This window comes from Heptranchias perlo, chromosome 25, assembly GCF_035084215.1.
Source record: "Heptranchias perlo isolate sHepPer1 chromosome 25, sHepPer1.hap1, whole genome shotgun sequence".
Lineage (NCBI taxonomy): Eukaryota > Metazoa > Chordata > Chondrichthyes > Hexanchiformes > Hexanchidae > Heptranchias > Heptranchias perlo.
This window is the reverse complement of record NC_090349.1, coordinates 21,027,459-21,131,100: the sequence shown is the minus strand read 5'-3', so window position 1 is coordinate 21,131,100 and position 103,642 is coordinate 21,027,459. Positions and strand designations below refer to the sequence as shown.

The window sequence follows — 103,642 nt, the reverse complement described above, 5'->3', positions numbered from 1 at the left end:
ACTGTGATGTTGTAACTGAAGAATTTTGGGGTTTGCAAACTGCTGATCCTAAATGTTACTCCTAAGTCCTCACGTTTTTGCAGACCTGCCAAGTGTCTGGTTTATTTGTAGTGACGGTCACAGTATTTTGTGAAAGAATAACTCCTCTCAATTGTGAAAAAAAATGCATTAATTTCAATGGGTTTACATTCTGGCCCGCTGTTTTTTCTCACCAATAATTTTTACTTCTTGAATATTATCTGGGAGGGAGACCCTGGTAACAGATGGCTGGTCAGGTCAGGGCTAAAGGAGTTTGAATTTCCCGCGCTCTTAGGGACCGGAAGCGGAAGCGGCTTCGGGCGTATGTTGGATGTAAACAAGTAAGATGGCGGAGTTAGAGGCTTCGGGGAGCAGAGAGGTGGAAGAGGGCAGCTTAATGGGGCTGCCAGAGGAGGTGCTGGAGCAGGTATTCTGCTATCCCACGTTAAGCCATGTGGATGTGGTTAACGTCTGCCTGTCGTGTAAGAAGCTGCAGGAAGTGTGTCAGGGCCGGAGCACCGTGTGGAAGCACAAGTTCAGGCAGAGGTAGGCTGAGCCTGTGTGGGCAGGGAAGAGGAGGTCTCTGCGAGGAAAACTAGCAGCGTGTTTGGAAACAAACCTTCAGCATTTGCAGAAGTGTCAAGGGCTGGGACTCACTTATTTTTGGTTTAAAAATGTGGCCAGTTTAGACATCAGTCAAGATAAACAACTTCTTGTGTTTAAATGAAGTTGCAGTCCATATCAATTATCACAAGAACATAAGAAATAGAAGCAGGAGTAGACCATAGGCCCCTTGAGCCTGCTCCGCCATGCAATCAGATCATGGCTGATCTTCTACCTCAACTCCACTTTCCCGCCCTATCCCCATAACTCACTCCTAACTAGAGCTGCCAACTTTGGTTGGAGGTATTCCTGGAGTTTGCCCATGTGGTGTCAGATCATGTGACCTTGGCAAATATTAGATTTACCTTATAAAGGTTGGGCCTCCTGTAGTTGAGTATCTTTTCTCATGGTTTCATGCCAGCAGCTGTTGTGCGAGAAGTTCCGAGAACCAGATCCCCTGAAAGTGGGGGATGAATTTGCAGGGGGCAAACCAGAAGTGGGAGGAACTTTGATTCCACCAGTAACTAATAGTAACTCACTGAAATTGCACCGATAACTAATAGTCATATTGGCAACAGTCAGATTCTCCTCATAGTAATACCAATAGTAATACAAAAATTCACTGATAGTCTACATGTAACAGGTAGTAATAGGTGTAATGCTCTGCTATCCTACCTGTAACTAGTAGTAATCCTATAACCCACTGATAATCACCGTGTTACTACAGCCAGAATCCCCTTGCACTGCTCAAGGTGCGGTCAGCCTCCCAAGTCAATGCCACTTTTAACAGGCCCCATCTTTCTCCCATCTCCTTGGACTTTGGTTTGAACTCTGGTTCTGTGTGAAGGTGACAGCTCTGAACTGGGAGCTTCAGTCAGAGCCAATCTGTACTTGGACTTCACACATCAAAACTGGCCAGCACAGACTGAACCAAACAGAGATTGCAGAAAGTGCAGTGGGCTCAGTTTTTGGATGTTTCTTACAAAGCATGTCATCCCAAACTCAGCTCCAACATTTTTATAGGGTTTCTTAACACTCTCATTACTGGTTTAGGGTAAAACTGTTGGACTATAACCTGGTGTTGTAAGATTCCTTACATTGGTTTAGGGTACCCAGAGGTAGGGATCAAATGAGGCTTAAACTTTTCTACATAATTGGTTTTATTGACATTAAAACACAACAATTTTAAAGATCGAGATGTTTACAACCTTATTCAGTAGTGAAACTCAAAATGGTCAAATTCTTCTGCTTTGGGAGACTGGGGGGTTAATTCTTCATTGACATCTGCTTTGAAGCTGCTCCTTTGTCTATTTCTGGACTGTCTCTTTGAACTTACTAAATTGGCTGGCTAGTATTATATCTTTCTAGCTGGCAAAACAGACTGGCAGTAGTTTTCCTTTCTCTTGCTTTCTCACGGTTCAAAAAGGCTGCTTTCTTTGTCATGGCTTCCTTATCTCTTGACCTTCAAAAGTATGTCAAATCTTGCCTGGCCTTGTAGCTTTACTAAGGCTAAAGCAGCAGCAGTTAGTAAGCAATAATAATACCTTTGGAACTTGGTCAAACTTCCCAGCATGCCTTCTTGAACAGTCAAGTTTAACAGTTCTGTGTTCTATCCTTTGATACTTCTAACTAAATTCTGCTCATTGCGCAAGTAATCTAGAGTTACTAGCCCATTCTTTTAGTTTCCCTTAACACTGGTATTAAAAGTCTATATTGAAAAGTCCAAAATCCTTCAATTTCTTAACCACTCCCTGGGCTCGGACTCGATAAAGGAGAGTTTTAATAGAATTATAGAAATTACAACACAGGAGGTGGCCATTTGGCTCCTGGTGCCTGTACCGTATGCTGACACTCTCTCCTGTAACTTCATGTCCCCAGGTCCTCTTATTTTCCTTTTCAAGTACCTATCCCATTTCCCTTTTAAATCATGTTCTAGTCTCTGCCTCAATTCCACTTGTGATGAAGCTTTCCATGGTATAATAACCCTCAGTTCAAAAACCTTTCTTCTCCCTTCCCCCTTGGTTCTTCCAGTGAGAATCCTCAGTGTCCGTCCATTTGTTGCCCATTCGCCCACCGGTGAAAACAATCTTTCGCTATTTACCCACAGTAAAGTCCCCATGTTTCACTTATCACGTTGCTGCACCTGACTCTGAAGGAAATGCTGGGCTCCACACCCACCCCATTCCACAGTCTCCCTCTCTCCCACTTGCCGGAGCCCCAATTTAAAGAGCAAAATTCTCCCGGGCTGCGAGCAGTAGTGCCCATGAAATTCATGCCTCATTCCTGGAGGGCAAACCCTCCTCCTAACATTTCTCTCATAATGGTGTTTTAGACATGAAACCACTGGCAAATGTGCTAAATGAAGTGTGGTACTCTTCCCCCGCCTCCCTCTTGGCTGGGGAGTGTATATCCAAATATAGACATAATGATTTCTCCATTTAAATAAAACATAACAGTCCACAAACACTTGTATGAACTTCTGAAATAACTCACCATCCTTTGTAACTCTTAGGATTCCAGTTCAGCCTTGTTTGTCAATAATTGTAGTACACATTTCAAGCAGAGGGAGCTACAGGTCACCACCAGGATTCATTAAATAATGCTTTTGTGGTAATGTGGGCACAAATAGCAGTGTGTTGATACCTTTGAAAGTATTTTGACTGAGAAAAAAAGCTTGGGTGAGGTAAATATATAGTTGGGATGTTTGGGAAAAGTTCATTTGAATGGAAATAGGCAGGTAGTGTCCCTGCTGGAAGATGGAACATTTTTTTGTCTCCATTATCCTTATCAAGTGTTCACATGTCAAGACAAGACACACATTCCTCCTCCACTGTAAGCCCCTGCTATACCGATCCAACTGCCTGAATCCCAGCTTCAGAAAGACACACCCACTGGAGCAGTGTACATTCTCATTTCTTACACCAGCCATCCTTGTAACTTCTCAATGAGATTACCAAGTTAGCATCATTAGTAGTCATTTGTTGATAGGTTTATGCCATACACTAGTACTCACTAGGAACTGTGAGACTGTCTCAACTCATGTCATTTCTGACCCTCACTGATGTCAGATAGAGGAGACTGAGCTTGGGTTCAAACACAAAGTCCAAAGGTGAATGGATAGTGTTTCAAACCTTTGGCCACACATTGTTGTGGTTCTTATTGTGGTTTACCTTCTAAGTATGGCCTCCATAATTCACATGTGCCTGTGCTGGTACTGCTTAGTTAACAGACTTTCACACTCAAAAGGACACTGGTAATGAACCCTGGTGTAACCTACAGTCACACCAGTTAATATTACATTGTTGTGATATGTTCATAGAGCTTAAAGTTGATACTACTCTACTTGACTGAAACCACTGCTTACAGCTGTGGATCACTGACTGTGATTGGCATTTGCGCAGACAATGCGTTTTGGACAGGCGTTTTATGCTTTGTTCATTAAACATCTTTTGTGTTACCTGATGGGAGATAATTCAGCTTCTTTGTGTGATCACAGACATGATTTCATTCAGAGTAAACAGAATCCACTTTTGTGAGGTTATTGGATAGACATGCTCTCTCTCTCCCTCTCCCTCTCTCACACACACGTGTTGGTACCCACAGTCTCTCACTTGCTGCGTTGCTGAAGTGTTGAGCAGAGCCCCTGAGATTCTTCATTGGGAGGGAGGGTGTATTACTCTGGGCAGCTCTTGCACACTTGTGGAGCTGGTTACAGTAAAGCATTGGCGGGGCCTCAGGAGTGTGTTGGTGGGGAAAGACCAAGAAAGTGGGAGTGGTAATCTAAATGATGAACAAAAAAAATTCAGCAGTGGGTGGGTGCGGCTGGATACCTACATGTATACTTTTACCATAGTAGCTTCAAAATAAATGTCTGTCTGTCTGTCTAGTCAGCCGTGGCTCAGTAGTACCACTCTCTCCCCTGAGTCAGAAACTGAGTAGATTCAAGTTCTACTCCAGAGATTTGAGCATATAATCTAGACTGACGCTTCAATGCAGTACTGAGGAATTTCTGCACTGTCGGAGGTGCCGTTTTTCAGATGAGATGTCAAACCGAGGCCTCTCCTGACCACTCAGGTGGATGTAAAAGATCCCGTGACACTATTTCAAAGAAGAGCAGGGGAGTTCTCCCCTGTGTCTTAGCCAATATTTATCCCTCAACCAGCATCACTCAAACAGATAATCTGGTCAATATCACATTGCTGTTTGTGGGAGCTTGCTGTGTGCAAATTGGCTGTCTCGTTTCCCATATAACAACAGTGACTACAGCTCAAAAGTACTTTGTTGCCTGTAAAGCGCTTTGGGACGTCCAGAGGTCGTGAAAGGCGCTATATAAATGCAAGATCTATCTACATCTATGAAAAATTATGATGTTCAAAGGCAGCAATCTGCTAGTTGGGTGTTTCAGCCTTCCTGGAGCCCAAAGCATCGAAGTGCTTGGCTTGGAGTCCAGAGACCCCGGGTTCAGCTGTAACATCTGCTTTTTTAAAAAAAACTGGGTTACTTTTTATAAATTAAAAATTGGGAGGTTTGATGCGGTGGAATAATGGAGCATGGGGCTAATCTTACTTTCTCCCACTCTACTGACTTCGGTCAGTGTTGTGGGAGGGAGGTGCTAGTGGAGGCCACTTGCCTCTTTTGGGAAATCTGTAGTGCTCCACTTGCAATTGTGGGAGCAGGCTGCCTGGATGGCTTTCACACCCAGGATGTCTGTAGCCCAGGAGGGACTATCAAGGGAATGAAATTAGATGATGTTTTGGCCTGAAAGGGGAAGTCTGTGCCCTCAAAAAAGGAAGTTTTGAATCATTTGAATAATATCTGTATGCTTCTAAATGTTGTAGGTGGCCCACACTGCTAAAATACTACAGTACTACAGAAAGTCGTAACTGGTGGGAAGAATACCGAACACGACATTCTATTGGCTTGCAAGTGCGGAAAATCGTGGACACCTTTTCAAAGCGATTTTTTACAAAAGAGGTCAGAATTGTAACAATAAATGGATATGCGTGTACCAACGTTGCATTGATATCTGAGACATGCATGTAACTATTATGCTGTATTGATGCTTGAAAGGCTGTGCCCCACACACAGATGGAAAAACATTAGAATGTTGTTGAATATTGTATCATCCCCTGTGGTGCAGTACATGAAATAGTGTCATTACCATGTTTCAACATTTTCTACACATAATCAATATGCCATTGAGGTGACTAAATGTTCGAAGTGATTGCTGCCATTGTTCATACATCTCCTGAGCTGATGGGTTCCTTTGTTGATGGTGACCTGAGACACCTAAGCCAAACTGTTGCTTAAGGTCTTAGAAAGCATTTTCCTGATACAATTCTTTCTGCCTAATCTGTGCTGATTATGTCCAAATCCCTGTGCTAACTGTTTTACATAGATTGTAATTCTGGCAGATACCAGTCATTTCCTTATTGTTTTGACATCACCTAAAATTTTAATTTATTTGAACCAAAGGTTCATGTTACTAGTTTCCTAATGTAAGTAAGAAACATTTTCACAAGCCTGAAACATTCCTATCCTTTATTAAGTAGCTATTATGAGACATTTGTGTGTTGCATAGAGATGCATCTGCTAAGTGTGATCAAAGTTAAATTGTCACTGACTCATTAAACATGTTCAAAACTGAGTCAAAATAACTAGAGCATTACATGTTTACTGTACAAACAGTAATGTATTATGCTCCCTCTATTAGTGAGACTACTTTGAAGTATAAATAGGTTGGTTTTATTTATTTTTTATTCGTTCATGGGATGTGGGCATCGCTGGCAAGGCCAGCATTTATTGCCCATCCTCTATTGCCCTTGAGAAGGTGGCGGTGAGCCGCCGCCTTGAACCGCTGCAGTCTGTGTGGTGAAGGTTCTCCCACAGTGCTGTTTGGAAGGGAGTTCCAGGATTTTGACCCAGCGACGATGAAGGAACGGCGATATATTTCCAAGTCGGGATGGTGTGTGACTTGGAGGGGAACGTGCAGGTGGTGTTGTTCCCATGTGCCTGCTGCTCTTGTCCTTCTAGGTGATAGAGGTCGCGGGTTTGGGAGGTGCTGTCGAAGAAGCCTTGGCGAGTTGCTGCAGTGCATCCTGTGGATGGTACACATTGCAGCCCCAGTGTGCCGGTGGTGAAGGGAGTGAATGTTTAGGGTGGTGGATGGGGTGCCAATCAAGCGGGCTGCTTTGTCCTGGATGGTGTCGAGCTTCTTGAGTATTGTTGGAGCTGCACTCATCCAGGCAAGTGGAGAGTATTTCATCACACTCCTGACTCGTGCCTTGTAGATGGTGGAAAGGCTTTGGGGAGTCTGGAGGTGAGTCACTCACTGCAGAATACCCAGCCTCTGACCTGCTCTTGTAGCCACAGTATTTATATGGCTGGTCCAGTTAAGTTTCTGGTCAATGGTGACCCCCAGGATGTTGATGGTGGGGGATTCGGCGATGCTAATGCCGTTGAATGTCAAGGGGAGGTGGTTAGACCCTCTCTTGTTGGAGATGGCCATTGCCTGGCACTTGTCTGGCGCGAATGTTACTTGCCACTTATCAGCCCAAGCCTGGATGTTGTCCAGGTCTTGCTGCATGCGGGTTCGGACTGCTTCATTATCTGAGGGGTTGTGAATGCAACTGAACACTGTGCAATCATCAGCGAACATCCCCATTTCTGACTCTATGATGGAGGGAAGGTCATTGATGAAGCAGCTGAAGATGGTTGGGCCTAGGACACTGCCCTGAGGAACTCCTGCACCAATGCCCTGGGGCTGAGATGATTGGCCTCCAACAGCCACTACCATCTTCCTTTGTGCTAGGTATGACTCCAGCCACTGGAGAGTTTTCCCCCTGATTCCCATTGACTTCAATTTTACTAGGGCTCCTTGGTGCCACGCTCGGTGAAATGCTGCCTTGGTATCAAGGGCAGTCACTCACCTCACCTCTGGAATTCAGCTCTATTGTCCATGTTTGGACCAAGGCTGTAATGAGGTTTGGAGCCGAGTGGTCCTGGCGGAACCCAAACTGAGCATCGGTGAGCAGGTTATTGGTGAGTAAGTGCCGCTTGATAGCACTGTCGACGACACCTTTCATCACTTTGCTGATGATTGAGAGTAGACTGATGGGGCGGTAATTGGCCGATTGGATTTGTCCTGCTTTTTGTGGACAGGACATACCTGGGCAATTTTCCACATTATCGGGTAGATGCCAGTGTTGTAGCTATACTGGAACAGCTTGATTTGAGGCGCAGCTAGTTCTGGAGCACAAGTCTTTAGTACTACAGCCGTGATGTTGTCGGGGCCCATGGCCTTTGCTGTATCCAGTGCACTCGGCCATTTCTTGATATCAGGTGGAGTGAATCGAATTGGCTGAAGACTGGCTTCTGTGATGGTGGGGATATCGGGAGGAGGCCGAGATGGATCATCTACTCGGCACTTCTGGCTGAAGATGGTTGCAAACGCTTCAGCCTTGTCTTTTGCACTCACGTGCTGGGCTCTGCCATCATTGAGGATGGGGATGTTTGCAGAGCCTCCTCCTCTCGTTAGTTGTTTAATTGTCCACCACCATTCGCGACTGGATGTGGCAGGACTGCAGAGCTTTGATCTGATCCGTTGGTTGTGGAATTGCTTAGCTCTGTCTATAGCATGTTGCTTCTGCTGTTTAGCATGCATGTAGTCCTGAGTTGTAGCTTCACCAGGTTGGCACCTCATTTTTAGGTATGCCTGGTGCTGCTCCTAGTATGCTCTTCTACACTCCTCATTGAACCAGGGTTGATCCCCTGGCTTGTTGGTAATGGTAGAGTGAGGAATATACCGGGCCATGAGGTTACAGATTGTGTTGGAATACAATTCTGCTGCTGCTGATGGCCCACGGTGCCTCATGGATGTCCAGTTTTGAGCTGCTAGATCTGTTCTGAATCTATCCCATTTAGCACGGTGGTAGTGCCACACAACACGTTGGATGGTGTCCTCAGTGTGAAGACGAGACTTCATCTCCACGAGGACTGTGCGGTGGTCACTCCTACCAATACTGTCATGGGCAGATGCATCTGCAACAGGTAGATTGGTGAGGACGAAGTCAAGTAGGTTTTTCCCTCGTGTTGGTTCGCTCACCACCTGCCGCAGGCCCAGTCTCGCAGCTATGTCCTTCAGGACTCAGCCAGCTCGGCCAGTAGTGGTGCTACCGAGCCACTCTTGGTGTTGGACATTGAAGTCCCCCACCCAGAGTACATTATGTGCCCTTGCTACCCTCAGTGCTTCCTCCAAGTGGTGTTCAACATGGAGGAGGACTGATTCATCAGCTGAGGGAGGGCGGTAGGTGGTAATCAGCAGGAGGTTTCCTTGCCCATGTTTGACCTGATGCCATGAGATTTCATGGGGTCCAGAGTCAATGTTGGGGACTCCCAGGGTCACTCCCTCCTGACTGTATATCACTGTACCGGCACCTCTGGTCGGTCTGTCCTGCCGGTGGGACAGGACATACCCAGGGATGGTGATGGAAGAGTCTGGGACGTTGGCTGAAAGGTATTATTCTGTGAGTATGGCTATGTCAGGCTGTTGCTTGACTAGTCTGTGGGACAGCTCTCCCAATTTTGGCACAAGTCCCCAGATGTTAGTGAGGAGGACTTTGCAGGGTCGACTGGGCTTGGTTTGCCGTCATCGTGTCCGATGCTGGGTGGTCCGTCCGGTTTTATTCTTGTGACTTTTTTTAAGCGAGATTTTGCAACTGAGTGGTTTGCTCGGCCATTTCAGAGGGCAATTAAGAATCAACCACATTGCTGTGGGTCTGGAGTCACATATCGGCCAGACCGGGTAAGGATGGCAGGTTTCCTTCCCTAAAGGGCATTAGTGAACCAGATGGGTTTTTACGACAATCTGGTAGTTTCATGGCCACTAGTATTTTAATTCCAGATTTTATTTTTAATTAATTGAATTAAATTCCCCAGCTGCCGAAGCGGGATTTGAGCTCATGACTCTGGATTATTAGTCCAGGCCTCTGGATTACTAGTCCAGTAACATAACCACTATGCTACCATACCCCCAAAACAAAAAAAAGGTTATGGTTATTTACTCCAAGAAAATAGACAGTCTATAAAATACACATTAGTACTAATGCTTATCTGGAGGAAACTCCTGCAACTTGAATGTGTTTTGTGTGCATTCTTTCAGCTTGTGCTGCCAATATCTAAATCTTCTGCATTCGAGTAGTGTTTTATAGCTCTGCGTTGAGCTATGGAACAGAATAATCAATTGACTAACGTCTGTGTTTTCATTTGTAATCACAAATAGTCAAACAAACAATTTTAAAATGTATAATTGCCAGCAGATGGCACTCATGTGACATTGGTTGTAACAGAGTGTTTCATTGGCAGGTTCCTGTTGATGGCTTTAAAGACATTGAGGCTCTGGGTGGTCCATTCCGTTTTATTGAAGATGAATTGTTGTCTATTCTAAACCTGGATGGAAGGTGAGTAAATGGTAATAGTGTGTATAAAAATCAAGGGACTAATCGTGTGTCGGTCTATCAAGCTAAGTTTATTTTTCCAATTTAAAAGATTGTAATTAAGTGAGGCAAATGTTGGATAATTAGAAAGAATACTTTTTACTGCAGGAAGTACCTGACCTGGAAGTATTACACTCGGAAAATCCTGTGCTTTCTTCGTCAGCAGGACGTCATGGAAAAATTGAAGGAGTTTCTCTCATCTCCACCAGAACAGCAAAAATTAATAGAAGGTAAGTGAATTAGTTATACATTTTTTTAAAAACACATATTTAGTAAGAAGGTATAAATAACCATGTTCCTCTTTGGATAACAATATTCTCAGCTGAAGTTTGTGTAGGTTCATTTTCTTCAATTATCAGGAAGATAAATTTATGGGAAATTATTTAAGATGTGCACCTGGTACAAAATGATTTTCATGTGAGCATATCTTTTAAGTTGTCGCTTTTAATCGAAGGGGCAGGTAGGAAACCTGCTTTCAAGTCTCATTCATTGCCACTGCAAACCTTCAAGGGATGGCTCAAGATTGGCCAATGGTGACACTCTTCCCTGCATCTTCCTTTCACTCGAATGAGTTTGGGAACTCACCATGTCGAAATTAAGGGGGAGAATCTGTTTCTTGCCACAGTGTTATGACATAGGTGCCCACCAATTTGATGTGCCAGTGCACTACACTGACATTTCCCCCAAAAAACTATTGTCAAGGTTATGTACTTACAATGATGAAGTTATATATAATGTAAAATACACAATTAGGAGCATAAAGCATAAAGTTTGATTTACTTTCTTGCCAGGTGTTGTGCTGATAGACCAATACTGCAATCCTTTAGCAGACACCGCCCTTGAGAATGTCCTGTTACAGCTGAATGATATAACAGAAGAGGTGAAAAAAGTGTTGCGTTTAACCAAACCTTCTCACCCAAGCATCACTGCAGAAAGAGGTAAAGAATTTAATTAGGCAGCTTGCTTCTCCAATGGATCAACATTATGTTTTTAAGGGCCTAACCTCAGTCTTCAAAAGTACAATGAAATCCAATGCCAGCAATACACTAGAATGTAGTATTTGCAGCTAGGGACCCAAGTTTGAATCCTAGTCTTGACTGACATTTGGACTCCTGCATCCCAGCGTGGCTCTATTGAAACAACTGGGGCCAAGACTTGCACATTCTGAAAGCTGCTTCTGAGGCATGAGACCCTGGGAAACCATACTACTGGCGGGGGAGACTCCCTGTTGGTGTGTCACAGTGCAGCCTAACAGAGAGGGAGGCTTAATTTGAGGGTCTTCATGCTGGTAATAAAATTGATGGGTTTTTTTGGGGGGTGGGAGGCAGGGAGTTAAACTAGATTTTGAAAAATATATTTTCTTCTGTAAAATGGTGAGTACTTGGTCTTTCCTTCTCCTTTTAAGTAAATATATATTGTAGTATAAATGAAAAGTTGATCTAAAATGCTTAATTGTTCACTGTTCTATTTAACATATATATTCTGCATAATTGTAGCGTAACTGTTTTCTTTGGTAATTTATATTTCAGATGGCGAAGTGTTTATTGATGATTTAGAACTTCAGCGACAGGTTCTGGATGCGATGAACTGTGTCTTATACAAGCAGCTGAAATTTAAAGGAAATGAAGATGACTATTACAACCCCATGAATTCCTATATACATCAGGTATGTGACTTTTAAGATAATGCTCTGTCTAATTATGCAGTGCATATTTAAAAGTCATTATTTTTGTGTTGTTTGCATCTAGGTGCTTAGACAAAAAAAAGGAATTCCCATCACCCTTTGTGTGGTATATTCAACAATTGGCAAGAATCTGGGTGTACGACTGGAGCCGGTCAGCTTTCCCAGTCACTTTCTTTTAAGATGGTGTCAAAAATTTGAAGGGTAATAATGTCTATGCATCTTTTTGAAGAATTAATCAATTTCACTTTTTTCATTATGTAGCAGAAACTCTATCTCTAATATCCTCCAGCACTCCAACCCCACCCGAACTCTGTGTTCCTCCCACTCTGGCCTCTTATGCACCCTCAAATCAGTTGCCGGCCATGCATTCAACCATCTCGGCCCTACGCTTTGGAATTCCCTCTCTAAAGCTCTCTATCTTTGCACCTCTTTCTCCTCCTTTGAGCCTCCTTAAAAGCCACCTTTTGGCCAAGTTTCTCGTTACCCTTCCTAATATCTCCTTTGGTTCGGCATCCATTTCTGTCTGATTAAGCTTCTGTGAAAAGCCTAGGGATGTTTTTCTATGTTAAAGGTACTATATAAATCCAAGTTGTTGTTGTGAATGTGATGTGAACTGGTGCGGCATGATATCTGAAAAGTTTTACACATGTAGTGTGCAACATGATATACTGTCCAAATACCATCATTTGTACCAATCATTTCAGAGGCAGTGGAAAAAATGCTGGTTTTTGAGCAGATCTGAATGATGATAAAGCACATGCCACAACAAATCACTTGCCTGATTTATATACATATTAATGATTTCACTCCACATAATAATACAGAGCAAACCTTCCCTGAAAATGCCTTAAAAGACAATTTCACCCTCAATCCAAAAAAGGTAATAACACATTGGTTAAAAATCTGTTTGATTAGCATGGGGAATTTGAACCTCTTGCACTTTTTAATTTGTTTACAGTGGAGTGAATAACTGTTTAGCAAAATGACCAGACATGCTGAGCACATTCTCGTTGCAGACTTGTTCATACCTTGTGAGGTAGTGCAGTGTTAACTTTTATAATACAAGTTTTTTTTAAAAAAAAACTTTTCTAGCTATATTAATTTTATAGTTTGTTACAATAGATAGAAAATTGGTCAGTTATTTTGAAATTTGATTAATTTCTTTCCATTATTTGTTATTCGCAAATGTATAACACTTTTTTGCTGTCTGTGTTGTGATGTTTATAATTGAATACTTCTCTCATTTTTGCCAGGAGTACTGATATTTTGGACTACGTCTACATTGATGCCTTTGATAATGGGAAACCACGTACTGCAAAGGAATGTGTGCACCTGATTGGTCAGCAAGTTGCAGCTAATTTTTACAGTTCTGTAACCATTAAGGACGTGCTGTTCCGCATGGTAACAAACCTGTTCCACCTGGGAAAGAGGTAAGAGATTGATGGGTTTATCCTGAGTCTGTGGTTGGCGTTAGTTTGGAGTAAAAGTTCCATATAATTAGGCATCAGTAAGTCAAAGCCATATTTTCTCTTTCAGTAAAATGGAAAATAAATGGGTAGCTATGCTGGAGACCAGGCAGCAGGGAAATCAGATTGTTGGTCTCTGCTGTACTGCTCTCATGTGATTCCTAGTTTCCAGTCCAAAGTAACACTGGCAGTGGTTTTGGAGACGGGGGACTGCCCATCCTGCCTGCTTGGATACAGGAGTTGTATGGTGCTGAGTGGACTGATTTGAATAGAAAATCACTGAGGGAAAGAGAGAGTACATGGCATCAAAAAACAAATGAAGCTAAAGTCATACCGTTGTTCATAATACATATATATTTTAAATCTGATCGTTATATAATTGGTTCAAACTGCCAAATACTGCAGGTATTCTAAAGATTTGATAGTTTGTAGGACACGGCATCAGAATCATGCATGAGCTTGTTAAATACTTGGGGGAATTGTTAAACATAGGCCATTTGTGTCCATGTTGCTTCAGAGAAATTTAAGCAATGCCATTGGAAATGAAGCTATTTTAGCCTCCTTCATCTTATGAAACCATCCTTTTACCACCGTAGAAAATATTATGTCCAGTTTCTTTAGCAGTACAGTAACTTCGTTTTGTAATTGTTAGTGGTAGCACTCTCGCCTCTGAGTCAGAAGGTTGAGGTTGCAAGCCCTACTCCAGGACTTGAGCAAATAATCTGGGCTGACATTTTAGTGCAGTACATAATGAGTGCTGCATTATCAGAAGCACTGTCTTTCAGGTGAGGCGTTAAACTGAGGGCCCATCTGCCCGTACAAGTGAGTGTAAAAGATCCCATGGCACTATTTGAAGAAGACCAGCAAGTTCTCCCATATCCTGGCCAATACTTCTCTCTGAACCAACACCATCAAAAAAACAGATTAACTGGGCATCATTGCCTGTTTGCTGGGACCTTACTATGTGCAATTTGGCTGCTATGTTCGCCAGCATAACAACAATGACTACACTTCAGGATGTATGTAATTGGCTATGATGTGCTTTGGGACATTGAGTACAGGAAAGGCCCTATATAAGTGCAAGTTCTAAACTGTTGCCATCTAGGGTGAAGTGCTATAAAGTAGAACACATAATCCTAAAATTTAAGAAAAGAAATACCTTACAGAGAAGTGCTTCCTTACACATTTGTCTATGAAATTATTTTGTTGTTTACAGAGAGGGCAGTGACCAGTCTTATCAGTTACTACGAAATGCTCTTGATTTGTATCTCACCTTGGCTCCTGATGATGTTCAGTACCTGATGCTTCAGGCCAGACTTTACTTTCATTTGGGGATCAATCCAGAAAAGGTAATTGGTGAAATTGGGAGTCTCTGTTACTCGTTAGACTCACAGATGGTATTGTGGGCTTGTGGAATGCTTGAGTAAGAAGATGTTATTCAATGGGTGGTCTTGTAGCATATTTGGAAGAAAACCAATAGTAGTTTTGTGTTTTTTGCCAATAAAAATTTGGAAAGTAAGTCACATCTGACAAAGACAAGTAGAATTGGAAATAGTACTGAACACCCATTTTCTTGTTGACATGTTCCTGGTCAAGATATGGCAAATGTCAGAGCACATCTGTTACTGAATGTCAGCCTGCCCTCAACCATTCAGTACAAATTATTCTCTAGTCAGGAGTAAGTTAATATAACAGTGGAGACATGCAGCTAGGTATTTAATATTGAGAATATACATCCCCATAAAAATGCAACTCTTTGGAAAATCAATACCCCACCTCATACCTAAGATGTGATTCTCCACATCTTGAATTTCTGCTCTCAACATACTGTTGTGCAGAGACATTGAATGGAGCAAGGCACTTCCCCATGGCTAGTGGCGAGCCAGTGTGTTCTCCCACATCTCATAACTACTGCCTGCCGAGTTGCTCCATGAGATCTGAGAATAGTTGCCCAAGACTGTCATCAATCAGAGAAGGTGAGAAGCAGGGTGGGGAGGGGGAATAAAATACAAAAAAAGATTACCTCTCCCTCAGTAACCGCCTTTGTTTCAAAAAAACAGGTTTCTGTGTGAGTATTCTAAACAATGTCTGGCAATGTTATGAAGAGGGACAGCTTATAAGATTGCCATATTTCATCATGTGGTCAGTGATATATTTTCCATTTAAAAAAAAATGTAAGTATAGCAACCTCCGACAACAAGAACACCAGTAAGCAAGGACCCCACTGAGCTCCCTCCCCTACCATTCAAAATGACCACTGGTGGCCAAGAACAAACAAACTGTTTCAACCCTTAATTCCACACTGAGTCTAGTGCAGGCGCTACCATGCCAAGAAACCGAATGTATTCCCTTAGTAAGATCAAAATATACAACGGCTTCACCAAATATCTCTCAAAATATAACAAAAAATGTTCTCAAACTGCAGTACTAAAATAAATTTGCAATTAAACACTGAATAATGCATCATTGTTTTTACTGGGAAAATGGTCTGCGATGACATCAGCAGACAAGTAGGAGGGTAGAGCTTCATAATTTGTGCAAAGACATTTAACGGTGTTACAAGCTGCATTTCTCCGCAATATGGCCCCCTATAGAATATGAGGAGAGTAGGATTTTGTTTGTGAGTAAACTATTGAATGTTGTTTATTTTGCGTATGTAACAGGTTAAGATATACAACATGATAAAACGGGCATCAGGGTGGTTACCATAGGCTTTTTTGTGGAGGAAAAAAATTACAATGTAGTGATAAGGGTTGTTCTTTGGGTAAGCTTAAGGTACAATCTCCTGATAATTCAGTCATCTTTATACTTAAATATGAATTGTCCAATAATCTAAATTAAGCAACGTGAATAACACAAAAAAGTGGGTAATTAGTGCTAAAAACAAATTAAGAGAAATGGACTGTATTATCAGGATAGAGTAGAGGTAGCTTGCCATTCCATCTGATCTTAAATATTGACTGAGTATACAGAGTGGGAAGGTTTTCCAGTTCTCAGATCAGACATTCCCCTCAGAAGCACAAGATCTAATTTAAAAAATAAAGGGAAGCCCTAAATGATAATACACACAAACAGCTGACATGCCATTTGCCTGCTTTTCATAAGTGTTTCTTACAAAATTCTGCAACGTACAAAGATCTAGAGTTTCCTTGATGGCTATCCTGGTAAAGGCAACTTGTAACCGAGTCGCATAGACAAGAAGGTGGCAGGATCAATCCCTGGTTTATGCTGAGTTAGCTGATCTCAGCCAGGACAACGGTTGGGGCACTACAATTGGCCTCAGCTCCCTTTACTAGGAAGGGAAAGATCGGTCATGGCATCTGCTTCTGATTGCTATCCATGACATCTTCTGGAAGATGCATGTGTGCAAATGGCAGGTGAGAATGATGTGATGCACCTCATTGTTGAATAGCCTATTAACACCTTTGAAGCATACCTCATCAGAAATTAGAAGAGGAGTAGGGGCGAAAGTCAGCAAAAAAAAAAGGGAAGAACTGCGAAAGAGAAAATAGCTGCTTATATCTAGCTGAATGCACAGTTAGACTGCTTCTTATGAAGTGAGAAAAAAGTGAGCATGTGCTGAAAGTTTTCCTTTGTGGATTTTCCTTGAGTTTCTGTGAATTAAAGTAGAAAATGGATGCTGAATAATTATAAGTGACGTGAGACTGAGAAAGGAGTATTTTCTCAGTTACTGAAGTTCAAGTCTCTTAATAACACCCCTGTGGAAGGAAAAGATTATTCATCTTTTTCCTGGTACATGCCTATGTTTGCGTGCTGAAGTCTGTTTGCATTGATACTGCTGTATTTTAATTTTATGGGTCTTAGTTTACATTTGTAAATAGGGAATTAGATCTCTACTTGAAAAGGAAAAATGTGCAGGGCAATGGGGAAAGAGTAGGGAAGTGGGACTAATTGGTAGCTTTTTCAGAGAGCTGGCATTGGCACAATGGGCTGAATGGCCTCCTTCTGTGCTGTATGATTCTATGAAGATACGCAATAAGTACATGCGCCATCTACCTATAGCTGGGTCATTCCATAAAATCAAAATAAAACAAATTTTGCGAATAAAAACCAAATGCTAAAACCAACTTCATTAATAACCCAGTCTTGGGAGTTGTAACCAAAGCTTCTGCAAAAAAAAGAAAGCTGACTAATGAATGAGTCAGTTAGAGATAGTTTTGAATTTATTGGGTCGATAAACTCAACCAATTCAGTTGCTTTCTTTTTCATAGGTGTTGGATATTCTTCAGCACGTACAGGCTGTGGATCCCTTGCAGCATGGTGTGGTGGGACACTTAGTCCAGCTAACCTTGGAGCAGATTGCACGAAAGAACCAAACAACTGAAGTTCAAATAAAACGCCATACAGATGAGAAGCACAGAAAAATACAGTTTTCAGTGGGGCTGATTATGAAGCACAAAAGGTAATTTTGATTCACTGTATCCAGTATGTTACAGATATGTCTAAGTTACCTCTTAACCTCAGGCTAATTGAGATCTTTGAGTTTCAGTGTCAGACAAAGGGATATTTTCTCAATGCTGGTAAAGCAGAAGCCTCCGAATGATAACAGTCCTGCGGAGGCAAACACTCCCCTTAATCAATCATTCCTGTTAAAGAAATACCAGTAGTATATATATTGATGCTAATTGGTAATGATTGGTCCTGCAAGTGCTGAAGATTTTTTTTACTTTCTGTCTACCAGAAGGCTTGTATAAAATGATAAAGGGTTGGGGAGGGGGGGGGGGGGTGAATTGACCTATTGAATTTTGTAGGGTGTGTTCTATATCAATACCAGGAAGCACCAAAAAAACATGTATTTTTGTAGTGCCTTATCACATCTCTCAGAAATACCTCAAAGTACTACCGAATTAACTAGAAAACACTGTTGTGCAGGCAAACGTTATCACCAACAAAAATTGATTGCGAAAGAATGAAAAGAAAGGTCAGTAAGAGTGAGAACTTAATGGTTTGCGAGGCTTGTGAGAAAGTAAATTTTCCAACTGAGTTGCTTACCTAAGCTGTTGCTAATTAATGTAATTATCTCTAGTTGAATGATGATTGATCACACTTGTACTGGGAGGATGCATAGGTTTTTTTTTCCTTAAAGGTATCAATGAAAGTGAGGTCTGGTTTATGCTGATGTTGTTTCTTTCCTTTTCCCATATTTTGCTATGTTATACAAGCAAAATAAAAACTATTCACTGCTCATCATGCCGTGTATTTATGCGTGAATATCCTAATATGTTATTATCCTGATGTGAGGTAAGTATTTTGACACCCCAGGAATACCTCTTTCCTAATTTGCTCACACATGCATCACACATTATACAAAACCAATGTGTTCATTAATCATTTATATCATTTGAATTGAGTTGTCTACGATGTGAAAACAGTCATTCTCTTCTCCCCCATTGGACCTAAGCCTTAGGAAGTATTTTATATTGAATTGCAGTTGATTTGCTAGATAAAGCTAATCACAGTCTGATCTATGTTGTGAAAATACTGTGTAACTCTAAGTATTTGTGCTCCCATTATTCCTAAGATTTTGTGTGAATAATAGGATAGTTGGGGCAGAATTTTTTGCTATTCTTTTACCTCCATTATTCTTTCTACTCATGATTCCAGCTGCAGGGGCCACCACAGTTGGGAGAGCCGGCCAAAAACTCTTCCCCCAATGTTAACCACAGGCTCCTCCCAGCTACAGATGTAAGTATTCTTCTTTAGCAATCCACTTGGCAGCTCTACTGAGATCAGTGCTGCAGAGTTTGCCTTGAGATTGCTGAAGCTGAGTGCATTCTGCCTTTTGGGCACATCCCTGTATCTGGAGGGTCGATGGTCGGTGACAAGGGCATGTTTTTGACCAAGTGCTTTTGAATCTGTGTTGGGTCCAGAGGCTTAATTGTGAATGGGTGTGTGGGGAGCTGTAAGCTGATAGGATGACCTTTTCTTGCAAACTTGATCCACCAGCTGATCTGTATGTAAGGTACAGAGTATTTCATTAGAAGAAAAGGATTTAAAACATTTTTAATATAGTCTGTATATGTTATGCATGTATTGCAATTTCTGCACAGTACTTTGAAAATATAAATAAATTGTTAAATATTTAAGAGGACCGAGTTGGGTGGATTGGAAGTGACTGAGCAATGTAATTTGGGGATTCACAGAGTTGTGAGGCTGTAGAATTCACTTCCAGGGTCAATGGTTAAGGCAGAAACTATGTCAGCATTCAAGATTAGATTGGATAGGTGGATGAAGGAAAAGTCGATAAAGGGATATGGGAACATGGCGGACAAATGTGAATAAAACTGTTGGCCCTCGTGGAGCGTAAATGCTGACTCAGACTGGTTGTACTAAATGGCTTGTTTCTGTTGTTGTAACTTCTGTGTATTTCTATGATTCTTCATTACCCATCAGTTTCCTTTAGTAGCTCCTCTATTATGGTGGAGAGTCAACCTTAAAGGGACAGGCAATGTTGTATACAGTTCCAACTTAGCAGCTAAGCATCACACCCAAAACTATGCAAGATAGTACTGAACATTATGGCTTCTTCTTGACATTCACTTTGGCCACTGCTCCTGAATATACATTGAGCTCACTGTCAAGAAACACCCACTCTAGTTTTAATTTCTTAGAGTGTAAAGCACTTGCTTTTTCTCCTGATTTACAATTACCACAGTCATTACCTTATTTCAAGTTTTTTTTTGGATTAATACTGTTTTACAGTAATATAATAGATAATCCTCTTTGATGTTACTCATGGGTAGTCTGGGATCTGAAGCATGGTTGTGATGCTTAGTTGCTAAGTTGGAGCTGTGTATAACATTGCCTGTCCCTTTAAGGCCACTGCGCATAGCCTAAGGTCAACTAGAGGCTCATTGTTGAAGGAAGTTTGTGTAGATTGGCAACTACTTGTAAATATCCAGTACCTGCTCTTGGGAAGAAGTCAGGTCATCAAGGTAAAGAAGCCAACAGGAAATGACTGGCTTCCTTTCTTTCCTTTTTAAAAGAAATATTTTTGATACTTTGAAGTGTGATGCCTGAAGTATAACTGATGTGTACTTAACTATCCATCTGCCCATCTTACTGTAGAATTGTTTCCATTCCAGTGAGAGATTATGAATTAGATATTTATAAATATCTAATGAAATTGATAAAATCATAGTCTAAACCTTAAGGGTTTGTTTGTACAGATTTATTCATGGATCCTTAGGCTAAGATGCTTTCACTGATTGAAAGAATGAACAAGTTGCTACCTTAAAGTCTCTTAAAGGGACAAATGCCTGAATTTTACCAATTTTCCTTGATATTTTTCAAAGTTTGCTGTACAATTGAGTATTTTGTGATTCTCTTGATGCTTAATATTTCTTGACAGTGAGCTCAATGTATATTCAGGAGCAGTGGCCAAAGTGAATGTCAAGAAGAAGCCATAATGTTCAGTACTATTTGCATAGTTTTGGCCTATGACATCAGCTGATATTTGTTGATGATTTTTGTTGATGTTATTATATCGAAGTTGCATGTATAAGTATATAAGTTTATTCTGTAAGGGTATGTGACCTGAGACCCATGGGCCAGATCCAGGTCACTTCTGCTGCTGGACACTCTGCACCTTACAATGGAGTGTGAAATAAAGCTAATGCATTAATCAGTACTCTGCTGAATTCATGTACTGCTGCAATTAAGAGCAATGGATTTAATCATAACTGGCAGTTAACTATAGTTGTTAATATATATCTTAATCAGTATTTCCTTTAATTCATTAAATGAAGCAAACATGATGTACAGCAGTTGCAGCTCCACAGTTCCCAAATCAAAACTGCCAGCATAAAATAAACAGAAAAATTTTAGGAAGCCTGGCAGCTGGTCCATTACAATGCATAATCATCAATCAATACTCTCTAGCTAACTACCCTGGCACTTGGAGCAGGAGACACTCGGCAGTGGGAACGAACTGCAAATCTCCAGCAAAGAATGAGTTCTATTATAAATTGCCGATTTGAGGAAAGAAGTGGGGCCAACATACTGGACTATCGCACCACACTCCCACCGTGGTACAAAAGTATATCAAATTATTTATTAACGTCAGGTTTTCTAACTGAAAGAGCCTTTCCTCTACTGTTACAATCCATGTGCAGATCTACACAAGTACTCTTCAGATTACAAAAATACTCTTGGTGTTTTTCCAAGGGGTGCAATTTATTTTCTACCCTCAAATAACAATTTCTAAATCAAAGTCTATCGTGTGGAGACAGCCAGAAGGTTTATTTAAACCACTCAACAGTACAGTTAATCCTTAAAATCAATCTCTAAACAAGACTTCAAAAATAAATCTGTGTATAAATGATCTAAATCTTATATTCCTTGAGGAAAACTGATGATTATCAGAACTGGCATATGCACTGCAAAATGTAACATTATAGGAGCATAGGAATATAGGAACAGGAGTAGGCCATTCAGCCCCTCATGCCTGCTCCGCCATTTGATAAGATCATGGCTGATCTGTGATCTAACTCCATATACCTACCTTTGGCCCGTATCCCTTAATACCTTTGGTTGCCAAAAAGCTATCTATCTCACATTTAAATTTAGCAATTGAGCTAGTATCAATTGCCGTTTGCGGAAGAGAGTTCCAAACTTCTGCCACCCTTTGTGTGTAGAAATGTTTTTCAATCTCACTCCTGAAAGGTCTGGCTCTAATTTTTAGACTGTGCCCCCTACTCTTAGAATCCCCAACCAGCAGAAATAGTTTCTCTCTATCCACCCTATCTGTTCCCCTTAATATCTTATAAACTTCGATCAGATCACCCCTTAACCTTCGAAACTCCAGAGAATACAACTCCTCGTAACTTAACCCTTGAAGTCCGGGTATCATTCTAGTAAACCTACGCTGCACACCCTCCAAGGCCAATATGTCCTTCTGAAGGTGCGGTGCCCAGAACTGCTCACAGTACTCCAGGTGCGGTCTAACCAGGGTTTTGTATAGCTGCAGCATAACTTCTGCCCCCTTGTACTCTAGTCCTCTAGATATAAAGGCCAGCATTCCGTTAGCCGCCTTGATTATTTTCTGCGCCTGTTCATGACACTTCATGATCTATGTACCTGAACCCCTAAGTCCCTTTGGACATCCACTGTTTTTAACTTTTTTTTTACCATTTAGAAAGTACCCTGTTCTATCCTTTTTTGATCCAAAGTGGATGACCTCACATTTGCCTACATTGAATTCCATTTGCCACAGTTTTGCCCATTCACCTAATCTATCAATATCCCTTTGTAATTTTATGTTTTCATCTACATTGCTGACAATGCCACCAACTTTGTGTCATCGGCAAACTTAGATATGAGACTTTCTATGCCTTCATCTAAGTCGTAAATAAATATTGTGAATAATTGAGGCCCCAAGACAGATCCCTGCGGGACTCCACTAGTCACATCCTGCTAATGTGAGTACCTACCCATTATCCCTACTCTCTTTTGCTCAGCCAACTTCCTAACCAAGTCCGTACTTTTCCCTCGATTCCATGGGCTTCTAACTTAGCTAACAGTCTCTTATGTGGGACTTTATCAAATGCCTTCTGGCAGTCCATGTAAATAACATCCATTGATATTCCCCTGTCCACTACTTTAGTCACCTCTTCAAAAAATTCAATCAGGTTTGTCAGGCACGTCCTACCTTCCATTGTCACATTCTTTCCATATTCCAGAAGTCAGTTTTTTCTCACTATAATATTCTTTCTATTCTAGTTTGTTTTCTTTATCTTCCCATTTGTTACTGATATAATGTAAGAAATTGTTTTTCCTGATTCATTTATCCTCAACATGCAATATAATGCCACAGTTGTGTCAAAAATGGTGATGGCTATTTATGATCTGAATATCTGCCTTATGGACTAATGTGCCAGAAAGTATCCTATTTGGAAGACAAATGTAAACAATGTTTAGTCAAGGTCTGTGGAATACTCAATATGGCTGCTTTGATTCCAAGGCAGTTATTTTGATGTTGGACCATGGGGTTCCATAGGTGGAGGAGAATGAGGTTTTAATTTCTTGATGGTTCCTGATCAGGCAAGGAATAGCACAAAGAAATACACTCCAATATGCATCCTACAGTATTTGGTTAGAAATGGGATTCTGTAAAGTTCTATTACCAAATGAAACAAATAAATACCTAGAACCGTGAAGATTTGTAGCCACAATCACACAACATGCAAGGGCTCTGAAAACTTTTACTCCATGATATATATTAATGACCAGGACTTGGGTGTACAGGGCATAATTTCAAAGTTTGCAGATGACACAAAACTCAGAAATATAGTAAACAGTGAGGAGGATAGTAGCAGACTTCAGAAGGACATAGACAGACTGGTGAAATGGGCAGACATGGCAGATGCAACTTAATGCAGAAAAGTGTGATGTGATGCATTTTGGTAGGAAGAATGAGGAGAGGCAATATAAATGAAATGGTACAATTTCAAAAGGGGTGCAGGAACAGAGAGACCTGGGGGTGTACATAAACAAATCTTTGAAGGTGGCAGAACAAGTTGAGAATGCTCTTAAAAAGGCATTTGGGATCCTTGGCTCTATAAACACAAGCACGGAGTACAAATGCAAAGAAGTTAATGCTAAACCTTTATTAATCACTGGTTAGGCCCCAGCTGAAGTATTGTGTCCAATTCTGGGCACCACACTTTAGGAAGGATGTCAAGATCTTAGAGGGTGCAGAGAAAATTTCCTAGAATGGTACCAGGGACCCAGGACTTAAGTTATGTGGAGAGACTAGCGAAGCTGGGGTTGGACTCCTTAGAGCAGAGAAGGTTAAGGAGTGATTTAATAGAGGTGTTCAAAATCATGAAGGGCTTTGATAGAGTAAATAAGGAGAAACTGTTTACAGTGGCAGAACAGTCAGTAACTAGAAGACTCAGATTTAAGGTAATTGGCAAAAGAGCCAGAGGGAAGGTAGGTAGAAATTTTTTTACACAGCGAGTTATTAGGATCTGGAATGCACAGCCTGAAAGGGTGATGGAAGCAGATTCAATAATAACTTTCAAAAAAGAATTATATAAATACTTGAAGAGGAAAAATTTGCAAGGCAATGGGGAATGGGATTGATCGGATAGCTCTTTCAAAGAGCCAGCACAGACACGATGGGCCGAATGGACACCTTCTATGCCGTATCATTCAATGACACTATAAAATCTATGTTTGACTTGGGGATTTTGTGGCAGGTGTGGCAAATAAAGAAATTGCTGTCTTTATTTCAAACAGTTTTTAAAGTAGCTAGAGTTAAATTAGAAGCTCTCCTAATTTACAAAATGTCAGATTTAGTATGCATGGAGAGATAGATAGCTGACAAGAATTTCCTTTTGTAAGCTGGGAACAAATCTGCAAGTGCTAACATTTACAAACTGACATAGTGGTTGAGATAAATTGTTCCCTATGAATACTGAGCCTTTTTGAAAATCTGTCACAAGCATGAAACCCATCTAGGGGAACACATATGGAGAAAACAGCAATTTCTCACGAAGTCTAAAATCTGTGAAACTCTTGTTTGGTTTGTTTACTTGAAAAGAAATGGTTCAAAAATGAAAGGAATCTAATTGCATAAATCATAGCTGTGGTTTTGAAGCTTTAGTTCCGACAAAGACATGTAAACTCTGTGTGAACTGGAAGTGACATTGTCCACACACATCTTGAAGGTCTACCAAGACACAAACCTGACTTTTCCATCTAAAAGTCCTGTTATCATGGTAAGAAAAGGCATTTCTTCAGCTAAACATTGGGAAGACTGAAGCCATTGTATTTGCCTCGCCACAAATTCCATACCCTCACCACCCCCCTCACTGGCCTTTATCTCAGGCTAAACCAGATGTTTGCAACCTCGGCATCCTGTTTGACCCTGAGCTGAGTTTCTGACCCTATATCCTCTAGATAACATCACTTACCTTCATAACATCACCTGCCTCCACCCCTTTCTCAGCCCATCTGCCATTAAAACGGCAGATGCTTTTGTCATTTCTAGACTCGATTACTCCAATGCTCTCCTGGTCGATCTCCCATCCTCTATCTCTTATAAATGTCAGCTCATCAAAAACTTTGCTGCCTATATCCTATTCTGTGCCAAGTCCTGCTTGCCCATCACCCTGCCCTCGCTGACCTACATTGGCTCCCAGACCCACAATACCGCAAATTTAAAATTTGCATCCCTGTGTTTAAATCCCTCCTTGGCCTCACATCTCCCCATTGCTTTAATCTCCTCCAGCCTTACAACCCCCCGTGAACTCCCCATTCCTTTGATGCTGGCCTCTTCTGCATCCCCCACCCTTTGATCCACTGTTGGCAGCTATGCCTTCAGCTGTTTAGGTTCCAGACTCTGGAATTTCTTTCCTAAGCCCCTTCCCCATTCTAGCTCCCTCTCCTTCTTTGACATTTCTTAAAACCTATCTCTTTGACCAAGATTTTGCTCGCTCTTAAACTCTCCTCCTTTGGCCTGGCACTTGTTTTAACTTGGACCTCTTTGAAGAGCCTTGGGACACTTTTCGACATTAAAGGCGTTATATAGATACAAATTGTTGCATATGAACCCATTGTGCACTGATTCTAGTTTCATTTTATTTTAAATATTGTTGAGTATCTTGCTGTGTCTTTATGCTCCTGTGTGCTGTTTAACCTGTAAATACATCTGACTGAATAGTTTTAATCTGTACATACTGGTCTAACTTATTTTCCACCATTCAGAAGTGACAGAAGATCAAGGTGGACATACCATGTATTCTCCAATGAGCAATACACTTAACCCGTAAGTGCATTGTTAAAAACCTGGGCATATTACCCCATACACAGCAGGTGTTGGTTCATAGTAGACGTGGTCTGATTATGGAAACTGCATTGAACACAAAGCAAAGGTGTTTTTTTTTAAAAAGGCTGAATTATGGCAATGGGCATATGTAAAGTTCTATAATTAAGTGAAACAAATAATTATCTGGAGTAATGCAGTCCTCAGCTCTGTTTACAGAACATGCAAGACCTTTGAAAACTTTTACTCAGTAAAATTGGCTTTTGACTTCTGGGCAATTTGATGACAAGTAAAATTTGGACACTAACTTTTCAGACGAAGAAAGCCAGTCAGCTTTTTGAATCTTGTCTTTGTCTCGCACACCACTGACCCAGCTTAGCATGTCCATCGCCAGTACCCATAAATTTCTTCTCTAGTTTCTCAAGATGTATGTTGTCTGGCTCAAGGGATCATTAGTCTTCAATCCCTTTAATCAAGTGATTTTTAGCAAAAACCAAGGTGGAGAGTTAGAGTGCAAATCATTTTACATCATGGCATAGACTGATGAGAAGAATATGTATATTTGTGGAGAATACTATTAACATTCCAAGCTGGTGCAAAGGTTTATGAAAGGACATGATTCTTTGGATAACTCTCATTGCCCAGGTTTGTGAGAGCTGCTGAAGATGAAGATTACTGCATGTGGGTTATGTAAATACTTCATACTTTTGGCTTCTAACCACGTCATCTTTTATTTTTCAGGAAATATTTTACAACAGTTGTGCTATTTAATCAGTGACAATGCTGGCTAATAATTATACTTACAAAGTTGTCACCTAAGTCTAGACAGTTTCTATAAACATACAATTCAATGGAATGAGGGAAGAACTAATAGAATACCTCACTTGAAGAGAAAAGGAAATATATATACCCCAAAAAAGTGTAAGCTAAATGCAAAATGAACGAGAAGAGCAATTAAAGGCAATTAAGGAGAAACAATCTATTCAAAATCTATGGGGTGAAAGGGGGACTGGGAGAGTTTTGGCTGAGTATGAGGTTGCTGAAACAGGCTATAAAATATCTTAAGGGTCCTGGAGAAGACCGAGCAAAAAAAGGTAAGTACAACAAAAATATTTCTTCAATATATCAGTGGAAGAATGATTAGGGAGGAAGTTAGAACTCTGAAGGGTAAAATTAATGGAGAAATTGATGATGAAGGAAAAATAGTAGAGTTACTTAATTTATTTTTAAGTATTCAGCAAGGAGGAAAATATTGACTTGCTTTCCAATTTTTATACTACAATCCATATCCCAGAGGATTTTGAAATCAATGTGGCAGAAGCATTTGATAGGTTAAAGGGACTGAAAACTAACAATTCCCTGGGCCAGACGGCATATATCCAAGGAAGCTGGGGAGGAATTTTGTTGGTACTAGCTTTAGACATGCTAGGCTGAGTAAATTGGAGTGAGAGAGGGACATGACACTCAGTGGGCTGAATGGCCTTTTTTGTCCTTTTATGTTTTTATGTAGTTGTTCCTATTTGAACATGTAGAGAATGAGCAAATGCTGTCTTTAAGAGAGCACTCTCATTAACATGGTGCTCCATACCTAACTAGTACTGTGCTAGCCACACTGCCAAATCATGTTATTTAGTAGATATTAAGTAATTCAACATTGTCTGCCTTTTGATACCATATTTCAGCATATTACAATTTTTATGTATTAATTCCATACCCACAGATTTTCATATTTTACAACGGAAACAATTATCTGAGTAGAGAATAAAAATAGCAAAATCTCTGACTAACTTGTGGTTTCAGGTGCCCATTTCATTCTATTTGTTTCCAAAGTGACTTTTCCTTGTTTCCAGAATCTAAAATGGTGCAAATTTTGTGCCTCACTCAGTTTCATGGACTAATTAAGTATTGTATTTTATTTGAAACTGTTTCCCAAAATATTCTAAAAATTTAAATCCTCACTCCCGTACTTGTATTTTTGCTCGTTTGCCTATACAGCAAAATGACAGGGAGCCATGGCGAAATAATCAAATCTGATTATGAGCTCCGAGTGCTGTTTTTTTCCCTTCCTCCTCCTGAAAGCAATGACTCTTTGCCGTGATGTGGATCTACAGGCAGCGAGCGACCTTCAGTACTTGGCCCAAGTGTCTGCTCTTCATGTGTAAGCCTGGACAATGAGTGTGGGTAGGCTATTCAACTGGCCAAGACTGTTCCTACCATTTCCCCAACATGTGTACATTTTCAGCAGGAGTTACTAGTTAGCAATCAGGAATGGAAATGTTGGCTAATTTAACTCTACTTAACACAGGGCCTTTGAGGCCAATTGTAGCCTCTCTACCACTGCCTGGCTGAAATGAGCTAACTCAGCATGGACTGGGGATCAAACCCAGGACCTTCCTCTTCTATGTGGTTCAGCTACTCTCAGCCATTGGAGGAGCTGCTACTTCTTAACGTAACCATCTATCCTAATGCCAGAAATAAGTTTGTCCAGAATGTTTTTATTTCTATTTTCTAGAGGTCAAAATTTTAAGCTCTTATTATGAGAGTAGAATTTTGAAATGTAAAATAGAGAAATTTATGTTAATAAAATATTCATGGCTAATATATAAACAATCTGTAAAACATATTCTTGTAACACAGCATGGTGTATCTAACTATTTCCATCACATTTTTGTATCTTTTCTGGCATATAACGCAAGCTTTGCACATAGAATGGAAGAAATCAAGTAAATAACATTATAATTAAATTAGAGTAAAAAAGGCATTTTATAAAAGGTAATTGGGATGGTGTTTTTATATATAATAAAAGATGTGTGTCAAGAAGGCTGTAATTCATAAAAAGGTTTTGATGACCGAAACATGTAATTTAAGCGACCAGTAAGATCAGCAGCTGCTAAAGATTACATTACAGGCTATAATCCACTCCATCTCATCTTTTATTAATATGATGGGAGCCCTATCAATCACTCTGGTAATGTTGTACCTGTGAGTCTTTGGGTTGTTATTTATGTGTTGAGGCCATCACTATATGTTTGCATTTGGCAGTACAGGGATCATTAATGGTCTGTGAGATGCAGAAAACTTAGTGCTGATACAGGGCAGCAGATGACCAACATTTAATTACAAGACAAGAACCGAATTGTTCGAGGGACAGAAACCATTGTCTCCTCCACTTTGTTAATATGCATGAAGGTATTCAATAACATGTTTAGTTGGCTTAATTAGTACTTTAAAAGAAAAATCCTATTTTGTTTTTGAATGCTAAGGTTCCTTATTGTAAAGGAAAAAAAAACTTGTAAAATTACTGTACATCTGTTATACCTGTTGTAGTATAGTGACCAGATAAAATCGTGTTCGCTTTGTACATATAATGTGGTTTGTAAAACTGGCATGGTGTTGGCAGCAACTGGTCGTTTGTAGCTACCACTCCTTAATATGATGTCTAATCGAGTGGGAAATTTCCTGGACAAATAACTCTGGGTTGACCATCTTTATTAGCAGCTTCATCAAAAACATTTCAAAGATTTTAGTAGATCTTATTCAAGAATAGTCTGGGACAGGGAGTATGGTTTCTGATATTTGTTGTGGTCCCAGGGTAGCCTAAATGTGTCGTTATTCAAATTTACAGTATAACACATGGCTGACTCAAGGTAAAAATATTACGCATATTGCTGATACTGAAAGATACAGGCCCATAGATATAATTTGAATGCTATTGGCTGTAGTGTAAAATGGTGATTCAAATCAGTGGAAATGAAAACTGGGAGCGATGTATAACGGGTGACTGATCCAATAGCGTCCGTTTTATACTATCGCCCCAAGTCAAAATTACCCCCAAAATCTCAACAAAAACAAATAATTAGGAATTACTGAGGACAAGTTGTATTTGACTAACTTGATTGAGTTCTTTGATGAAGTAACGGAGAGGGTTGATGATGTGTATATGGACTTTGAAAAGGCATTTGGTAAAGTATCACATAATAGACTTGTTAGCAAAATTAAAGCTCATGGGATTAAAGGGACAGAAGCAGCGTGGATCCAAAATTGGCTCGGGGACAGAAAGCAAAGAATAGTGGTGAATGGTTGTTTTTCAGACTGGAGGAAAGTATACAGTGATGGTTCCCAGGGGTCAGTATTAGAACCACTGCTCTTTTTGATATATTTTAATGACCTGAACTTGGGTATAGAGGGTATAATTTCAAAGTTTGCAGATGACACGAAACTCTGAAATGTAGTAAACAATGTGGAGGCTATTAACAGACTTCAGCAGAATATAGACAGACTGGTGAAATGGGCAGACACATGGCAGATGAACTTTAACATAGAGAAGTGTGAAGTGATGCGTTTTGGTAGGAAGAATGAGGAGAGACAATATCATCTAAATGATTCAATTTTAAAGGGAGTGCACAGAGAGATCTGGGGCTGTATGTACACACCTTTTAAGGTGGCAGGACAAGTTGAGAATGCTGTTTTTTTAAAAAAAGCACATAGGATTCTGGGCTTTATTAATAGAGGTGGAGAGTACAAAAGCAAGGAAGTTATGCTAAACCTTTATAAAACACTGGTTAGGCCTCAGCTGGAGTATTGTGGCCAATTCTGGGAACCACACTTTAGGAAGGATGTCAAGGCCTTAGAGAGGGTGCAGAAGAGATTTACCAGAATAGGGGAGAATTAGAGGGATGTGGAGAGACTGGAGAAGCTGGGGTTATTTTCCTTAGAACAGAGAAGGTTAAGGGGAGATTTGATAGAGGTGTTCAAAATCATGAATGGTTTTCACAGAGTAAATAAGGAGAAACTGTTTCCAGTGGCAGAAGGGTCGGTAACCAAAGGACACAGATTTAAGGTGATTGGCAGAAGAGCCAGAGGCAACATAGGGAAAACATTTTTTAGCAGCGAATTGTAATGATCTGGAATGCAGTGCCTGAAAGGGTGGTGAAAGCAGATTCAGTACTAACATTCAAAAGGGAATTGGATAAATAGTTGAATTGAAAAAATTTACACGGCTGTAGGGAAAGAACAGGGGAATGGGACTAATTGGATAGCTCTTTCACAGAGCTGATGCAGGCATGATGGGCCAAATGGCCTCTTCTTGTGCTGTATCTACTATGATACATTAATAATCTCCAAGCTGCAAACCCTTCCAATAAAATATTGCCCCAGCAGAGCCAATCAAATTACTCTAAATATTACATCAAAATGCTTTCAGCTTCCAATTTCTTTTCTGGTTAAGTAAAATATCTAATGCTTAAAATCAACCTTCTGTCATAAACATGATGTTCTGAAATATAGAACTTTTCATTAAATTTACTCAGGCAATTCTGTTTTCTGCATTTGAAGCCTTTGATTGCACATGTGTGACCTATAGTCCCCTAACAGCTGGTTGAATTCAATCCTTGGACCACACATGTGATCTAAAGCTGAACAGTCCATGTATGTGTGATTGAGGCTTGAGTGGTTTGTCTTCCTCGAGCCAATTGTCTTCTATATGTGGATTGCATATGTATGACGTGCATCTGGTCCACAAATAGGTGATCGGGCCTATGCCCTGTAACTGCTGGTTGCCTTCAATAGTTTGATCGCATATAAGTGATTCAGGTATGTGTAATAGGGGCCTGTTTTATTTCAACTTTAGCTGCTTAAGCTTTTTCTTATGATGTACAGAGGATTGTCTAATAGTTAAACTTTCGTTTTGCATTTTTAAAAATTTAGATTCAAACTATTCTGAATTTTAATTTAAGCCCCTTGTTTCATGATTGAGGTGTCTTTATTTTTCTTGAATGCAATTTAATTCTTTTGATGCACTGCCATTACTTAATTTGTGAATAAATGTAAGGAATCTTACAACACCAGGTTATAGTCCAACAAATTTATTTTAAAATCACAAGCTTTCGGAGATTATCTCCTTCGTCAGATGAATTTGTGAAGCTAGTTTCCTGGTGTAGATTTATGCCAGATGAACCAAAGTTTACACAAGTTTACATTTCTTATGAGTTATGTTTTTAGATTGGTATCTGTTAATTAAAATCTGTATCCTCCTAGTACCATCTTATTTTATATATAACTAGTTGATCTCCCATGGCCTTGCTTATAGACAAAAATAAAAATCATCTCTGTCTTCTATAACTTTTTTATTCTTATTCTTTCTGTCATTCTATTTGTCTTCTGTGTGTGTGTGTGGCTTATATTTTCCCTTGTCACCTGTTGCCTCTTTGTTTTTTCTATTTTGGCTTTTCCATATATCTTGCACAGTATTTCTGTGCATCTCACACGTGCTGCTTTGCTGATTCATACAATTTGTATCTTTTATCTTTTAAATCCCAGGCCATGCAGCACGATGATAGCCCATATGTGCCTAGATTCTCACTGGCCATGAATTAAAAATGTAAGTTAGTTTTAAAAGTTTATTCATGTATGGATTTGTTTTGTTTAGGTATGGTTATGATTGTGTGATATATGGATGGGATCCCAAGTGTATGATGGGGTTGGATTGGATAAGAACTATGGGAGTTCATAATCTACCACATGGGCCTGATCAGCCATTCTACAATGTTCTTGTACAGGATGGATCATGCAGATATGCTGCACAAGGTAAATAAATTAAATGCTTAGATCTATAATGTGCCTAAATGTTTAATTTGTAGAAGGATTGCCATTGATAACACATGCTGATGCTGGATGATGCAGCAACTGGTATTCTCAATAAGTTTTACTGGAGAGTATTAGAAAGCTGATCCATGCTAGGGACTCACCTTATGAAAAATTCCCAGTCAGAAATATGGCATAGGGAGGGACGTTGAGCACAGGCAAGTAGGAAAGAGAAACTGTCTGCTGAATCATCCTGAGCTTCCTTAGTGTTTACTGTTGGTAAATTTAAGATCGATCGAGCCCTGTCCTTTTAGATGAGGGATACTTTCTCAATGAAATTGTTAATTGACTTCTGATTTGTTACATTACAGTATCAAGATGAAAGACACAAAACCAAGCTATGTTAGTTGAAGTAGTCCAATGTAAAGAAAAACATTGTATTTTATACTTGGAATGAAAGAGAACATTTTAAAATAGTTTGGTCGCTGTAAAGTTAAATCTTAACTTAAACTGTTGAATGTTTTTCAAAAGGTTCACTAAAGCTTAAAAAAAAAGTGCCTTATTTTCATGACACTGCTAAACTGTGTTTGTTACTGCAGAGTAACACATATAGTTTAATGGTACAATATCGGTTATTTATTCCCCTTGGTCTCTCGCTGTTCTTTTGGGTGCCTTTTAAACCTTGACTAGATTGTCAAGTGGATGACCCAATCCCAAACCTTCGCCAGTGTCACTCTGTAACTACCTGCTGAGAAAGGAAAAGAACAAAATCTTTTGAATGTCACTTCATGACACTCTTGCACGTTATCAGTTCAAGAGTGGCACTGGCACTGATGTGAATACTGTGATTCCTCCATTACTTTGGAGAGTTCTTTTTGTCTTTTCAGTTTTAAAATTGTGCCCTTGTAACTGAGGCAGAAGAGTGATAACTTAGTCATAACCAGTTTACTCAGTCCACAAATGTAATGAATGTGCAGCTTCAAGTTTTTAGCTATGCGTCTAACCTTAGCTATATGCTTTTGGGAACTCAATATGAAATAAGCTTAAGAAGAAACTTCTCGCCCTCTACAATGAAAATTTTGGAACATGAAATTGTGTTGCAAGATTTCAAAGATGCCAACATTGTGCACCTCTACCAACGCAAAGGTGATTGCTCATGCTGCAATAGTCATTGCGGAATGTCGCTTCTATCGGCAACAGGTAAAATCTTTGCCTGCATCATGCTCTGTCAACAAAATGAGCAACTAGCAGAAAAAATTCTCCCAGAAAGCCAATGTAGTGGCTGGTCATGGAACACCCAATGTGATTTTTGCAGCCCACCAAATTCAGGACAAATGTAGCGAAGAGTACCAGAATCGCTAGGTGGTTTTAATTGACTTGACAAAAGCATTCAATTCTGTGAATCATGATTCTTCTAAAGTTTGGGTGCCGTGGCAGATGTGAACATTGTCCAGCAGTTATATGTTGGTATGATGGCTCAAATAATAGATTACGGCCTGTTCAGCATACTGTTTTATGCGGTACTGCTCAAGGCATTCAAGGACTGTGACACTGGAATCTATATGCGATACCACATAGACGACAGCATCTTCAAACTTCGTTGGCTGTGTGCTAAAACAAAAGTAATGCAGATAACCATTTGCAACATGCTCTTTGCCAGTGACTGTGTGTTACTCGCCCACACTCTCGGGCACATCTAGTTGCTATCAGACTGCTTTGCTTGGGCGGCAGTGCTTTGGCCTTACAATTGACTTCAAAAAGACTGAAGTCATGGTCCAGCCCATACCTGGCCATCCAGTCGCACTGCCTGTAGTTACGATCTATAACGTACCTCTTAAGGTCATGGACAAGTTCTGCTACTTCGGCAGCATTCTCTCGCAGAGCACTACAATTGATTTCACTCTAGATTGGCAGCACGATTGGGGACGTTAGACCCATCACAATTTTTCCCATCTTTTGTTTGCACCAATAACCAACTCCTCAGCTGATATTTGGCTGAAGCTTTTGTTAATATACCTAAGCAGAAGTAAGGATGCTACTAGTTCTGGATATTTAGTATATGTAACAAATAAAAGCCTTTTCAAGTTGAAATTTAAAATTTTTGTGACCTGATTTATGTTGCAGAAAATCTGATTTGTAATTCATCACCACTGGAAATAGGCCATCAAGAAGTTGGCCGCTACTTTTCAGAATTTTCTGGAGTACACTATGTTGCAAATGAGGAACTGCAGATTCAGTACCCAGATGACATGGTGCTGACATCACAGCTTGTGGAAAAGGTGTATGACCATTCCTGAGTCATTTTTCAGGAAGGGATGAAGCGTTGCAGTGAGCTTGTTTTTAAATGAGCAGAACAAAACAAGTGAGTCCCATCAATACAAGCTTGGAAATGTGCTTCAGGTATCTCAGGGCAACTTTTGCACCGTATATAAATTAGACAAATTAAGTTATTTTCTGCACCGTACTAGTTTGGAGAAACTATATAGATATGATACAGAAGATATATCACATTTTGTATTGCCCAATACTGAGGCAGATGAGATACTGGTGGTAATAAATTGCAGTTTCCCACTGTATAAGCCATAATGCAAACTGTTCAATTGATAAATGTTTCCTAGTTTTGGATAATAAAATAAACTTCCTGGAGGTGTTATTTTGGCAGTTGAGTTTCAAATACTTTCCTTGCGTAAATTGTGTGAAAAACATTACAAGGAATGTCTCCTTCATGGAATGAGACAGTTTGGTTTTTCTTTTGTGAAAGCATTCTGCTGGAAACCCACTATGTCAGGTGTCCCAACCAGAAAACCCCCCTCAAATCATATCTGATGTATCTGTCTCTGATCAGAGATTGCTGATTAGAAACTTCTGTTCCTGGATGGCAATCTGTCAGTCAAATGCAGATGTGAATTTGAGGGACAAAAGCTTTGCAGTGCTAGTAGTGAGTAACAACTATCATTGCAGAGCCCAGTAGAGTTTGTGTGCCAATGTTGTGATATTGTATTATTTTGGGGATTAGAATGGTATGATATCCTTTTTTTCGTTAGACTATCTTCTATATAAAAAAAATACAGACCTTGAGGTTCACAAACCAGTTAACAAATTGATACTCAGCTAGTACACCTCAGTAATGATTGAACATTAGCATGCTTTATCTCGAGTGATTCCAGAAGGGGAGTGATGCTTTGTGAAACCATAAGACAAACTGGCATATGTTCATGCCTCGCTGACCTGAAGGGTGTTCTGTGCACAGGCTGAGATGCCACATGTATGTACAGTGCAATTGCACGAAGTTCAAATGTGAAGTTAGATATATCGGTGTTAATTACAGGCCGCTGGAAGTTCAGATAAGTTGGGCATTATGTGTTTCCTGTAGTCTGCTAAATATTTAATTTTCTGATTGGCTTGAATTTGTGGAAGACAACCAAAAGGTACTGTACCTAATATTTAAAATCACCAACTTGAACCTGTTGCAACTGACTTCAGTGGCGATCTTATTTGTAATGTTTAGTGTGGTAATTATTTAACAAAGGCGCAGATTATTCTGGTATGTAGTATATTCAAGTACACCTAAGATCAACCATTTCATATATTGTGTACTTATGCCTAATTGCAACCCTATTGAACCCTACATATTGTGCCTGTTTTTTTGCCCATTTCCATTTGTCGTCAGTAAGCGGAAGATCTAGCCCAATGCTAGATATTCAAAAGAAACTTTAAATAATGTGCATGTGCATAAAGAAGCCTTTCTGTATTCTGAAAGTACATTTATGTATGCCAACATCTGAAACATTAAAATTACGCATGCAATAAAACATTCAAAACAGGAGATGCAAGTACAAAGTGCCACAATAATGAAGTGAAAACAATAGAATAATGGATGTTGCTGTGCATCGGTGACACAACATTGGTATGACGTGGGTTCACAGTAGTACAGTGTTTCCAAAATGATCTCTGATGGGACAGCTTCTGAATGGAAACTAGGCACTTCCCCACAGAAAGGAATGGAAAATCAGAAGGCAAGTTCCCCACCTATCCCCACCCCACCCCCAGGAATCCATTCCTGGGTGGAAAAGCAAAGGCCTCTAGGGGTTAGTTGAATGTTTGAGGCTGAAAGGGAGGGTAAATCTATGGGGGAAGATTAAAAATAAATAAAATGGTGCAAAAGAAAGAATGTAGTACATGCAGCTGAATTATAAAGACAGATGATCAGAGATTAAAGCATGGGAGAAGAGTATAATTCAGGTTCAGCTTTTAGATGGAACAAATTGATGGAACTGAGCAAAATAGTACTGTTTTGTGGCATAAGCAATGAATAGGTTTAATATGCATGTTTGTAACTTGTCTGTCCCACTTGAGATTGCTTTCAAACAGGTTAATTTCATTCACTTGTGAAACTGATTTTTCAGTAACACTGCGATTTGTATGTTTGAAAGGAAGGGTGTGTTTTTTTTAAATGAATATGATTGCTAATTCATGTTATTAGAAGTTCCATTGATGCATTTCAACAGAACATAATTGCTCTGAGTAATGGGACTTGCAACTATCAACTCATCAGCATGGTTCAACTCCACAGTAATCTGAACAGCAGACTATCAATAATATTGGGAAATCCAACAGTTCAGTTGGGAGGATCGGGAAAGTCACTAAAATGTCTCTGCTATGATCAGAAAGCAATGTTTACCTTCAGGGATTGTTCAAGCCATAAAATAATAAACCATGTAACTTCAAATTTTAAACTGGACACATCAAGTTAGAACCATAGGAAATGCATGAGAACTGACGTAGTTTGTGTAGCATCGACTGCACCATTTACTGAGATAGAGGGGAGAAAGCTATGCTCAAAAGAAAGGAGGTGTGAAATTGTAGCGCTGATAATTCAGGAAGGCACTACACCAGTTCTAGATTCCAAAACTTAGAAAACTTAGTATTCTCCAAGGATTAAAAAAAAAATGAATTTAAAAAAAAATTGAAGATGAGCACAGCTACTTTGAGTGGAATCACGCTGTACCAATCCATTCAATATTGTCTGAAATCATTTGTTTGTTTCATGGATTTAATATTTAAGCTCTTCATGTAGAATGTTCTCATTTTGGACTCTTCTAAATCCGGGTTTGAATTTTTGCTATTTACAAATTGCAGTAGTGTCCATATTTAGAAAACGCACATGCATGTTGGTTTCTACCTTGATATCCTGCATTATCTGAAAAAGAAAATGAACTACTGTTCAACAATTCACTTACAGTACTTTTCAAAGTTTACAGTTTTATATTTCTTTAAAAGAAATGATATCCGAAATTTAAAAAATGGAACTTGACCTCATTTAGACAAGTTAGTTATGATTAGTTTTTGTTTGTATCATTAATGAATTGCTAAGGGCTCAAGAAATAGCATGCATCATATTACTTCTTAATGGAAAGCAGAACGTCTTAATCAAATGTGGTCATAAAACTGTTCCCAGTAATAGCAGATTCCTATCAATCACTAGTTACATCATAAATCACACCCGTAAATTTTTCTTAAATTGCAAATAAAATACAGTGCATGTAAAAGTATATAAACCATTAAACAAGCAACTTTGGTACAGATGCTAAACATTATTTAAACATGTCATCAACATGTCCTCAGGATTGAGCCCAAAGATTTCGATCTGATATTTTTATTTTCAGTTAATATCAGATGACTACAGGGAGAGACAATAGAAGGCGGAAAGCATAAGGAGAGTAATCAAAGGAGAGAAGGAAATAAAAAGCATGGGGCACATTTCAGTTCTACTTAGCCAGTTGTGACTAACAGAATACTCAAAGGTTTAGTCATGGGATCCTTGTTCAAAATATTTATAAATATTTATTGAGAAGTTAGTAAAAGAATGTTTTTGCAAATGACACTAAATTGTGTGCTAAAGTGCATGTTTAGAGGTTGATAAAATTTGGAGATCTGTACAGAATTTGTAACTGGGAAGATGGATTACAAATGGAATTTGACATTAAGAAATACATGGTGATAAACATTGGTTAGCACGTATGCTTACAAGATGAAGAAATTATTAAATAATGTAAGTCACAAAAAATATCCAAGTATAATTGACCAGACATTGAAAATATTGTCACAAGTCAGAAGTTGCACAGACACAAAAATGTTGGGGTGTGTAAATAGACTAGAAATCTAAGGAAATTATACCGACATTCTACAAAGCGTTAAGTGGGATGACATAGAGTATTGTGTCTAGCTGTGGTCGCTGTACTTATGACAAGATATGTAGAAAGAATTCTGAGTTCCAAATTGTGGATTTTTTAGATTGCTGGGATGCAAAAATGGGCAAATAAAGCCGAATATAGAGGACTTGTGCCTTTCCACCATCTACAAGGCACAAGTCAGGAGTGTGATGGAATACTCTCCACTTGCTTGGATGAGTGCAGCTCCAACAACACTCAAGAAGCTCGACACCATCCAGGACAAAGCCGCCCGCTTGATTGGCACCCCATCCACCACCCTAAACATTCACTCCCTTCACCACCGGCGCACAGTGACTGCAGTGTGTACCATCCACAGGATGCACTGCAGCAACTCGCCAAGGCTTCTTCGACAGCACCTCCCAAACCCGCGACCTCTACCACCTAGAAGGACAAGAGCAGCGGGCACATGGGAACAACACCACCTGCACGTTCCCCTCCAAGTCACACACCATTCCGACTTGGAAATATATCGCCGTTCCTTTATCGTCGCTGGGTCAAAATCCTGGAACTCCCTTCCTAACAGCACTGTGGGAGAACCGTCACCACACGGACTGCAGCGGTTCAAAGCGGCGGCTCACCACCACCTTCTCAAGGGCTATTAGGGATGGGCAATAAATGCCGGCCTGGTCAGCGACGCCCACATCCCATGAACGAATATAAAAAAAGAAAGGAGATGGAAGGAGGGATGATTTAAATTTTTAAAATAATGAAGGGAACCAATAAGATGGCTGTGGAAGTATTCTGTGAAAAGTGGAATGAAAATCAAAAATTATGACTAAGTTTTAAAAAATAAAGGTAACTAAATACAATTTAAGGCAAAACATTTTCATGCTTCAAATTGTTGACTTGTTCAGTGTACTGCAAGCCAGTGCAGTAAATGCCGAGTTAGTTGAACCATTCAGTACTGACATTGCATCTGGATGATTGAGTTAGCTGGTTTTGCTGAATGGCTCCTTTCCATCCCTAGACTTATTTATTTATAGGTAAACCCTCTCTTTCTTTCCCCATTTTCCTTCCCAAATCTTTTCAGACTATATATACATCAACTGTGGCCAAGAGGTTGTACAGATGACCTCTTCTCATGCCTCCATTGATAAGTTCTTAAGTAGTTACTAAGAGATGGATAAGAGTTAAAGACAATTTTTCCACTGTCGATATGGGAGAGTAACTTCTGCTATGGAGATGAAACTGAAATTGGGATTAAACCTGTGTTCTATCACTCCATGGTGTCTTATGTTCCTTCAATGTTATGCTCTTATCCGTACTAAATAACTAAGAATGAGCTTGGATACAGTAGGAAAACATTTTGACAATACATAAGCTTGATTGCAAGAGGAATGTAACTAAGTATCACACTGCATGCAAATAAGCATACCCCTCACCCCCCATCCAAAAAAAATCACCTGGTGTGTGATTATTCTCAGGACTGTATCAGTAACAGCCACAACTAAATAGTAACTGCCATAATAATACTTCTTACAGCTAATTTTCTGGTGACCTAACAAAGTTGAAAGAGATATTCTGACAATGGTGTAATGAGGGAATTAGGTAGTATTCAGTGCTTTATATGATTTTCTAAATCATGAGAGCAAAATTTGTGCTGTGTTCAATGTGTAACCTGTAGTTATTGCCTTAAATTCTCATGCAAATATCTTGAAAAAAGAAAGATTTGCATTTATGTAATGCTTTTCATGACCTCAGGATGACCCAAAGCGCTTTACAGCCAGTGAGGTATTTTTGAAGTGTAGTCACTGTTGTAATGTAGGAAACATGGCAGCCAATTTGCATGCAGCAAGCTCCCCAAACAGCAATGTGATAATGACCAGATAATCTGTTTTAGTGATGTTGGTTGAGGGATAAATATTGGCCAGGACACCAGGGGACAACTCCCCTACTCTTCGAAATAGTGCCATGGGATCTTTTATGTCACATGCAAATATCTTGCTCTTTAGAATGTATACCAGTTAATAGAATTTAAATTTAAAATGGTTGCAGCATTTGGTTTCCTTAATATGGAAGTTTTTCAGTGTTGTTTTGAAGATAAAAGTAGTAAAGTTTGATTGGACGTGAAGGATATTGATAATTTTACAATGGTAAATCTGAAGGTATATTAGTTCAGGACTTTTTCCACAATAGATTATAGAAAAGTTCACTTTCAGGTATACATTATAATTGGGTAGATGCAATAACCACATTTGTATCTCTTATGAAAACTGTGGGACTGAATGCAGTACCGCGATCAATCACAATTATACATGTATACCAGTGGATCTCCTGCAGTGTTACGCATGGTGAGTCAGAAGTTATGCTATTTCAAGGGATGTGGAAGCGGAGGAAGGCTGCACATTTCCAGTGAAAGAGTTCCTGCCCAAAGACAGTGACGCAAGTGCATTTTTGATTAGCTTCTGGGGAAAAAGAATTAGTATTTTCCTTGCCCATGGCAGTTAGATCAGTTTTTTTTAAAAAAGCTGTGTAAATAAATCTTCACGTTAACAATCCTTTCCAAACTCTCAGTATAAACAAAAAATTAGGTACTGTAACCATTTGGAATACATTTGAAAAAATAAAGGTTCTACACTTTGTCCATCTCTCTAAGACAACTTTATAAGCAAGTTTTATCAAGTTACTGTAAAACATGTAATTTTTATGCTTTCACTATGTTAGACACCTCATTTTGAGCCTTCAGCATTCAAGTTTGTGAGAAAGAAAAATAGCAGATGAAAATGTTTTGAAAAATCACTGAGATTTTTGCCACTTCTCATAATTACAGAACTCTGATGTGTTACTGTTTTAGGAATATGAAATTTGAACCAACCAACAGTCTGTGGCACCCGAAGGCTGGCTGGCAGGAAGTGTGTGCAGATGTACCATTTTAAACATAAATTTAGCACATCCGTTCAACTTGAAAGTTTCATGCATGCAAAGTAAAGTCTGTGTCAAATGTGCACCTGGTGGTTCATGATCATAAAATAGCAACAGATACAACTGAATAATTGTAAACAAAAAAAACGCAGCAATTTTCTGGTGCTTTCTGGTGACTCTGATAATTTGGCCTCTCCCAAAGTGTAGCATCTGGGGATTTACCAGCAAGTGCCAAGCTAAAGACAAACTCCTCTCAGTAACAGCAATCAGCATCTATTGACCTCAGGATGTGCAGTGATTTACAAGTAACTGATAATCTAACGTGTTGGAGAAGACATGGCTGGAGGCGACAGAGGTGTGAATGATAACTTGACTGATGGTCAGGCTGAAGGACAGAGTTGAGCAGTGTTCCAGAGGTGGAAATAGGCAGTCTTGGTTATGGGTAGGATATGGGTTTAATGCTTAGCTGTGGGTCAAAAAGAACACTAGGATTGTGCACTGCCAGGTTCAGCTTGGGAGAAAGATTAAATTAGTGGATAGCTTGCAACAATCTTTGTGTGAATGGAGGATTGCTTTGAGCTTGCCGATGTTAAGTTGGAGAAGATTCTGGCTCGTGTGTTACACCAGAAGAGCATGGCGGTAGCAATGAGGTTGAGAGTGTGGGCACAGAGATAGAACTGGATATTGATAGCATTCACATGGAAGCTGACCCCATGCCTACAGATGATGTCACTGAGGGTCAACATACAAGGAAATAGGAGTGTCCCAGGGATACACTTGTGCGGACTCCCAAGATGACCACACAGGGTGGGAGGAGAATCCATTAAGATGTATAATGGCGTTGTGGCAGGTTGGAGTAAAGATGAGTGAGGACAATGCCACAGTGGTACACTGTGGAGAAGAGAGTGATGATGGCGGATTAAATGATTGAAGCTGTTTTGATTTCTGCAGAGAGATCAGGGAGGAAGATGGTGGGGGCGGCGGGGAGATAGTTTGGCATGGTCACAACCACAAAGAATGTCAATGACTTTGACCGAGGCAGTCTTGGGGCTATAACCAAACTGATGGATTAAAACGGGGAACCCACCAGAAATACATTCTGTAGTCTTAAAGGGGAAGGCCATGTTAATCACCGCTCCATTTTAGCAATAGACAGCTTTTCTCAAGCATGTCGTTTTATGCCCATTAGGAAAGGGCTATGAGCATGTAAATGCTCCGATGGTTATTACATAATATATGATACAACACTCCAGTCATTATAAAATAGTAACTTACCTCTGACTTACTGTGAGCAACATCATGGGTTATCTGGTATATTTATTTATTAAATGCATACTTGTTATGTTTTTGCTCACATCATATTACAGGCTTCTGGTGCACTATTGTAAACTAATATCTGAACTTCTTGATCCTCTGAGCTCAGTGGACAAGGTTGTCTATCGCTGCTGAACTTTGGGGTCCTCCAACAAGTTTACGGGTCGGCGTCGAGCATTTACTAGCTTTGCTCACGATCGTTGTCAAAATATGATGTGGTTGCACCTGAGATGTGACCATTTCCATCTTCACAGTTTAGGTTTATGATTGGCTGCTTTTCCATCAAAAACATTTTTGTTTTTAAAAACAAAAGAGCCTCTAAGATGGATGATTGGAGCAGGAAGGCAAAAAAAGAAAAAGGTAAAATAAATATTTTAAATGTAAAGAATAAATGGTTGAAGCAGGTAGGGAAAAGAAGTCAAATTGAAGTTAAAATAAAAAAGGACAGAGAACACAAAAAGGGCAACTGCTTGAGCACAAGAAAAGTGTTTACCTTTTTTTAAGTAAAATTGCTTCAGTAATTCTGTCCCAGATTATTAACTAACAGTCACTTGGACGAGTGTGGATTGATTAGGGAAAGCCAGCACGGATTTGTTAAAGGCAAATCGTGTTTAACTAACCTGACAGAGTTTTTTGATGAGGTAACAGAGAGGGTAGATGAGGGCAATGCAGCTGATGTGGTGTATGTGGACTTTCAAAAGGCGTTTGATAAAGTGCCGCATGGTAGGCTTGTCATCAAAATTGCGGCCCATAGAATTAAGGGGGCAGTAGCAACACGGATACAGAATTGGCTAAGTGACAGGAAACAGAGTAGTGGTGAACGGTTGTCTTTCGGACTGGAGGGAGGTGTACAGTGGTGTTCCCTGGGGTCGGTGCTGGGACCACTGCTTTTCTTAATATATATTAAATGACTTGGACTTGGGTGTACAGGGCACAATTTCAAAATTTGCAGATGACACAAAACTTGGAAGGGTAGTGAACAGTGAGGAGGATAGTGATAGCCTTCAGGAGGATATAGACAGGCTGGTAGCATGAGCAGACACATGGCAGATGAAATTTAACATAGAAAAATGCGAGGTTATGCATTTCCGTAGGAAAAATGAGGAGAGGCAATATAAACTAAAGGGCACAATTCTAAAAGGGGTAAAGGAACAGAGATATCTGGGGATATATGTACACAAATCGTTGAAGGTGGCAGGGCAGGTTGAGAAAGTGGTTAAAAAAGTATACGGGATCCTGGGCTTTACAAATAGAGGTATAGAGTACAAAAGCAAGGAAGTCATGATGAACCTTTATAAAATACTGGTTCGGCCACAACTGGAGTATTGTGTCCAGTTCTGGGCACTGCACTTTAGGAAAGATGTGAAGGCCTTGGAGAGAGTGCAGAAGAGATTTACTAGAATGATTCCAGGGATGAGGGACTTTAGTTCTGTGGATAGATTGGAGAAGCTGGGGTTGTTCTCCATGGAACAGAGAAGGTTGTGAGGAGATTTGATAGAGGTATTCAAAATCATGAAAGGTCTAGATAGAGAGAAACTGTTCCCATTGGCAGAAGGGTCAAGAACTAGAGGGCATAGATTTAAGGTGATTGGCATAAGAATTAAAGGTGACATGAGGAAAAGCTTTTTTACACAGCGAGTGGTTAGGATCTGGAATGCACTGACCAAGGGGATGGTGGAGGCAGATTCAATCATGGCCTTCAAAAGGGAACTGGATAAGTACTTGAATGGAAAAAAATTTGCAGGGCTACGGGGATAGGGTGGGGGAGTGGGACTAGCTGGATTGCTCTTGCATAGAGCCGGTGTGGATTCGATGGGCCGAATGGCCTCCTGTGCTGTAACCTTTCTATGATTCTAGTTTAGGGTTAATATTGGAGTAATAAAGCTGTTCCTGATATTTGAGTACCTAAATACTGCAACATATATATTTAGCATCAATGTGGTGAGCTGAAAACTAACCAAACCGGTTGATCTAGGAGTTGCTCTGAATCCGTCAGCAGACATTCGTATGACATGATGTTCAGTATTGGTTAAGGCCTGTTTTCAATTCAGCACATTTGGTATTCATTTCATTTGTTTTTAAGGGAAACAAATACAGACCTTAAGGAAGTCGTGAAAGGTTATTCCATCATACAGTTGATCAGGTTCCTGGAGAAATAAAATAAAAGTTAAACTAAAATTATTACTGTGAAATGTTACAATACAAATGAGTATAAAAATTAGTATATTTTATTTGTTCAGTGCTCAGTGTATTCTTCAGAAAGTGTGATTTAATACCTTTAAATTCATGTCTGTTGCAACCTAAAATTACATGACACGCAGTATTTAGAGAATTTATATCATACCATCTTTATTCATTTTTAAAGTTAATTCTCAGGATATGGGTGTTGCTGGCGAGGCTGGCATTTATTGCTCATCCCTAGTTGCCCTGAGAAGGTGTTGCTGAGCCGCCTTCTTGAAAAGCTACTGCCCGTGTGGCGAGGGTGCTCCCACAATGCTGTTAGGTAGGTAGTGCCAGGATTTCGACCCAGTGATGATGATGGAATGGTGATGTATATCCAAGTCAGCATGATGTGTGACTTGGAGGAGAACTTGGAGGTGGTGGTGTTCCCATGCACCTCCTGCTCTTGTCCTTCCAGATGGTGGGGGTCATGGGTTTGGGAGGTGCTGCTGAAGAAGCCTTGGTTAGTTGTTGCAGTACACACTGCAGCCGTGGTACACCGGTAGTGGAGAGGGTGGATGTTTAGGCTAGTGGATGAGGTGCCAATCAAGTGGACTGCTTTGTCCTGGATGGTGTTGAGCTTCTTGAATGCTGATGCAGCTGCACTCATCCAGGTAAGTGGAGAATATTCCATCATACTTCTGACTTATGCCTTGTAAGTGGGAGAGAGGCTTTGCAGAGTCAGAAGGTGATCCACTCCGACCTCCTCTAGTAGACATGGCATTTATGGTCATTCCAAGAAACCACATTTTTAAAACGTTGAGCTATCTGTTGCAATCTGTTCTCATGCTCTTTTATTCACATGACTTCCTACCACACTCTATAAACTGTTTATTGCAGTAATCTCAATTCTGTTTCTCTTACCTAAAGCAAATCAATGTGCTGTAAAGATAGTTATAAACATGCTTTAGGCCATTTTGTTATTTTTATATTTACGGTGTAAACTCAGCAAAAGTAGTAGAAACCGCCTGTGAGTAACACTTCTGGCAAACTGTCAGTCTTTAGTTCCAAGACAGTACAATTTCTGTGACTGAGTAAAAACTTTGAGCATCAGCAAGGCCTCTCACAGTCAGTTAGTCAGTGTCTTCCTTGCCTAAACCTGCGGCATGTTACGAACACTAATTTGTAATTATAGTTACTAGGGCAATAAGGCAACATGCTGCCTCAGGAAAATGCCCAATTACATAGATTTTGTTTTTGCTGAACACACAGGTTTTGCACCTTCCAATTCACTTGCACAAAATTTTACAACAATACCTCTCGTAAGCTGTGCTGTGACAGTTTTAAAAAAAAAAGGCTTTCCCACCCGAATAGGAAAACATTTGCCTCAAAAAGGCACTGTCATCCAAATGTTCAGGTTTATAGAGGGTTTTGAAGTCAAAAGGAAAATAAGGTGGTAAGAGTCTGATTAAAAGATCACATGCCACCCGAGTGAGTGGATTGGCACTGGTACAAGGGGTAGTGCTAAGCCAAAAGGTAAATGGAGTTCCTGGTACTGGAAATCCACTGAACTCAAAATGTTAGGATTCTAAACTAATGGATAATTGCCCTAACTGCAGTGGCACTGCAGCAGATAGCACGAGTCCTTACGAATTACCCTTGGAAAAACTAGGGCTGTTTTTGTTAGAACAGAGATGATTATGGGGGATTTTGTTAGAGGTGTACAAAATTATGAAGGGATGGGACAGAGTAGATTGAAACAGTGTGTTTCCAGTGATTGAAGGGTCTAGAACACGGGGAACATATAGATAACATTAAACGTAAGAGATTTAGGACAGCAAGAAGGAGAAATGTTTTACGCAGAGGATTGTGAGTTTATGGAATGCACTACCGGAGTTGATGATTGCAGCACCGACCATATCAACTTTTAAGAATAGGTGGTTGAAAGAAAGGGGGACAAAGAGGAATGGGGTGGGCACATGCGACTACTGCTCGTGTGGAGGATAAACACCAATGCGGACTTGTTGGGCCAAACAGCCTGTTGTAGTTTCTATGTAATTCTGATCTGAAACATGTCCCAGCCATGGAAGATGAGCTGCCATGAGACTCAAACCCAGACCCTTCAGTTGTAGATAGATTACCAACTGATGCTGACACTACATGGATCATGAATGCTGGTATTCACTCTATTATACAACAAAGAGCACTGCATTCTGTGCATTCAGCTGTATGAACCAAAAAGTAGGGCTAGAAAGACTCCACTTCAGGTTTCTGAGAGCCTTTGTAGCCAGAGATTGAGCGGAACAAGCAGGTGAGATTTCTGAGTAGATAACACCCCATCAAACACTAGATCAAGGTAATGGGCATACTAATTGAAGGGTTTTGAAATTTTGAGCATGATTTCCTTCTCATCTTCAAAGGAACTAATAGATCGAACTTCATAGGATTTTGGTGCATTCATTTTTGTGAAATCTGGGAAAGTTCATATGGACGTAACCAGAATGGCTTCATGCATTAATAGCAACAGCTGCATTGGGAGTACCAGAAAGAGATTTGGGCCTTGTCTGCTTTGTTACTGGTTCGCTCTGTGCAGACATTTCGGTCCGAAGTCAGTAGGACAGTTCACTTGGTGTTAGGTGAGTTGTAGAAAGTGAACTCTGCTGCCTGTAAGATCCATTTTGGCAGGCAACTGTAGATGAGAACAACCAACTATCAGTCGGGCAAACGATTTGGCACAGTGCAGCATCTAATATCAAGCCCTGCCAATTTTTGCACTTAACCACGTAAAGCGCAACTTGTTGCCCCAAACTGCAAATTTGCACTGAAAAATCCTGCCAATTTGCAGATCTGAGAGATATTTACTTGCTGCAACGAATCACTAGCTACATCAGGCATACCTAGAAAACCTTTTAAGGGGATTATGAAAGGTAGCAAGACTTTTACTATCCCTGAACAAACCTCACATTCTATTACTAGTGGAGAAGTTCTTCAAGCCACAGCACTCCAGTTCTAAGCAGCATGTGGTGCCTTACACATTGAACCAGGATAACCATAAGAGTGGTAGCTCCCTGCAATAATAAATACCTTTTCTGTCTGGCATACCTTAGGATCTAGCTCAAACTTTGGAATCTACCCATTGACAGGACAAACCAAGAGTACCCTTCCAAAGTGGAATAGTAGTAGATACATAAGGGTGCCTGAGTTGTAACCCACATAGGAATACTTCTCAGAAGCACCCCAGCATAAAGGGCTTTAGAAGCCAGTGTAGTCACTCAGGCGGGTCTCTTAAAAGCTCCATTGTTACAGTTAATAGCACCCAAGCCATATTGAAAGAAGGACGTACAAGGGACACCACAATTTTTAATTCAGTTAAATGCGGATACTATTCCAATTAGATGCCTGTAAGGTTCACGTATCAGTAGCAGACTGCCTTGCTCCAAGTTTATATCCAATCCGTGGGTTTATCCGTATCGTCCATGTGGGTTATGCCACAATGTTCAAAACAAAAACACCCCCACCCTCTGAAATTCCTCAGGCTGTACGTCGTCCCAAGGAATGTATGACTCAATGTAATAGAAAGTTTGTAAGATTGCACGTCAAGACCCTGGAGCTATTGATACACCCACCAATTTATGGTTGCACACCAGGCCTGTCTAGCTGAACTTGCTGACGCGGTAACAAAAATCTGTATTTCAACTGGTAAGGTTGAAAAATAACTAAGTGCGCAATCTTTTGAAGGGCAATCAGTATCAGTAAGATTTTCTCTCTCTCTTCCTCACCTCAGATGCATTCCTTCCTGGCTTTAGCCATTCCTAGTTTAGGACTAGGCAGGAAAAATAAGCATACACTTAGCCGAACTACCCTTAACTCTTTTCTAACGGGGAAAAAAAAAGGCACAGATGTCTGACACGGTAGTGGTAAAGTACATCAATATGCAGTGGAAACAACCTCAGTGGACTTTGTAGAGAACATGTACAATTGCACCCACAAAGGAATTCACACCAGAGCCTGCCACATCAGGGAAACACAAAACCCCCTAACTGTTCTTTCAAACAGAGGGGATTTGAGAAAGAACTTTTTCACCCAGAGGGTGGTTGGAGTCTGGAACTCACTGCCTGAAAGGGTTGTGGAGGCAGGAACCCTCACAATATTCAAGAAGCATTTGGATGAGCACTTGAAATGCCATAGCATACAAGGCTACGGACCAAATGCTGGAATATGGGATTAGAGTAGACAGGGCTGATGGCCGGCGCGGACACGATGGGCCGAAGGGCCTCTATCCGTGCTGTATAACTCTATGACTCTATGACATAAGATGTAACAATATAACTCCCCATTTGTAGGAGATTCAGAAAAACACACATTTCAATTGCTTCTGCTCCATATTCCTAAGCCCGTACTGGAAAGGCGCTCTGTTGTACATAATCACTGATTTCACAGGTTCGAGAAGAGCAAGAAAAATAGGGTATGAGTAATCTTCATAAACTATACCTTAGGGTGCTGCACTTAATAGCATAAATTGGACATGTAGAATGTATAAAGGGGCGAGAGCGGAGACCCGAACGTGTAAAGCAGTGAAAGCAGCGAGTCTGAAACAGACAGAAAAATCAAAAAGTGGTGTCACAACACAAGGAGGAGCATAGCTGCACGGGGGCACAAGAAAGTGTAGAAATGCAATTGTTATAGGGGATTCGAGAGTCAGGGGGATAGGCGTTTCTGCAACTGCAGATATGAGTCTCGAATGGTGTGTTGCCTCCCTGGTGCCAGGGTAGAGGATATCACTGTGGGTGCAGGACATTCTGCGAGGGGAAGGGGAACAGCCAGAAGTCATGGTCCATGTTGGAACCAATGATGTAGGTAGGAAAAGGGTTGTGGTCCTACAGGCAGAGTTTCCTGAGCTAGGAAGCAGATTAAAGAACAGGACCACAAAGGTGATAATCTCTGGATTACCCACAGTACCACGTACAAGTGAGTACAGAAACAGGAAGATAGTGCAGGTTAATGTGTGGCTGGAGAAGTGGTGCAGGAGGGAGGGCTTCAGATTCCTGGGACATTGGGACCTGTACAAGCCAGATGGTTGCACCTGAACAGGGCTGGGACCAATGATCTCACAGGGAGGTTAACTAATGCTGTGGGGGAGGATTTAAACTAATTTGGCAGGGGGATAGGCACCAGAATGCATCAGCAGAGAGGGGAGACAAGGTGCATAGAAAACTGGGAGGGACAAACAGCAACTGAATAAACAATAGTGTAGAAAGCAGAAATTAGATGGATGAAAAAAGCAAAGCCAACTAGCATAGTGTTGGAATGAATGGAATTTGTGTTAATGCAAGGAGTATTACGTATAAGGTTGACCAGCCACAGGTGCAAGTTGCCACATAGGGTTATGATATAGTGGCTATTACGGAGACCTGGCTTAAACGTGGGCAGGGATGGGAACTAAACATTCCTGGCGACAATGTATTCAGGAGAGATAGGGAAGGAAAAAAGACGGGGGTGGGGAATGGGCCCGATGTTAGCAGGGCTGCGGGTTCTTGGGGGGGCTATCGGGTGCATTGGTAACGTGCCCGGTGAAATTAGTCAGTTTCCCGCGCAATTGTAGGATCCAGTCCACTAATTGGATCCACTTACCTGCTCCTCCGGGTTCCCCACTGCTGATCTGCGCGTCGGGCGGGCTGCGCATGCGCAGTAAGATCTGTTAGCTGGAGGCGCTCTATTTAAAGGGGCAGTCCTCCACTGACAGATGCTGCAACAAATAGCAAAAATTACAGCATAGAGTAGCCCATGGGGAAGGCTGCTCCCAATTTAATGATGCCTCACTCCAGGTATCAATACATGGGGTGAGGAGGAGGGGGAGGACAGAGATCTTCCTCCCGGCGTGCGGGAGGAAGCGGCCTGCCTCTGCCACCAGGAAGGCCTGGCTCGAGGTGGCAGAGGAGGTCACCGGCGCAACCTACATATCGCCCACCTGCATACAGTGCAGGAGGCGCTCCAATGACCTCAGCAGGTCAGCCAAAGTGAGTACACGTAGTCTTTCCCCTACACTCCGTCTGCCACATCACTGCCCCCACCCCACATCTCCTTCAGCACTGCCAACACAACTCTGTCACATCACCCCTCATACCCACTCAAACCTCATCCTCATCTTACCTGCACCTACTCACCTCGCCAGTACTCATCCCGCCACTACCACTCAACCCAATCCTCATACAATCTCATGGCTCTTTTTTTTATTCGTTCACGGGATGTGGGCGTCGCTGGCGAGGCCAGCATTTATTGCCCATCCCTAATTGCCCTCGAGAAGGTGGTGGTGCGCCGCCTTCTTGAACCGCTGCAGTCCGTGTGGTGACGGTTCTCCCACAGTGCTGTTAGGAAGGGAGTTCCAGGATTTTGACCCAGCGACAATGAAGGAACGGCGATATATTTCCAAGTCGGGATGGTGTGTGACTTGGAGGGGAACGTGCAGGTGGTGTTGTTCCCATGCGCCTGCTGCTCTTGTCCTTCTAGGTGGTAGAGGTCGCGGGTTTGGGAGGTGCTGTCGAAGAAGCCTTGGCGAGTTGCTGCAGTGCATCCTGTGGATGGTGCACACTGCGGTCACAGTGTGCCGGTGGTGAAGGGAGTGAATGTTTAGGGTGGTGGATGGGGTGCCAATCAAGCGGGCTGCTTTATCTTGGATGGTGTTGAGCTTCTTGAGTGTTGTTGGAGCTGCACTCATCCAGGCAAGTGGAGAGTATTCCATCACACTCCTGACTTGTGCCTTGTAGATGGTGGAAAGGCTTTGGGGAGTCAGGAGGTGAGTCACTCGCCGCAGAATACCCAGCCTCTGACCTGCTCTCGTAGCCACAGTATTTATATGGCTGGTCCAGTTAAGTTTCTGGTCAATGGTGACCCTCAGGATGTTGATGGTGGGGGATTCGGCGATGGTAATGCCGTTGAATGTCAAGGGGAGGTGGTTAGACTCTCTCTTGTTGGAGATGGTCATTGCCTGACACTTATCTGGCGCGAATGTTACTTGCCACTTATGAGCCCAAGCCTGGATGTTGTCCAGGTCTTGCTGCATGCGGGCTTGGACTGCTTCATTATCTGAGGGGTTGACAGCTGCAACACGTCCATTTGATCTGGGAGTGTTTTCCCCCAGTGTGGGAAACAGTCCCACTTTGTTCTAAAATCCCACATAGTCCCTTAATCAGGTCAGTTAATGATCTGAAATACCTAAATAAATACTGTCAAGTGGCATCCCGCTGGCTTTAATTGCCTGCGGGATTCCCACCAGCGGGGGCTGCGCGCGCACGCCGGCGCGTCAGCGGGGAACCCGGAAGTGCGCGGGTTCGGGGCGGGCTCCAGTACCGCGCCGGGATTCTCCGATTTTCGGTGCCCCCCCCGCCAAGAACGCACCCGATAGCGGGTGCTAAAATAGAGCCCACTATTACAGTTCTACAGAGGGACGATATACGAGGGGGTTCAAAGACTGAATCTATTTGGTTAGAGTTAAAGAACAGAAAAGGAGCTGTTCCATTGCTGAGTGTTTACTATAGACCCCCAAATAGTGAGAAGGAGATAGAGGAGCAAATCTGTAGGCAAATTACATAGAAATGTAAAAATAATAAAGCAGTACTAGTAGGGGACTTCAGTTACCCTAATATAGACTGAGGAAAAAACAGAGTAAAGGGCAAGGAGTGTAAAGAATTCCTAAAATGTGTACAGGAGATCTTTCTTAATCAGTATGTTTCCAGCCCAACAAGGAAGGAAGCAGTGCTGGATCTAGTTCTGGGGAATGAAGTAGGGCAAGTGGAGTGTGTTTCAGTGGGATAACATCTGGGTAATAGCGATCATATAATTAGGTTTAAAGTAGTTATGGAAAGGGATAAAGAAAAATCAAAGGTGAAAATATCCGACTGGAAGAGAGCCAATTTCACTGATTTGAGAAGGGATCTAGCACAGGTGGACTGGAAACAAAGATTGGACAGGAAAACAGTAAATGAGCAAAGGCAGGCCTTCAAGGTGGAGGTAGTTTGGGTATAAACCAAGCATATTCCCATGAGGAGGAAAGATTGTGCATCCAAAGCTAGAACCTGGATGATTGAGGAAATAGAGGTTAAAATAAAACAGAAAAAGGATGTTTATGACAAATGTCAGGTACAGATTACAGTCGAAAACCAGGCAGAATACTGAGAGTGCAGGGGGAAATTGAAAAACGATATAAGGGCAAGGAGAGAATATGAGAAAAGATTAGCGGGTATCATAAAAGGGAACCCAAAAATCTTTTATAAACATACAAAGTAAAAGGATAGCGAAAGAAATGGTGGGGCTGATTAGGGACAAAAAAGGAAATCATCTTGTGGCGGCAGAGGGCATGACTGAGGTACTGAATGAGTACTTCGCATCTGTCTTCACAAAAGAAGAGGATGAAGTTAATGTTGCAGTAGAGGAGGGGGGAGTAGAGTTATTGGATAAGGTAAAAATAGAAAGGAGGTGCTAAATAGGTTGGCATCACTCAAAGTTAACAAGTCACCTGGTCCAGATGGGATGCATTCTCAGTTGCTTGAGGGAAGCTCGGGTGGAGATAGCAGAAGCTCTGACCACAATCTTTCAGTCCTCCTTGGATATGGGTGTGGTGCCAGAGGTCTGGAGGATTGCAAATGTTATGCCCCTTTTCAAAAAAGGGGAGAAGGATGAACCTGGTAACTACAGGTCAGTCAGTCTAATGTCAGTGGTGGGAAAACTACTAGAGACCATTGTCGAGGACAAAATTAATTCTTGCTTGAAGCATGGGTTAATAAGGGACAGCCAGCACGGATTTGTTAAAGGCAAATCGTGTCTGACTAACCTGATTGAGTTCTTTGGTGAAGTAACAGAGAGGGTTGATGAAGATAGTGCAGTAGATGTATATATGGACTTTCAAAAGGCATTTGATAAAGTACCACATAACACACATATTCAGAAAATAGAAGCACATGGGTTTAAAGGGACGATGGTAAGTTGGGTATGTAATTGGCTAAGGGATAGGGGGCAGAGAGTAGTGGTGAACAGATGTTTTTCTGACTGGAGAAAAGTATGCGGTGGGGTTCCCCCAGAAGTCAGTATTAGGACCATTGCTTTTCTTATATAAAAATGACCTGGACTTGGGTATAGAGAGTACAATTTCGCAGTTTGCAGATGATACAAAACTTGTCAATGTAGTAAATAGTGAGCAAAATAGAAGCAGGAAAGGAATGTTGCTCATCTGGAATTATGAAATTTTTTTCCAAATAAAGGCCTCCTCCACATACCTACGTTCCATCCTGTGTTGCACTTTGACACACTAGGAAGCTCAAGATAGGGAGTAGAGTAACTGCCAATTTTAATTGCAGTTTGTGTAGTTAGAAAAGTAATCCAGTACCCAAAGTAGGGTAAGTCAAGCTGACTTTTCTTTGCAGTAAGAAACAATATTAATAGATTGTTGGTGTTCCAAAACATTATATAATACAGATTGTAGGTTAAACACAAGTCTCTCTATGGTTTGCCCAAGGCCCAAAAACAATGTACACTGTTGCTGCATTGTGAAAATATTTTACTGTATACCACTCAAACTGTTTGGTGTTTCCCTTTGAGTCCTTTGTTATAAGAGCATGCATTTGCAGAGAACAACCCACATATGTATCAAAATGCAGTATCTTACATTTCTATAAGATGTCTCTGAATGCTTTACAGGGTGGATACTAAACAGGAGGAAGAAAGGGAAAAGAGGGGATGGGAGAAGATGAAAGCACTGCCTATAGGAGCACTGCTAATAGAAAGAGAGGTAACAGTGAGGAAGGGAATTCCAGAAGGTTGTGGCATGGTAACTAAAGGAGCAGCAACCAATGCTTGAGTAGAGGGAGTGGGAAACTAGAAATAGGTTTGTGTCAGAGAGTGAAGGTATGCAAGGATTGACATGGATTGGGGTGATGGGGAAGTGGCCTTAGCACAGCTGAGAATGTGGCTCAAGGTATTCTGGATTATTTGTAGTTTAAGGATAGAAATGGGGAGGCTGGAAAGAAAAGCATTGGAGAAGTCTAGGCTCGATGTGATAAAGGCATGGATTAGGGTTTCAGTGGCACATGTAAAGGGATTTTACTTGATTGATTACATCATTCTCCTCTGAAGACTAAATATTTATAATTATACAGTGATAATTTGCATTGGTAGAACTGCTGTTTAACTTCTTTACAGGATTACACGTGATGTATTCAGCTGTTTTGTTAAACACATACCAAGTATCACCAGCCGTTATATTAAAATGAATGTCAAGGTCATTTAAAATTCCAGACAGGCCGATCACATATAAACAAATCCTCCTATGTTTCTGCAACTTCTCTACATGTGGCGAGTCATTACAGATTACTTATCCTCAGCCACGCATTTTTATTTAGTTAGATGACAATTCTTTGTAAAATCAGAGTAAGGGGAGGCTGGTGGACCCCCAATTTACTGCAGCATGGAGTGCTATAATTCATGTTCACTCTGTATGCCATCTCTGAGCACAGACCAAGCACTCTCCCACAGGGAGGGGGATAATGCAGAGGGAGAGTCCCCACCCTATTTGCAAGAAAATACCTTAAAAATAATGGCTGGCGTTTTCTGTTTACGTGTTGGCCAGCCTGCAAATAAGGCATGTTCATTTTAATGGGCTGAAATTTGCAAGCCATTGTGTGCGGAAGCGGAGAATTACAGCCAATGGGTCTCCCCATAAAAAAGGAAACAAAAAAATGAAACATAAAAACCTTTTAACACCACAGTGGGCAGTAAAATTTTTTAAAGTGTTATCCTTTTTACCAGTGGGCCATTTTGCCTTCAAAAGGACAGACCTCCAACTGTTTGAGGTCATGCAGTCAGGCGTGTGGGAGCCCCTGTTGTTAAAATTGCATCCAGTTCATACAGACCTTCTGTATTAAAGTATTCAAATCGCCTCTTTAACACCAGGATGGAGAATTCACTATGGTTCAATTCTGCTGGTGGTTAAGTCCTACTGTACATCAATCTAAAAATTCCTTCTGTACAAGAGCCATTATAAACTATTGTGACTATATGCATAAATGCTTCTGTTATGGTTTGTATAGTTTACCAAATCTTTCAAGATTATTTTCAAAGACGTTCTGCATTTTAAGCACTAAATTCAAAAGTCATCTCTCAGCAATTTAGAATAATTATCAGTGTGCACTCATACAGATGTTCTTCTCTCTGTGAGATCCTAAATACCCTCCATAAATAGAATACACGCCTGGAGCTTGCAGTTTGATAACCCTTTTCAGCCTTGACTCCTGACCATAACAGCCTCTCAGCTTTGTCACACAAAAGTCACAGTATGTATCCTCTTGCCTCTTTGTAGGACCTACAAAGTTTATAATTATGAAAAGAGTGGTATGGATGGAAAAGGAATCAAATATTACAGTAACATCTTGTAACTGTATGAACGTGAATCTAAAATGTCACAAACCATTTGTCCTACACAGATAGTTGCAGCCTCCAACATAGCAGCATCTGCAATTGATGAAAAAGTCTTTTCTGTAGTCGATGTCTTGGATAATAGTTCACCTACAATCTGAATAAAAAGTAGACAATACAGATTTTAAATTATATTACAGAGAATAATGAAAACCTAACAATTAGTTAGAAGGCAGTACATTAATTGAGGTCTTCTACATCATGAGAACCAGACTAGTGGTTTCAAAATGATGTTTGAATCCAGAGACTGAATTACACCCTTTAACTCACTCTTGTTGTATTCGTTTATACAGTAATGAGTAATTTATTTTAAAAGTTAATTTTTATTTACAATTGCACAGCTGCACAGTGAATGGACAGTTTCAAGATAGAACTTGCATTTATATAGCACCTGGACATCCCAAAGCGCTTCTCAGCCGATCAAGTACTTTTGAAGTGTAGTCACTGTTGTAATGTAAGCAAACACAGCAGCCAATTTGCGCTGTCTAACTCAGAGGCGAAAGTGCTCCCACTGAGCCAGGAGCAGTGAGATACGTGCAATAGTATTACTGCCAATTGTGATACAGGCCTCCCATCTTCCGCCATCCATAAACTTGAGCTAATCCAAAACTCTGCTGCCCGTATCCTAACTTGCACCAAGTCCCATTCACCCATCACCCCTGTGCTTCCTGACCTACATTGGCTCCCGGTCCGGGAAGGCCTCGATTTTAAAATTCTCATCCTTGATTTCAAATCCCTCATGGCCTCGCCCCTCCCTATCTCTGTAACCTCCTCCAGCCTACAGCACTCCACGATCTCTGCGTTCCTCCAATTCTTGCCTCTTGCGCATCCCCAATTTTATTGGTGGCCATGCCTTCAGATGCCTAGGTCCTAAGCTCTGGAATTCCCTCCCTAAACCTCTTCGCCTTTTTACCTCTTTCCTCCTTTAAGACGCTCCTTGAAACCTACCTCTTTGACCAAGCATTTGGTCACCTGTCCTAATATCCTTATGTGGCTCGGTGTCAAATTTTGTTTGATAACGCTCCTGTGAAGTGCCTTAGGATGTTTTACTACGTTAAAGGCGCCATATAAATGTTTGTTGCTGTTGAAGGTACACAACATCAAATAACAAGATGTGTGGTATTAAAAATTGATTCAGTAGTAGTTTGTCATGTTTGGTGATTTATTTGTGGTGGTTTGTTTTCTACTTCTACTTTGGAATTTTCTAACTCCACCATTGGCCTCACCAACATTTTTCATTGTTGCCTCTCTTCCATCCAGCTTGTCTTTCTGATTGCCACCTTTTGCTTCAGGCTTATGCCTCTTGTTGTGTCTCACCCTTTTGGTTCATTCTTCTCATTGTCACCACTTTACATTTTTCTTGTGACTCATCATCACTATTCTTCCTTGCAGCCTTTACCTCTGGTTATCATCACACTCCCTCCCAACCTGTCCTCAGTATTGATGCAGTTCCTCCTACTCTGTCCCTTTGATTGTAGCCATTCTCCTTTAAAGTCTGACTTCTAGCATGTCCCCCTCATCAGCACTCCTTTCCCTTCCATAATGCCCCTCTCATTCTCAGCAGACCCCTTCCCATCATTGGAGCTCACCCATTGGGTCACAGTTTTCCCTTCCAGCCTATTCTCTTAACATCCTCATCTCTCCCTTCTGGCTTTTCCCTCTTGTTGCCTCTATCTCTTCTACCCGGTCCCTTTTGTTGCCTCCATCTTTTCTGAACTGTCCATCTTGTTGCCTCTATTTCCCCTGCCCTGTCCTTCTTGCTGTTGCTACTATCCCTTTTGGTCAGACCCACCTGTTGTTGCTGCTCTCTTTGTAGAGTGTTATCTCATCTGACTGAACTTTATTTTTCAGTTATTTACTACAAGCATGCTGCCTGACATCCACCACACTCATGGATGAATAACCCTTTTATAAGATGTTAAATTCCCATGACTGAGCTCAGTTCTTTTTCACCTCTAAGTATGCCAAATGAAACTAATAATTTGACATAAAACAATTGATATCTCTCACCAATATGTAACATCACAATGATGCGCAGTATAAATAAGATACAAGACATGTCTTTGCAGTTTACAAATAATTAATTACTATTAATGTGTTCGGCTTACATAATTCACTTGCCTTTTGGGCTTAGGAGTTAGGTGCCCATCGCCTCATGTTTCCCATATTACATATATTTGGTACAGATTACATGGCATCAAATGCCATAATGTTAGCCTTTAAATACTTTGAATTTAAACAGTGAGACTAAAAGATATACAACCTCTCTTAATTCTTCCAAGGTGATTTTTCCATCTCCATTAGTGTCATACATGCGAAATAAAACTGGAAGAAATATAAGATAGTTTAAATTAGTGCAGATGAGCTTTACCCTATAGAGCAGTAAATGCTCCAACAATGTGCTTCAGAAAATTTGTTACTTACACAGCAATATTAATGCACACAATAACATCACCAAATATTATTAAGCAATTAATGATATTAAATTGGAAATACTATCAGACTGCTCAAGTTCTGAAGTAACTGAGCAGCTGATAAACAGAAGATTTAAAGCAAAATCATTTGCCTCTGAAAATAACTTCACTGCACAGCTACAATGATAAATGCAGTAAAAATAGGGATTTTTTTGTTATAAAATATTGGTATACGTGTTAACAGCTACTACAGAGGGTGTTAAAGGAGTACTCCATGATTCTGATTCTAAAAGGGGTAAATCAATCCCCTCCCTCTGTCTCAAGTGCACCTCCTGATTGGTTGACGATAGAGTTTCATTGGTGACGTCTATAGGATGTTAAGAGGCTGGACCATCCTATGGTGAGGGAGAAATACAGACATCACACAACAAAGGTTAAATTGAGGAGATGGTGAAATATTCAATAACATAAACCTGATTGTGTTATTTACACAATCTTTGTCCTTTCTGGTACAAAGCAGTGCTCTGCTTGACTTTCCTTTGGTGGATTCATGCACAAAAACTAGGTGCAATGTCAAATACAAATAACAGTATTTTCTCATTGGCTAAACTACAATATTTCTTCCTTAACGATACGCAAGTCTAACATACTCTCGCATCATTTTTGTGCAGGAATGGTTGATGGTGAAGGGAAAATTTATGATGGTGTTCTTGAAGCATCAACAGCGAAGGATTCTAGCCAGCACAATTCTCTCATGGGGTTGTGACGCAGTCTAACAAGTTACAATGGTAACGGGCTCAAGCAAAATTCTAATGTTAACTTGTAAGTTTCTTCACACAATGATGCAGCATTTTCACAACAGTATGTTGAAAATGTCCACGTGGTCTAGAGTCTGAATGTAATACATGACTACTGTCTGGTCCAGAATATTAGGGATGCCCTGAGAGGTTACGCATACCTCGGACTGGTAACAAGTGACATAGATAGCATTATTGGAAATGGAAGTAGTGGCTTCCTGGGTGATAGCGACCATAACAGGATTAATTTGACATTATCTGGCATGCACCAAAACTGTAAATCAAAATTCAGATATTCAACTGTAAAAACCAATGAACAAAGAGCTTAAACAGATTGACTGGGCATTTGTACTTTTAAAAAAACTTCAGTTGTGAATAAATAGAATACGTTTCAGGGCACATCAAAGCGTATAAGGGATGAGTACAAACCAAAGACTGGTAAATGCAGATTAAGGATATTTGATTCGAAATTGCATAAGACATTGCAAAGTGAAATAAAGAAAAAATTTGCATTCATATAGCAACTTTCACAATGTCAGGATATCCCGAAGCACTTCACTTACTTTTGAAGTGGAGTCATTATTTTAATGTAGGAAAACGCGGCAGCTAATTTGCGCACAGAAAGAACCCACAAACAACAATGAAATAAATGGTCAGATAATCTGCTTTAGTGGTGTTGGTTGACGGATAAATATTAGCCACGAGATGCCATATACGTAGCCTTTGAAAGGGCAATGGATAAGGTCCTACACAACAAATTGCTAGCTAAAATTAGAGGCATTTTGAAATGGAAATAGCTTTGTGGTATGCATAGAAAATTGGTTGGGAGGAAGGACGCCTAGAGTTGGGATGAAAGGAACCTCCTCAGATCAGTGACGTCGTCCTCCAGGTATTGGTACTATTGCCCGTGGATTTCCTTATATCGATCTGTTTGTACTATGTTAAAAGTCTTGAAACTGCATACACATCCTGTCCACATTACCTTTACTTCCTGTGTCACAATTTTTGAGTAATGCTTTCAAGTCCACATTTAATATGCAAATATTGTATGTAAACATTTTTGCGAGTCACATGGTAGTTTCTGACCTCCTGTCGATAGGTTGCATTGTAGAATGAGTTGCCCAGATTCATCCACCATTTTGATTTTTCAGGTGCTCTTACTCATTTATCAAGTGTTCAAAGCCTGATTTTTGGGATTTTCACCTGGTAAATCAGATACTTAGGATCCCCTTGCTCATTTGTGGGCTTTCCATGTACCCACCATTTCAGGTCACCTGATTCATAGCCTTGGGCCATGGCATTCCTATCCCCCACCTGCCTTGTCTTTTCTTGTTAATACTGTGGCTGACTTCGAGTCTACCACTCGGGACTACCTGCCTGACCCACTTCTGGCTGCCAGATTGCATTGTAGCCAACTCTCACCCCCTCCCATTTCATATGCTTCTTAGTGTAGCGATCAGTCCTTGAGCCTGTCACCTTGGGTCTTGTGTCCTCTGCCCCCACATCATAGTACATGACCCGTCCACCTCTAAGTTCACAACCCCTTGTTCCCTGAGCTCCCATTACCCCAACCCTATTTACATGCACTCCTCCTCCTTCCAGGATTTATTTTTTCAAGTGACTGCTCTTCATGGTGGCTAAGGCACTACTTAATTGTTAAAAAGCAAGAATTCTTATAAGCACTTAAACTCATTATACTATGCAAGTATATAGTGTTAACTGTTTAACAAACTATGAGCCTCCTTTTTGCTCACATACTAGAAGCTTCTAATTTTTTTAACTTACCTTTCACATAAGTGCAGGTAGCATAACAATATCTGCGAGAGGAACCAGAGGCTTAAAATGATTGTACTATATAAATATATAGTATTAACTCTCTTAGTGCCGTACCAAACGAATAACAACAGCTAGCATTTATATAGCACTTTTTGATGTATAAAAATGTCCCAAGGTGCTTCATAGTGTGTGAGGGAAGTGCAGGAAATGTGAAGAGAGCAGAAAATCACAAAAGGGCATAGGGAGATTAAACAAATGGGCAGAGAGACATCAGCTGCAGTTCAAAGTAACAAAATGTCAGGTTGTACACTATGGGTGTAAAAATGGCAGATGAGAGTATAATTTAAATGATGAAGTGCTAGGGGGTTGGATGAAAAAGGGGATTTAAGAGTCCAGTACATGAATCATTAAAAGCTGGCTCATTGGTGCAGCATACTGCCCCCTACCCTTTAGCTTTTGTCTTCGGCTCTGCTCCTGGCTATTAAAGAAATGCAGGCCGCTGTTCTGTGCTCTTTGGCTTCGGACTTCAGCTATGCAAAAAAATTGAAAAATGCGGCCCTGTTTTGCCCGGCTGCACTCCAATTTTTTTTTAATTAAAAAATGTGGCGCTATTGTCCATTCCTGAAAGGGGAGGGAGGGAGATTAGGGGCAGAGACAGAGAGGGATATTTCCAGTAATTCATTTGCTCTAAATGGAAGTAAGCTTGGTACTGTGGAAGAGCAAAGGGATTTGGGGCTACAGGTTCACAGGACATTAAAGGCAGCACCTCAGGTTGATAAGGCTGTAAAAAAACTAAATGGATTTCTAGGTTTTCTCTCAAGAGATATACAATATAAAAGCCAAGAGGTACTCGTGAGCTTGTATAAGGCCTCAGTTAGAGTACTGTATGCAGTATTGGGCTCCACACTATAGGAAGGATATTGAGAATTTGGAGAGGGTACAATGCAGATTCACTAGGATTCTATTTAATATAAGGAAATACAAATGTGAAGAAAAACTTGAAAAATTGGGTCTTTTTTTGTTAGAAGATTGCAGATTACGGGGCGATATGATAGAAGTGTTTAAATTATGAAAGGATAGGACAAGGTAGATAGAAGCATTCTGTTTCCAGTAGTTGAGGGGTCTAAAACTAGGACCCATAGGTACAAGACTTACATGTAAGAGATTTAGAACAGAGGGCAGGAGAAACTTCTTCACACAGAGAGTTGTGAGGCTGTGGAATTCACTTCCAGGGTTAGTGGTTGAGGCAGAAATTATGTCAACGTTCAAGATTAGATTAGAGAGTGGATAAAGGAAAAGGGATTAAAGGGACATGAAACAGGGCGGGTAAAAGTAATTAGAATTATCTGCTTGCTTGGAGAGTAAACATTGACACAGACTGGTTGAGCAGAATGACCTGTTTCTATGTTGTAACTTCTATGTATTTCCTGTGTTTTTTCTTTCTAATTGAAGTCCCACTCCTGGCTGAATAAAAAGAAAATGCAGTTCATTACTCCCCATTCTTCAGCCTTTGCTGAGGCTCTGCTACCGGCTATCTATATATCTTCTTACATCTATGTGCACTTCCTGTCTACAGAACCTTACTTTCTGTTGTCATGTTTTGTCCCGTTTTCCCATTACAAATGCCTCTATCCACATTTATAATGGAACATTCACCAATATTATCTTTTCCTCACAAATCGCTCAGCTTGTTTTCTGAAATTTTTTCAGCTGCCACTTTTTCTCTGTAACTTACTAACTAATGCTCAATATAAGGGGTAATTTGAGTTTATTTTTTCACAAAAATAGTTACATTTTGAAACAGACAATAACTTGTTTTTATATAGCCCCTTTAACGTAGTAAAACGTCCCAAGGCACTTCATTGGATTGTTATCAGACAAAATTTGACACCGAGCCACATAAAGAGATACTAAGACTGGTGACCAAAAGCTTGGAAAAGAGGTAGGTTTTAAGGAGCGACTTAAAGGAGAGAGAGGTAGAGAGGCGGAAAGGTTTAGGAAGGGAATTCCAGAGCTTAGGGCCTAGGCAGCTGAAGACACGGCTGCCAATGGTGAAGTGAAGGAAATCGAGGATGTGCAAGAGGTGAGATTTGGAGGAGTACAGAGATGTTGGAGGGTTCTGGGGCTGGAGGAGGTTACAGAGATAGGGAGGGGTGAGGCCATGGAGGACATTTGAGACAACTCCACTGTGTTGTGTTGATAGTTAGTAATTAAAATGTTTACATTTTCTAACATCAGACACAGGGACACAAAGACACACAGAAAAAGAGACACACAGATTGCATTTTCTCATCTTGATTTAAGTTCTTTTTCAAACTAAAAAACAAACTTTAATTTTAAAAGCTCTAGTTACCACCTGTGTTCATAATTAAAATGTTTACATTTTGTTATAGCCCTGTATGTGGATGTGTGAGAGAAGGAGAGAGATAAACAAACACAAAACGTCAAACTCAATGTTTACAGAGGTCCGTTAGGATGTAACAAACCAGTACTGCTAGATATGAATCACTCCCCACCCCATCCAGTACTGCTAAATATGGAATCACCCCCAACCCCATCTAGTACTTCTAGATATGAATCACTTCCCACCCCATCCAGTACTGCTAAATATGGAATCACCCCCACCCCATCTAGTACTTCTAGATATGAATCACTTCCCACCCCATCCAGTACTGCTAAATATGGAATCACCCCCACCCCATCTAGTACTTCTAGATATGGAATCACCCCCAACCCCATCTAGTACTTCTAGATATGAATCACTTCCCACCCCATCCAGTACTGCTAAATATGGAATCACCCCCACCCCATCTAGTACTTCTAGATATGGAATCACCCCCAACCCCATCTAGTACTTCTAGATATGAATCACTTCCCACCCCATCCAGTACTGCTAAATATGGAATCAACCCCCACCCCATCTAGTACTTCTAGATATGGAATCACTCCCCACCCCATCCAGTGCTGCTAGATATGGAATCAACCCCCACCCTATCTCGTGCTGTCAGGCCTATTGCCTGCTCTTTTCCTCAATGCTGACAAACATCAGGGATCAACTAATGTGCCACATCTTGTTGTGTACTCTCAACTTTAAAATAGTTAAGGATGTAAAACTGATTTTTTTTCTGTTGGGATGTGGGTGACACTGGCAAGGCAGTATTTATCACCGTGCCCTGTTTTAAATAGGGACTTATCTTACTTACACTTATGGTTATTCAACATTTAAACTTACCTATTTACCTTCCATTGAATTGTGCATCTCTGCCTCCAAGGCAGCTGGTACAGTGGCATTGTTCTTCACAGCACTGCCCACGTGAGGCCAGTAAAAATTGAACCTGTTACCTGATGTTCCCTGCGACTTCTGCCCACTTCCTCCTGCTGCCCTGAGTCCTGAGGTGTAATTTTCCTCATCCTCACCCTGCATGGCCGCCCCTCCGCTTATTTGGCATCCGCTCAGTCACTTATATCTCCTCCCCACCCCCCCCCCCCCCATCACACATCATCCTGATTTGGAAATATATAACTGTTCCTTCATCGTTGCTGGGTCAAAATCCAGCAACTCCCTACCTAACAGCACTATGGAAGTATCTTCATCACACCGACTGCAGTGGTTCAAGAAGATGACTCACCACCACCTTCTCAAGGGCAACTAGGGATGGGCAATAAATGCCGGCTTTGCCATCGATGCTCATATGCCAAGAATGAATTTTAAAAAATATTAACGCAGGCTATTGTGCAATAGGCAGCTGTCTGTCATGGGCTGATTCCTATGCTGGGTGTGACTCTTGTGCTGTGAGGATATTGGAGAAGCTGTAGAGGGGGCCGGATCTCAAACTATTTAAATAGATTTTTAAAATTGTTCCACACGTTTACTGTTGTGTGTTTGCACTTTTCTGAATGAAGGGAGTGCAACTGCAATGTGACACCTGGTCTGCATAATACATCGTATAACAATTAATAACAGTCCCGTGATGAATAGTACTACACTGAGGTCCTCACTCTGTTCCTGTAGCCACGTCTTTCGCATGATGCATTTTCTCCTTATCATGTTCCATTGCAGCTAAGTGACTAATATTTGCTTCCTTTCCTAATCTTTAATCTACTGGTGCACAAGAAAGATAAAAACATAGAAAACCTTAGAAAATAAAGTACTCCACTGAAAGTAATAACCTTGTGAAATCCTTGTCCTTGTTATTGCGTAACTTGCTTTGGTTTTGCCACTATCAAAATTTGATATATCTCAACATCTCTGTAATGAGTGGAATTTCCATATATGTTGGCATAGGTTTGGCTTCTGGAATAGGAATTTGATATCTGTTTGGGTGTGCTGTTAAAATCATGAAAGGAATTCATGAAAGGATTGAACCAAATGAAGAAAACTAGCAAAAATGACTATAATTTGATGAAAGCTAAACATAAGTTATTGAGTAAATCTTTTGCACTTATGGCTGTTAATTTAAAGAATAGACTGCCACCTAACAGTTGAAACATTCAAAAGGAAATGGAGATATTCTTGACTGAACAGGGAATAGATATAAACTTGAGTGCAAATTTGGTGAGTGACATGGTAGTGTAGCATGTTAGAGGTGATGTCCCTTCATCACAGAGTGGTAGAATGAGGGCTTCCAGCTGTGATTCCCACACAGTGAATGTTAGGATCTCAGCTGAGCAAAGGCTGGGGGGGTCTCTCTGCAAAGGAGAACATCGGAGGATCAATCACACTGGGCTATCTGACATGCCTCTTCCTTATCCAGGCGTTGGTGAAAGCCTTGTAACAGGCCTCAAACTTGAACTCTTGCCTAGATAAGGTTAATGAGGAGGGACTTAAGAGGAAAAGGGAGAAAAATAACTTATCGAACAAAAAGAAATATGGTTTATGGGCTGAATTCTTTTGTTTCCACCTTATTAAGTTCTAATCATCTGTGTATTTCTCCAAAACTATAAATAGCACAGCAATCAGTTCACACAGCAATATCAATTTATAGCTGTTTGACCACACATAAAAATCCATTTTAGCTTGTGCAACATTCCATAAAGAACTTCTCAGATGAAATATAATTTCAGGCAAATTGTTTTATATGTAGTCGTGTCAAGAATGGATTATTTTTGTCCATTTTGAATTTGTATTTTATATTGCTGGAAACAGCATGTAAGGGATTAACATACAAGGTCACACAGGATGTTTCTCAACAGAAAAGCTATCAACTCAAGTACGACTCAAAAGCAAAATACTGCAGATGCTGGCAATCTGAAATAAAAACAGAAATTGCTGGAGAAGCTCAGCAAGTGAGGCAGCATCTGTGGAGAAAGAAAAGAGAGTTAAAGTTTCAGGTCGAAGACCTTTCATCAGAACTGGAAGATGTTAAAGAGTTAAAGTTTTTAAGCAAGTACAGAGCAAGGGAAAGGCTGGGGGAGGGAGGGACGGTGAGGAAAGAACAAAAAGGGAAGGTCTGTGATAGGGTAGAGGGCATGAGTGATTAAATGACAAAAGGGATGATGGTGCAAGGCAAGGAAGGTGGTAATGGGACAGATGAAGAAACAAAGGATTGGTCAGGAGTAGCTGTAAATGGCAACAGCAGAATCATTATCAACACAAGCTGACCGAAAAAATGGGAGCAGTGGTTATGATCTGAAGTTATTGAAATCATTGTTGCGTCCAGACTCAACATTGATTTCAATAACTTCAGATCATAACCACTGCTGCTATTTTTTCAGTCAGCAGGTGCTGGTAATGGTTCTGCTGTTGCCATTTACAGCTACTCCTGACCAATCCTTTGTTTCTTCATCTGTCCCATTACCACCCTCCCTGCCTTGCATCATCATCCCTTTTGTCATTTAATCACTTTTTTCCCTCTACCCTGTCACAGACCTTCCCTTTTGTTCTTTCCTTCCCTTCCACTCCCTTCCAACTCCCCCCCCCCCCACCCCCCGCCTTCCCCTGGCTCTGTGCTTGCTTAAAAACTTTAACATCTTCCAGTTCTGATGAAAGGTCTTCGAACTGAAATGTTAACTCTGTTTCTTTCTCCACAGATGCTGCCTCACTTGCTGAGCTTCTCCAGCATTTTCTGCTTTTATTTCAGGTACGACTCACACTTGCTGCAATGGCTTCATAAGGTGCGAGTTTCTAAGGCAGGCACAATAGGACACCTGAGGTGTAAATTATTTAAAATGCACAGTCATTGCATTCAATTGCAGAGTTCTTTGCCATTGTCAAAGATTTGCTAACCATTCTTAAGAGAAATATAGCCTTCTGTGAATGGCCCTTGATCTAATGTAATTATGAGAGATGTGGTCATCTATTGCCTTTTGTATAACTTCAAAGGAATTGGTATTGTATTCACTAAGGGCCAGTGTCAATTGCCCAGCTAAAAGCCAGAGACTAGCTCTAAGTTTTCAGTTTATTTGACCAGCAGAACAGTTGGGTCAGTTTGAAGCCAAAATCTGTTCCACAGCACAGGAAGTGAGTTTGTTTTAACGTCGACATTTAGAGAGAAAATTTGTTCCCTGGGTCTCACTGTTGTTTATCTAGGTAGTGGACAGGAAAAGATTCATTCTGGATCATGGAGGATGCAATGTCTGGTTATGGGAGTGGCCACAATGCTGAACAAGAGGAATTATCTAGCATAAAAACTCAAATGTGTGACAGCCACCTTTAAATATAAATTAAAAGATGGTACAGTGACAAAGAGTTTGGAGAACTAATATGTGGTGCCATAGCTTATTCAGACATGGGCACTTTTCTGCGTTACTCCACACTCCTGGGTTCCTGATCTGAGGTTCATAGCTGTGAGGCAAAACCAAGTAGAAGCCAAGCACTTTCTCATATGAATGCCCCCCTTGGTCTATTGTTGTACATCTTCTTGCAGGCGGTTCTGAGTGGAATAGATGGGGACCTCACTGGCACTGCTGGTACATGGTCCATAGAGATGAAGGAATGAGGAGAAAAGCAAAGAGCCTTTTCCTCAATTAAAATAAATACATTTAAAAAAGAACTTTACAGCATTTTTTTTTATCATGGTGATAACATTTTTACTGAGGAGTATGACGTTAAATTTAGAATAAACAGAATGTCATGTCCTCGTCATAGTAACAGAGGAATTTTTAGCAGAAAGACGAGGCCATTAGGCCCAACAAGCCCATTCCTTCCTCATAAATCAGCTACTTTCCTTCCAACCATACCCCTCAATCCTTTCTCTCTCCAGAAATGCACCTAATTCAGGAACTTGCATCAGAAACATTAAAAAAAAATTCAATGATGCGTAAAAGAAAATGTATGATCAGGACTCACAACATTAATGCGAGATGCTGAGCAAATAATATCTTTACAGTTCTGAAGCTGGGTAAAGCAGGACAAAGGCCAACAACTCACAACTGTGGAGTCTAGAGGAACAATTAACTTTGGAGGACAGATGGCTGAATTTTTCACTTGTCCTCTCCACATTTTACATTTTGGATGTGGCATGTTTCATAATCACAAGTTACTGTTATCTCAGTGTTGACAGCTATACGTCAGTGAGCTGAAATGCCACTGATTACAACAGGCAACAAGCAGCTCAAGAAGACTGCAGGTTTCCAAGTTAGTTTAATTAGACAACATTTGTTTCTAGTTCCTACAATATTTATTACATTGCTTAATTCATGATTTACTGGTGCACCAATAAGATAAAATGTTATTACTAGTGCCTTACATTTCAGTTTTTCAGTTTTGCAGTATTCTAAGTCCTCTTTTGTGTGGCTGTCATCCATATGTTGGAAAAACGATAAAGTGGTCAGGAAGTTTTCAAATGTGATTTCATCAACTGTTCCACTCGATTGTAGTCCCAGGGTTCTAGGACAATATACATAGAAATTAGGATGAAATTATTGTATCACAAATTTAAATATTTTAAATTTTTTGATCTTTATAAGATATTAAGGGGAACAGATAAGGTGGATAGAGAGAAACTATTTCTGCTGGTTGGGGATTTTAGGAGTAGGGGGCACGGTCTAAAAATTAGAGCCAGACCTTTCAGGAGCGAGATTAGAAAACATTTCTACACATAAAGGGTTGTAGAAGTTTGGAACTCTCTTCCGCAAACGGCAATTGATACTAGCTCAATTGCTAAATTTAAATCTGAGATAGATAGCTTTTTGGCAACCAAAGGTATTAAGGGATACGGGCCAAAGGTAGGTATATGGAGTTAGATCACAGATCAGCCATGATCTTATCAAATGGCGGAGCAGGCACGAGGGGCTGAATGGCCTACTCCTGTTCCTATGTTCCTTATTCTGCTGGAGTTGAGTGATTTTTGTTCTAGGAAATGGAACACTTTCCCATTTTAAGCACCCATTATTCCCAGATCAGGTACAGCACAGATTACATTCAGATTCTAGGCCCCCTTTGCCCTACTGTATCAGTGTACCTCAATCCCAACCTAGAAAAGCACTTCCTGCTGCATGCTGTGATATTTCCATTTTTGCACACCAGCCATCCTTGTGGTCTCCAAGATTTTTAGTTTGGGGGCCAGTTTTGTACTGTGTGCCCACATCTACTGAGAACCAGCTAGGACTTCTCAAACACACTTCGCGTGCACCCAGTAGAGTGAGGAGACTTTCATTCTATCAGTCTGGGTTGGATCTGCAACCAGATTTCAAGGATGAAAGCAAAGTGGGCCAAACCACCAAGTTGCATTAACAGTCAGTTTTTATTATACAATCAGAGCTGTGATAATAATAAATAGTTTAAGTTTAAAAAACTGAACTGAAGACTCACCTCTTATCAAAAAATGCATTGACAATTCTTGACTTAATGGGATTGCACTTCAGATCCGGTATGGTATCAAAGCTACTTTTGCTGTAAAAATAAAGTGGATGAGCATTTTATGTGGACAAGCAGGAACTCCCCTATGGGGAAAAAGTTCAGGAATAAGTGTTATAAAATTACAATTTCTAGGACAATACTAATACCACATTGTAGACTTCCCATCGGCGAGATGCAAGAACCTTCTGTGGAGGATTTCAATTTGCTCTGAAGTAACTGGAGAGAAAGATTCTAAGTGTGAGATATTACATCCATACAGAGAACATCCTACCCTAAACTCTCAATATTGTTTCATACACTGTGTGTATCAGTGCTCATGGTGCATACTGTGAGCCCAGATCAGGAAATAGTACACCCCTAGTGTCTATTAAAATTAATCTATTATTTTAAATAGGTTAACATCTCTGCTAAAATAACTAAGAGCAATTTCAAATGAACATGTTAACTGTTCATACAGTGACATCCCATTGCATAACTTCAGGGCCTTTATTCTTGTAAAATCAAATGAAGCTGGGTGACCCTTTCATTCCTGCATTTTTTTTATACAATCTGCACTTTTACAACCTGCTATCAGACTGAAACCTGATGATGTTAGTAACGCCCACATATTTGACTTTGAGTTCTAAAGGTAAATAAAGGTAACAAATTATATATTCTCAAAGATTGTTAATTACAGGGAGGATTTCTTGTTTTCTCAAATAATGGCTATTTGTTGGGGGTGGTGTACTTTGAATTTAAATAAAAGGTGAGGTTGAACAACTGTAAATCAGCATTGCTGTGTCATCAATTCAATAAATAATGAAACCTAAAATTGGCTAGGAACAGCTACTATATATTGGAGGACTTTTAGGTAATGTAAATTACATTTTATTATTCCCATAAATATTGATAAACAAAACATAATTCAGAAAAAGCAAAACCCCTGTTACACAGTTCTTTATTTGTTGATTCTAGAAGGATGAGGAACTGTATAATGGAGTTCCCATTTTGTTCAGCACTAAATGTTGGGGGGAAAACACTCCTTTTAATCGGTTTTGGGTTTCACAGGCTTTTGGGTGTATAGGCTTCTCGCGTTGATGCTGTCGTTCACTGTAATTATATATGCTCGGCCCTACTTGTTCCAGGTTAGGTAAGATTGTCCCTAAGGCTTATCTCCCTGTTAAAATGCAGTAAACAAAAAAGCAGCTGGTAGATTATTTATAGTAATACTACTAGGAATTAATTAAATGCAGCAAATGTACTACCGGTGTACTGTACAATACTTTTGACACACAAGTTCTGATGGAGCCAAGTTGAACACCAGTCGGTAAGTACCAGGATCTTCTTTGGCTGTGTGAGTTTATCTAGTGAGTGATTGAGCCACACAGACCAGGAGGGTCTCAGGTTTGATCCCTAGTGAGTGCTCAGTGCCAGCTAATGTCACCCAGGCAGTGCCACAATTGGCTTCAGCATCTCTCGGGGAGGTAGAAAACCGGTCAGCTTTCCTGATCGCTACCGGGCTTACATGGAGATCGCACGTGTGACGACCTCACGCTTGTGCTCGGCTGTGAAGCCCCTCATGGTCAATTAGCCGGTCACTACTCAATGTCAAGGCTCTCGCGTCCGTAACGGCGAATTGGGCGGCGTACCAGAGGGCGCCTGGCACGTCTGTAACCACCCTCCAAAAAGGAGCGAGAAGAGGTGGTGGGAAGGGGAGGAAACTGTCAAAAAAATAATAATATTTGATCAAATACAACAAATTCTCAGCCCTTGAAATAGGGACTGCGATTAAAGGGGAAATTAAAGGGAACTGAAAACGACTCAGTTACCCAACCTTTAGCATCCGTTCCGTATTAGGAAATACATTGCGAACTACTTTTGTGTGACGTCCAAGAGACTCCTGGACTATTCGGCATTTTCACTTTTAAATTTAACTCATTTACATTTAAATTGAAAACAAGCCCCTGTACTTACAGCCGGTTGTGTCCCCAAGCCTGCGAACTTCCCAAGCGGGCAATGAAGGTGAAGATCCCATCACTTCTTCCTTAAGTTCGGGGTGGGTGGGAGGATTCAGCAGGTCTGGACCGTTCAAAACTCCCAGCTCCTCGGGATGAAGCTGACCAGCACTGGCAAACCTGAAACCTGGCTCCGCGTTTTTTTTTAATCGATTGAAGTTATTTGATTTTAGACGGTGGGGTGATGTCCTGATCCGTTTCGCGATAGTGATGTGGGATCTAATTGCAGTCACTGGAGATAGGTAAGTGCGGTCTAAGAGACTTCCCTCCAGTTCCTGTGAAGGATTCCTCTGGGTCCTACTGCTCAATAGATTTAGGAAGCAATGCCTTGAATTTTGCAGCCCTGTTTTGATTAAATTTAAATATTTTGCTTCACTGCAGATACTTCAAAATAATCCATAAACCGAAAAAGAGATAATGTGCTCCTTATTTTTCATCTTTAAATTATTATATTGAATATAAAAGCTGCTACCTCGGTGTCCTATTTGACCCTGAGCAGAGATTCCGACCCCATATCCTTGCGAATGAAACTGAACACTGTGCAATCATCAGCAAACATCCCCATTTCTGACCTTATGATGGAGGGAAGGTCATTGATGAAGCAGCTGAAGATGGTTAGGCCTAGGACACTGCCCTGAGGAACTCCTGCAGCTATGTCCTGGGGCTGAGATGATTGGCCTCCAACAACCACTACCATCTTCCTTTGTGCTAGGTATGACTCCAGCCACTGGAGGGTTTTCCCCCTGATTCCCATTGACTTCAATTTTACTAGGGCTCCTTGATGTCAAATGCAGTCACTCTCACCTCATCTCTGGAATTCAGCTCTTTGGTCCATGTTTGGACCAAGGCTGTAATGAGGTCTGGAGCCGAGTGGTCCTGGCGGAACCCAAACTTAGCATCGGTGAGCAGGTTATTGGTGAGTAAGTGCCGCTTGATAGCACTGTCGACGACACCTTCCATCACTTTGCTGATGATTGAGAGTGGACTGATGGGGCGGTAATTGGCCGGATTGGATTTGTCCTGCTTTTTGTGGACAGGACATACCTGGGCAATTTTCCAAATTATCAGGTAGATGCCAGTGTTGTAGCTGTACTGGAACAGTTTGGCTAGGGGCATGGCTAGTTCTGGAGCACAAGTCTTCAGCACTATAGCCGGGATGTTGTCGGGGTCCATAGCCTTTGTTTTATCCAGTGCACTCAGCCATTTCTTGATATCACGTGGCGTGAATCGAATTGGCTGAAGACTGGCTTCTGTGAGGGTGTAATATCGCCCGTCTCCACCCCTGCCTCACCCATCTGTTACTGAAACCATCATCCATGCTTTTATTACCTTTAGACTTGGCTATTCCAATACTCTTCTGGCCAGCCTCCCACCTGGAGCTCATTCAAATCGCAGTTAACTGTATCTTAACTTGCACCAAGTCCCGTTCATCCATCACCCCTGTGCCCACTGACCTACATTGGCTCCCGGTCCAGCAACGCCTCGAATTTAAAATTCTCATCCTTGTTTTCAAATCCCTTCATGGCCTCACCCCATCCTATCTCTGCAACCTCCTCCAGCCGTACAGCACTCCGAGAACTTTGTGTTCCTCCAATTCTGGCCTCTTGTGCATCCCCAATTTTCTTCGCCCCACAATTTTCGACTGTGCCTTCAGCTGTCTAGGCCCTAAGTTCTGGAATTCCCCCTTTAAACCTCTCTACCTCTCCTCCTTTAAGACGCTCCTGAAAACCTATCTCTTTGACCAAGCTTTTGGTCCTAATATCTCCTTCTGTGGCTCGATGTCAAATTTTATCTAACACTCCTGTGAACCGCCTTGGGATGTTTTACTACATTGAAGGTGCTATATAAATGCAAGTTGTTGGTGTTGCTATACTGAATATAATGATTTTAAATCTTCTGCTTATGAGTAGCAAGGTTTACTATTACCATGAATGGGTACAACTTGCTTGCAGTTAAATTATATACTTTCCTCTTCATGGGTTTACATTTTCTGTTGATCGATTGCTTTGATTTATATCTACCCAGTATCATATCGGAAGTTATTTTGGATTATGTATTGAGGGAGTTTACCTAGAATGCTGGAATATGTTTTTAAATAGATCGACTTTTAGGATGCATTTGCAGTACAACGGTAGTGTCCTTGCCACCAGTTATAGTATAAATGCAGCCTGAATGTGGAGTCAGAGTTTGATCAGATGAGTGGGAAACTCTCTGTGAATGGAGTCTCACTCCGCTTTTTTTTGGGGAGTCAGTTTGGGCCTTAACTCCTGATTTACACTACACAAGTATAGGTGGAAAACTAAAGGTGCTTCTCACTGACACTAAATTGCAGTGTAAATGGACCTATAGAAAAAACAGTATCTTGAGCTAGTTGGCTAAACTGGACAGGGCAATGGTGCAACAGTCCATAATATCAGAGTGGTGTTCACAGGTTTGTTTCCTCCCTCATCCCCACTTCTTAGAATCATAGAAAGGTTATAGCACAGAAGGAGGCCATTCGGCCCACCGAGTCCACGCCAGCTCTATGCAAGAGCAATCCAGCTAGTCCCACTCCCCCGCCCTTTCCCCGTAGCCCTGCAAATTTTTTCCTTTCAGGTCCTTATCCTGTTCCCTTTTGAAGGCCATGATTGAATCTGCCTCCACCACCGCCTTGGGCAGTGCATTCCAGATCCTAACCACTCGCTGTGCTTAAAAAAAAAAGTTTTTCCTCATGTCACCTTTGGTTCTTTTGCCAATCACCTTAAATCTATGTCCTCTGGTCCTTGACCCTTCCGCCAATGGGAACAGTTTCTCTCTATCTACTCTGTCTAGACCCTTCATGATTTTGAATACCTCTATCAAATCTCCTTGCATCCGTCTCTGTTCCATGGAGAATAACCCCAGCTTCTCCAGTCTATCCACGTAACTAAAGCGCCTCATCCCTGGAATCATTCTAGTAAATGTCTTCTGCACCCTCTCTAAGGCCTTCACATCTTTCCTAAAGTGGCTGCCCAGAACTGGACACAATACTCCAGCTGTGGCTGAACCAGTGTTTTATAAAGGTTCATCATGACTTCCATATTTTTGTACTCTATGCCTCTATTTATAAAGCCCCCGATCCCGTATGCTTTTTTAACCACTTTCTCAACCTGCCCTGCCACCTTCAATGATTTGTACACATATACCCCCAGATCTCTCTGTTCCTGTACCCCTACAGACTTTCTACAAAAACTCAGTACCCACGGACCTGTTGAACCAGGAACACTTCTCACCACGATGGACGTCTCGGCACTCTACACCAGTATCCCCCACGATGACGGCATCGCTGCGACAGCATCAATACTCAACACCAACAACAGCCAATCTCCAGATGCCATCCTACAACTCATCCGCTTCACCCTGGATCACAATGTCTTCACCTTCAATAACCAGTTCTTTACCCAAACACACGGAACAGCCATGGGGACCAAATTCGCACCCCAATACGCCAACATTTTCATGCACAAGTTCGAGCAGGACTTCTTCACTGCACAGGACCTCCAACCAACACTATACACCAGATACATCGACGACATTTTCTTTCTATGGACCCACGGTGAGGAATCACTAAAGAGACTACATGATAACATCAACAAGTTCCATCACACCATCAAGCTCACCACGGACTACTCCTCAGAATCAGTTTCTTTCTTGGACACACGAATCTCCATCAAAGACGGGCACCTCAGCACCTCACTCTACCGCAAGCCCACGGACAACCTCACGATGCTCCACTTTTCCAGCTTCCACCCTAACCACGTCAAAGAGGCCATCCCCTATGGACAGGCCCTGCGAATACACAGGGTCTGCTCAGACGAGGAGGAACGCGATGGACACCTACAGACGCTGAAAGACGCCCTAGTAAGAACGGGATATGATGCTCGACTCATCGATCGACAGTTCCGACGGGCCACAGCGAAAAATCGCGTAGACCTCCTCAGAAGACTAACACGGGACGCAACCAACAGAGTACCCTTCGTCATCCAGTACTTCCCCGGAGCGGAGAAACTACGCCATGTTCTCCGCAGCCTTCAACATGTCATCAATGATGACGAACACCTCGCTATGGCCATCCCCACACCTCCACTATTCGCCTTTAAACAGCTACCCAACCTCAAACAAACCATCGTTCGCAGCAAATTACCCAGCCTTCAGGAGAACAGTGTCCACGACACCACACAACCCTGCCACGGTAACCTCTGCAAGACATGCCAGATCATCGACACAGATACCACCATCACACGAGAGGACACCACCCACCAGGTGCACGGTTCATACTCCTGTGACTCGGCCAACGTTGTCTACCTCATACGTTGCAGGAAAGGATGCCCCAGAGCATGGTACATTGGCGAGATCATGCAGACGCTGCGACAACGGATGAACGGACACCGCGCAACAATCGCCAAACAGGAGGGTTCTCTCCCTGTCGGGGAACACTTCAGCAGTCATGGACATTCAGCCACCGACCTTCGGGTAAGCATACTCCAAGGCGGCCTTCGAGACACACGACAACGCAAAATCGTCGAGCAGAAATTGATAGCCAAGTTCCGCACCCATGAGGACGGCCTCAACCGGGATCTTGGGTTCATGTCACACTACACGTAACCCCACCAGCGAACAAATGTTATCTGTTTTTAATATAACGGGTCATTGACTGTCTTCCTTATCTCTCTCTCTCTCTCTTTTTTTGGGGGTTTGTATATTCGGTGGCCTTTTTATGTGACACCTTTCTGTCTGCTCACTGTGATTGCCTTGGCAACGGGCAGTAATCACCAGGCATTGTTCTGTGATTTTAAAATGCAAAGGATTCGAAAATGTCATTTCCACACCACCTGAGGAAGGAGGAAGCCTCCGAAAAGCTTGTGGGATTAAAAATAAAATTGTTGGACTATAACTTGGTGTTGTAAAATTGTTTACAATTGTCAACCCCAGTCCATCACCGGCATCTCCACATCAAGGTTAAACTGACTAGCCTATAGTTGCTGGAGTTATCCTTGCATCCTTTTTTGAACAAGGGTGTAACGTTTGTAATTCTCCAGTCCTCTGGCACCACCAGGTATCTACGGATGTTTCAAAGATTATGGCCAGTACCTTCACAATTTCCACCCTTACTTCCCTCAGCAACCTAGGATGCAACCCATCCGGACCGGGTGACTTATCTACTTTAAGTACAGGTAGCCTTTCAAGTACCTCTTCTTTATCAATTTTTAGCCCATCCAATATCTCAACTCTATCTTCCTTTATTTACTCCTCAAGTTCCCAAGTGGAGGAAGGAAGGACATATCAAGAGGAAGATTTGTTCCCTGGTAGATCTCATTTACCTCTCTATGACTTGCCTGCCTGCCTTCTCAGCAATGCACTGGTAATCAGTTGGCATTTAGCCGTGGGAGAACAATCGGAGGGTAGGGATTGGCGTAAATGATAGAGGGATCGATACCCTCAAAATAAAAGCAGAAAGATTTTGCATTGCATCAAATATTCCTTCCTAGTATAAAAAAATAGTTTTGATGTTTTTTGTACAGGTTTTGGTTAATACATAAGGATTGATTAAATCAGAAATGTTCAATATATGAAGAATATGAAGGGTTAGAAGTTGATCCAGGAAAACTGTTCAAATACCAAGGTACTCAAGTTAAAAATGAGGAAGTTAGGAGTAATAATGGAAATCAGAGAGACATTTTTCACCAAAGGAAAATAGAGCTGTGGAATAAATTTCCAGGAAGGATTGTTGAAGCAGATAGGATAAATCAATTCAAGATATGTTCTGGAGAAACAGGGATTGAGGAACAAGGCGAGAAGGTGATTGTCCCATTCATAATTTTAGCATAAAAATCAGTGTGACTACAAAGCATTGGTATCTGGGTTTTTCAGCAAAATTATTAACAGAAGGAATTTGAACACTGCTCACTACCACCCCTTAGACATTTCAGGTGTCAGAGGAGACTGGTACTCCATCAGTTTGGCCTAAAATCAGAACCAGATCTCAGAGACAGTCAAAAGACACCAAGTTGTAATAGCTAAGGTTAAGGTTACATTTGTGTGAAATGTTAGAATTCCGTAGGCTAGTCCTCTGATTTTTAGCGCTGTTTAGAGTTTATTTTTGTTCTGGTCAGATAGTCACTTTTAATTCTAAATGGTTTTCACTGCTTTTTCAATGGATTCTATAGTTTCACTGTAAAAGAGTTTTCATGCTTAGTTCTGTAAACAGGCAAAATATTTTTAATGCGTATTAGAAAAATGTCTATCTTTTCAGGTGGCACAGTGAAACAGCGCAATGAAAATCAAAGCATTGTCCTCCCAATTTTTCACACAGTGAGTTCGCAAATCAGCTGCGCCATTGTGGTTAGTGAGCTGATCCACACAAGCAGGACTGAGAAACCTGTTACGAACTGCAGTTTAAGGGAAACAAGTGTTTAAGTTTTGTATGTGGCTCACAAGACTCCAAGATACACATCTAAGTGGACACTCCTCCTATCTGATATTCTGCCCATTGATCAACTTTGAACTAATGCAATGTCCTCCTGCAATTGAGATGTAATCTGATCACATGTTAATTTGCTAAACAAAGTTTTTGAATTTACAGTTATATTTGGCTGTTGGTAAAAACTTGCTGACTATTGTAATAAAATACAATTCACATACATAGGGTCATTCACAAATGTAGATCATTGCAAAAATATCCATGGGAGCTCGTACATATTCATACGGGGGAGGGGCAAAATCATCACTGCATATTGTCACTTCTGAGTTCTGTTTTACTTCACAGACTTGATATAACTAGATCGCCAACATCTATGTTTACAATGACATTCAAAAGGGTTAACCTTGAATACTTATTTTTCTATTACATATTGGTGCTGAATCTATTAAACTCACCAATTTTACTGAAAATTGTGGTGGCTTGCATCCATTATAATCTGGCTCTCATGCAAGATGCATTTGTGTTTGAATTATATTAGTTTATGTGTGAATTTTGCATGTAAACCAAATTGGTGTGCATTCAAAACATATTGATTTGGATGCAAAATAAACTGGTTCATCAGGTTAGTTCTGTATTAACTAAAGGTCTTACCTCCTTGTTTTTCAATCTAAGCTGCAGCAGTTGCAACAACAGCAACTTGCACTTGTATAATGCCTTTAACATAGCAAAACACCCCAAGGAACTTCACAAGTAGGCGGGTGATGGTCACTGAGCAGGAGAAGAGTTACTGGATGTGACTGAAGACCTGGTTGAAGAGGTATGTTTTGAGGAAGTTTTTGAAAATTAAGAGAAATGTAACAACTCAAAAGGGTTTATGATGTGGAGATGCCGGTGATGGACTGGGGTTGACAATTGTAAACAATTTTACAACACCAAGTTATAGTCCAGCAATTTTATTTTAAATTCACAAGCTTTCGGAGGCTACCTCCTTCCTCAGGTGAACGATTTGGAACGATTTTCCAAATCGTTCACCTGAGGAAGGAGGTAGCCTCCGAAAGCTTGTGAATTTAAAATAAAATTGCTGGACTATAACTTGGTGTTGTAAAATTGTTTACAAAAGGGTTTAGGAAGGGCGTTCCAGACTGCAGGGGAAATAATTTACTTGAGGGATGAGTGATGAGTAGGCAGAACTGTTTTGCTGAACAGGGAAGAAAGCTGGGCGTGCCCAGTTCTATTTTCTAACATACTGAACTGTACGAGGAAGAGTCCTGGAAAATAAATATTTTTTTTTGTTTAATATGGTATTAAAGTGTAATTTTTTGGGGTGATTTGCTGTGATTTCTAATCTGCACTGCACTCTATCAACAATATTCTCAACTTGTGTTGTAAAAAATGGTATATAATATCACCCAGAATTATTTGTAGGATATACGGTTGTTTATATCTGTATATCATGTTAACATTTCCCAAGTAAATTTTGTGATGGAATAGCCGTTCTGCCATCTCTTGTAAAAATTCTACCAATCATAACCTGGTGTCTTGTCAGCATAAATCATCGAACGTCGACTTTATTTCTAATCATAACCTTTATAAGTCCACTTTTAGAACTAATAAATGCAACTTAATTGAAAAAACTGCTGTCTTTCTGCCCTTCCAGTGGCTGTTCTTTCTGGTCCCTTGACAAAGCTGTTTCTTGAAAATTCTGTGTATCTCCCTTTCTGTCCTCATGGGTGCTACAAAGAGAAAACTGACCTCCTTGCTGCACTCCTCCAACTCTAACCTCAATGATCATGTTGAAGAACCTTTCTCCATTGCTCTATTATGCCCCACCATGCCCCACCAATATGGCTGATAGTAAGTTTTATCCCTGCCATCCAGACTCCGGACATCTGGTCTTGAATGTATCCCTCTTTTCCTCAAAATGTAAGGCACTGAACTTTCCCCGTCCAATACCATCTTTTCAGATTCACTCCCTTTCAATCTATCTTTCCTTCTCTTTGGAAATTTGTTTGTGTTCATCCTATTGCTAATAAAGTTGACCCCTCTTCTCCCAATTACCAATACATCTATATTTTCTAAATTTATGGAAGGTAGTGTCAACTCTCAAATTATTCACCATCTTAAAAGTTCAGGCATTATCCACTGTATTCACTGTGATCCATTATCCTTTTAAATCTCTCTATTTGTACTGTAGCCGATGGGTTATCCTGTGACTCTTTTCCTATTCACTCTGGGGTTCCCCAGGGCTTTGTCCATTTTGCTATCATGTTCCTTCTTCATGGCACTCATCATCAAAACTTATCGATCCTTTGTTGACGATTCCACTATACATTCATCAACTTCCTTTAGACTGCATGCTCTCAATGCACTTATTCTTCTTGCAGTGCGTTGACTTAATCACTACTACCATCACCACGTGCCTTTTGATGGGGCAGTGAAATTTTTCTTTCAGCTCTTCAAAGACCCCCCACTCCGTATCTTTCCAATGTCTAAGTAAAGCTACCACCTTTTAGCTTTAATAATTCCTCTCAGTCCTTCTTCATCTATTGCCATTGTTACACCCCATCGGTTTTCCTTTTCATTGAAGTCAATAGAAAGGAATATTGGGAAGGTGGGGGTGGGGGGCGGGGGAGTTTATAACGAGTGGCCGATCTGCTACTGCCAGTTTTCCACCCCAGCTGAAGTTGAAAATTACCCCCACTATGTCTTCTCATCTCAAATGGAATTCCCACATTGATATTGTTGCCTCCACTAAACTTGATTTTCTTTTTCATTCCAACTTGCTTTTTCCATTTTTTCCACACTCCTGGACTGTGGAAAAAGATTGTTGTCTGTTTGATAGAAGCTCGCTCTCTCACCTTTAGATTCCAATTTCTGTCTTGTTATCATAACCTTTCTTGTTTCTATCTATTTTCTCAATACTACTATGATCATTGCTCTTCTGAACTTTCTTCTCTTGGTCCTCCTTAGCTGCACAGTGCCACTCTTCTCCTTGCACCCTCACTGTGTTGAAATCAAGATCTATAGCACTGTCTCATGCTCTAACTTAATCTTGCCCAGGACTTCAAAACTGAGCAACTCCTTTATCTCTCTGTCTTTTCTCCCCTTACAATCTTCAGGCTTTTAAGATCCAATATTGATGTCACTATACTCCAAGTAGTGTCTAATCCAAATGGCATGAGACTGCCTTCTCTAGAAGGTCTTCCACTACTCCCTCCAGAATCATGTTGAGACCCAACTCTGGAGTTACGCTGCAACTTGAGCAATGCTGCAAAGCTGGAACCACTTTGCAGTGATGCTAAAGTTGCAGTATAAACGAATTCTAGGTTTCTCAATGAAAACATAAATAACTTAATCAGTCTTTCTCACATGCAACACAGTGATGATTTACTCATTGCTCCTAAAGCTTCTTGCATTCAGTCACCCACTTGGTGTCTCATAGAATCACAGAAATTTACAGCACAGGAAGAGGCCATTCGGCCCATCGTGTCTGTGCTGACCAAGAAAGAGCTATCATGCCTAATCCCACTTTCCAGCACTTGGTCCGTATCCTTGTAGCCTATGGTACTTCAAGTGCATATCCAAGTACTTTTTAAATGTGTTGAGGGTTTCTGCCACCCTTTCAGGCAGTGAGTTCCAGACCCCCGCCATCCTCTGGGTGAAAACATTTTTCCTCAGCTCCCCTCTAATCCTTCCACCAATTACTTTAAATCTATGCCCCCTGGTTATTGACCTCTCTGCTGAGGGAAATAGGTCCTTCCTATCCACTCTATCTAGGCCTCTCGTAATTTTATACACCTCAATTAAATCACCTCTCAGCCTCCTCTGTTCCAAAGAAAACACCTATCCAATCTTTTCCGATAGCTAAAATTCTCAAGTTCTGGTAACATCCTCGGAAATCTTCTCTGTACCCTCTCTAGTGCAATCACATCTTTCCTCTAATGTGGTGACCAGAACTGTATGCAGTACTGAAGCTGTGGCCTAACTAGTGTTTTATAGAGTTCTAGCATAATCTCCCTGCTCTTATATTCTATGCCTCGGCTAATAAAGGAAAGTATCCCATATGCCTTCTTAACCACCTTATCTACCTGTCCAGGTACCTTCAGGGATCTGTGGACAGGCACTCCAAGGTCCTTCTGTTCCTCTACCCCTCTTAGTATCCTCCCATTTATTGCCTTGTTTGCCCTCCTGAAATGCATTACCTCACACTTCTCCAGATTCAATTCCATTTGCCATTTTTCTGCCCACCTGACCAGTCCATTGATATCTTCCTGCAGTCTACAGCTTTCCTCCTCACTATCAACCACATGGCCAATTTTTGTATCATCTGCAAACTTCTTAATCATGCCCCCTACATTTAAGTCTAAATCATTAATATATACCACATATCTCTTGTGCTGTTCGCTTATCTGACTCATTTGCTTTAGTACTTTCATCTAAAGATGTATTAAATATAAAATATGGCAAAAATGATCTGCTGTGTGGAAGTTATTTAATTGGTGTGAAAGACCCACAAATCATGGGTAGCACAGTGTGAATGGCATATGATGGTCTTTGATGTACTGAAACAACCTCAATAAGACACTGCCAACTGTATGATATATTATGTAATTATTACAAGGGAATGAATGTATTTTCTTACCAATATTCTCCCCATCTCTATTAAAAGAGTTGACTCTTGGCTGGCGTATAGTACTACAGAGGCTAGTTGCCCTCCGTACCTCAACCAAATGTCCATTATTTATATGTGAGTCTTGTCAGTGTGTCTTGTCAGTGCAATGCTACCACCGAGGGCATCACAAGTGAGCTGTCCTTATTTGATCAGGAGTGAGAAATCCGTCCGATTTTTCCCTTCCTCAACCAAGGGCGCCAAAGCCAATTGAAGTGCCCTTACTGTCATCTGGGCTGAGATTAGGTAACTGAGCACAGACCAGGGAGTGAACTGGGGACCCTACTGATCTGTAACGCTCAACAACTTTCTGGAAATACTTGCTGAGCTATGAAGGACATGAAGTTGAACTTTACTAATGCTGTGGGAAATGTCACACACTGCTGGTTATTAAAAGATAATCATTTTGGGATATGAGATGAACTGAGCTAAAATTCATAGTGGTATGAATCGGGCAATTTGGAATTTCTTCATGACTACCTCAGTATGGCCCAATATGGATGATTTTAATTTGGGTTAGCTGGTCCCTTTAGAAAATAGTATTGTTCTGTGGCATCTGTGTTACCATTTGTGTGTCTTACTGTTATTATACATTTCCCTACTCTAATAGTGGATGGAAAATGAACAACTACTATGACTAGAGTCAAAAATAGAGTTTAAATAGAGTTTAAAAAAAAGAGTTTAAAAAAAATCACCTGTCAGCCCCTTTCAATATAACATGGCAATTAGCTGACTTTACCCTTTACAATAGGATCACATTAAATTAAATTGAACTGATTGATCTGCTCAGTGGTTAATGATCTACACCAAGTATCTGTGACATAATTGTCTCAGCAAACACGGGTGGGCGGGGAGAGACCATGTGTAGTTAGTGAAAGGCATTAATCACAAGATCAATATTAGATGAGGAAGGCCATTCGGACCATTGTTATTCATTTATCCAGAAAAAAAACTTTTCTGCACCCATTACAGGGGTTCAGTTGCATAGCGATTATGTTACTGGATTAGTAATCTAGAAGCCTGGACAAATAATCCAAAAAGCATGAGTTCAAATCATGGCAGTTTGAGAATTTGAATTGAATTTTTATTTAAATGCTGGAAATAAAAAGCTTTTATCAGTAAAAGTGACCATGAAGCTATAGCAATGTTGTAAAACCCAACTGGTTTACTACTACAACAAACAAACAACCAACAACAACAACTCACATTTATACAGTGCCTTTAACGTGATAAAATGTCCCAAGGTGCTTCACAGGGGCGTTATCAGATGAAATTTGACACTGAGCTACGTAGGAGATATTAGGACAGATGAGCAAAAGCTTGATCAAAGAGGTAGCCTTCAAGGACTGCCTTAAAGGAGGAGCGGCAGAGAGGTTTAGGGAGGGAATTCCAGAGCCTAGACAGATGAAGGCGCGGGCAGTGGGCTGGAGAACCTTTGTGAATGGGAGAGGCGAGTGGCACTATGAAGGGGGGAGAATGACTGTTGAGGTAGCTTTTTGGGGAAGTGATGGTCTGGTTGAATATGGATAAACCCAAATCTCACTTATTTTCCTCTTTTTTTAGATTAAAAATCTATCCATTGTGAAGTAATAAAGTGTTTAATATTAATCAGAATGTACCATTTTCAATGTAAAAATTCAAACTTTTCCAGGGGGAGCGTGGCCCTGGACTCTCCTAGTGTGCAGCAGTGGGTTTGGAAGAATTATGTACAATTTTAAATTTGCCGCCTATACCCATGCCAAAGCTCACACATAAATAATGCCCACTTTGGAGATGTAACAGAGAATAAATGCTGCCCATGAAACTGCACCCTCGCAGTCAATGCCTTTAGGAAAGTTGGTAAATAAAAATGGAACATAATTATAAAGGAGGATTAACTCATAGAACAAAGAATACAGGCAACTGTTTGTATAAAGGTCAGGATGTGCCCCTTTTCTGAAGCGGGCTGGCAGTAACAATTCTCCCTGAAGCACAGACGGTGTTGGCAGTTTCTGTAGATCTCCGGTTTCAGAGAATGGGTGAACTGCCTCTGAGAGCGCACTTACTCATTGACAAATATTTTAACTACTGGGGCATCACTATTTCTAACAGTGAAAGAAAGAACTTGCATTTATATAGCGCCTTTCATGACCTCAAGGTGTCCCAAAGCGCTTTACAGTGAATGAAGTACTTTTGAGGTGTGGTCACTTTTTTGTAATGTAGGGAAATGCGACAGCCAATTAGAGCAAAGCAATCTCCCTCAAACAGATAACGACCAGATAATCTGTTTTTTTAGTGATGTTGGTTGAGGGATAAATATTGGCCAGGACACTGGGGAGAGCTCCCCTGCTCTTCTTCGAATAGTGCCATGGGATTTTTTATGTCCACCTGAGACGACGGGACTGTGGTTTCACGTCTCATCCAAAAGACGGCACCTCTGACAGTGCAACACTCCCTCAGTACTGCACTGAAGTGTCAGCCTAGATTATGTCCTCAAGTCTCTGGAGTGGGACTTGAACCCACAACCTTCTGACTCAGAGGTGAGAGTGCTTCCATAAACCAAGGCCGACACCTAATGGTGTTGCGAGTAATCCATTAAAATCCTTTAAATTACACACTGTCTTTGGTAAATTGCTTCAAACATACATTGCAGCCATGACTACTTTTGATGTGGAGATGCCGGTGATGGACTGGGGTTGACAAATGTAAAGAATCTTACAACACCAGGTTGTAGTCCAACAATTTTATTTGAAAATCACAAGCTTTCGGAGATTATCTCTTTCGTCGGGTGAGTGTGGGATTCCTTGAACGTTTCGCATTTATAGCCAGAGAACAATACCTGGTGATTACAGATAATCTTTCCAACTGCCCGTTGTCAAGGCAATCAAAGTATTCAGACAGAGAGGCGTTACCTACAGGACCACCGAATATACCCTCCCAGTCAGGGAACACTTCAGCAGTCAAGGACATTCAGCCACCGATCTTCGGGTAAGCGTTCTCCAAGGTGGCCTTCGAGACACACGACAACGCAAAATCGTCGAGCAGAAATTGATAGCCAAGTTCCGCACCCATGAGGACGGCCTCAACCGGGATCTTGGGTTCATGTCACGCTACACGTAACCCCACCAGCGAATAAAAGTTATCTTTTTATTACAACGGGTCATTCTCTGTCTTTCTCTTCCTTTCGGATGTTTCTCCCTCTCTCTGTCTTTTGTTCTGGCTGTTTGTATATTCGGTGGTCCTGTAGGTAACACCTCTCTGTCTGAACACTTTGATTGCCTTGACAACGGGCAGTTGGAAAGATTATCTGTAATCACCAGGTATTGTTCTCTGACTATAAATGCGAAACGTTCAAGGAATCCCACACTCACCCGACGAAGGAGATAATCTCCGAAAGCTTGTGATTTTCAAATAAAATTGTTGGACTATAACCTGGTGTTGTAAGATTCTTTACATATGACTACTTTTATCTGCCAACCTATGTCACTGCTAAGGAGATGACATTGTGTAACCCGTCCACCAGGTGGCGATGTCTGTCAGTACAAATACACAATGGGCCGGAGTTTGCTCTAAAAATAATGGCGAGCCTAACAGTGCTCAGTATTACTTCAGTGCAAATCGGACAGGAACTTCCGGCGACCGCACATGTGCAGTTAAACGCGGAAATCTGGAAGTTGCTCTACCAGATGCCCTGCTCCTCCAGAAGCTTCGTGGGAAGGAGATCTCGCCGGCTGACTCACCGTTGAAATGACTGCAACCGCGCAAAGTTCCTGCACCGCCCAGAAGGAAACAAAGTCATCCTGCCAGAAAAAAGTACGTCAAGTTTTTAAAGCCTTAAGCAAACTTTTAAAGCAGTGGTAAGTCTTACTGGCTGCCAAAACAACCTCTTTGCTCTGAAAATTTACTTTTACAAACGTGGACTCTCATTCCTTAACATTTTAATTGTTCTTGGTCTTTCAAAAAAAAGTTTTAATTTTAATTTTTTTTTACTTTCTGTCTCTTTTATCTTTGTCTTTTAATTCAATATTTCTTACCCTCTATTTCACTTTCTGTAACTGATTTGACATTGAATTTACTATTCTGACTTGCACTTCCTGGTTCTGCGTCTGCGCTGCTTTAACATGCTTCAAACTAATTGGTTAAGGGGATACACCGCAGCTTGCCCTGTTCACATTAGATCCCAGATGCCCAGGAGAGGGGGCCGAGTTGGATTGAGGAACTTGTAGCGCAAAAGCCCATGAAAAGTCTATGGGCAAGTCTAAGTCTAATGAGCGGAGGCCACTGTTCGTTTGCCGCTCAGAGCAAAATCTGGCCCGTTACTTTCTAAAACAGGATGGTTTTAGGCCCAGTACCAGTTGATCATGAAACAGAGTAGGTTGGGTTTCACAATGGTGAAAAAGAACAAGGAGGGTGGGTAACACAGACAAACGGTCAGTGCACCAGCAAAGGACCGTTGGGATCTGACTGCACAAACACCAAAAACAGACTGCGTCAAACTCAACTTTATCTACAGTTGATCTATCCTCATTTTAGCCGTTAAAGACGTACAGAACTGCCAGTAAACCGCACATCACTGTGTCCTGACCCAGTAGAGAACGCAATGTGAATTTGGAGGATTGGATCGAATAATTATAAAAAGGGAGAATGGTGACAAGCATTAAAGTGACCGGCCTGGTGACAGGAGCAATGTTGAAGCCGTGTTTGATACAGGCTGGAAACAAACCTCACAATCAAGAACTTTATTACAGGGATACACAACTAGGTTGGGACGGACCTTGTATCAGACAATAACTAACAGAAGCTCTGTACATTGGGAGTCATCATTCTCGCACCAAAACCAAGTACTGAAACAGACACACGGCCGGGCTGATCAACCAGTAACAGCGAGACGTTAAACATTTCAATACACTGAAAGTTGCTTTTGAGCTGAGATGACCGATAAACCCATCCGCGACAGATAGGAACGTCAACCCGACAGCATTAGGGAGGCAGAACAGGACAGCAGCGAGTGACAGCTGCCCAAATACCGAACGGCAGGGGTGTCAAATAGACGGCCTTAGGTTTAGCTCCCCCTTTCTGTATGACGGGAGAGGGTGAGATGGTGTTTCAGGGGGTGGGTTGCTGCTTGGAGAGGTGACTGTGCTGGCGAGTATTCTGTACTTTTGGTGTCAGCCTGTTCTTAGGCTGCTGGATTCTGTTCCACTTTACCAGATTTCCCTGTTTCCATTTCGAGCTGTTTTACCCACCCCACCCCATCGGCAGGTTTCCCCTCATTCTTCCCTTTGTTCGGTTCTTTTTAAAATGCTGTCCATTGTGATTATTTTCCCCTCAATCCTAATGAAGGGTTCACACTCCAAACGTTAACTTGTCTGTTCTCTCCACAGATGCTGACTGACCAGCTGTACGTTCCCAACACTTTCTGTTTTTTCACTTAAAAAAAAATTATAATGACGAGTTTGCCTCTTGTTAATAAACCCGTTAGGAGACACTGGGTTGCCCCAATGTCATCGACCCAAAATAATTGAATTTTAACAAAAGTGTCCCCTTTTTAGAGGGGCACAAACAATATACACCCAAATCATACCAAAGAAAAAGGAAACATCAAATTAAATCACAATGCTGGTTTTAGGTAAATAGGTGTACTTATATTTTACATTAAATTAACGTAATTAACTCGCAGGTTAAGCAACAATCGAATCCAATCAGAATTTTACCCAGATTTTAAAAATGTGGTCTTTCTGAACTGTCAGGTAAAAGCCCCCGTGTCGTCTTTACTCGAGCAATGAAGGGTCAGGAATAAGAAAAAAGTTCCGGTCTCTTGTAAATGATGAATTCGAGGCTCAGTTATCTGCTGACCCGGAGTTTCCGGTTTATGTTCCAACTCGATGGTCTCGGCACCGGCTCAACACTGGAGCTGAGTGAGAGCTTCTCCAGACCTCAGTCAGTTCAATCGGGCCGGACCCAGAGCTGCAGCTCAGCGCTACCCAGCGCTGACAGACCAACGGAGAGCCACAGATACTGTTGTACGGACTGGATTTGTTCAAATCTACAGTCTGTAGCTTACTTTATACCATGATTAAAGCCCCTGCGATAGGAAGATTATCCAAAAACACATTTAGTCTTCCATGAAAAATCCTCCATTATTAGATTGTAAATCTTTAAAAAAAATATTATCCCCCGCACTTAATTATTTGAGCTGACTCGCTGTTGTTCACAGGTGATTTGCTGTCTTATTACAGAACTGGAATATTTGAAACGTGTTAGTGAACTTTACAAACAAAAGGAAAAACATACTGCGGATGCTGCAAATCTAAAATTTAAAAAACCCCAGAAAATGCTGGAAAACACTCAGCAGGTCAGGCAGTATCTGTGGAGAGAGAATTTTACACCTTGTCAGAAACATTCCTTGTGAAGAAACGTAATGATAACGGAACATATTTCAATCCGTTCTATCAAGGCGATGGGAGAATGGTGCAAGAATGTGTCTATCTGAGTCGGGGAACTCTGTGAAGTTTCAGTGAATCCATGAATGATTATCGCCCTCTGTCTGTGGAGACAACATCATCACACTGACTCACTCTCATAAATCTACAAAGAGCCGGCAACTGGAGCCCTCGGTGTTACTGTTGACATTAAAATCGGTTGCTTTGTTCGGTGTGTTTATGTTGAGCCGAATGGAAAACTTTGGGACCAAGCAACCTAAATTATTGGGACTGCTAATTTGGTAAGAGTTATTAGTTTTAAGCCATTTATTTCTTAATGATGAGAGCATAGCCCTGTCCTCTTTAGTGAGAGGCGTTTATAAATTTGCAAACTTGTCTAAACTGCTGTATCTGTAGTTTGCTAATAACTGTTATAAATCACAGTAGCATTGCTGAGCCACCGATAATATTTTTATAGGAAAAATGAACACTAACTCTGATGAACATTAACTTTACTTTAAAAATCGAAGCTGGGAGCAAAATGCATTACTTAGGGAATAAGTGTAAATATAAAATAAGGTGGAAATAAAGGGTTGTGGTAGATATGTACTCGTTATATAAAGCAAAAAGTAGTCTTATGTACTTTGTGTATAGTATCCGCATGGCGACATGGATTTATGGATATGGAATTCACAGTAATGTACATACATAATAAAGGACATTAACGATAAGGAACCAGCCTGTCTACAATTAGAATCAGGTGTCCCTGAAATCTCAGTGTTGTGTGTTCTGTGATTTGAATTTAAGGACATGCAGAATGAGATAGAGACAACATGTCTTTGATTAGCCTTTTGGAAACTAGTGTTTTCTATGGATCGAAATAACAAGGTCACAATTATCAACAAGATTATGAATTGTCTTTTTAATGCAGATTTTATATGAGTGTGAAATTATGAAACTGGTAAGATCTTTTAGTTCTTATAGATGTTGTTTCTATATAAACGTGTTCACTTAAGATATAGAAAGGTTGTGTCATATACTGCGGGTAAGGTTCCTTCTCTATTAACCTGTTTATAGTAGCAAATAGTAGCTAAAGCAACAAATGATTGGACCAATATTTACCATTGTAAAGGTGCATTTGAATTATAACTTTTGTATGGTTGTGGTGATATGAGTGTGCATCAAGACAAAAGTGGTAGTATAACTCAGAAGACTACCGAGTGCACTACAGTGTGAAATCCCCTCCGAGCCTGTCTAAGAGCAGTTTGAGTTCTCAAAATGTGCAGTGTAAATCCAGCCTAAGGGTACATTTAAATTACAGCTTTTGCATGGTTGCAAAGCGGTTGTAGGTGGCAAAACAAAAGTAACAATATAGTTCAGTGAACTACCAAACACAATAAACCCCTGATCTATGAGATCCCTTTCTAAAGAGTGCAGTATAATCTAGTGTAAATGACACAACTCCATAAACCCTGATCTAAATAGAACCCACCTTTTCAAAAGCTAGTGTCAGAATCATTAACTTTGGAAGTGGCTTCCTGCTGATATTAATTGTGGTAATGGTCTAAGCATAGTCCATAGTGGCGAAGAAAATAACTGCCTTCCCATCTCCTCAAGCTACCCTGTTCCTGCCCAGCTTATAACTGAATTGATTTTGGGAAACTTCCCAGCTATCTGCTTCTTTCACTTAATATACAAAAAATGGAGAGAGTAAAAAATGTGAAGCATAAGTACATAGAATTACATAGAATTTACAGCACAGAAACAGGCCATTGGGCCCAACAGGTCCATGTCAGTGTTTATGCTCCATACAAGCCTCCTCCCTCCCTACTTCATCTAACCCGATCAGCATATCCTTTTATTCCTTTCTCCCTCTTGTGTTTATCTAGCTTCCCTTTAAATGCATTAATGCCAATCGCCTCAAACTATTCCTTGTGGTAACAAGTTCTAACCACATTCTAACCACTCTCTGGGTAAAGAAGTTTCTCCTGAATTCCCTATTGGATTTATTAGTAACTATCATATTTATGGCCCCTCGATCTGGTCTCGTCCGCAACATCTTCTCTACGTATACCCTATCAAACCCTTTCATAATCTTAAAGACCTCTATCAGGTCACCCCTCAGTCTTCTCTTTTCTAGAGAAAAGAGCCCCAGCCTGCTCAATCTTTCCTGCTAGGTATAATCTCTCATTTCTGGTATTACCCTAGTAAATTTTTTTGCACCTTCTCCATTGCCTCTATATCCTTTTTTATAATATGGAGATCAGAACTGTTCACAGTACTCCAAGTGTGGTCTGACCAAGGTACTATACAAGGTTAACATAACTTCTCTGCTTTTCAATTCTATCCCTCTAGAAATGAACCCCAGTGCTTGGTTTTCTTTTTTAATGGCCTTATTAACCTGCGTCGCTACTTTTAGTGATTTGTGCATCTGTACCCCCAGATCCCTCTGCTCCTCTACCCCATTTAGACTCTTATTATCCAAGCAGTATGTGACCCCCTTATTCTTCTTTCCAAAATGTAATACCTCACACTTATCTATATTGAAATTCATCTGCCAATAACACGCCCATTCTGCAAGTTTATTAATGTCTTCCTGTATTTTGTCGCAGTCCCCCTCGGTATTAACTATAGCTCCCAATTTGGTGTCGGCTGCAAATTTTGCAATTGTACTTCTGATGATTAATCCAAATCATTTATATGAATGGTGAACAAGAGTGGTCCCAGCACTGTACTAAAGGAAGCGGCCCTGGAAATAGTGGATGCATTGGTGATCATCTTCCAAAATTCTATAGACTCTGGAACAGTTCCTACAGATTAGAGGGTGGCAAATGTAACCCCACTATTTAAAAAAGGAGGGAAAGAAAAAACAGGGAATTACAGACCAGTTAGCCTAATATCAGTAGTGGGGAAAATGCTAGAGTCTATTAAAAAATATACAATAACAGAACACTTGGAAGGCATTAATGGGATTGGACAAAGTCAGCATGGGTTTATGAAAGGGAAATCATGCTTAACAAATCTACTGGAGTTTTTTGAGGATGTAACTTGTAGAATAGATAGGGGAGAACCAGTGGATGTGGTGTACTTGGATTTTCAGAAGGCTTTTGATAAGGTCCCACACAAGAAGTTAGTGTGCAAAATTAAAGCACGTGGGATTGGGGGGAATATAGTGGCATGGATTGAGAATTGGTTGACAGACAGGAAACAGAGAGTAGGAATAAACGGGTCTTTTTCCGGGTGGCAGGCAGTGACTAGTGGGGTACCGCAGGGATCAGTACTTGGACCCCAGCTATTCACAATATGTATCAATGATTTGGATGAGGGAACTAAATGTAACATTTCCAAGTTTGCAGACGACACAAAGCTGGGGTGGAATGTGAGCTGTGAGGAGGATGCAAAGAGGCTCCAATGCGATTTGGACAAGTTGGTTGAGTGGGCAAGAACATGGCAGATGCAGTATAATGTGGATAAATGTGAGGTTATCCACTTTGGTTGTAAAAACAGAACGGCAGATTATTATCTGAACGGTGATAGATTGGGAAAAGGGGAAGTGCAACGAGACCTGGGTGTCCTTGTACACCAGTCGCTGAAAGCGAGCATTCAGGTGCAGCAAGCAGTTAGGAAGGCGAATGGTATGTTGGCGTTCATTGCAAGAGGATTTGAGTACAGGAGCAGGGATGTCTTACTGCAGTTATACAGGGCCTTGGTGAGACCACATCTGGAGTATTGTGTGCAGTTTTGGTCTCCTTATCTGAGGAAGGATGTCCTTGCCATGGAGGGAGTGCAATGAAGGTTTACCAGACTGATTCCTGGGATGGCAGGACTGACGTATGAGGAGAGATTGGGTCGACTAGGCCTATATTCACTAGAGTTTAGAAGAATGAGACGTGATCTCATCGAAACATATAAAATTCTAACAGGACTAGACAGACTAGATGCAGGGAGGATGTTCCCGATGGCTGGGGAGGCCAAGTCATTAGATGTATTCAAGAAGGAGATAGATATATTTTTTAATGCTAAAGGAATCAAGGGATATGGGGAAAAAGCGGGAACGGGTACTGAGTTAGACGATCAGCTATGATCATTTTGAATGGTGGAGCAGGCCCGAAGGGCCGAATGGCCTACTCTTGCTCCTATTTTCTATGTTTCAATGGAACACCACTTCCCACCTTTTGCCAGTCTGAGTAACTACCTTTAACCCCTACTCTCTGTTTTCTGTTTTGTAGCCAGCTTGCTATCCATTCTGCTGTTTGTCCCCTGACTCCACATGCTCTGACCAGCCCTGAGTCTACTATGCAGTACCTTATTGAAGGCCTTTTGAAAATCCAAATATATTTCCCTTGCCCTACCCTTTCTGTTACTTCTTCAAAGAATGGTCAAGCATGACCTTCCCGTTTGAAATCTGTGCTGACTATTCTTTATTAAATACTAACATGAAGAAATGTTCTTCGAGGTGTGCAGAAACCAGGTCACTGTTTGAGCCATACCAGATCTTTGTTCTAACTGTGAAAAGCAACTTGTCCTGCAGGGCTATTGTTTAGTCATGGGAACATGTTACTGTCATGCAGAATGATGTTCTAGCTACGAGGAACAGCATATCCGTACCGATAGGCTGTTGCTCACAGTGAGCATTCCTGAAATTCTGGTGGGCATAAATAAAAGTGGAAGAGGTACAAATTTATTTGTGGCAACTTGTCTCAGTGGCAACACTCCTGCCTCTGAGTCAGAAGGTGGTGGGGTCAAGCCTGACTCCAGGATTTGAGCATATAATCTCAGCTGCCACTTTGGTGTAGTACTGAAGGAGTGCTGTATTGTCAGAACTGCTGTCTTTTGGATGAAACATTAAACTAAGGCCCCATCTGCCTGTTCAGGTATACATAAAGGATCGCATGGATCAATTTGAAGAATAGCAGGGGAGTTCTCCTGGTGTCCTGGCTAACATTTATCGCTCAACCTACACCACCAGAAACGGGTTAACCAATCATTTATTTCATGGCTGTGGAACCTTACTGTGCGCAACTTAGCTGCCACATTTGTCTACATAACAACAGTGTCTACACTGCAAAAGTAATTCATTGGTTGTGAAGCACTCTGGGATTTTCTGAAAACAAGAAATGCATTATAGAAAAGTCATTATTTCTTTTTCCTTTCTTTCTATTAGAATTTGACAATGGCTGCTTCGTTCTAAACCAGATACCAAGATTGATATTTTAGTTGAAGATGAAGTGATATGAACGTTTTATTTGTTCTCTGGCTAAAGACTTATCATTTTTAGAAATAAAGTTCTGGGAATCTACAGATCAGTATGGGTCCTCTCATTTGCAAGAGATACCACACCCGATGGTGTATTCAATGTCAGATGAATTCTGTTTTCTTCTTGAAGTAATTTCACTAGGTGGTAATGCAGAACCTGCTGAAGCCTAACTCAGTCTGGCAACTGGGAACTCCAGCTACAATGTAACAACTCCATGAATTACAATTGAACAATTAAGGAAGAAGTGTTCATCGCCAACCAAAGCTAGTGAAATGGCTTACAAAGTCTGGCCACTTTAATTATTAAGTAGTAAATGTATTATGGTCAATTGGCTACAAACATGCTCTTTGAAATTTGGTCAACTCTTATTTAAAATGAACCCATTGGGTTTGTTTATTGATGACACTTACGATTAAAATTAAATGTGTGATTATTAATTTAACTGCATAAATATTTTAATATTTTCTTTAATTTGATTTAGATGCTGGATCAAACACTAAAATATTCTATGAAACAGGTTGAGAACAATCACTGGGCTTTTGACAATCCAATTTATTTGATAAATTTGTTAATTTGCTTTGTTTTTTCCATACTTAGTCAATATGCTCCAAGGTTAATTAAAGGCATGTGGGTCCTTGAGCTAGTTTTGGTACATCAGCCTATAATCAACTAGGTCCTGACATGGACATCTCATAATCATGTGCTGGTTTACAAAATGAATAAAAATTTCCTTGTCTCCATTGATGAACAATGGATTGCAACATGCTGGGTTGAGTGGGTTGCCCAGATGATGAGGTGTCATTGAAGACACAAGAATATAAAAAAGAAAAAATTATATAGTGCCTTTCATGATCTCAGGATGTCTCAAAGCACTGTACAGCCAACAAAGTATTTTAAAATTGTAGTCAGTGTTGTAATGTCAGGAAATACCGCTGCCAATTTGTACACAGCAAGGTCCCCAACCAGCAATTAGACAAATTACCAGATAATCTGTTTTAGTGATGTTGATTGAGAGATAATGTTGTCCACGGCACTGGGAGAACTCCCCTTATCTTCTTGGATAGTGGCCTTGGGATCTTTTACATCTTCCTGAGAGGGCAGATTGGTTTAATATCTCATTTAGAAAAAAAACAGCACCTCTGACAGTGCAGCACTCCCTCAGTACTGTACTAAAGTGACTGTCTAGATTATATGCTCAAGTCACTGGAGTGGCGCTTGAACCCAATACCTTCTGACTCAGGCAAGAACGCAATCACTGAATCAAGACCGATGCCTAAAAAAAGAATTATTAAGAATAGAAAAGGGCCATTAAGCCCAACAATCCTGTCACTTTCTGAGAGTTCAACTCCACTTACACGTCTTCTCTCCATATACCTCAGCTCTTTCACCAGAAATGGGTCCGATTTTCTGTCCAACCCATTTATACTGTCCGCTTCAATGGCCTTTCTTCATAACTTACTCCACAACTTTAGAACCCTTTGGGTGAAAATGTTGTAACTGACTTCCCTTTTTGCTCCTAACTTCCAAATTTTAACATCTATTGCTTCTGGCATCTGAAATTCAAGGACAAGGAAAAGCTGGACATCTGTTGTTGGAGGTGCAGAATTATAGAAAACAAGTTGCACGTCCTGACATAAAAGTATGCAGTTTAGAGGGTTAGCACTGAAAGTATGAGCGATAAAATGCCTCATCTATATTATAATGAAACATGCTGTAGCTGTACGGTCTCAGAGACAACTAGTACTTAAAGCTCATATAAATTGCTGAACTCACACAGAATAAATATACACATTCTAGTCTTCATGCTTGCTAATTTTGGATTGGTTTCAGCATGCAGTACAGGAGAAAATCTTATTAATTTATGTCTTGGCCATTGAAAGGTCCAGCGGGTAATATTTTATTCCGCTTACCGTACCACGGAATAACATTAGCAGCTTGATGTGTTGTGTTAGCTACACACACTAAAAGTGTTTCACTCTGTCCCAGTAATGATGGCACTGACTTTCTATGCTCTCCTGCCTGGGTGGGGGCAGGGCATTCATTTTTACAGCATGACATACAAGATTGCTGTTAGCCACAGTGCTGATGATAACAGCTATACTTAGATACTACCCAACAAATACCTGTTCGGTTGAATGTCCTTTGCCACAATATAACTTTATTGTCAATGGGAATTGGGTTTTTCCTCGAAATGACCTTAAATCACGCTGCAAGTTATTTCCGACCTGCCACCTTGCTCTCTTTTTGTGGCGTAAGGTAAAGGAAATACTTTACTGTCTCCTGCCTAAGTCAGTTATGTAATGTGCATCCTGTCTCCTTTCGGGAAGAGTCACAATTGAAAAGTAAAGGAACGCCAACCATAGGGTCATTACGTTATCAGTAGGAGGGAGAATGGGTTGTTCTGTGGGGTCGTGCAAGGTGCCTGTGATTCTGGTATAATGTCTCTGTGATTACTATGGAAACTAAAACAGTTAACAGCCTGAAAAATGATACGTTGGACCACTACTGCAGGTAGACGGATGAAACTTTCTTCCTATCAGTCCCTGAGGTGAAAATATGAGGGCCAATTATGTGAATCCAAGCAGAGAGCTGCACTCACAGTGCAGCCCTTGATTCTCCATGTGCAACTGCAATTTCCCACAATGCACCCCCAGCTGGGAGTGCAAGACCATGAAATCGGCCCTAGTGTGTTTTCATGATGTGCCATACAGTGCCCTGGGATAAGAGATTTTGCTCCAAGCTGTCATTGGGTGAGTTCATTTATAGCACTGTATATTACAAATTAGTGCTGGTGAATTTGAATTTAGAAGTGCAGAACAAGCCTAAATTTACATCTAGTCTAATCAGGGTTTGAACTGGAAGCGGTATGTTAATCAGACAAGCTACTTAAGCTGGGAATTATTTGGTCATGTAATACATTTGTTTCATTGCCAAGCTAATCATTTATGGCAGATGGAACTGAAAGTGGAAGTATGCCTGGGCAGCTATTCATTTGGAAATTTAATTGTTATTATTACTTTCAACAAATAAGCCAAGAACTGGCTGTTGGACCACTATTCAAGGGTTAATTGAGTATTGCTTAAGGATTTTGGGAGTTACAAGGTAATCCCGTCAATTTTTGATATTGCTGGTTTTGGGCATTATAATGATCGAACAGCAGGCTGACCAATGGAGCAGCACTACCAATAACAAGGGCCAGCAGCTGTCAGCGGTGCTAATAAGTAATCTAAATCCCCACAATTGTTACTGCAAAATATTCCTGTACATTGAGACATCAAGGCTGAGAAAGTATATGGTTGATGATCAGGTGCTGGAAGTGCTTCTACAGGGAATGGGGGAAAGGTGGCAAGTAATTTTTAGCAGAAATGGCCACTGTTCCCAGAAACACTGGATGCAGTAGGAATGGGAGGAAATAGCAGCCAGGAAAGTTCATCAGAGCAGACCTTCTGACATGACTACTTGTAGCAAGTGTTTGACATTCATAACAGTATTTTTGACTTATCTTAGCTGATTTCTTCAGGTCAGACATATTCCTGATATCCCTTTAGATCAGCTGGATTCTTGAGATAGCGAATCAGCTAAGATAAGTCAAAAATACTGTTATGAATGTCAAACACTTGCTACAAGTAGTCATGTCAGAAGGTCTGCTCTGATGAACTTTAAATCTTTTTCTGATAAACCATGCTATCGAATATCAATAGGTTAACCAGCGTAGTACTGGTGAGAGAGATCCATGGCACTAAATGCTTATCATGCATGGGCATACCTCTTGCGTGAATGAAATGCACTGAGGAAGTTCATATGCAAAACTTATGGGCAGCAGAAAGCCATAAAGACATAAGCAATCCTACCTCCGTGCTGAATTTTAGGAACATAAGAACAGGAGTAGGCCATTCAGCCCCTCGTGCCTGCTCCATCATTTGAAAAGATCATGGCTGATCTGTGATCTAACTTCATATACCCGCCTTTGGCCCATATCCCTTAATACCTTAGGTTGCTAAAAAGCTATCTATCTCAGATTTAAATTTAGCAATTGAGCTAGTATCAATTGCCGTTTGCGGAAGAGAGTTCCAAACTTCTACCACCCTTCTTTGTGTGTAGAAATGTTTTCTAATCTCGCTCCTGAAAGGTCTGGCTCTAATTTTTAGCTGTGCCCCCTACTCCTAGAATCCCCAACCAGCGGAAATAGTTTCTCTCTATCCACCCTATCCGTTCCCCTTAATATCTTATAAACTTCAATCAGATCACCCCTTAACCTTCTAAACTCTAGAGAATACAACCCCAATTTGTGTAATCTCTCCTCGTAACTTAACCCTTGAAGTCCGGGTATCATTCTAGTAAATCTACGCTGCCAATATGTCCTTCCGAAGGTGCGGTGCCCAGAACTGCTCACAGTACTCCAGGTGCGGTCTAACCAGGGTTTTGTATAGCTGCAGCATAACTTCTGCCCCCTTGTACTCTGGTCCTCTAGATATAAAGGCCAGCATTCCATTAGTCTTATTGATTATTTTCTGCACCTGTTCATGACACTTCAATGATCTATGTACCTATCCCCTAGGTCCCTTTGGACATCCACTGTTTTTAACTTTTTACCATTTAGAATGTACCCTGTTCTATCCTTTTTTGATCCAAAGTGGATGACCTCACATTTGCCTACATTGAATTCCATTTGCCACAGTTTTGCCCATTCACCTAATCTATCAATATTCCTTTGTAATTTTATGTTTTCATCTACACTGCTTACAATGCCACCAATCTTTCTGTCATCGGCAAACTTAGATCTGAGACTTTCTATGCCTTCATCTAAGTCATTAATAAATATTGTGAATAATTGAGGCCCCAAAACAGATCCCTGCGGGACTCCACTAGTCACATCCTACCAATGTGAGTACCTTCCCATTATCCCTACTCTGTCGCCTTTTGCTCAGCCAACTTCCTATCCAAGTCCGTACTTTTCCCTCGATTCCATGAGCTTCTATCTTAGCTAACAGTCTCTTATGTGGGACCTTATCAAATGCCTTCTGAAAGTCCATATAAGTGACATCCATTGACACTCCCCTGTCCACTACTTTAGTCACCTCTTCAAAAAATTCAATCAGGTTTGTCAGGCACGACCTACCTTTCACAAATCCATGCTGGCTCTCTCTGATTAACTGAAAATTCTTGAGGTGTTCAGTCACCCTATCCTTAATTATAGACTCCAGCATTTTCCCCGCAACAGATGTTAGGCTAACTGGTCTATAATTCCCTGGTTTCCCTCTCTCTCCTTTCTTAAAAAGCGGAGTGACATGTGCAATTTTCATTCGATATGAGATAGGATGACCATGAAGATGGGCAGCTGCATGACATTTGTATTCCATATCTCAAGATTGCCTTCAGACTACTTACAGGACAAGATGGTATGTAATGGACATGAGCAGACATGAACTGGAGGTGGCCTCGAGCAGTACAAGCCTTTGAGCCATTTTGAGGAGGGTTAGCCAGATATCATTGGGTTTGAGTTCATCAACCGATTAGGAGAAGGTGAAGCTTGAAGGCAGAGGCCTCCCCAAGTTCATGGCCAGTATCAATATGTTCATGTTATGTACTGAATCACTGTGGGAAACAGGTGCTAGAAGTGCTTCTACAGGGAGAGAAAGGAGGCAAGTAATTTTAGATAGAGATATTTGGGTTGACATTACTAAAAAGATATATGCAGACAGAGAAATGGGATCCAGACAAAGAATGAAGGACATTTGATTGATAGAGACATTCCCCATACTACTCTAATATTAAACGATGGCCGCATGCCTATTTTCCAGCCTGAGCCTGTCCCTTTCCCTTTTCCACTTGTCTTCCTTTTTTCTTTCTTTCTCTTTCTTTTCTTTTGTTGATTGGCCATCAGGGCTAATAACTCCAGTAGGCCTCTGTAGTTAGAGGAGTCAACAGATGTAATAAGGGCTATGCCAGTACAAGAAGTATGATAGAGCAGATTATAGGTGTCCTGAGGTCTTGTTTTAGGTGCCTGGATAAATCTAATGATGCCCTCCAATATAGGCCAGCAATAAATACCAGAATCATTATAGCTTGCTGCATGTTACATCATATTACAATCAAGAAAGGCTTGCTGCTAGCAGAAGCTGAAGAGGATGGTGATGATGATTGGGGAGGAGCAGAAGAGGAGGGTGTACTAGAAGGGGAGGACATGGAACAGGACAGTCAGAAGCCAGGACACAACTTATAGCCCAGTGCTTTCATTGAATAAAAGTTGACACCCAAATAAAATTACCTCACAGTTGTCTGTTCTCCTCCCCCAGCACACCCTCACAAAGTCTCTCACTATCAAAGACTTTTGCCTAGTTCCTTCATAAGACAGAAGTCTACATTTCTCCTGCCAACACTCAACTTCCAAAGTTGCAAGATTACACAGAAATTAATTCAGAACTCTCTGTTTGCAGAACAACATTCACCAAAAAATGCCAAAAAATCCATTCACCCTATCTACAATTACTGCTTAACATGGTGTCTACCCTATTGTGTCATATTGGCGAAGTATCTTGCTTGAGCACCCTGTCTGCTACTTCTACAAGGTGCTAATTTGCACACAGCAGGATCCCACAAACAGCAATGAGATAATGACCAGATAATCTGTTTTAGTGATGTTGGATGAGGGATAATTATTGGCCAGGACACTGGGGAGAACTCTCCTTTTCTTCAAATAGTGCCATGGGATCTTTTACGTCCTCCTGGGAGGGTAGATGGAGCCTCGGCTTAACACCTTAACCAAAAGACAACACCTCTGACATGCAGCACTCCGCAGTATTGCACTGAAGTGTCAGCCTAGATTACGTGCTCAAGGGAGAAGCAACAGCTTGGTTATCCTCCTGTGCTATTGGAACACTTTTGTGCTCTGAACACTAAAACTACATTTATCAGGGTTAGAAAAATAATTCTCTAAAAAAAATGTTGATATAACAAAGAGAAATACAATTAGCAAAAACCAGAGACACCTAGAAGGGAGTGTTATTTACATTTCCATAGGAGTAGTGAGTACGATATAGCAATTGCTTGTCTGTATCAGTTCTCTGTATCCTCAAACCCCGACATGAGTAATTTAAAAAGCTACAATAATGTAATTGAATTTAGAAAATGTAAAACTTTCACACAATTTTGTAGCCTCATTTTGAAAACATAGGAATGTGGATGAACAAAAGAGAGCATTGTAGTCTACCCGGCCAGTTCCAAAGTTTGAAAAATACCGTACACTACTGCATTAATGTGTCACAATTTCGAGCATAATGCAGTTTGGCAGGAACTTAGTGGAGAATGATCCATAAATACAGCCAATGAACTGGAATGTCCAGCTCCGTGTTACATAATGCCACAAGTTTGCCAACAAATGCCAGAGAAACTGTCAAAGAAAATTTATTGTGAAATCTTTGCCATACTTTACTTACAGTTGGTGCTTCTGATGTTGTACCAACTTGACTTTGGCTTATTTTCACACCATTCCAAGGGCATATCTTACATTGTCTGCTCCTATTTATGACGGATGGAACAGAGACAGAAATAGAAACCAACTGAATTATTCCCTAAGGTAGAGGGGTTTACATTGGTGTCAGCTGTTGACTTCCAGATTTATTAGTATTAGGGATCTTCCACTTTATTACTGGCTCATTATTTGGATGCAAGAAAGAAAATATTTCAAGAATGTAAAGCATTGAGGAATATTTATTTTAGGGGTAGCAGATGGACACACGATTTAGGGAACTTGGCCTTGTATTTTAGATGCTAATTATTCGCTCTATGTCTTCTAGAGATTCAAGGTAAAGTTCCTCGGTCTTTGCCAATGGTGCTCTGTAATGAAATCTAAGGAGAGCATGACTGGGTCTCAGTTACTTTCCTTCAGTACCTCTGACTTTTCTTGCCCTTATCCTAGCCTCTACTGCTTATCTCCCCTTAACAGCCTTGCTGTGATTGGGAACTTACCAAGTGAGAAACACCCAAGCACTTCATTCAGCCCTAAGTTAGGCACCAATAGTGCCTACTAGAATTCACTGCTTCTAATCCAGACATCCCATCAAATCAGAAACCAATGTGCAGTCAATAATGTGGTCACAGAAAAAAAATATGATTTTCATAGCTTTACAGCACCTAACAAAATAATATGAATTATAACTTTTACATATTTTCAGTAGTTTTACTTCATTAATTTTCTGTAAAAATTGAAACCCCTTTCACCTTTTATTCTGTTCCTCTCTATCTTTAAGCATCAGTGCTACAATCTTGTAAGACACTTTACCACAATCATGCACAAGAAAGAATATAACTAAATAACCAACATATGACAGCTTCATTCTGCTATCAGTAAGATCAGGCTATAAATCTATATTTTTTTATCTTCATTTTAATTAAAAAAATATGATTAGAAGAATAAATCTACATTA

At 40.9% G+C, this 103,642-nt stretch overlaps 2 protein-coding genes and 1 long non-coding RNA gene across 5 annotated transcripts; 2 read left to right on the top strand and 1 right to left on the bottom strand.

Annotated features, from left to right (window-relative positions):
* Nucleotides 1–335: 335 nt before the first annotated feature.
* fbxo21 (F-box protein 21) lies at nt 336–35,290 on the top strand. Of its 2 annotated transcripts, none has more exons than XM_068005712.1 (12): nt 336–564; nt 5,460–5,595; nt 9,985–10,079; nt 10,224–10,345; nt 10,907–11,053; nt 11,645–11,781; nt 11,864–12,000; nt 13,053–13,229; nt 14,482–14,614; nt 17,498–17,688; nt 32,483–32,640; nt 34,762–35,290. In XM_068005712.1, the coding sequence occupies exons 1-12, from the start codon at nt 365–367 to the stop codon at nt 34,932–34,934; spliced, it is 1,806 nt and encodes a 601-aa protein (XP_067861813.1). In that variant the 5' UTR covers nt 336–364; the 3' UTR covers nt 34,935–35,290. The 2 variants fall into 2 exon arrangements, with proteins under 2 accessions (XP_067861813.1, XP_067861814.1); XM_068005713.1 differs by lacking the exon at nt 32,483–32,640 and adding an exon at nt 32,374–32,434 and having other exon boundaries at nt 34,762–34,850.
* Nucleotides 35,291–36,380: 1,090 nt separating this feature from the next.
* On the bottom strand, nt 36,381–89,274 carry tesca (tescalcin a). Of its 2 annotated transcripts, XM_068005714.1 has the most exons (9): nt 89,252–89,274; nt 72,410–72,793; nt 70,603–70,672; nt 70,409–70,489; nt 69,345–69,484; nt 58,933–58,994; nt 56,662–56,766; nt 45,146–45,193; nt 36,381–37,837 (listed from the first exon to the last, which is right to left on the bottom strand). In XM_068005714.1, exons 2-9 carry the CDS (start codon nt 72,468–72,470, stop codon nt 37,760–37,762), a joined length of 645 nt encoding a protein of 214 aa, XP_067861815.1. In that variant the 5' UTR covers nt 72,471–72,793; nt 89,252–89,274; the 3' UTR covers nt 36,381–37,759. The 2 variants fall into 2 exon arrangements, with proteins under 2 accessions (XP_067861815.1, XP_067861816.1); XM_068005715.1 differs by lacking the exons at nt 36,381–37,837; nt 45,146–45,193; nt 89,252–89,274 and adding exons at nt 47,772–47,895; nt 87,278–87,336.
* On the top strand, nt 87,081–95,590 carry LOC137342078 (uncharacterized). Its single transcript, XR_010967200.1, has 3 exons — nt 87,081–87,350; nt 89,995–90,261; nt 95,124–95,590. It is a non-coding gene; the product is annotated as an uncharacterized lncRNA (long non-coding RNA).
* The last annotated feature ends 8,052 nt before the right edge of the window (nt 95,591–103,642 follow it).

What these genes read in the sequence shown, in the direction of transcription:
- tesca (XM_068005714.1), bottom strand. Translation starts at nt 72,470, where the DNA reads ATGGGATCTTCACCTTCATTGCCCGCTTGGGAAGTTCGCAGGCTTGGG. An exon ending in GATGGGAAGTCTACAATGTG is followed by an intron (nt 70,490 to 70,602) that starts GTATTAGTATTG and finishes TTATTTTTACAG; the next exon opens with CAAAAGTAGCTTTGATACCA. An exon ending in CTATCTGTGTAGGACAAATG is followed by an intron (nt 45,194 to 56,661) that starts GTTTGTGACATT and finishes TTATTTCTCCAG; the next exon opens with GAACCTGATCAACTGTATGA.
- fbxo21 (XM_068005712.1), top strand. Translation starts at nt 365, where the DNA reads ATGGCGGAGTTAGAGGCTTCGGGGAGCAGAGAGGTGGAAGAGGGCAGC. An exon ending in AAGCACAAGTTCAGGCAGAG is followed by an intron (nt 565 to 5,459) that starts GTAGGCTGAGCC and finishes TAAATGTTGTAG; the next exon opens with GTGGCCCACACTGCTAAAAT. An exon ending in ATTCTAAACCTGGATGGAAG is followed by an intron (nt 10,080 to 10,223) that starts GTGAGTAAATGG and finishes TTTTTACTGCAG; the next exon opens with GAAGTACCTGACCTGGAAGT.